The sequence below is a fragment of the Canis lupus genome, chromosome 20, assembly GCF_003254725.2.
Source record: "Canis lupus dingo isolate Sandy chromosome 20, ASM325472v2, whole genome shotgun sequence".
Classification (NCBI taxonomy): Eukaryota; Metazoa; Chordata; class Mammalia; order Carnivora; family Canidae; genus Canis; species Canis lupus.
Window position 1 is genome coordinate 56,693,196 of NC_064262.1, and position 121,896 is coordinate 56,815,091.

Below are 121,896 nucleotides of genomic sequence, written 5' to 3' on the forward strand. Positions count from 1 at the left end.
GACAGGCCCTTTCCTCCATTCCAGAGGAGACTATTATTGTATGAAGCATGAATTTGGTTGTTAAATTGAGATACTTTTATATATTTTTTAATTGTGGTAAAATACAAAATATAAAGTTTACTATCTTAACCATTTTAAAGGGTGCAGTTCAGGGTCACCAAGTATATTCACATTGTTGTGCAGCTATCAGCACCATCCAGAACTGTTTTCATGTTGCAAAACTGAGACTCAACCTATTTAACAAGAACTCCCCATTCCCCTCATCATGACCTGACCTCTGGCAACCACCATGTATCAGTCTTTTGGTAACTGTCTTATTTCATTTAGCATAATGTTTTCAAGGCTTATTCATTTTGTAGTATGTGTTAGAATTTCCTTCCTTAAGGCTGAATAATATCCCATTGTATATATACACCACATTTCATTTATCCATCCATCCATCGATGGACATCTGGGTTGCTTCTACCCTTTAGCTATTATGAATAATGCTTCTACGAGCATGGATGTACTAATATCTAGTCCCTGCTTTCAATTTTTGGGGGTATATACTCAGAAGTACAACTGCTGGATCACACAGTAATTCAATTTTTAATATTTTTAAGACAGCCATACTATTTTCTTTTTTTTTCAGCCATACTATTTTCATTAGCAATTCCACATTACATTCCTACACCCAGTACACAAGACTTCCCATTTCTCCACATCTTCACTTGTTATTTTCTGAGTTGTTTTTTTTTTTTTTTAAAGTAGCCATCCTAATGGGTGTTAGGTGGTTGAGACTGTTGTACTTTTAGTTACCTGAAACTTTTCTCCATCAAAAAAATGAAGAGACCACCAACAGAATGAGAGAAAATAATTGCAAAGTCATGTATCTGATAAAGAACCCACACACAACTCAATAGCAAAACAAACAACCTAATTCAAAAACAGAGAGAAGAATTGAACAGACCCTGTTTCCAATGAAGAAATGGCCAACATTACCTTATTACACACAGCATGCGAAACATAGAGACAAAGAACTGCTCTCATCACAGTAAATGCAGGAGACTCACAGACACTCCTGTGTGAACACAACTCCGCCACACGGACAATGCCAGCCAAGTCCCATGTGGCCCCCAGACAGACACAATCACCTAGACTTTGAAACCTGGAATAAAGCTTCACACACTCTGACTGACCTCCAAGAGACACCAACAAAGCCCAGGCCCTCTGCACTCTTCTTCCACTTTCTTTTTCCCTTTAGAACCGGGCAGCCCGGGTGGCTCAGCGGTTTAACACCGCCTTTGGCCGCGATTCGATTCGATTCGATTCTTTTCAATTCGATTTGATTCGATTCTTTTCGATTTGATTCTTTTCAATTCCATTCGATTCGCTTCGATTCTTTCCGATTCAATTTGATTCGATTCCTTTCGATTTGATTCGATTCGATTCTTTTCGTTTCGATTCGATTCAAATCGTTTCGATTCAATTCGATTCAATTTGATTCTATTCTTTTCGGCAGGGCCTGATCCCGGAGACCCAGGTTCGAGTTCCATGTCGGGCTCCCTGCATGGAGCCCGCTTCTCCCTCTCTCTCTGCCTGTGTCTCTGCCTCTCTGTGTCTCTCATGAATAAATAATAAATAAAATCTTAAAAAAAAAAGAACCTATCACCATCCGATACACCTTGTACTTTGATGAGGTGTCCTTAAGAATTTCAGCTGCAGGGGGTGGCTCAGCGGTTTAGCACCTGCCTTTGGTCCAGGGCGTGATCCTGGATTCCTGGGATCGAGTCCGCGTCAGGCTCCCGGCATGGAGCCTGCTTCTGTCTCTGTCTCTCTGTGTCTATCCTGAATAAATAAATAAAATCTTAAAAAAAAGAAAAAGAATTTCAGCTGCAGGTAGGAAGAGATACTCCCTCTGTCCTGATCACTGGTCAACCAACAGCACCCAGGCCACAGCCTAAATGCTTACTGAAAGGCCAGGTTCACACAGACACACACACCTATACCAACATATTCAGGGGCTCACATCCCTCTGGTCTGCCCAGAGTGAAGGGCTAGGTTCCCCATGCCAAACAGTACAGGGGTCCCGTGGGCTCCCAAGTGAATTCTCGAAGGATACTTCGGCTGACCTGCTGGAAAACGGGTGATCACACCGCAGAACCCGCACTGTGCACAAAGCCCCCCTGCGCCCAGCGCAGCCCCCCGTCTCCATGACCGGCGGCGGGCGATGGTGTCGTCAGCGCCCGGTACCCAAGAGCCGCCAGCCGCCAGGGCCTCGCTGTGCTGTAGGTTTCTGCGGGGAGACGGGTTCTCAGCCCCTGACACCTGGATGGGGGGGGGGGGGGTCCTACTTCGATCCGCCCCCTCCCCGCACCCCTGCTCCGCCCCGGCGCTCCCCGCGGTGCTCCCCTCGGTGTTCGCATCCCCGGGTGGACTCTCGCCGCCGGCCCTGCGGCCTCGCAGGCCCGCGCACTCACCGCATCCCCTGGGAGGAAAGCCAGGACATCCCGTTTCCAGGCTACCTGCGACCACTTATGCGACCGAGGAGCCACCCGGAAGCTGGTAGATAGGCGCGGGGGCGGGACTTCCGGGACGCCTCCTCAGCATCCCGGGCCCACCCAGACGACAACTGCGACTGCGCGTTCTCCCCGAAGCTCCTAGAGAGGAGCGCCCGGCGGCACGAGTCTGGGCCCGCGCACGCCCGCCTCCGCCGTGACTGCGCCCGCGCTGCCTGCCGGGAGCACGCTGGACACCGCACAAACTGCATTTCCACCGTGGGAGCCGCGGGGGCTCAGGGTCGGGAGTGAGCACGGCGTGCGGCGGGAAGGGTTCTGCAGATTCAGCCTGGAGCTGTTGGGGAGCTCGGAGGCGAGAAAGCCCGGGGGTCGACTGCGCGTGCGCGACGCCGCCCAGCTCAGTACGGGAGCGAGGGCGCAGGGGGGGGGTGCGCATGCGCATGGCTGTGAGCGTCGCGTCCTGCTGAGCACGTGGCGCACGTGGTAGGGGTCAGGGCTGGGGCGGATGGAAGTCCAAGTTGCCTGGCTGGCAGGTTGCTGAGGTCCCGCGGGAGCCGTCGCCCTCGCCCTGGAGGAAGGATGCGCGTCACCTGTCACACTCTCCTCCGGACTCTCATTGCAGCCGCGTGGAGCTGCTGCGGAGGAATGACAAGCGGAGCGCCTCCGGGGTCCATGGGCAGCGAAGATTTTCCGCGGTGCAGGTCAGAGTTGGCTCCGACCCGGAGAGGTCAGGTGGTCCGCGTGGAGCTGCAGATGGCCGCAGACAGGACCGAATGTGTGTACCCACCACCAAGCCGACTCCCCCCTCCCCCCACTCCCGGGGATCTCCTTGAGAATGCTCTGGAATTGCTTTTACATTGTAAGCCACAGAATTCCCGAGAGTCCAGGAACACAGTGTAAGCCTAGAGACACTCTGCTGGTTCCCTTTCATTTCCTTCAGGTAATGTGACTAAGGTGTGGACAGGTGTGACCCTGGAGTGTTTTCTAACTTCAGATGAGTTACAAGAAAGGCCTGATGGGTCACAGGTCTTTAGGAGGTGGGAAGGACTGTCATTGTTCACCTAAACATCAAGGTGTAGGTGAGTCTAAATTTCCCTTTAGTTCATGTATTTGTTGCCTTGTTTTCTAATAATTCATTTTAAAAAACTGGCCATTGTAAGTATAGTTCTGTGGGTTTTCATAAATTCATACTTGTACTACCATAGTAAAAATCAGAACACTCCATCCCCCCCCCCAGGAAACAACCTCTTAGTGCCCAAATGTCCCCCCACTCTTAACCTTCTGATCTAGTCTTCCTTTTACCTTTACTCTTTCCAGAATATAGTCTTTTGAATACATGTTTAAAATTTAACATTACGTTTTGAAAATTGTGTAATTACAGGCAACCTGCGTAGCTCAGCAGTTAAACGTCTGCCTTCTGCTCAGGGTGTGATCCTGGAGACCTGGGATTGACTACTGCATGCGGCTCCCTGCATGGAGCCTGCTTCTCCCTCTGCTTGTGTCTTTGCCTCTCTCTGGTGTGTCTTATGAAAAAATAAATAAGATCTTAAAAAAAGCCCAAAAGCTCTTTAAAAAAAAAAAAGAAAATTGTGTAAATATCCTTGTCCTCTAGAATTGTGAGATTTTCAAATTTCCAACAGTGCCCAGGACAGGCGGTGGCACACATTAGGCCTTCAAAATAGAGAGGCTCCATTATAATTATGCACTATTATCAGGTGCATAAGCTTATGCAGGACCCTGCTTCCGTTCCAACTTCTGTCACTTGTACAATTGGAAGGATGTTGGGAGAAGTGATCAAATGAGGTAATAAGGATTATGAAATTACATTAATCTCTGCTGTGCTGTGAAAACAACAATTAACGTGAAAAAACAGATGAAGACTGGACTTTATCTCCCTTTTAATTAAACAAAATACTGTTACATTTTTCTTTCTTAATGTGTATTGGAAGTCTAAGCATGTGCAAAGAATACCTGTAACAAGCAAAATGGAGCCCCAAGATGATAATACCAAATATATGAGGCCATTTCAAATTATTTCATGAGGATGTTAAATATAATCACCCATACACTGTGCTTCAAATCCATATGAACTCTCTGATCCCAAATACCCATGTCCAGTCTCATAAACATACATGACATGCCTTAAAATTTTTAACCATTGCAAAAAAGTGGCTGAACTATATCTTCACTTTTATGGAAAATAATTACTGATAACTTAATGAGTGGAGAATTATTCCTGTATTACCACCCACTATTTACTAACACTTTTGAACACTTCCAGAAAGGATCTAAGGCATATTAGGTAGTGTAAGTATACATGAATCGATGATATCCTCATTCACTGAGACCTCTATCCTTTGTTCCTCACCCCTTTTAGCTCCCTTGTCATAGTTTATATTTTACTTCACTCTGCTTTTATATTTTCCAACAAAGTTTAAAATACTTTCTCATCAGAATATTTTATATCATTTGCTAGACTTATTTGCTACCTAATTAAATTGCTAAAACTATTATTTTTTACTATTATGAATAAGAAGTTATGCTGAAACAATTATAACACTATATACAAATAAAATACACTAGTATGAAAACTGCCTAAATTTCTACAAATCTTAAATTCACAGTTACAAGGTTGATTTGACAGCTCAGAGTTGCAATATTTTACTGTATTTTCAGTAAATTAAAGAGATTGACATTTATTAGTATACATTTGAAAACATAGTTAATAAGATTTCTCAGAAACATATAAAGTACATAACTCATATGAAAACAATTAATAGAATATTTTTCAGAAACACAGCATTTGTTCAACCAAAAAACACATTGTATCTAACCACACATGCTCAATCTTAATAATTGAACACACCCTGAGGGATTGTAGTCAGTGCGGAGTAACAGGAAACCCACACAGTCTGCCCAGTATGTCAGTAATGCTTATTTATTTCATAGAAATACTGGTTTGGGGTAGCTGCTCAATGATGCTGGAGGGAAACACAGTCCCATATGTTGTTATTGATGCAACACTGCATCTGTTCTAGTAGAATCAGAAACATAGAAGCATGAGAAATATTAAGAGGATGAGCTGTTCACCATACAAATCAGATGTGATATGAATATCTTACGATCCAGAGAAGAGAGGTCAGAACATATTAGATAAGAGCAACAGCCATGATGTCCTAATCAGTACAGTACAGGGCTTTCAGGAAAATGCAAGCTGTAGACATCTAACCATGGAGGTGCATCCATGATGGGAAAGCTGGTAGGGTGGATGTGAAAGCCTACCCCTCTGACAGAATGGGAGTCATGCAGTTGTTCATTTTAAGGACACTTTTGATCAGCAAGACTAGCAATCAGGAAAATAAGCTGGAGATGGTGCCCACAAAGCCCCTATGCATCTGTCTATCTCCTCATATGGTGGTGGCTCAATAAGCTGAAAATTGTTTCTTCCAAATCTCATGCAAGCTAGGCTCTTACAGAATTCTATCATGGGACCATATAGAGAAGGCATCCTGGGAAATGTAGTTCCTAGCCTTATCTGTGTTGATAGAACACTATCTAACAGAACCATCTCCCCTCTAGATTTCATTGTCTCTCTTCCTTAAAAAAAATTTATTTGAAAAAAAAATTTATTTGAGAGAGAGCACAAGCAAGGGGGAGGGGAAGAGGGAGAGGGAGAAGCTGGCTCCCCACTGAGTAGGGAGCCCCACGTGAGGTTTGGTCCCAGGACCCTGGGATAATGACCTGAGTCCAAGGCAGATGCTTAACTGACTGAGCCACCCAGGTGCCCCTCATTGTCTCCCTTCTTAATTCAAATGTGTTGTCCACTTCCTAACCAGAAGCCAGGACAATACAGCAGCAGATGTAAATAATAGTTTAAATGAAACTATACTCTTTCAAGACCATTGCATACCTATAAATTTTTACCAGCTTACATATTTACAAAATTGCAAGCCAGAAAAATGGAATAATGATCCTCTAGCCAAAAAAAAAAAAAAGGTGTTGAGAATACATACCTTGTGTAAGCAAAGAAGTGCCAACTTTAAAAGTTGTAGGTTCTTTCAGGAAGATAATAAGATGGAATAATATGTAATGGGAAGGTGAAACCCAGTTTGGAACACACTGGGCCCATAAGAAAATCCAAACAAATACCAATGTTACAGTAGCCTAAAGGCCCCATACTTACCAAATAATTTTAAAAACTATATAAAATTAAACCTAATGCATATTTAAAACACATCAAGTTACCCATGGCTGCATCACATTTCAAAATGGAAACAGAAATATCACCTGAATTCATGAATGAAAAAATCCATAATATATCAAAATTCATGTACTATATATAGATATACTTAGAATACTTGAGAATTCTCATCTTGATGTTTAGTTGAAGAGATACAGAAATTCACTTGCTAGCAGTCCACATTAAGGATGAGATACCATCTTTGTAACTTTTATAAGATTTCTCTTTTGGTGTGGATTTTCCATACAGTTTTACACAAATTAATTTGCATCAGGTTTTCTCACATTACTTATAAGTTTTCTTTGGACTATGAGTTCTCACATGACTATGAAAGGATTTGGGACAATTAAAAGTTTTCCCACATTTTTCACATTTATGAGATTTCTCTCTAGTCTGCATCCTTATGGTTTTGGAAGGATGAGGGCCATTTGAAGGCCTTCCTGCACTGCTTACAATTATAGGGTTCTCTCCACCGTGTTTCTTGACATGTTTATGTAAGGATGAGGACCAACCAAATGCTTTCCCACATTTTTCACATTTATAGGGCTTTTCTCTAATCTGCATCCTTACATTTTTGGAAGGATGAGGGCCACCTGAAAGTTTTCCCACATTGCTTACATTTACGGGTTTCTCTCCATTGTGCATTCTTTTATGCTTGTGTAAGGATGAAGACCAACCAAATGCTTTCCCACACATATCACACTTATAGGGTTTCTCTCCAGTCTGCATTCTTACATTTTTGGAAGGATGAGGACCATCCGAAGGCCTTTCCACATTGCTTGCATTTATAGGTTTTTCTCCAGCGTGCATTCTGACATGTTTGTGTAAGGATGAGGGCCAACCAAATGCTTTCCCACATTTTTCACATTTATAGGGTTTCTCTCCATTGTGAATTCTCACATGTCTCTGAAAGGATGTGAGCCAACAGTAGGCTTTCCCACACTGCTTACATTCATAGGGTTTCTCTCCAGTGTGCATGATCATATGTACTCGAAAAGACTTGGGACAGCTAAAGCCTTTTCCACACTGCTTACATTCATAGGGTTTCCCACCATTATGCATCATCACATGTACTCGAAAGGATTTAGGACAACTGAAGGCTTTCCCACATTGCATACATTCATAAGGTTTCTCTCCAGTGTGACTCCTTATATGTCCAGTGAGGGAATGGGAACGAATAAATGTTTTTCCACAAAGTTTACATGCATAGGGTTTCTCTCCACTGTGAGTTTTCACATGATTCCTTAGGTATGAAGAACAACTGAAGGCTTTCCCACATTCCTCACACTGATATAGCTTGTATCCAGCGTGACTCCTTTTGTGCCTCTTAAGAGATGAACGATGCCTGAAGACTTTTCCACACTGACTGCATTCATACAGTTTTACTCCACTAGGAGTTTTCTTGTACAGCTTAAGGTTTGGAATATGACTGATGGCTTCTCCACACATATTACCTTTGCTACTTTCACAGAGTCGCTCCACCATATGACTTCTGCTTTGAAAAAAGAAGGTGGGGAGAGCACATTATTAATAGTTTGTGTATTTATGATTTATTAATATTTGTTAATGATTGCTAGGATTACATTTATACCATTTTCTGTATTAATGTGGGGTTTTTTGTCCTGTCAGAATTATTTCAAAGTGGAACAAACTAGCTGCTTTTGGAATGGACTTAAGCACAGCCCATTATTACAACAGCATTTCTCATATAGGGTCCCCTGATAATTGCTTCCCACTGAATTATCTTTCAAATGCTCAATGTCTGAGTCACATGAAGGAAAAAAGGGAGGAATTTGTGAATGAACAAATCTGGAGCTAGGTTTATCAGTTTTTTTGTTTTTGTTTTTTAATTCCATGAAATAGTAAGATTCTCTACTGGGATATTGAATTTTCTCCTAAATGCAACTTACTTCAAGTGTCCCTCCTCATTGTTGTACTTATCTTCAATGCACTGGTCTTCCCAATTTTCTCCAAAAAGGGAGGTCCAGGAATCATTTTTTATGAACCTTGCTATTTTCTGATCATTGGATAATTTTTCTCCAAAACTATCCTGCTGAGAAATAGACCCATTGATTTTCAGTTGAGTCTCATCATCTAAAACAAAACAGTGAATAAATCTTATAAGAAAGGCACATATGAGCAAAGAAATACGTTTAGTTTAGCTGTTTCAAAATTTCATTATTTAGAGGCACAGAAGGTCAAAATGAAGGCAATTTAATATGCACAGAAAACAACAAGGTTTCAAACAACAAACTTCTCAATGCCCACAAAGTGACCCATGGATATATACCCAGACTAATGACACTGAAGGACCTTAAGTATTCTAAACAATAAAGTAAAAAACACAGTTTAGTATATAGATTTTTACTGTCACAGAGAAACGTAGACTCTAGATCCATGACAGCTGTGATTTCGCCTGTTTTATTTATGAATGTGTTTTCCTTCTATATTCCAAATCTTGAAATAGGCTTAATGAATAATAAATACTTATTCTCTATATAACTAAATGAAGGATTGATGCCTCCTTACCTATTGAGACAAGGTTCCTGAAGGTTTCCAGCATCACATCTTTGTAGAGCTTTCTCTGAGCAGGTTTCAGCAGAGTCCACTCCTCTCGTGTGAAGTCCACAATCACATCTTCAAAGACCACTGAGTCCTAAAACAAATGACATAATTGTAGGAGAATGAATGACACTGACAACACAGGGAAAGTGGACTCAAGTTCACAGGAAGTTCAAACAAGATTCTTTAGCCTCCCCACATCTACTCTATGTCCACACTCATTCTCTGTATCATAGTCTTAACATATCATTAACACATTGAACTTATTTCTCTCTCCATTTTTACTGTGGCCCTTCCTGTGTGATCCATGGCTTTGAAAAGTCTAGAATAGTCCAAAACACATTGGAGAAATTAGAGAAGTGCTATACAAATGAAACAAATATTACTATTTTGTGATGATCAATTCTTTGACAAAAATGATTTTACCTCTTTTCTTATTGCCCACCACATCTCTTAGCACTGCATAAGCCACAAGCTTAAGTATTGATGAGATTCTGATAAATAAAAACACACTGAAGGAGTTTTTCCTTCATTTCTCCTCACCAACAGTGAGAGGCCCAAGGGGGAAACTCAACCAGCAATGTGGGCTAGCTGACCCTGTCTTGATGTACTCCATTCAAAATACACGAGTCCAACCGGGCGCATAAAGACATTTTTCTGGAGGCATGCTAATTTTAACTTATATGTGTATTATTATTTTTTAAGATTTTATTTATTCATTCATGAGACAGAGAAAGAGAGAGAGGCAGAGACACAGGCAGAGGGAGAAGCAGGCTCCATGCAGGGAGCCTGACACGGGACTCGATCCTGGGACTCCAGGACCACACCCTGGGCCAAAGGTAGTGCTAAACCACTTAACCAGGCTGCCCAGAGTATCTTTATTTAATGATGGATACACAGGCAATAAAAGCATGGATATTACTATTACATGATTCAAGATATTGATTACATCTGGAGAGGAGGGAATCACTCTCAGTGAAGTGTCTGATGTTAAGAACTGTTCTAGGTCTAGGGTTGGATTTTATTTCACAGGTGTTTATTTTTTATTATTTCCATAGACCGTCTAATGTGTCTTATGTACTTTTAGGCATATGTTATACTTTACGATGAAACTCTATAATCAATTAATACAATTTACCTGAAATAATCTTAAGATGAAAGCAATTTTATAATACTCAACAGAAACATAAAGAATCTCATGGGATCCCTGGGTGGCGCAGCGGTTTAGCGCCTGCCTTTGGCCCGGGGCGTGATCCTGGAGACCCGGGATCGAATCCCACGTCGGGCTCCCGGTGCATGGAGCCTGCTTCTCCCTCTGCCTGTGTCTCTGCCTCTCTCTCTCTCTCACTGTGTGCCTATCATAAAAAAAAAATTAAAAAAAATAAAAAATAAAAAAAGAATCTCATACCATGGGGGAACTGATGGTAAGATGCATAGCCCAATAAAGGGCATCATTTTAAAAATATTATTCAAAAGAGAACGTACAAATGGAGTGAAGTTGTTTTCTTTTTAAAAAGATTTTATTTTTTTATTCATGACAGACACACAGAGAGAGAGGCAGAGACACAGGCAGAGGGAGAAGCAGGTTCCCTGCAGGGAGCCCGATGTGGGACTTGATCCCGGGATCCTGGGATCACGCCCTGAGCCAAAGGCAGACGTTCAACTGCTGAGCCACCCTGGTGTCCCAAGTTCATTGTTTTCTACCAAAAAAAGTACAAAACTACGTTCCCATTACCTGACTCCTAGTCAAGATTATACTAGAGATCCAATCTAGTGCCACCTGAAAATAAACAAACATGCAGAATTACAAAAGAATAGGAAGATCATTCTTACCCTTAGCACTAACAAGTATATGCATTGTTAGTTCTTTTGGGCCCCAAAAGAACACAAAGAACCAAAGAGTAAGGTTTTTAGCAAGATTCTAGAATAAAACACGAGATGAAAATAAAACCCATTACCTTTCCATTTAATAACAACACTAGTTGGAAAAATTTTTTAAAGTGAACACACATACAAGAAAGAAAAAGAAAGAAGAAAGAAAGAAAGGAAGAAAGAAAGAAAGAAAGAAAGAGAAAGAAAGAAAGAAGAAAGAAAGAAAGAAAGAAAGAAAGAAAGAAAGAAAGAAAGAAAGAAAAAGAAAGAACACGACTGTATGACAATATGGGGTACACTGTGGACCTTTAAAGGAAATTACTTCTAAAACCATCATTTCAAGCCTCTAGAAATAGTCCCCAGGGCATACAGCTGAAGAAACAGGTATTCAAGAAGTTCTATGAGAATTCAGTAAGAAGAGTTAACAGTCTGGTATGTGAACCAAGACCACTCTCTTTCCCTAGACTCCTTTTTTAGACTGCGGCCAAAACCACAGGCTCCTGTCCCTAGTCAGGGAAGGAGGATGTCAGCATTTCTCACCCTGCCCCCGTTAGCTGTTACTGAGTTTAAGCTTCAAGCAAGTGCAGTTGACAGGTGCAGGCTTTCTGCTCCACTAGCTCCTACTTGTGGAATGTGGACTCTACAGTGGGTACAGGGTTGATGAGAATACTGGGGACCTGATTGCTCTTGTTCTGCCTCATTGGGCAGAGGTTCCACACCCAAGAGAGGCAAGCTGAGAAGACATCAGTCAACTGCCCTTCCTCCACTTACTGCTCAGCTCTTAAAGTGAAGTGTCACTCAGAAATAAGTGTGTCATTGTCCCCATCTCACTGCAGTTCCCTGGCCCAGAGATTTTGACGAGGAAGAAAAGCAGGCTGTAAAACAGGCAGCTCCTAGTCTCTTCTCAAAGAACCCACTTCATTTACAGGAGAAGATGGAGAATCCCAAGCCTAAGGGTGCTCTCCAAAACAGTGCAAGTTGTAGTGAAAAGTCAACAGGGAAGAGATTCAAGATTCAGGTAAAATTGTAGTCCACCACATGGGATCCCTGGGTGGCGCAGCGGTTTGGCGCCTGCCTTTGGCCCAGGGCGCGATCCTGGAGACCCGGGATCGAGTCCCACGTCGGGCTCCCGGTGCATGGAGCCTGCTTCTCCCTCTGCCTACATCTCTGCCTTCTCTCTCTCTCTCTGTGACTATCATAAATAAATAAAAAAAATTAAAAAAAAATTGTAGTCCACCTTGTTTGCAGGGAGAAACAGGGGAAGAGGAAGCTGGGAGGAGCCTTTCAAGGGTCTGAATAATTAACAAACAGTGATCTGTTAAGCTATTCCTTCAAAGGAGTCCAAATTTGACTGGGTTAGTCCATAGGGCAACGTGTGCCCCATGGCATGTTCAAAACAATAAAGCAGTCAGCCTACAATTTAATGGAGCTTAACAGCTTAACAGTGGGAAGAAAAGAAAAATCCTGCCAACACTACTGCCATCCCCAGGTGACTGAGGAGGAACATCAGAGGCTTAATTAACACTGAAGGGGCTGGGAGGGGAGTGAAATAGACTTGATTAAAATAATCTAGCCAGTCACCCAGCAAACACAGTCACAGGCCCCAGAGGATAGGGGCTAGTACCCAAAGACACTACAATACATTATCTATAGTGTCCAGTTTCCAACAAGAAATTACAAGGTGTGCCCAAAAAAAAACCTTGTGATCTTTATAGCAAAAAATACGCAGGCAACAGAAACTGAGAGCAAACAGATACTGGATTTAACAGAAGAAGGCTTCAAAGTAACTATTATAAATATGTTCAAAGAACTAAAGGCAATCATGATTAAAGATGCAGAGGAATATATGATGACAATGATGCACCAAATAATGTCAATAAAGAGACAGAGATTATTCTAAATGAACCAAATGAAAATCCTGGAGTTGAAAAGCACAATAACTGAAAAAAGTCACTAGAGGGACTTAGCCATAGATTTGAACTTGTAGGAGAAAGAACCACAAAGTATGTTACTCTAGTCACATGAAATGTCCAGAATAAGAAATTCTCAAGAGGCAAAAAGTACACCAATAGTTATTTATGGCCAGGAGCAGGATGGAGGGTGATAGACAAAGGGTATGAGGTTTCCTTGGAGGTGATGAAAATGAACTAAAACCATAAACCTCTGGTGATGGCTACATATATCTGTGAATATGGGGATCCCTGGGTGGCCCAGCGGTTTAGCACATGCCTTTGGCCCAGGGCGTGATCCTGGAGTCCTGGGATCGAGTCCCACGTCAGGCTCCCGGCATGGAGCCTGCTTCTCCCTCTGCCTGTGTGTGTGTGTGTGTCTCATGAATAAATAAAATCTTTTTTAAAGGAAGGAAGGAAGGAAGGAAGGAAGGAAGGAAGGAAGGAAGGAAGGAAGGAAGGAAGGAAGGACTCAATGTCACCAAGATGTCAGCTCCCAAAAAAGAAACTTGTAGCATTAATAAAATTCTAGTAAATTCTCAGATCTTTCTGGGACTTCACAAAAACTTCTCCAAACCCAATAGAAAGACAAATGTAAAAAAAAAAAAAAGACAAAATGTTCTTAATAACAGAGTAGGGGCTCTCCAAATACATCAAGGAATTTGAAAACACAGTAATCTGGGCAATGTTATTAATATAGGGATAAAAATATAGATTCATGGAAAGGAAAATAATCCTGAAGAGACCTCTATGTATATGGAAATTTGATAAATGACAGAACAAACATTGCAGAGCAAGAGCAGAAATGATGCACGCTTTAATATATGGGGCAGGGAGAAATTGGTATCCAACTGGGAAAAATGTACTGTATACCCAACTAGTCCATGAACAATAACCACTTTATTCTAGATTTAAATGTGAAAGACAGGGGTGCCTGGGTGATGCAGTTGGTTAAGTGCCCAACTCTTGATTTCAGTACAGGTCATGATCTCAGGGTTGTGAGATCCAGCCAGTGTCAGACTCTGTGGTCAGCAGGGGAGTCTGCTTTAGATTTTCAATATTCCTCTCCCTGTGCCCCTACTTCCTCTCTCTCTCTCTCTCTCTCTCTTTCTCTTTCTCTCTCTCAAATAAATAGACAAGACTTTTTAAAAAGAGTTAACTTGGGACACGTGGCTGGCTCAGTGGTTGAGTGTCTGCCCTTGGCTCAGGTTGTGATCGCGAAGTCCTGAGATCGAGTCCTGCATCAAGCTTCCTGCATGGAGCCTGCTTTTCCCTCTGCCTGTGTCTCTGCCTCTTCTCTCTCTGTGTCTCTCATGAATAAATAAATAAAATCTTTTCAAAAAATAAATAAGAAATAAAAAAGATTTCATTCATTTATTTATGAAGATTAAGCAAAGAAGCCAACAGTGGTCATCGATGGACAAGACAGTGGTAAGTTCAGGGAGGGTCATGTCAGGAGACTCTTACAGCTACCTTAGGCCCATTTATGAATCTAGGTGGTGAATCCATGGATGTTTACACTGTGATTAGTTTTTTTATTTTTTTTTAATTTATGATAGTCACACACAGAGAGAGAGAGAGAAAGAGAGAGAGGCAGAGACATAGGCAGAGGGAGAAGCAGGCTCCATGCACCGGGAGCCCGACGTGGGATTCGATCCCGGGTCTCCAGGATCGCGCCCTGGGCCAAAGGCAGGCGCCAAACCGCTGTGCCACCCAGGGATCCCACACTGTGATTAGTTTTAAATGTCCAATAAAACTTTATGCACATTCTAAACATGATAGATTTCACCATAAAAGTTAAAGCATTAATCAAGATTGGAAAATAACACTTTACGAATGTTTGCTTACTGTGTAATATGAAAAAGTCAGTTTTGATGAACAAACCTTGGTAGAAAAAATATTAGATGTAGATTAAGTGCCTAATTAGAGAGATCTGGTTGCATAAACTTGAAAATCAAAGCCCTCTGACATATGAAAAGGTCTGCAGGACTATCAAGAGAACAAATAAGAAAATCATGTTGCCTTGTGTACATCACGTTACCTTTTCCACAACAAAAGAAAAGCTTTTGCACTTTTGTTTCTTTTTATAGAAAGAAACACTGATAAAAACGAACAAGAAAATATTAAAACTGGTTGTCTGAGGGTGGCTGGGGTAGGACTGGCATGGACCAGGATATGCTGGCAGGGAGATATCTTATGTTAGATTTTCAATGTTTCACAGAGTTTTTAAAACTTTGCACACATTATTTACTTTACCTAAAGAGAAATCTATATACTTTGCTTTAAAAAAAAAAGATGGGGATCCCTGGGGGGCGCAGCGGTTTAGCGCCTGCCTTTGGCCCAGGGCGCAATCCTGGAGACCTGGGATCGAATCCCACGTCGGGCTCCCAGTGCATGGAGCCTGCTTCTCCCTCTGCCTGTGTCTCTGCCTCTCTCTCTCTGTGACTATCATAAATAAAAAAAAAAGATGTATATATATTTTTAGAGAGAGACATGTGAGGAGGGGCCGAGGGAGAGAGAGAATCTCAAGTAGACTCCACACTGAGTACAGAGCCCAACACGGGGCTGGATCCTACAACCCGGAGATCATGCCCTGAGCTGCAATGAAGAGTCGGACACTTAACCAACTGCACCACCCAGGTGCCCCTCAAGCTGGGGAGTATTTTCAAAAATGAGTAGGATACTTCACATGTTAGGGGTGTACCTAACCCATTCAAAGAAGTATGATTTTCAAAGATTTGCATTATCCAAAGGTAATTTTCCTCATATTGGTTAAAATAAGAATTATCTTATAGGAATAATACATTTTAAGTTTCATAACTCCATAGAGACAAGCATTGATATTAAAAAAAATTATGGGAAAAGTGAAAAATTAACCTGAAAGCTTAAATACACCCATCTCCTGTCTGGAAGTTCTCTTGTCAAAGAAAGGAAGAAAACTGTTTTATGCTTCCAGAATTCTCTTCTCTGATATTTTATCTCTCAATCCATTTCTACTCACCCAAGAAAATAAAAATCCTACACACTCAAACAGGGAACTGAAAAGGCCAAATGTGTAGGGAGACAAGTTATGCAGCAGCAGCATTTGATATAGAAATCAGAAGGGAAGAAAATCATTTGATGCCATCAGCTCACATAAAGCCACTCACTTGTCCACTGTTTTCTTTTTTTTAAGATTTTATTTATTTATTCATAGAGATGCAGAGAGAGAGAGAGGCAGAGACACAGGCAGAGGGAGAAGCAGGCTCCATGCAGAGAGCCTGACGTGGGACTTGATCCAGGGTCTCCAGATCACACCCCGGGCTGCAGGTGGCGCTAAACCGCTGCGTCACCGGGGCTGCTCTTGTCCACTGTTTTCAAAGAAAACCCACTACGTTCAGAAGGTGACCCACATTCACAGGCGTGGGTTCCAGAGCCTCACTGCAGAAATGCCAGCCTTCTGCTGGTCAGGCCCCAGTGAGGCAGACACAGGGATGAATCCTGGAGCAACACACGCCCTCCCCTCCCTGACTTGCGGTGGGAAACTCTCCCTCCTCAGGCTTCAGTTCTCACCAGCCAGGCAGCTCTTGGCTGGAGTCAGTTAAGGTTCAACCCAAATGAATCCCCATGTTCATTAAGTCTTTCTCGAGGAGACAGACCCCAAAAGAGTCCTCCTCTAAGTCTGACCTTGACAGACTTTCTCAGTTTGCACAAACTACGCCCTGAGTGCACCACCTCTGTGCGTGCCCAACCCAAACCTATTATTTGGAAACAGCCTCAAGGCAGTGGCCAGCATAACCTGAGAAAGGGCATCACCACCCACCTCACACACATTGTAGTGACCTGTAGCTTTTCTAGGCACACGCGCTCCTCCTCCAGATGGTGTGGACCGGCAAGGACACGGGCACAGGATAGAATCTCCAGAAAGAAACCACTTCATGTCCTCCCTGTGCTGTCTCATGGCTGGTCTTACTAAGCTTGGGGTCACTGGGCCCGACCCCTACCCCCACTCCAGGTAGTCAGGACTTAGCATGAATCTCCAAAGTCCAATAATACCGAACAGAATAGAATTATCCACAGTCATAAATTCCCCGTAGCTGACATTCTGGGTGAGTCCTTGTCATCCACCAGTTAATAGGCCAAAGGTTTTGTGTGTGGAAATGCTTCTGCATTTCACAGTCGGAGGGAGGCTTTCTCTATTTCTCTTAGATTCTTTTCCCCAGTAGGCATCCTCTAGGCTAAGCCCTGGGATTCCAGTTGTCATCACCAAAAAGAAAACAACAGATGTGACACACTTAGCCACACATGCTCCAGGAGAGAAAAAAGACACAAAAGAATTTTCAGCAAATGCAATGTAAGACTAGGTCTTTTTATCTCCCTGAAGGTGGCTGCTCCCCGGTTTCTTTGCAAAGATATTATCTAGTCTTTCAAAGTCTACTAATTAAACGTATTTTGCATTTACTGAAAAATCCGAGACTCGAATAACCAAATAAATCTTGCTAAGGTGACAAAGCCGGGGAGGGGCAGGGCGAGCGGGAGCACAGGCGCAGATGAGTCAAGGGTCAAGCGCGGCCACCCGCCCACGTGGCACATCCACCCCCCAGCACCTGTTCTCCGAACCGCTCCCGGAACAGCCTCCCGAGGGCGAAGGGCGCTGGCCCCCGGCCCGCTGTGGGTCTCCAGTGCGGTTTGCTTTGCAGGTCGCTGCACAAGCTCACGAGGGGTGGGGAGGAGGGGGCGGGGGGTGTCTGTCCTTCGGGCTTTGCTTCCTTCAGGGAGAACCCAGAGGGCAGGAACAGGCTCCCCCCCCCCCCATAGCAGCATCTGCTCGGCTGACAACTAAAGTCCCTCCAGGAAACGAGAGCTGGGGTCGGGTCACTTAGAGATCGAGGACCGGCCAGGGGATCTCTCCGAGCCCAGGGCCCTAAGCAGGTCTCCCCAGGATGCTCCCCACCCCCCGCAAGACTGTCCCCCGGGAGGAGCTGCCCCGGGCCTGACATTCCCCGACCCCCCGGTGGATAGCAGCTGTGCCCATCTGGTCACCCCCGAGAACCCAGACCCACGCGGGGATGGGACAGGACGCGGGGACCCCAGCCACCGCCCCCTCCACCCCGGGGCCAAAGGCGGTAACTTGGGCGGCACTTGGATGGTGAGGGGACCGCGCGGGGGAACCCGGGCCGCGGCCACCACCAGCCGGTACCGGCTTGTTCGAGCCCAGCCCTGACCGCGCGCACTCACCATGGCTCAGGCCCACTCCCGGCTCTCCGGAGTCCTCGCCGCGACTCCGCGGCCCAGCCAGGGGAGGGCGACACGGGCTCCAGCCACCTGGGGCCGCTACCGCAGGTGCACGCTAGGGCTCCGGCCGGCTGGGAGCCGCGGCCCGGGACTGGGAGCGCCCCGCCCCCGGCCTCTGATTGGACAGGCGCTCCGAGCCCCCGGGCCCTGATTGGCTAGCGCCGCAAACCCCGCCCAGCCCCGCTGCCTGGGTGGGCGGCCGCCCCGCCCCCTCGGCGCAGCTGGGGCGCACGTGGCTGCCTCCTCCCCGCGGGTCACACCCGGGACGCTGTGTCCAAGCGGGACTCGCCCTCGTTCCCCGGGAGGACCTCGGCGTCTGCCCGCAGCTCCGCGGCTCGCTCCGTCTCCAGACTGTCTCCCCACGGAGCAACGCGTCTTGGTCGGGAGGAGGGGGCTGCCCGGGATGGCTGCGCCTGGACGAGCCGGGACGGGACGGGAGGGCCCGGTGGGGGGACGGCAGGCTCACCCCGGCTCCGTGCTCTTGTGGAACACAGACTTTCACCGTGACTTCACCACGCGCCGTGCAGGGGCTGGATACGGTTTGCTGTTTGGCCGTTTACACGGTTGAGTCCTCGTCTATGCTTCCCCACCCGACTCATCCGCGGCTCTGGATCAGGAAAGGCCAACGCGCGCCGGATGCTCCGGGATGCTTGAACCCCGCAGCTTGAACCTGGCCACGGGGCTCTCTCAGAACCACCACAAGTTACCAGATGTGTTTATTCAAATTCTCAGATTCACATTTTACACTAAAAGGAAATTAATTGCAGATCCATTTTTTTTTTAGTATATCCCTAGAGACTTTGAAATGTGAACAGCCGTGATGATGTCCCTCAGGCCACTTAGTCGATGGAAAACACCAAAAGCTTATCTAAATTTGGAATGGACCCAGAAATTTAATATGCTTAACAGATTGACTCAAAATGCCTAGTTCCTTTAATATGCTTCTGTTTGCAGAAAATACTTCCCAGTTGAAGAGCCAGTGGAAGGAAACTATCGCTTATTTTATTTACAAACTAGAAGAAATTAATGTTTTATGGTTTTTAAGAAGTATTGTCCACTTTCATAAAAATCAGTGCTGGGGATCCCTGGGTGGCTCAGCTGTTTAGCATCTGCCTTTGGCCCAGGGCGCATCCTGGAGTCCCGGGATCGAGTCCCACGTCAGGCTCCCGGCATGGGCCTGCTTCTCCGTTCTCCTGTGTCTCTGCCTCTCTTTCTCTATGTCTATCATAAATAAATAAATCTTTTAAAAAATGACTTAAAAAATAAAAAAATAAAAATCAGTGCTCAGAGACTTAGCATGAAGAGGTTTCTCATTAAAAATAGATTGCTCATTTGATTTGTAAAGTATTAAAAATAAAATATGGTTAATATACTTTTGTTTATTGTTTATAAATGAACACCAGGGTTTTTTTTAAGATTTACTTATTTGAGAGAGCTAGTGCAGTGGGGAGGGGCAGAGGGAGAGAACCTCAAGTAGACTCCACAAGGAGTCTGGGGAGGGGCTCAATCTCAAGACCTTGAGATCTTGACCTGAGCCCAAACTGAGAGTCCCACCCTTAACTGACTGAGCCACCAAGGTACCCCTAAATGAATACCAATTTATAAAGAGATTTAGAAACCTGCCTTAAAACTCTCTCTCCTAGCACACCCTCTAGCATTCATGTTCATTTATTCCTTCCAAATTCCAATTTTATTAGTTTTTATACATATATTCAGTGTTTATGTAAAGAGAAACCATTTCAACTACATTTTTTTCTTCCCTTAGACATACAAAGGTAACATGGTTTACATACAGATATATGCTTCGATTCTGTGCAATTGAAAATAAATTCCTGCAGCTCTTTTTTTTTAAAGATTTTATTTATTTATCCATGACACACACACACACACACACACACACACACACACACACAGAGGCAGAGACACAGGCAGAGGGGGAAGCAGGCTCCATGCAGGGAGCCCGATGCCAGACTCGATCCCAGGTCCCCAGGATCACGCCCTGGGCTGCAGGTGGCGTTAAACTGCTGAGCCACCTGGGCTGCCCACCTGCAGCTCTTTTTAAAAAGGATTTTATTTATTTATTCCTGAGAGACACACAGAGAGCCAGAGACTCAGGCAGAGGGAGAGGCAGGCTCCCTGTGGGGACCCTGATGTGGAACTTGATCCCAGGACACTGGAGTCTTGACCTGAGCCAAAGACAGATGCTGAGCCATCCAGGTGCCCTCTGCAGCTCTTTTCATAGCAGGATGCATATGAGGTACAAGTTTGTGTCACTAGTTCTTTCTAGAGACAAGGCCCATACCCAATCTTTTGCTACTCAAATTAATTTAAAGGTGAGTTAAATGGACCCAAGTTAAAAGACTTGTGAATATCTTCTAAACCAACTGAAACCAAAACTAGATGGGTGGTCAGATAAGACAGTAAAACAAATATTTTTAAATTGTACTTTTTTTCACATATAAATAAGTCTTTAAATTTGTATACTGTGGCATCTCATACTTTGGAGACATTGCATAAATGACAAGTTTAAATATTAATATTGTATAAACTCTGTAGATTGGACATAATCATCAATAGACTTTGGGCAGATATTAGACTCCCAGTGCGTCCACCCTGTTCTTCATTTCCCTTCTTCTCCCAGATGTGACCACTATTGGGAATTTTATAGTCATTCTTCATAGCTTTACCATCTATTATTCATCATTAAGTAGTATTTTGTTTAGCTCTGCCTTTGTTTTTTAATTTTTCATGAAAGGGTATTAATAGAATTACCCAGAACATGGTCATCACTGGTTTCTTTGCCTTGGTCTGTTTTCATGCATGCAGACATCTGAGGCTGGGGGTCACATGATTTACTTATCCATTCCAGTGTTTATAGTTTGGGACCTGTTTCAAGTTTATGTTTTCCTCTTGTTTTTTCACATGTTCTTCCTCATTCCTGTTTCAATTTCCAAGTGACCATGTATAACAAATTCTCTATACATTGGGAAAAATTGCTGAGTTGGAGACTACGGATAATTTCAAATTTATAGGAAATGTCAATGAAATGTGTGAATTGACACTCCCACTATCCTTGCGTACATTTATTTATTCCACATGATTGACAACACTGCAATTGCTGAATATTTGCCTGCATAGCATGTGTGAAACAGGACTGCCTTGTGATTACATCTTGCTTTTAATTAACGATGATTTTGAGCATTTTTGTCTTTCATCTATGAGATATTTATCAGTGATTTTCTTACTTTTAATTCATTTGTATGTTTATGGGTTTCTTCTGATTTCTTTACAAAACTCTGGACATGAATCTTTTTCATTTGTATGTATCGCAAATATTCTCTCCCAAATTTGTTTCTTTGTACGCCTTTTATCCTACATCTCAGCGATCTGTAGGTTTGATAGTTTCTCATTCTCTTCCTTTGTACCTTACTCCTTTTCTCTTCTATAAGAAAACTCTCCATATTCTGAAATCATAAGAACTTGCTGTAACTTCTAAGAATGTTCTAGCTTCCTCCTTCAATCTTCAATAAGTTGATTATCATACATGGAGTTGAAAGAAGATTCATTATTCCCTTGTAGATAACCACTTGTTACTGCCCATGTGTTAATGTACCCATAATTTCTGCCACTGTGCAGCATTGCCGTGGCTGGGAGCGCCCCGCTCTTGGTAGAATATGATGATATTTGTATTTTATAACATGGAAACATTTTTATCCCTGAAATGGTCTCCAATCTTTGACAGGTATCTAATCAATCGGGAAGTATACTGTCCCAATTTCCATTTATGAGTTATTCCTCAATCAAAACTGAATTTTCTAGTTCATTATTATGATCACAGTCATGTTTTCATGGACACATATAGGTATCAAAACTTAGTTATATCTAAATTTTAGTGTGTTTCAGCTATTACTCAATAAACCTAAAAAGATAGCTTGATCCCAACGTATTTCATATAGTATCAAACTCACACAAACTTTAAAGAGTTGTGAAGTTTTCTAGTTTTTCCACTTATCAGCATTTCATAATATAATACTTATGTGCCTCTTAGAAGTTAAGTAGAACCCACTTGTAAACCTGAAACTGGCAGGCCATTATATTTCATTACACACAGACTGGGAAGCACATACAGAGACACAAAGACAGTACAGCCATGCAGTGTGACACAGACACGTTGACACTCTTGCCTGGTCACAGGAACCATCATCATTAGGACACATGGAACCTCTCAGACACACAAATGTGGCTCTGCAGACACATACAGAATCGTGCAGACTTCATCAGTGTGAAATACGGATGGACACACCCAAGCGTGCACCACAGGAACATCCTCAGAGATAATGGTCCCAGGGGAAGTAACAGACTCTCCCAGAGACACACATAGCTCAGGTCCTCAGCACACTCCTAACCCCAGCTGTGTTTTCTTCTTAGGAATCACCACCATCCACACAATGCATATTTTACTTACATCCTTTCTATTTTGTGTGTCCTAGAATGTTGGCTTCAAACGAATTGTGATATTACACACACAGAAGAAAAATCAAGAAATACTCATTGAATGTCCATGCTCAACAGATACACAAATACAGGGGTTTGGGCACAACCATCATCATAGAGCTACATCCACTGGAACTTTGGTAAATAAACTGTTTTCATGCCCAACCCACACAGCAGAAGCCCCCAAATCCAAATGCAGTTCCTTCAGCCATCCTGGTGCAGAGGAGTGTTCCTGAGCCATCAGTGGCCACCTAAGAGCTAAAGAATGGGGATTCTGAGCCCCTGAGTGTCAGTGGTCAGATCCGCCTACAGTGATGATGATAATGCTCAGGCTCCTCACAGATGCTGCAAGTCTTCCAGAAACAGGTCCTTGGCTTCCAGACACAGACAGCTCAATCAGGTCATCAGTGGTGCCTGTCCCCTCCGTCAGCCACCATGTCCTCCACTGTAGTCACCTCTGCTGCCATATCCTCATCCCTCTCGTCATGGAGGCTCCATGGGACCATCAGGGGCTTTCCCTATCAGTCAATGGTGCCCGAGCACAGGATATATAAGAGCATGGAGACCCCAGGAGCTGGGGCCACCTAGAGAACCACCACCAAATCACAACATCCCAGCACTCAGTGTACCAAAAGTCAGAGTTGGGGAAGAAGGGGCGAGACCACCACCACAGCCATCACAGCTCCTGCCTCAATCCTTTTGGCGGTCTCCACCTCAAATGGGTGATGGGTCAAATGAGATACTAATGATTATCACATCACATTAATTTCTGCAGCAATATGAAGACATAACTTCACACTGAGAAATGGACAGATTAGGTTTTATTTGTTAAGCAAAATGCTGTTACGTTTTTTTCCTATTCCCTAACATGCAAAAAATCTATCCATATGGAAGTTACACCTGTGAAAAGCAGAATAGGGCACATCTCCAAAGGCAAGAAAAACAAAAGCAAAAATGAAATATCGGGACTTCATAAAGATAAAAAGCTTTTGCACAGCAAAGGAAATGTTAACAAAACTAAAACGCAACCTACAGAATGGGAGAAGATATTTGCAAATGTCTTATCAGATAAGGGGCTAGTATCCAAAATCCATACAGAATTTATTAAACTCAACACTCAAAAAAAAAAAAATAATCCAGTCAGGAAATGGGCAGAAGACATGAATAGATATTTCTTTGAAGAAGACATATAAATGGCCAACAGACACATGAAAAAAATGCTCCACATCACTGGGCATCAGGGAAATAGGCTATAATCAATAGCTGTAGAAATAATAGATGTTGGCGAGGATGTGGAAAAAGGGGAAGCCTCTTACACACTGGGTATTATGTAAGACTAAGGAATCACTGGGATGCCTGGGTGGCTCAGTGGTTGAGCATCTGCCTTTGGCTCAGGTTGTGACCCCAGGGTCCTGGGATTGAGTCCCCGCAGGGAGCCTGCTTCTCCCTCTGCCTGTGTCTCTGCCTCTCTCTGTGTCTCTTGTAAATAAATAAAATCTTTAAAAAAAGACTAATGAACTAGGGGTGGTGGAAGGGGAGGAGGGCGGGGGGTGGGGGTGGATGGGTGACGGGCACTGAGGGGGACACTTGACGGGATGAGCACTGGGTGTTATTCTGTATGTTGGTAAATTGAACACCAATAAAAATTATTTTATTAAAAAATAAAAAAATAAAATAAAAAAAGACTAATGAATCACTGACCTCTACCTCTGAGACTAATGATACATGTTAATTAATTGAATTTAAGTAAAAATTAATTAATTAGTTTGAATAAATAATGACCAAAAAATTAATTAATTAACTAATTAATTAATTAAAAAAGGAAGTTTTGGTATAGTCTCTATAATTATGCTGTCTAATGCAATCTCTTTCCTAAAAGGATATTCAGATGGTGTGGTAGATTTTTCAATCCCCTGTAAAACCCTAAGGAGGGCACTTGATAGGATGAGTACTGGGTGTTAGATGTTGGCAAATTGAATTTAAATTTTAAAAATAATAAATCAAAAAAATAAAAAATAATACAATCTAGCAATGTCCTCATGGTAGCAAGATTGTAAGTTTTCCTCCATTTTTTAAAAAAGATTTTATTTATTCATGAGAGACACACAGAGAGGCAGAGACACAGGCAGCGGGAGAAGCAGACTCCCTGCAGGGAGCTCGATGTGGGACTCAATCCCAGGACCCCTGGATCACAACCTGAGCCAAAGGCAGATGCTCAACCACTCTGCCATCCAGGCGGCCTCCTCTTTCATTTTGAACCATGTCACTTGCTTAAGTCGATGCAACATGAAAAAATGTTATGGGAGAAACCCTGAAATACGTGTGTGCATTTGGCTTTCCCCTGTTCCTTTAGTAACTCATCATGAAGAATCTCCCCTGAGCTAGTTTCTATCCATTTATTTTCAGCCCCAGAATGGACATACTTGGATCAGAGCCAGTTCAGCTTCCTGAAAACTCACCACTTGTCACAACCCACCCAAGCCAAATCTATGAACATGAAAATAAGTGCCTATTGCAGCATATAATAAGCAAAATCTGACTAGTAGCTATTTACACAATTACAATAAATTACAAAATTTGCACAATTAACAAGAAGTCAGAGAAAATATTCTATTTATTAAATAAAAATTATGTATTCTGGAAAGTCAGAGAAGGAAAAGTTATTTTTGGTAGTTTTCATGAGCTCCAACATTCTATAGAGTGCTTAGTCCTACATCACACCCCGGGCCGAAGGCAGCACTAAACCGCTGAGCCACCTGGGCTGCCCCAATTTTTTGCCTTTTATTTTTTTAAAAGATTTTATTTATTTATTCATGAGAATACACAGAGAGGAGAGAGAGAGAGGCAGAGACACAGGCAGAGGGAGAAGCAGACTCCATGCAGGGAGCCCGACGTGGGACTCGATCCCAGGTCCCCAGAATCACGCCCTGAGCTGCAGGCGGTGCTAAACTGCTGAGCCACCGGGGCTGCCCAATTTTTTGCCTTTTAAAAGTTAAATACAAGTGTCTTCTAATCATCTGTGCTGTGTATTTGGGTTTCCTTAAACACAACTGTGGAAAAACCCAGAGAAACACTACAGCCATGCAGTAATACGCAAGGACAATAACAGCCACTCCTGCCAGGACACAGGAACCACCACTCTAACACCTGAACTCTCCCAGATATGGGACATGGTGCAGTGACCTACGAAAATCACAAAAACTGTTCCTGGGACATACACGTGGACACATCCAGACAGACACACTCAAGACACGCTGGCAAAGAGGAAGTCTCCAGAGAAGCTAATTCACTCCCAGGGGTACATCTGCAAAGCACCCACCCAACAGCTCTCTTTATCTACTTACTACTAACCAACATCCGCTATATTACAGATTTTACTTATTTCTTTTCTCCTGGAATGGGGGCTTCACAGTAGGAAAAAACCTGTCGAAAAGAACCACAAGACGGGAACCTGAGAAAGAAGTGTCAGGGACCCAGTACAGCTGGGGTCATGATGTTCCAGCCCCCGCCACCCCCACCCCACCCCACTCCCCGCTGCTTTAGGATCTTTGAGCTTTGAGAAACATACTCATCACGACTTTGCCCTTCCTTTTTTTTTTTTTTTTTATTTCGACTTTGCCCTTCCAACTGGAATCTCAGTGAGGGCAGAAATGGAGTCAATCTTGTGGAGGGGCAGCCACCCTGCCCTGCACCGAGCCCTCCAGGCAGCCCTCCCCTCTACTGATTTCATGTGTCCTCACACCCTGCTCCAGCCACCCTGGGTGGCCAAAACATCCTCCCCAAGATGCTGACAGTGGATGCCTTAGGGTCTCGGGAGCTCAGGAGCTTGTCCCACCCAGCCCCCACTCATAGAGGCACCCCTGCTGAACAGAGGGGGGGTTCCACAAGTTGAAGCCTGAGCATGGTGACTCTGCTTCCCCCTGCAAGGGTGCAGGATCTTCAGGTGTCCACGCCGCCCACGTGAGCCTGCACACTTCTGTCCTTCCCAGTGGGCTGCAACCCCAGGGGTCTCCAAGGCACATTTCCCAACAGGGCCAGCTGCATGCTGGGAGGAGCCCGAGGGGTGGGGCTCTGGGCCTCTGCCGGGTCACTTCCCCAGATCTCCACCTGCCACAGGCAACCAGGCCTGAGATCATGCAGGGCACGGGGGCAGGCGTTGGTAGAAACGTGCATGTGCTTTGGAGAGGTGGCGCTGGGGTCCCGAATGGGTCGTGGAGGCTGGAGCTGAGATGAGGAGTTCCAGCATCATCAGTCCTCAGACTGCCTAAATCCTCAGACCAGAAGGTTCCAGAACACTAGGCAGGTGAGTGAGGGGCAGCAGGTGTGAGTGCACATGCACGTACCTGAGGGCCCTGACAAGACGTCTGTTTGTGACTTTGCTGAAGGTAAACGCGACCCAGTGGGAGAGCGCTGAGCAGGTGCTCCTGTGGGAGTGGGGGCTGCAGTGGCTGTGGGGCATGTGTCCGTGTGACATGGGTTCTGCCGGTCTCAGCCCAGCGGGGCTGCCATGATGTCCCAAGAGAAGTGCAGAGGCCCAATGACACCCACCTGCAGGAAGACACAGGATGGGGCTTGATGCACCCTTAGAGCTAGATGGCCTGCAGACAGGCCCTCGAAAAACATCATGATGGTGCCAAGGATCGGATGCCCCCAGGCAGGATTTCCTTGAGGGAGACACTTTTATGTTGCAGACCACAGCATTCTCAAACATCTGACTGGAGGAACCTGGTATAAACACAGATTCCAGGGCACCTGGATGGCTCAGTTGGTTAAGCATCTGCCTTTGGCTCAGATCATGATTCCAGGGTGGTGGGATCCAGCTCCATGTGGGCTCCCTGCTCAGCGAGGAGTCAGCGCTTCTCCCTCTCCCTCTCCCCCTGCTTGTGTGCTCTAATGAATAAATAAGATCTTTAAAAAAAAAAAAGGGGGGGGATCCCTGGGTGGCTCAGCAGTGGAGCTTCTGCCTTCATCCCAGGGTGTGATCCCGGACTCCTGGGATTGAGTCCCACATCAGGCCCCTGCAGGGAGCCTGCTTCTCCCTCTGCCTGTGTCTCTGCCTCTCTCTCTGTGTCTCTCTCATAAATAAATAAATAAAATCTTTTAAAAAGAAAAAAAAAAACACTGATTCCAGGAGCACTTGCACTTCTCTCCAGTTCTGAGTGTGAAATGAGGGCATATGTGACCATGGTGGGTGTTTCTTAACTTCAGTCGGAGTTCCAAAAATAGTTTGGGGGGTATGTGTAAGCAGATCAAGGCTCAGTAGTTTAAACTTTCCCTTAGCAAATGAAAAGTTTTGTTGGCTTTTTGATTTTTAATACATGCAGTAAAATTATTTTAAGTATAATTCTGAGTTCTCATATATGCAGTTATACCAACAAAGAATATACCATCACTCTCCAAAGAACATAGGTGCCCACTTATTCTAAAATCCCATTCCTAGCCAATGATCATAATTTCCTATAGCTGTCTTTTCCATGTCTCATAAAAGTAATGCCTAATAGCTTTTGGAGTCTTTTTGTAAAATTTGATACCATATTTCTAAAATTCAGCAACACACCTGCCTTCCAGTGTTCTCAGTTTGAGACAATTCCCGATAAAAATCAAGCACAAATAACCTTTAATCCTGGCTTTCCTTTTTTTTTTTAAGATTTTATTTATTTATTCATGAGACACACACAGAGAGAGAGAGAGAGAGAGAGAGAGAGAGAGAGGCAGAGACACAGGCAGGAGAAGCAGGCTCCATGCAAGGAGCCCAACGTGGGACTCGATCCCAGGTCTCTAGGATCACGCCCTGGGCTGAAGGCAGCGCTAAATCACTGAGCCAGCCAGGCTCTGGCTTCCCATTTTTAAGACCTACAGGAGTTTGGGCAACTCTGTACTCCCTGTTTCACTGTCTTCATCTGTGTGAGAGGAGGGACTGATGTAGCAGGAGGGTAGAATGAGACACAAATGATTATCAAATCACATTAAACTATGAAATGCTTAGAAGTAGAGTGCTTATGAAAAAAGAGAGCATGGAAAAAATGAAAATTAGATATTGTCTGCTCTTTAATAAAATAAGGTGTTCTATTTCTCCCTCTTCCCTGGCCAGTGCTGGAGGTCTGCACAGATGGAAATGATACTTGTAAAAGTGAATTTACTAAAGCTGTGGATCACTAAAACAAAAGCTTCCATCCTCTCTTCCTACCAACATTAAAATTCCTATTTGAAGATGTCATATATACCTTCTTTCTTATCACATGTCACTCAAATTGATACTTTATGTTCTTTTTTAAATATTTATTTACTTATTCATGACAGACATACAGAGAGAGGCAGAGACATAGGCAGAGGGAGAAGCAGGCTTCTCACAGGGAGCCCGATGTGGGACTCAATCCCAGGATCCCGGGATCATGCCCTGAGCTGAGGGCAGATGCTCAACCACTGAACCACCCAGGCGTCCCAATACTTTATGTTCTGAAGCCCACCTCCAAACTACAAAAATGATTAAACATTCCCCTCAAAGTAATTGTAGATGACATGATATTATATAGTAAAAAACTCAAAAGGCTCCACCAGAAAACTGAGATTCAGTGAAGTTGTGGGGCCCAAAATTGATGTAGAGAAATTTTTTGCATTTCTGTGCACCACTAATGAAGCAGCAGAAAGAGAAATTTAAAAAGCAATCTCATTGACAATTGTACCAAAAAAAACAAGATACTTAGGAATAAACCTAATCAAAGAGGTGAAATATCTGTACTCTGAAAACTATAAAACAATGATAAAAGAAATTGAAGATGACAAAGAAAGGAGACACTCCATGTTCATGGACTGGAAGAATTGTTAAAAGTCTAAACTACCCAAAGTAATCTACACATTTAATGCAATCCCTATCAAAGTACCACCAGCATTTTACACAGAACTAGAACAAACAATCCTAATATTTGTATGGAACTGCAGAAGACCCTGAATAGCCAAAGCAATCTTGCAAAAGCAAAGTGGGAGGCATCACAATCCTGGGTTTCAAGTTATATTACAAAGCTGTAGTAATCAAAACAATATGATACTGGAACAAAAATAGACACATAGATCAATGGAACAAAATAGAAAGCCTAGAAATGGGCTCCGAGCTATATGGTCAACTAATCTTCAACAAAGCAGGAAAGAATATCCAATGGGAAAAAGACAGTCTCTTCAATAGTCTTGGGAAAACTGGGCAGCAACATGCAAATGAAAGAAACTGGATGACTTTCCTACACCATACACAAAGAGACTCAAAATTAGGAAGAACTAAACGTCAGACCACAAAAATCCTAGAACAGAACACAGGGAGTAACTTCTTTGACACTGGTCCTAGCGACTGTTTTCTAAATATGTCTCCAGGGGCAAGGGAAACAAAGGCAAAAATAAAGTATTGGGGCTACATCAAAATTAAAATTTCTTCACAGCAAAGAAAAAGGCAACATATGAAAGACGGGGCATCTGGAGAGCTCAGTTGGTTAAGCAGCTGCTTTCAGCTCAGGTCCTGATTCCTGGGGTCCTGGGATAGAGCCCCTGATTCCTGGGGTCCTGGGATAGAGCCCCGCTGAGCAGGGAGCTGGCTTCTCCCTTCCCGTCTGCCCCACTCTCGGCTCATGCTCACACGCATGCTCTTTCTCTCCCATGCTCTCTCAGATAAATAAAATCTTTTTAAAAAGGAATGACAGAAGATATTTGTAAATCACATCACTGATAAAGGATTCGTATCTAAAATATATAAAAAACATAAAACTCAACAGTCAAAAACCAAATAATCCAATTTAAAAATGGGCAGAGGGGATCCCTGGATGGTGCAGTGGTTTAGCGCCTGCCTTTGGCCCAGGGCGCCATCCTGGAGACCCGGGATCGAATCCCATGTTGGGCTCCCGGTGCATGGAGCCTGCTTCTCCCTCTGCCTGTGTCTCTGCCTCTCTCTCTCTCTCTCTCTGTGTGTGACTATCATAAATAAATAAAAATTAAAATAATAAATAATAAATAAAAATGGGCAGAAAACATCAAGACTTCTCCAAAGAAGATAGACAGATGGCTGACAGACATGAAAAGATGCTCATCACTTATTATCAGGGAAATGTAAATCAAAACTACGAGATAGCACCTCACACCTGTCAGAATGGCTAAAATCAACAATATAAGAAACAAGCATTGGTAAGGATGTGGAGAAAAAAGAACACTTCTCCACTATTGGTGGGAATGTAAACTGGTGCAGCCACTGTGGAAAATAGTATGGAGGTTCCTCAGAAAGTAAAAAACAGAACTACCTTATGACCCGGCAATTGTATTACTGGATATTTACCTAAAATAACAAAAATACTAATTCAAAGGGATGCATGCACCCCTATGTTTACAGCAGCATTATTTGTAACAGCCAAGTTATGAAAACAGCCCAAGTGTCTATGGATTGATGGGTGGAAAAAGAAGATATATATACAATGGGCTATTCAGCTATAAAAAATAATGGAATCTTACCATTTGCAACAAGAAGGGAGCTAGAGAGTATTATGCTAAGCAAAATAACTCAATCAGAGAAACACAAATACCATATGGTTTCACTCATATATGGAATTTAGGAAACAAAACAAACCAGCACAAGGGGAGAAAAGAGATGAATCAAGAAACAGAGACTCTTAATTATGGAGAATTGGTAGTTACCAGAGGGGAGGAGGAGGGGGATGAGTTAAATAGTTGATAGGGATAAAGAAGTGCATTTGTGATGAGCACAGGGTGAGGTATGGAAATGCTGAATCACTATATTGTACACCTGAAACTAACATTAACACTGTATGTTAACTGACTGGAATAAAAATAAAAGCTTTGCAAATAATTTCCCTCTTCAGAGGGATGGAGTATTGGATGATGGGCATTAAGGAGGGCATCTGATGTAATGAGCACTGAGTGTTATATTCAACTGATGAATCACTAAATTCTACCCCTTAAACTAATAATACAATATATGTTAACTAAATTGAGTTTAAATTTGGAATTTTTTAAAAAAATTCTCCTCTTCTCAGGGTACCTGGGTTTCTCAGTCAGTTGAGTGTCTGACCCTTGGTTTCAGCTCATGATCTCAGGGGTCATGAGATGGAGCACTCCATCAGGCTCTGCTATCAGTGAGGAGTCTGCTTGTCCCTCTCCCTTGGCCCCAACTCATGTTCTCTTTCAAATAAAATTCTTTAAAATCCCCTCTTCTCAATAATGACTGCTGCCTTTCCAAATTCGTTTCAGTTAGCTAAATTGAATTATTTCTGCCTTCTACAATCACCAAACAGAAGCTCAAATCTGAAAATATATCCTTCCAAACACCCTCTGATACATCCCACATCCTTCGGGTATTCACTCAAATTGCTTGAATTCAAGGCACTCAATTTTCATTGACTACCAGTGTGTTCCCAATGGTTTGGATTAGAAAGCTCTGACAAAACAATTATTTAAGGTTTTATTAACAATGAATAAGAAACCAGTTTAGTAACAAATGTTTATATAACAATAAAAATAAAATATACATGACAAAATACCTTAGGTGGTATGCACCTGGAAATACTGACGTGGAATGTATAACGCTTAACAAAATCACAGTTGATTTGGAATGCATAATTGCAATGGAATATTTTAATCTAGTCTTATGGGTTGAATTGTCCATCAAAATCTGTATGTTGAAGTCCTAACCTCAGTACCTGGGAACGTGACTTTATTTAGAAAGAGCGTTGTCATAGATATAATTAGAGGCCGAGATACTAGAATAGGATTCACCCTAACTTGCTATGTGTGGTCCTTATTTTTTTAAATGCCACACAAAGGAGATAAACACGCATGCATGCAGAATGCAGTGTGAAGATTAGTTACATTGCCACAAGCCAATGAGCTACACCAGGAGCTAGGAGAGGGCTGGAGCAGATCCTTCCCTAGAACCTTTAGAGGAAGCAGGGTCTGGCCGATACTGTGATTTTGGACTTCTGCCTTCAGAATTGTCAGACCAAAATTTCTGTTGCCCTAAGCCATTCATTTGTAGTGCTTTGTTACAGCAGCCCTTGGGATAGTAATATATTAAGTATACAAAAGATGTGATAACAGTGTATTTCTAAGAAATATCTATAAAAGATTGTTCTTTTATTTTTAAAGGTTTGTTTGTTTGTTTATGATAGACATAGAGAGAGAGAGGCAGAGACACAGGAGGAGGGAGAAGCAGGATCCATGCCGAGAGCCCAACACAGGACTCGATCCTGGGACTCCAGGATTGCGCCCTGGGCCAAAGGCAGGCGCCAAACCACTGAGCCACCCAGGGATCCCCCTATAAAAGATTATTCTTGAAGATAAAATACATACTGTTATTAATGACACATAATCACACTGTTCACATAATGACTGTTTGATTTTGACACATAATCCAAACAGTTAAGTTCATTTCAAGGAAGAGCATTCAGCTCTCCCCAAAATCTAAAATATGAAGGTGTTTTTTTGTCACTTAGAAGGACTAAATCAGCACACTTTAAAGTGCAAAAGGCTAACAGAGTCCCATGTGGTGTTTTGCTTTGCAGCAACATTGTAGCCTCTGTGGCAGAATCAGCATCACAGAGTCACATAAGTATTGAAAATAAGGTGTTCACTATACAAATGAGATCTTACACACATATGTAAAAATCTAGAGAAGAGGGGACTCATCCCATCAGAGAAGATCACTAACCGTGAGTCTGAATTAGTAATCTAGAGAACACATCAGCATTTGTAAGAATATCCAAACTGTGAGTGCAAGACCACACAAATGGATCCTTGACACATAGTTGATTGAGATATTCATGGAAGCCTACAACTCGAGAAAAATGGGAATCAAGCACATGGCATTTTTTTTCATGATACTCTTGACTGGCAGGGCCAAAATCAGGAAAATGGGCTGATGTCCAACAGCCCCCTTTGCATCTATCACACTTTAAGATGGCTCCAAACACAGAAATGGCTTCTTCACTTCTGTGTAGAAGCCAAATCTCAGGCCAAGTTAGGCTACAGGAAAATTTGACCATGTAATCAAAACGGGAAGGGAAATGTAGTTCCCAACATTACCCACATTGACAGGACACAATGCAGAAGAACCACCTCAAACGCTGTATTTTATAGCTCATGGTCACAAAGCAGCTCTTCAGTAAAAGCCTATTGTCCAATTTCCAATCACAAGCAAGTACAAAGAGCAAAGGGGAAAAGTTGAAAATGGCAACTCACACGAGACTATGCTTTTGAAGAGCTCTGCAAAATTACAAATTTCTGCTAGCTGTTGTAAAGAATAAGGTTCCTCCGGCCAAAATAAATAAATAAATAATTTATCAGTAAGGCAGGAAATATATTATGGGTGATATCCAGCATCTGCCACACTAAGCTAGTAAGAAAACCCCAACAAGTATAAAAATGTCATTGTTCTGACAACCCCTTAAAGAATTTAAAGAACTAAGGAATTAAAACTACTCGCATATTAAGAATACACTTCAAATCACCATGAGTCCAACAAATTGTAAAGATAGGTTTATTTACTGAAATGTAGGGGAGAAACCACCACCTGTAAAACTTTGTATGATAGCTGAAAGAGTACTTGGAGAGCTATTTTTCACCTAATTGTTTTTCTGTAAAAGAACTGGAAAGATGTGCCCCATAGGTCCACTTCGATGAGGTGCTCACAAAGGCAGTACCATATTTACAGTTTTTATAAGGTTTCTGTCCTGGTGTGGATTTTCTGAATCCACTGAAGGTATGCATTCACTTGCAGGAGAACTTCCCGCATCACCTAAGTAGTGTCTGTCTGTAGTGTGTGTTCGTATGTGTCTCCTTAAGGATGAGGAGCAACTGAAGGCTTTCCCACACTCCTTACATTCATAGGGCTTCTCCCCAGTGTGCACTCTCATATGTATTGGCAAAGACGATGGCCACTTGAAGACTTTCCCACACTCCTTACATTCATAAGGTTTCTCTGCAGTGTGTGTTCTCACGTGCTGTTGCAAAAGTTCAGGCCAACTGAAAGCTTTCCCACACTGCTTGCATTCGTAGAGCTTCTCTGCGGTGTGCCTTCTCATATGTTTCTGTAAGGATATGTGGCAATAGAACGCCTTCCCACACAGCTTACACTGATACGATTTGTCTCCAGGGTGCATTCTCACGTGTTCTCGGAAGCAGGCAGACAAATTGAAGGCTTTCCCACATTGTTTGCATTCAAAGGGTTTCTCCCTCATGTGTGTCCTCATATGTCTTCTTAAAGATATGGGCCAGTTGAACGTTTTTCCGCACTGATTGCATTCATAAGGTTTCTCTCCAGTGTGCACTCTCATATGCCCTCGAAAGGATGAGGGGTGGCTGAAGGCTTTCCCACACTGGCTACACTCATAGGGTTTCTCTCCACCATGGGTCCTCTCATGTCTTCGGAAGGACTGGGGATAAATGAAGGTTTTCCCACATTGTTTGCATTCATAGGGTTTCTCTCCAGTATGAATCCTTTCGTGTCTCCGAAAGGATTGCAGGTAAATAAAGGTTTTTCCACACTGTTTACATTCATAGGGTTTCTCTCCAGTGTGTGTTATCATGTGCCTTCGAAAAGCTGAGGAATAGCTGAAGGCTTCTCCACATTCTTTACATTTATGTGGTGTCTCCCCGGTGTGTGATATCATGTGTCTTCGAAAAGTGGAGGAATAGCTGAAGGCATCCCCACATTCCTTACATTTATAGGGCTTCTCTCCAGTGTGTGTTATCATGTGCCTTCGAAAGGTGGAGGAATAGCTGAAGGCTTTCCCACATTCCTTACATTTATAGGGTTTCTCTCCAGTGTGAGTTCTCACATGACTAGTAAGACTTGAAAAATCAATGAAGGCTTTCCCACATTGCTGGCATTCGTAAGTTTTCTCAGCAGTATGAATCCTTACATGCCGGTTTAGGGAAGAAGTACGAGGAAAGGTCTTTCCACATAATTTACATGCGTAGGTTCTCTCTCCATTGTGGGTCCTCACATGCATTCGAAGGTGTGAACGACAACTATAGGCCCGCCCACACTCCTGACACTGATATGGTTTGTGTCCAGTGTGCACAGCGATGTGACTCTTGGGGGAGGAATGATGCATGAAGACTTTTCCATATGCGCTACATTCATACTCTTTTATTCCAGTAAGAGTTTTCTGGTACAGATTAAGATCTGGAATCTGACTCGAGCCTTCCCCACACTGATCGTTACTTTCAGAGAGCTTCTCCACCACACGATTTCTGTTAAAAATGAGAAGCATGTCATCATCAATGGTTTGATTAATGCTTTCTTAATATTTACTATTAAGTATTAGGATTACACATTCATCAATTGTAATGCATATGCAGGCTTTCTGCCCTATCTGACAAAGCAGAAAAAAACTGAGTATCCTGGAAGGGAATTCAACCATAGGCATAATGAAAACAGTGTTTCTTTTTTTTTTTTTTTTTTTTTAATTTTTGTTTATTTACGATAGTCACACACAGAGAGAGAGAGGCAGACACACAGGCAGAGGGAGAAGCAGGCTCCATGCACTGGGAGCCCGACATGGGATTCGATCCCGGGTCTCCAGGATCGCGCCCTGAGCCAAAGGCAGGCGCCAAACCACTGCGCCACTCAGGGATCCCCGAAAACAGTGTTTCTTAAACATGGGCTTTTCCTCCTGTTTTGATCTGAATTGTTTTTATTTATTTTTTTTACATTTTAAAAAAATATTATTTATTTATTCATAGAGACGGGGTGGGGGGCAGAGACACAGGCAGAGGGAGAAGCAGGCACCATGCAGAGAGCCTGACATGGGACTCGATCCAGGGTCTCCAGGATCACGCCCTAGGCTGCCGGTGGCACTAAACCGCTGCGCCACCTGGGCTGCCCTCTGAATTGTTTTTAACACTCAACATCAACATATTTAAGGACATTTTTCTGTAAACACTCTCAGTGAATAAACAAATTTGATCTAGGCTCCCATAAGTGTTTTTATTTTGTTTGCTTCTTTAATTTCATGACACACTAAAATTCTCTCCTGGAATACTGCTTTCTCTTGTGAGCGCAACTCACCTCAGATGTTGCCCCTGCTTCATGCGCTGATCTTCAGTGCTAAGTTCTTCCCAAATTTTCCCTAAAACAGAGGCCCAGGAATCATTTCTGGTGGACTTTGCTATTTTATGTTCCTTGGGTATTTTATTCCCATAAACATCCTGCTGAGAAACTGACCCACTGGCTTTAAATTGAGTCTCATCATCTGAAAGCAGAAAGGGAACAGGGTTTAAAAAAAGAAGGTACCTGCTGGTCAGAATGACACTGAAGTTTGGCTGTGTCAGGACTTCATCAATAACATGTACAAAGGGGTCAATGTGGTAAGCAATTTAATAAACACAGAATTGTCACAAGATTACATAAACTTCACTGGGCTCCTTAATGACCCATGAAATCTATATTCACTGATGACGCACAGGGAACTATACAGATAGAAAAAAATCAGTTTAATGCAGAGATTCTCATTCTCATGCAGAAGCTATTAGATTCTAGTTCTGTGGTGGCTGTGTATTTCCTTTCCACAATCGAAATCCCAAAATGGGTTTGACGTGAAAGAAATGCTTGTTCTCTAAATGACTAAGTGAAGGAATGTGGTCGTTCTTACCCACTGAGGCCAGGTTTTTCAAGTTTTCCAGCATCACCTCTCTGTAGAGCTTCCTCTGAGCAGAATCTAGCAAAGCCCACTCCTCCACAGTAAAGTCCACGGCCACATCCTCAAAGACCACGGAGTCCTAAAACACCCAACATATGTGCAGAAGGAAAGTTGAGACTCACTGAGCAACCAGATTCAATGCACAGGAAATTCAAATAAGGCTCTGTGGTTACTTGCCATCTCCTCTATGACTTGAGCATCAGATCATCAGATCCCTTACTCTATCCACCTCACACCCTCACAGAGTTAACAGTACCACACACACTGAACTTATCTTTACACTTTTACTGCAACCACATCAAGTCTCATTCTTCCTTAACCAAATGGTTCAGACCACCTTGGAGAATTCACAGAAATGTTCTACTAATGGAACAAATATTTGCGTTTTCAGACCCAGCGATCCCTTGTGACACAAATGGCTTCGGCTCACACATTACGCACCACATCACTAAGGACCACATCAAGTGCCAAGTCAAACCAGGGTGAGGTTTTATGAAATAGGAACACACTGAAGGACTGGGAACTTCTTCTGCTCCCCTTGCCAAACCCAGAAGGCTTGTGGGAATCCTCCTGCAGCAGGGGCCAGCTCACCATATCATCTTAAAGAATGCCACACCATAAGTAGACAGTTTCTGCTGGCTAAATGATTAAACTCTTTTGAAGAAGTACTGCTAATGTATTTGTGTAATACAGGACTCAGACGAAAGTTATTGAGAAGTTGGAGCTCAGGAAGGAGGACACAGATGGGAGAACTCAGACCTGCATCCATTCCCTATACTCCCTAGACTAGGTGCACCTGCCCCCCCCCGCCACATACACACTCCGAACACACACAAATGACAAATAACAAAACAGCTCTTCCCACAAGAGCCATGTAAGAGCATCCTCGCTGACCTTGAGGATAAGGTTGAAAATCCCACCCTATGAAGAAGTTAGCAGAAGTCAAAACTATCTGACAGTGAGTTTGCCCGAGATTATAAAATACATAAAGGGCTAGGCAGTGCCTTCCTACAACGGACAACCTCTCTCATATCAAGTTCCAGGTAGAAGTGGCCCCCCATACCTCATCCTTGAGGCCGAACTCTCAGATTTGCTCCGTTCCATGTCCCTCCCCTGTTGGGCACAAGAGAACCTCAGGCCTACCCCAAGGGCACAGAAACCACTGAGCTGCATCCTCCACTTACACTTTTTTTTTTTTTAAGATTTTATTTATTTATTCATGAGATGCACAGAGAGAGGCAGAGACACAGGCAGAGGGAAAAGCAGGCTCCCTGCGGGAAGCCTGATGCAGGACTCGATCCCAGGACCCCAGGATCACGCCCTGGGCCAAAGGCAGACACTCAATCGCTGAGTCACCCAGGGATTCCCTACAGCCTGTTTTTTTTTTTGTTTTGTTTTTTTTTTTAAAGTTCCTCAACCCACGGACATCTGCGAGCAGGAGAAAATACTCACATTCAACGATTCTGATGCCAGAATGCACTTGTTCAACAGAGAAGCAGATTAGCAGGCAAGCCCCCATTCCTGGCAGGGGAACAAGGATGGCTCCCGAGACAGCTGACCTGGCCTTTACTACCTGCAGCGCTCCTTCCAGGGAGCTTCACACCGAGCGTGCAGAAGGCGGGACATTTCAGGCCTCAGCTTTATCCGTAGACACAACTCTGGGCCAGGCTGGTGTCTGGGAGCCTGACAGATTAACTCGCTGTGCCTGAACTGCGGTGCACACAGGATTGTTAACACTGAACACCAGCCTTCCTTCTGGGAGGTGGAGTAGAAATCCCAGGCACGGAGTCTCAACTGAGCCCCTCTGGCAGAAACATTCCATGTGTTGTCACGCCTTGCTGCTGGTGCTTTCCGGGGGGCTCCAGTGGGAAAGACAGGCACTCGGTTCCCTCGGACTTTCCCCCATATGCCTCTGCCCTTGGCTAGCTTTGCTGTGTGTCCTTCTGTTGTAACAGATCACAGCCGAGGCAAGCTGTACGCTAAGCTGTGGGGGTCCTACTAGCAGGGCACAAGGGTGGTCTTGTTGACACCAGTCCTGGTTGGCATCAGTGGTGGGATTTGCTAGAATACCCCTGACTCACGGAAATAGAGCAAAGGGCTGTTCGGGAAGACGAGGGGGCCCGGGTGGCCAGGGGGTCGTGTGGGATGTGCAAGAGCAGCTGAGCTGCTGTCGGCTGTGAAGCAAGAGCAGACAGATGGACGGGTCTGGCCGCAGGAGGCCTGGCACACTGGGGGCATGGGCTGCTTTTGGCAAATGCTCCCTGAGGAGGAGGAGAAAAACTAAGTACGGCTTTGGTGAGGTCTTTGATTTTTGTTCACTTCTCCAGGCACAGGGAGAAAGGGCCCCCAAGTGACCAAGGTCAACTATGGATGGGCAAAAAATATAAAAGCTTTGTGTTGCACCGGGAGAAAAAATTAGTTAATTCTGTTTCTAGAGCTGGAGCAAAATTAGATAAACCAAGGGCCGAGTGGGCAGGGATCCTCTACCCTTTCTTCTACCTGTTGCTGCTGGGCCAGGCCTCCTGACCCACCCACGCACCAGAGCCACATCTTCCCTGGCAGCTGCAATGTTACCCATGTAACCGCTGGATTTACTACCAGGGCCTCACCGTGGCTTAAACTTCATCTCCAAAAAAGGTATGTTGAAATCCTAACCCCTGGTACCTATGAACGGGACCTTGGAAAGACGATCTTTGTGAGCATAACCAAGATAAGGCCGTGAGGACAGGCCCCATTTCAATCTGGCTGGCAGCCTTCTAAGAAGAAAATGCCACGTGAAGCCAGAGACACACAGGGAAGGTGGCCACATGAAGGTGGGATGCAGAGATTGGAGTTCCCTGTCACAAGCAGAGGCTGGGGGCCACCAGAAGCTGCAAGGCACAACCCTTCTGCCCCTTTGATTCCAGACTTCTAGCCTCCTGAACTCCGAGAGCACCAGTTCCTAAGCCATCCAGCTATGGCAAGTCATTATGGCAACCCTACAAAACCTATACAGGCTTTGAATGAATTTGTGCTGACGAAGAAGAGGGGAAGGGGATTTTTCTTACTTAAAACTGTTCTGCTTTGTGGCTACTGCACCTGCATTCAAGAAAAAAGCTGATGCAGATGGTTTGTGCATGTAATTTCATTTATTTTTTTAAAATTTTTATTTATTTATGATAGTCACACAGAGAGAGAGAGAGAGAGAGAGAGGCAGAGACATAGGCAAAGGGAGAAGCAGGCTCCATGCACCGGGAGCCCGACGTGGGATTCGATCCCGGGTCTCCAGGATCACGCCCTGGGCCAAAGGCAGGTGCTAAACCGCTGCACCACCCAGGGATCCCTGTGCATGTAATTTCATAAATGCCAGAGGGACCATCGCATCATTTAGGTCTCTACACCAAATGATTTTTCACTGAGTTTTTACCCACCGGAGGTTCAAAGCAAGAGGGAAACAACGAAGAGACAGGCAATCTCTAAATGGAGATCTACTTTGGGAAGTTTTAGTACAAGTCTTCAGCTTGTCAAAGAGCTCTTATGAAACCCTATTTCTTTTCTCTTTTTTTTTTAAAGATTTTATTTATTTACTTGGGACAGAACAAGCAAGAGAGTGAGCCTGAGCCAGGGCACAGCGAGAGGGAGAAGTAGACTCTCCACTGAGCAGGGAGCCTGATGTGGGACTCAATCCCAGGACCCTGAGATCATGACCTGAGCCGAAGGCAGATGCTTAACTGACTGACCCAGCCAGGCATCCCCAAAACCCTATTTCCGATGGCATCAGAGAGTGACTGTCCACCAGTGGCTCACGTGGACTCAGAGACAAGACAACAGGAGCTCGGGAGAGCAACACCTGCACCCTGGAACACAACTCTGTGACCCTGCAGGGTCTCAGCTTTGCCGCTGCTAAGGAAGGCCCCTAGTGACTTGGGGAATGCTGAATTCCGAATGGGCTGAACTTGACTGTAAGCTCAGGATGGGCTGCGTCAGCCTCAGAACACACCAGACCGATCCAGAAGCAGGTATAAGCTCCACGATCAGGACTCTGTGTCAATACGGAGGACACAGGACACTTCTGTGAGGTCCTGACCTACGAAAATCTCAGGGCAGGTCCGTGTGGGTCCCTTACAGTTGCCAGTGAGGAAGGCCTTGTTCTCCGATGACACCATGTGAAATCAAGGCATTCACTTCTGTTTCTGCCCACGCAAATCACCCCCCCCCCCAATGCCATCCACAGCAGCGAGGTGGACGAACTAGCGACATGGGCAACAGACCTGTCTGAAGCCGACCACCACACGCTGTCCCTCTGAACAAGGACCAGCCTGAATGCCCTAAAATAGGCCACAGTGGGGGCCTGCTGACCTGGCTGCTTAACGCATTCCTCTCAGGAAACCACCTTGTCCCTGGAAGACACTGGGGTCAGCATCAACTTCCTCACCAGAGTTGTGCCACATGGTAACGGACACCTGAGGCCAGGTGAAAAATGCAGAAAAATAATACAGACATTTTGAAGATAAAGGCCCAGAATGTTCTACAATGTTTGCCTCTATGGTTAATGGGATTTACTTGGACTGGGCAAGTCCAGAACCTCCTACAGGGCAGAGCCAAAATCAATACTGCACATTGGTCTCACCCAGTTGCAAAGGGTCCTACTGATGATCACGCTGCTATAACGAGGTCTTGTCCGAGGCCCAAAGGACTGGGCTATTCAGAAGAGACAAGCCAACAGGCCTGAGCATCCTCATCCGTAGAAAGTCCTGTTTCCAAGGCTGGCCCTTGGCTGGTTCCTGGGAACTTAGATTTGAGGAGGCTCCCCACCACCCTGCTAGGAGAGGCTCCCTGTGTCTTTTTATGCAAGTAATGCCTTGTGCTGAAGCCCAGCTTTCCTTCTGGGTGTCTGGAATCTTGGTCGGTGCCAGGCAGAGGGTGCCTCCATGAGCAGCCCCCAATAAAAGACCTGCTGAGTCTCTCATTAGCTTCCCTAGTAGACAACACTCCGCATGTGCTGGCATGCTGGCTGCTGGGGGAACTCGGCAGAGCCTGCAAGATGTCACTGGGAGGGGCCCTGGGAACTCAACACCCGGTCTCCTCAGGACCTTTCCCCTCTGCTGCCCGTGCTCTGTGTTCTTGCACTATAATAAATCAGAGCCGTGAGCACACCTACCTGCTGGGTCATGAGAGTCCTCCTATGGAATCTGACCTGAAGGGTGGTCTTGGGGACTGCTACAGATGGACTTTTTGTGCCCCCCCAAATTCACGTTAAATCCTAATTTCGATGTGGGAGGTGGGGCCTGTGGAGGGGCTTAGGTCATGAAGGTGCAGCCCTCAACAGTGGGATGAGTGCCTTTGCCCCATCCTCCATGTGAGGGCACAGTGGAGAGACCACTGTCTGTGGACCAGGAAGATGATCCTCACCAGACACCAAATCCCCCAGGGCCCTGACCTGTGACTCCCCAGCCTAAAGAATTGTGAGGGACAAACGTACATGGTTTATAAGAGCCCAGTCAACAGCATTTTTGTGATAGTGGCCCTGACAGACGGATATAGGGACTCCCAATACACCCAGCTTGAAACCATCAAACACTTTAACACAATATTAATTTTTTAAATGTGCACTGTGAACCCACTATGTGTATAAGACTTTGCAGAAAGCTTTGTACACATTAGCTCATGTGTTCCTATAACTCTGTAAAACTCCTATAACTCAGTGTTCTATTATGAACACTGGTTCACAGCAGAGGCAATGCGGAACAAACTCCCCTAGCCCCTGCACTTGTTTGATACACCTTATGGTGGGTTTGCTACTGTGACTGGAGAGAGAGAGAGAGAGAGAGAGAGAGAGAGAGGGAGAGAGATTTACACGTGTATTTATTTTTTTTTAATTTTTTTTTAATTTTTATTTATTTATGAAAGTTACAGAGAGAGAGAGAGGCAGAGACACAGGCAGAGGGAGAAGCAGGCTCCATGCACCGGGAGCCCGACGTGGGATTCGATCCCGGGTCTCCAGGATCGCGCCCTGGGCCAAAGGCAGGCGCCAAACCGCTGCGCCACCCAGGGATCCCTACACATGTATTTATATATACATTTATCTATATTCCTGTTGCTACTGACAGACACTTATGAATGACTGGTTGTAGGACAGAGTAAAGGAGAGAGAGCACAAAAGTAACCATTTGAGATTATACTGCAAATTGATACCTAAATTGCTCATAAATACATATACACATGTAACAACAAGCACACAGGCATTAACTATATACACAGAACTACAAATACATGCATAAGTCTTTATGTACTTCCACATACCAGTTACATCCAGCGAGTGAGGGGACCTGCCCCTGGGATTCACTTCAAGTGGGGTTTCTGGTGTGAAAGTTCTATATTTAGGGTTGAACTTCATTTCACAGAGGATTCTTTTTTAAGTTATCTGTCAACTGTACCTATGTCACACGCATTTTCCTGCACTGATGCTGTATTACACAATAGAAAACTCTGAAATCAACTCATGATTCCCATGTAATCATCTTAAGAGTTGCCAAAAAACATTTTATAATATGAAACAGTCATACATAAAAAAATCTTACCATTGGGAAATGATGTAATTAATATACATAACCTGGAGCCCAGGCTGGCTCAGTTGGTGACACATGTGCCTTCGGCTCAGGTCATGATTTCAGGGTCCTGGGATGGAGCCCCGCATTGGGCTCCCCGCTCAGTGCAGAGTTTGCTTCTCCCTCTCCCTCTGCATCTCCCCGCCCCCAACTCGTGCTCTCTCTTGCTATCTCTCTCTCAAATACATAAATAAAATCTTTAAAAAGAAACCTAACATGCATAACCAATAAAGGAAAAACCATTAAAAGAATGTTCAAAACAGAACAAAGAATACATACATGGTATGAAGCTCACTGTTTTCCCTAAAACAATTAGGTAGAAACCAGGTATGTCCAGCACCTCACTCTTAGTCAACATTTTACTAGAGATCCAGTATCACCAGGAAATAAACTAAGGTACAATACTAGAAAAGAAGCACTTGCCTTTGTCTAAATCTAAAAATTGTATATACAGGACACCTACAGAACAAAAATGACAATCAGAGAGTAAGATTTTTAACAAGAATCCAGGATAAAACTTCAGTATAAACCCAATTTCATTACCTAATTAATAGCAACAGCATGTTGGAAAAATTCTTTTTAAAAAGGTAACACAGGGGATCCCTGGGTGGCGCAGCGGTTTAGCGCCTGCCTTCGGCTCAGGGCGAGATCCTGGAGTCCCGGGATCGAGTTCCACATAGGGCTCCCTGCATGGAGCTTGCTTCTCCCTCTGCCTGTGTCTCTGCCTCTCTCTCTCTCTCTCTCTCTCTGTGTGTCTCTTATGAAAAAATAAATAAAATCTTTTAAAAAAACAAGATAAAAAATAAATAAAAAGGTAACACAGGAGCACCTGTGTCTCAGTGGTTGAGTGTCCGCCTTTGACCTGGGTCATGATTCCGGGGGTCTTGGGATCGAGGGCCACATCCGGCTTCCCGCAGGGAGCTTGCTTCTCCCTCTGCCTGTGTCTCTGCCTCTCTCTCTGTGTCTCTCACGAATATATAAATAAAATCTTAAAAGAAAAAAAAAGTAACACATACGATGGTAAAAACCAAATTTCATTAGTATTAAATAAGTAAAACGAAGGCTATGAAAAGAACCAAAAGGAAAAATTTGAAAACATTAAGGATACTACCCAAAACGAAACAAAAGGAAAGAAGGCACCCATTCTTAGAGGGGGGTACCTCACTATTACTAAGATATCAACCCTCCTAAGACGGACTTAATGGTCTTCATAAAATGTAATTAAATCCATAAACCAAGTGTGGTTGGGCAGGGACCTGACAAATACCAATTCTCCAAACGTCACAGAAGAACGGAGGTCCAGAAGCAGGCAAAATGTTCTAAAGAACAAGGGAGAGCCTGCCTACACACAGCAAGGATTTTAAGGCAATCGTACACCTGACATGATGGAATTCGGCCTAAATCGATGGGCAGCAGGTCCGAGTCTGCGGGAAGACCTGACCCACGGCGGGGCAGCCACTGAAGCGCAGCGGCAGACACTGCGAACACTTTAATGCAAAGGACAGGGACACCCTGATCTCTAAGTAAGAAAGATGCTCGCATCCCTACCTCTCCCACGGACATGAGCCAATTTACTGTAGATGAAAGCAAAGCAGTATTACAGGTAAGAGGCCACAGGTACTGCCCACGTCACAAGTCCTCCACGCTGCCAAGGAAAAGAAGAGACATGACCTCTGGAATTCACGGCCTACCTCCCGCACCCTGGGGAGAGGCACTCACTTCTCTGCAGCCTCGCGGGGTGGGTGGGTGGGTGGGATGCCCTCTATTACCTCTATTTCCCCAGGGCCCTCTTTTGCCCAGAAGCCACGCGAGTGGGCCCTGGAAGGAACAGACCCGAGAAACTTTCTCCACGCTGGGAGGGATCTAAGGAGAAGGCTGAACAACTGGAATGTGAGACATTTCCTTCTTTTTCTGAAATTCACTCCGCTGAAAAGATTCCATCTTCGCCCTCACGCTCCATTTGGACATTTGCTAAAAACACCGAGGCTCCGCCAAGCCAACACGGCTTTTCAAGGGGACGCAGCCGGGAGGGTGACCCCAAGGTCTCGCGCGGGGTCCCCGCCCTCAGGGCCCCCCGAACAAAGAGCCCCCCGCGCGGCGAGGGCAGGAGGCCGCACCGGCGCCCCGCGTGCACGGCCAGGGGCGGGGGCCGTTTCTCCTCGCCCCTTGAACACCTGCGTGCAGTCGGCGGCTCGCTACGTCCCCCCGGAGCGAGAACCGGGGTCGGGGTCACGGGGGGCCGAGGACCTGCCTGGGAAGGGCCACCTGCAGGTCTCCCCACGCTCCTCGCGCGCCCCCGAGGCTGTCCTCGGGGAGGAGCCGAGCCCCCGGCCCAGGGCGGCCACGCGGGTCGGGACCCCCGGGGGCGGGGACACGCGGGCCCGCGGTCGCAGGAAGCCGGTTCCGGCCGGTTGGAACCAGCCCCTCCCGGTCTCGGACTCACCATCTCGCGGCCCGGCTCCGAGCTGTGCGGGCGTCCCCCCCGCGGGCCCGCGGGCCGGGCAGGTGAGAGCAGCGCGCTCCGCACACCTGGGGCCGCGCGGGGCAGGTGCGCTGGAGCGCGGGGGGCCGGCCCCCAGCCACGTCCACGCGGCCGCGGGCGTGCCCGCCCCCGCGGCTGATTGGACCGTGCTCGGGGGACCTCCCTCTCCCAGGGCTCCTGATTGGATAGCTTTCCGAGACCCGCCTCTGGTGCCCCTGATTGGACTGCGCTCCGAGCCCAAGCCTCTGATTGGCTAGTTCCCCGGCACCGCCCAGGCGTTCCTGATTGTTCTCCGAGAACCGCCCCTGTCGCTCTGATTGGACGGCTCTCCGTGGCCACGCCCCCGCACCTGAGTGACAGGCCGTCCGGACACACGTGGCCGACCCGCCCGCTCCGGACGCGCGCTCCGAGCCGCACCGCCTCCCGGCCTCGCGGGTCCGGCGTCTCCCGGCAGCGCGGCGCCCCGCCCGCGTCCTCCTCCTGGGCGGCGGGTCCCGGCTCGGTGTCCCCGCGGGGTGCCCCTTGTTGGAGCCGGGACGGGAGCCGGGGCCGGAGGGCCCAGGGTCGAGGTCACCGTGGACCTGTGCTCTTTGTTTAAGAACAAAGACCCTCCGCGGTGACGTCACCGTGTGGGAGGCCCAGGCGGGCTCCCCGGGTGACCTTTGACACCGGAGCCGCGCCCCCCGGGGCTGGAGGTCTGCAGACCGGGTCCTGGGGTCTCCGCCCCGGAGCGGAGCGCGGGCCGCCGTTAGGATCCGCAGGTGCGCGCTCTGCGCTGCAAGGAAATGGATGGACCGTCAGGGTTTTAACGCGTCCGCAGGGAATTGCGCACTGTGGAAGGCTGCGGTGGCCCGACGGCGACCGAGCTCCTGCGTTAACAGATTAAAAACAGAAAAAAGAAAAAAAAAGAAAAAGAAAAAAGTCTGTGTAACGCTTTGGGATGGACCTGAGGACCCTTACCCTTGATGGATGGGCTGCACAGCCAAGGCATTTCCCGCTCCCGCTAGCGGCACACGACACTGTCTCGGCTGAGACAGATGGGAGCTCCAGACCTTCTCATCACTTGTTTGATTTACAAACAGAACTTTTTAAAAAGATTTATTTATTTATTTGAGGGAGGGAGGGGCAGGGGGAGAGAATATCCAAGCAGACCCCACCGATTGCGGAGCCAGCCTCGGGCTCCATCTCACAACCCTGAGATCACCTGAGCAGAAACCAAGAGTCAGACCTAACCCACTGGGCCACCCAGGCGTCCCTGGATTCATAAGCTATTACAAATAGAGCACGATTACATAGTTTTGTTTTTGTTTTCTTTTTTTTTTTTTTTTTGCTTAATATGGATCAGTAATGAATACCAAGTTTTAATAAACCAGTATGAGATTCAGAAGACTGCCTTAGGACTGGGGCCTGGCACAGACCTCCAGCACCCGTCTGCCAGCTGTGTTCGGATGAATATCCTGTAACAACACTCCTTAAGGACATGTCATTTTTTTTTAAGTATTTTATTTATTTAGACACAGAAGGAGAGAGAGGCAGAGACACAGGCAGAGGGAGAAGCAGGCTCCATGCAGGGAGCCCAATGCAGGGCTGGATCCCAGGACTCCAGGATCAGGCCCTGGGCTGAAAGGCGGCGCTAAATCCCTGAGTCACCCGGGCTGCCCTCATTTCTTTATTAAGGTGAGAAATGAGGCTGATCTCTGAATTCTTCACAAAACATTCACTGCAACCAGAGAAAAAAGTAAAACACCTGGTGACCTGAGGGGAAAGAAGTGTGAGTCAAGGTATTTAGGGTGAGATTCACATAAGAGACCTTCTCAGGGGAGGCCAGGGTGGCTCAGAGGTTGAGGGTCTGCCTTCGGCTCAGGGCGTGACCCCGGGGTCCCGGGATTGAGTCCCGCATCACTTTCCCCACATGGAGCCTGCTTCTCCCTCTGCCTGTGTCTCTGCCTCTCTCACTGTGTCTCTCATGAATAAATAAATCTTAAGAAAGATGAAAAAAAAATTAAAGAGAGAGACATTCTCAAACGTACAAGCCGGAACCAGGACAGGAAGGAGCAAGACCCCTTAACTCCTGCAGCCTGCATCCTCCTGCAGCCTCTTCAGATGGAGCCCGTTAGCAAGTTCTAGTACAAAGTACACGTGTGGTTTGCAGCATTTCCACCCCACTTCCACTCCACATCATAAAGCAAAGGATGCAAGGTGAGGCCAGCAGAATAACAGCATCCTAAAGGTGCACACCCCCTAAACAGCGGAATATGTTACTGCATGTGGCAAAAGGGACATTGCAGAGATTAAGGCCCCTGAGATGGGGGTGACACTGGTTTTCCTGTGTGACCCCAGCATCCTCACCAGGCCCTCATAAGACAGAGTTAGAGTGGGGGAGTCCCAGAGATGGGCAGACCCCGCGCTGCTGGCAGTGAGGACAGAGGAGGGGCTGTGGCCCAAGGAATTTGGGTGGCTTCTAGAAGCCAGAAAAGGTAAGGGAACAGATTCTCTCTTAGGCTTTCCAAAAAGAACGTAGCCTTGCCAACACCTTGATTTTAGACTTTTGGCCTCCAGAACTATTATTTAAAAATTGCTTGTTTTGGGCAGCCCCGGTGGCTCAGGGGTTTAGCGCTGCCTTTGGCCCAGGGTGTGATCCTGGAGTCCCAGGATTGAGTCCCACATTGGGCTCCCTGCATGGGGCCTGCTTCTCCCTCTGCCTGTGTCTCTCTGCCTCTCTCTCTCTGTGTGTCTCTGTCTCTCTTGAATAAATAAATAAAATCTTTGAAAAAAATAAATAAATAAAAATTGGTTGTTTTAAGTCACTAAATGTGTGGTAATTTGTTAGAACAGTAACAGGAAGCTCACATAGTGAGTCTGAAGCAGAGGAAAATAGTATTTTCCTCAGGTCACAGCACAAAGAATGCCTCTTCCCAATTTCATTTTTCATGAGACAATTCTGAACTTTCCATGTGCTCCTCCTCCTCATGACTCTGCTCCTGCAACTGTACATCTTGGAGTGATCCAACAGAGAACAACGTCTTCGTGTTTGAAATGTAGCACATCTTAGATAGATGATATTCTGGTGAGAAATTTTACCCACACCGTAAGCATCCATTTGTAAAACGTTAGGAAGGCCTGGTTTTTGCATTCCTCATAAGAGCATGTATTAACAATAACCACAACACAGGGAGAAGAGGAGCTCTTTAAAACTGTTACCCAACATTTCAACCCTACAGAACATGCAGTGAGTAACATTTTGAGCACTCCTGAATCTACTGGTAAGCTATATTAAATCCTATCCATTTACCATACTTTTTAAGATTTCTTGAAATAAAGAAAACATTACAGATAGAGTTGAAATGCCCTGTGTATCGCCTCCAAAATCCAAGATCCCTTCCACCACTTCCCAGAGGAAACCATAATCACAAATTTGCTGTTTATTATTCCCACGCATACATTTGAATCCATAAACTATATGTAACATTATTTTCCCTACTTTCTAATTTTTTATTTATTTGTTTAGAAAGAGTTTGTTTATTTATTCATGAGAGACACACACAGAGAGAGAGAGAGAGAGAGAGAGAGAGGCAGAGACACAGGCAGAGGGAGAAGCAGGCTCCAAGCAGGGGCCCGATGTGGGACTTGATCCCAGGATTCCAGGATCACACCCTGGGCCGAAGGCGGCGCTAAACCACTGGGCCACCAGGGTTGCCCATACTTTCTAATTTTTTAGAGTGCATTATACACTATGCACACTCTGCAACTTGACCTCTTTATTCTACAAAAGCTGCTTCATACTGATAAGTTACGGTATGTTTCATTATAATGTTTGATGTAATAAAATGAAAGGCTACAAGAAACTGAAGCAGGAAATACACCTTCCAAATTACCAGAAAAGAAATACACTCCACCAATACAGCCAATAGAGTAGAAGACAGAAAATAAGCTTCCAAAATAAGAAAAGTGACATGAAGTACATTAGAATTAAAGCCAATAACACTTACCACAGCAATAACTGGCATAAATGTGTCTTTTAAAAACAGATTTTCCACTTTGAATCCTAAGACAAAATCCAACTATGTATGTATTGAAAATAATAGACACGAGGAATCTAAAAAGTTGAAATTCAAAGGAGGTGAAAAATTATACCAAAATCAAACAGATTAGTTGTGTTGAAAAAGCAGAAGGGGTGCTATTATTCAAAGCAGACAGAGAGTCACTTCAGAATGATAGAGTTTAATTCACAATGAAGACCTGTCATGAATTATTTACACCAAATAAAAGAAAACAGAAAATGAAAACAATAGAAAATACAGAGAGGAAGTAAGAAGGATAGCAGTAGGAAACTGTAACTTAATCTTTTTGAGCCGATTATCTTTGAATCAACAATCTCAGTACAGTTAAGTTTCTCAAAGTACAACCGAAAGAGAAGGAACATCTATCTGTGAAATCATGTGGTGTGCTTATTAAAAATGCATGTTACTGGGCACCAACTCTCACTTGTTAAATCTGAACCTCCTGACATGAAATTCGAGAGCCAATGATTAATAAGATTGATATAACAGACAAGCCAGATCCCAAAGCATAAAAACAGAAAGTACAGCTTCTCCTCAATAGCTAGAGAACACCTCTAAAACTCCATCATGTTGTACACCACACAGTGAAACTCAACACGGCTCAAAGATTCAAGACAGTAGACGCATCCTCGGACCACAGCATAAAAAAGGCGGAAATTTAATAAAGATGATGGAAATCTACAGAAAGCCCACAGAAAACATCATACTCTATGGTGAAAGACTGAATGCTTTTCCCTATGATCTGGAGCAAAACAATGAGGTCTGTTCTCAACAGTTCTGTCAACATTTGTACTGAAGGACTGAGCCACTGCCATTAGACAAGAAAATGAATTTGTTTTTAAAGAGAGAGAATGGTATTTAAACAACCAGAAGTTAAATACATATATATATTGTCTCTCAAAATACTTTTAAGTCAGAGAAATCAAAACAAAGGTCGTAAAATTTTTTTTTTAAGTAGGCTCCACACCCAACATGGGGCTTGAACTCATGATCCTGTGATCAGGAGTCACACACTCTACCCATGGGCCAGCCAGACACTCTTGTAAATATTTTTTAATATTTTATTTATTCATTTGAGAGAGAGAGGGGAAGAGGGAGAAGCAGACTCCTCACTGAGCAGGGAGGCTGACACAGGTCTCAATCCCAGGACCCATGATCGTGATCATGACCTGAGCTGAAGGCAGATGCTTAACTGACTGAGCCACCAGGTGCCCCAACAGTTTTTTAAATATGTGAAAACAAAGCTAAACTGAAGCTCTCCTCTGGTTAAATCCTCACCTTGGATGCTCCAATGGCTCACATCTCAAATTAAATACCAGGTTCTCGGAAAGCCTCTGAGGTTGGTCCCTCTTATGTTACCTACCACAGAGCAAAATCTGTAATTACTTAATTAAAGCATTTGGTTAGGTGTTTAATGTCTATCCCTGCCCCTCACTCCATCATGGGTCTGGCTATACAACGAGCAGGGCTCACTGCAAAATGAAAATGTAGTTGGGGGGATCCTTTGTTCAAAATTATTAAGAATATCAAGATATCCATATAGTGGAGCGTTCAACCAATTGCAGAACCTCTCTGAGAAAAACACTCGGGTGACTGCATATGACTCAACCCACGATGACATCCTGCTTCCACACTACTGGGAGAGAGGTTCAGGGAGAGTAGCCATCTCATCTGCCTTATGCATAGCCACCTGGCACAAGAAATAATTGTTGGAGGAAGCAAAGGATCAAGACTGAAGACCAGTGAACTCACAGCACCCCTATGTCAGCTAGTTCTCAGAATGTGACAAAAGCTCTGGACGCTTCCCCAGATAACACACTATTCCCCCCAACACATTCTGCTTCCAACTCAAGACTGTTCACAGAGCCCTTAAAGAAACATCCATCAGCCCTGTAGGGTCTACATGGACCCCGGATGAAGTATCTCTACATTTTTTTTAAGATTTTATTTATTTATTTATTTATTCATTCATTCATGAGAGACACACAGAGACGGGCAGAGACATAGAGGGAGAAGCAGGCTCCTTGGAGGGAGCCCAATGTGGGACTCGATCCCCAGACCTCGGGATCATGCCCTGGACCAAAGGCAGATGCTCAAACATTAAGCCACCCAGGTGTCCCAAGGGATCTCTACTTTAAGAGAAAGGCAACAACACCGATGTGACCGGGTACCACTTAGGTGAAAGGCAATCTGACAGGCAACCATCCTCATCAGCTCCAGAGAGATGGATTTAGAGGAAAGTCAGATGAGTTCCAAGGGAGAATTTAGAAAACACAGCTCCCCTGTGTTTTCCCCTGGCTCTGCCACTTTCTAGTTGTCTGACTTTGGACAAATTACTTTATTGCTGTTTCCCCTTCAGTGATACAGGGATGTGAAGAGCTACTATCTCATGGGGTTGTTCAGATTAAATGAGAAACCATATATAAGTGCTAGAGTGATGCTGGAAATAGAGCAAAGCAACCAATAAAATCTGTTGATGTTGATGGTGATGATGTGCATCAGAGTTCTTGGTGTCCAGTCTGGCAAGTCCACCTCACTGTTCAGAGTTTTCCCAGGCCACCAAAGGCTGCTCCACTTCTCCCTGTCCCAACACCTACTGCACTATACCCTTCCCATCTTGGCATCCACAATCCTCCCCAATCACTCAAAGGAATTTGGTAGACTTTGGGGTCGTCTGATTTCTACTGATTAACAAAATGATTACAGCAATACCAAACAAAATGGCAAAAGGCAGAAAATCACACATAATCAGATAACTCTGACAAATAAACTCTCTTCATCCCTCAACATCTCTGTCCGGCCTTTGTCCACTTATGTACATATTTGGACCCCACTGGATAGAATCACATATACTATTTTGCACTCTTTATTTTCCACTTTGCACCCAAAGCTCTTTCTGTGTTAGCATACATTCTGCATTGCCACAGCAGGGCACAACACAAGTTAGGACCTAGCTAAGTCACCAACAGGGGCAGTATGACTAAGTAAAATACTGAAACAGATGACTGAAACAAAAATACTGAATTGAAACAAAAGGTTGAAACAGAACACCTTTTGTTTCAACAACTAAATTAATGTGACAATTCTTAGCAATATCCCATTCCATGTTAGTGTTCACATTTATTAATCTTTTCCAAAAGGGCAGGCCTTGGGCAGAGCTCAATGGCAATTTCCTCCATTAAAAGGTCCCTTCTCAGATCTGGACTTCAAGAATATGACATACACCTACTTCTTTTCAAATAGTATGGGGGATCCCTGGGTGGCTCAGCAGTTTAGCACCTGCCTTCAGCCCAGGGTGTGATCCTGGAGTCCTGGGATCAAGTCCCACATCGGGCTCCCTGCGTGGAGCCTGCTTCTCCCTCTCCCTGTGTCTCTGCTTCTCTCTGTGTCACTCATGAATAAATAAATAAAATCTTTAAAAATAGATAGTACATCCAAAGGGCAAACTCTAGCCATACTTATGTACTTCAGAGCAGCAAGCAATATCTAAAATCCAATAAGGTGGCTGCTCTGATAGAAAGCTTTCCCACAATCAATTATTTTATAGGTTTTTTGACTAGTGTGAGTTTTCTGATGGGTAATAAGGGATGAGCTCTGGCTGAATGCTTTCCCACATTCATTACAGCTATACGGTTTCTCTCCAGTGTGAGTTCTCTCGTGCCGAACGAGGGAAGACCTCTGGCTGAAGGCTCTTCCGCATTGATTACATTCATAGGGGTTCTCGCCAGTGTGAGTTCGCTCGTGTTGGTTAAGTGAGGAGCGATCACTGAAGGCCTTTCCACATTCGTTACATTCATAAGGCTTCTCGCCAGTATGCGTTCTCTTGTGCAAGATCAGGTAAGAACTCTGGCAGAAGGATTTTCCACAGTCTTTGCATTTATAGGGCTTTTCACCTGTGTGAATCCTCTGGTGTTGGGTAAGAGATGATATCCTATTGAAGGCCTTCCCACAATCACCGCACGCATAGGGCTTCTCTCCAGTATGAGTTCTCAAGTGCCGTGTGAGGGTTGAGCTGTGCGTGAAGGCTCTCCCACATTCCTGACATTCATATGGTCTCTCTCCTGTATGTATTCTTTGATGCTCACTCAGGGAATGCCTCCGATTAAACACTTTCCCACACTGGTAACATTCATAGGATTTCCCCACTGTATTAATTGTGTTGTGTGTCGTAAGAGCCGTGCCATGATTAAATGACTCCCCGCCTTCTGCATATGTACAAGTTCCGGTTCTTTTGTGCTGAGTAAGAGGACTATTTTGGCTGACGTCTTTTGCGTATTCATTCCCTTTACAGGGCCTCTGGTCTGTATATCCCATCTGATGATGTTTTAAGAATGGATCAGCTACCAAACTCTCAATGTTAAGATTACAGTCAAGGAAATGCTTTCCTAGAGAATCCCCTTGTGATAAAGCAAGGTCTGAGTTCATACTACAGGGGTCCCCAAACTCATGCCAGGCAATGGCCTCCTTTTGAGCCAATGTGTCTACCTGAGTGAATGCCATTTGCCTCAAAAGCCTGTGGGGGTCTTCATGGCTCTCCTCAAGTTGACCACATCCCCATTCTTCTTTGGGGAGCTTTATGATATTCATACCACTGGGTGGTTCTTCCTCCAAAACCACCTTCGTATAAATTGACTCTTGGCTTTTCAGACTCGTCTCCAAATCTGAAATAAATGGGGGGGGGGGTGCGGAAAGAAGAAACTTCTAACTTAATAATAGTGGGACAAAAGTACTTCCAACATACACAAGGTACGTGTAGACTCATGTTCAAATATCAGCACTCCACACGGGGGGAAACGGAAAGATCCCAAGGACAACAAGCAGTGTAAGAAGTTGGACAGTGATGAAAAATGGGGGGCAATGGAAATGTAGAAGGAATGGCTGCACAAAGGAGGAAGAATGGGAAGGGCAGAGAGAAAGAATCATCAAGGAAGCAGAGAGGGAAGAGACAGAACAAGAAACAGGCATAACAGCTTCAAGAAAGAAATGGGATATCTTTTCTCTGCACCCAAAGTGGTACAAGCTAGTGCATAGGGCAAGGTTGCTGGAGAAGGAACCAAAGGTGTCTGAGAAAGTGCAACCAAACACCTCGACCTTCTCCTTACAGAGTTCGGGCCTCTGTGGAGAGATCTCTGACCTGCAGTCCCCAAGATGCCACCCCCACTCAATGGCTCGTATCTGCCTGGCTCTCACCTGAGCAGGAGGTTTGGGGAGCTCCTTCTCCCCCCGTCCACATGGCTTCTCCTTGCTCCAAGTGGAAAGCTGCCCCTGGCAGCAAAAGCGAACACCCTGCCCATGAAGAAGGACTGGTGGCCTGAGAGGCTGGGGTTGGGGAGAGCGTACCATCCTCAATGCCCATATTGGCACGTTGATTCTTCAAGGCATCTGAAGGGGACAAGAGTACACTGGGGAGGTGGCCTGATGACCAAGCTGGAGATTTTATGCTCCTAATTAAAACCTTGTGGATCTTACATTTCTCCCAGAAAGATCTACAAATGGCCCGCAGACACGTGAAAACATGCTCAACATCATTAGCCACCAGGAAAATGCAAATCAAAACCACAGTGAGACACCACTTCATACCTATTAGGATGGCTATAATTTTTTTAAAAAGCAAAAATAGAAGATAGATATTAGGATACGGAGAAATCAGAATCTGTGCACACAGCTGGTAAAATGGTGCTGTGCAGTTTGGTTGCTCCTCAAAAAGGTAAACAAAGAAGCACCGTCTGGCCTCACAATTCCACTCCTGGGTATGGACCCAAGAGGCCTGAAAGCAGAGACCCAAAGTGCTGTTCGCACACCCTAGTTCACAGCAGCCAAAAAATCAAAACAACCCAGTGTCCATCTACAGATAAGCAGATAAATATTTCCATCCAAATCTTAGTGTTGAAGAAGCCAGTGGACCACGAGCCCCACAAGGGCAGGAGCCATGGCCGCTGTATTCACCCACAAACCCCCACTTCCTACCCTGGCTCTCGACATGGTGTGGATGCACAGTGAGTGTGAACTGACAAGCAGGTGAAGGCGTGGTGTGGGTCTTACCTAGTGTGGCCAGGTTCCGGCAGGTCTCCAGCATCACCTCTCTGTAGAGCCTCCTCTGAGCAGGGTCTAGCATCTCCCACTCCTCCTGGGAGAAGTCCACAGCCACATCCTCAAAGGTTACAAACTCCTAAAATATCACATGGGCTCTGCTCAGGAAAGGCCCACCTCCATGTACATGTACAGGAGGAGGGCTGGGGGTGGAGGGAACAGGACGTCCACACAGAACAGAGGTGGGGCACAGCCCAGAGGTTCGATCCTGCCAGCACCAAGTCCGAAGGGAACATGTGGCTCATTTCTTTTTTTTTTTTTTTTAAGATTTTATTTATTTATTCATGAGCCACACAGAGAGAAAGGCAGAGACACAGGCAGAGGAAGGAGCAGGCTCCCTGCAGGGGGCCCGATGCAGGACTCAATCCCGGGACCCCGGGGTCACAACCTGAGCCAAAGGCAGACGCTCAACCACTGAGCCACCCAGGTGCCCCCACGTGGCCCACTTCTCACTGAACTGGTAAGTCTATCTTTTGGATCTAGGACCACTACATTCCCACTCGAGACTCTCCCCCTGCTTATTCCACAAAGAGGTCGCTTGCAGCCATGCAAGTCTACGGTCACGGGACCGTGTGTCTACTACCGACTTCCCAGGATGCAGCCTCCCCGTCTCCTCGATGGAAAGAACAAGTTCAACCTCATGGGACTGAGTGAAGGCTGCGTGGCTTCCCTACATCACGGCATCTGCTCTTCACACGGTCAGAGAGCCCAGAAGCCATCCCTGTCATCTGTAGGACCAAGGAGACCCGCACCCCAAACCCGAGGTTGGCAGATGCAGGTTGTCTTTGCGGCCACGAGTTGGGGCTGCACGCTGCACGGCGCAGACGGAGTGAGAAGCGGGATGTGCCACCCCGCACCTGACTCGCACCTGACTCGCACCTGACTCGCTGAAACGTGGCGAAAGCCCAGACGGTTCCCAGAGGGGAAAGGCATGGGGTGGAGGATGGAGACTGGGCGGCGCCTGGCAGGCCAGAGCAGCACCCCTGGTTGGCACCAGCAGCGAGGCCGCGGTCTGTCCTAAGAGCTCGAAGTTACCTGTGGACTGTGAATGATGGCTCGGGTCCCAGGCAAGCGGCCTGCCCGACCCACTGGGTGGTTTGGGCCATTCTGGATGAAGTTGAGGTTTTTAATTTGGTTTATTAAAAACAAAAAGCAAGAAACAAACAACCAACAACAACAACAACAAAACCCCACAGTCCTGGTGATGCTTTGGTGTCTTGTCTCCTCCAGGTGGGAGAAGAAAGGGCTCAAACATTCCCAAAGGGGAGCTTTGGGGAGGGACAGAAATATTAAATGTTTCTCTCTCTCTCTCTCTCCATTTTTTTAAAGATTTTGTTTTTATTATTTATTTAATATAAGCAAGCACAAGCAGGGGGGAGAAGCAGAGGGAGAGGGAGAAGCAGGCTCCCCGCTGAGCAGGGGGCCCGATGATGCGGGATCAATCCTAGGACCCCGAGATCATGACCTGAGCTGAAGGCAGGTGCTTCAGTATTAAACCTTTGTGTTTCTCCCACCCGGAAGAAGAAAGTTAGTACCCAGGGCGGCCACAAAATTTTAGATAAGGTGGAGGCACCTAGGTGGCTCACCTAGGTGGCTCAGTCGGTCAAGTGTCCAGCTCCAGATCTGGGCTCAGCCCGAGGATCTCAGGGTTGTGGGATCAGGCCCCACGGTGGGCTCTGCACGCAGCGTGAAGTCTGCTGGAGACCGTCTCCCTCTCCCTCTGTTTCTCCCCTGCTCACACACCCTCTCTCTCTCTCCTTAAAATACATAAATAAAATCTTTTTTAAAATTTGTAGATAAAGTGGGAAAAAAACCAGGCTTTTTTCCAGGCTAGCAGCAGCTGCCGCAACACCCCCTACATACACCCATTCCCGCTGCCTTCCTCTCAGGCAGCCCTAGGGTAACCCTGCAACTGCCGACTCACTGCAAGGCTCTGGGCAGATCTGCAACTAAGTAAAAAGGAAAACAATTGTAATGGCTTTGAACTTCGTGGCTATTATCTCTAGAAGCACAATTAAAAATTGTCGTGAAATATCACTTCCTGTTAAATATAATAATCTATTTATCGATTATAATATATAAATCGATTACTGGCACTCCATAAGGGATCATCTCAGTCGGGGAAGGCTGGGAGGAAGTCTCAGTGGGACACATGTTCTTTGCTTTTTGCTGCCTGGTGGGCAGGTTAAAACGTAAACTCCCTAAACACTAAAAACAGAACAAGTCTCCATGACTCGTGATTTTTGTGACTTCCACATTTCGGAGACCAGTGTGGAGAGAGGCAGTCCCCACATGGAGAAATGCTGTTGGGATTTAAAGATGTGGGCCTGGGATCCCTGGGTGGTGCAGCGGTTTAGCGCCTGCCTTTGGCCCAGGGCACGATCCTGGAGACCCGGGATCAAGTCCCACGTCGGGCTCCTGGTGCATGGAGCCTGCTTCTCCCTCTGCCTGTCTCTGCCTCTCTCTCTCTCTCTCTGTGTGTGTGTGACTATCATAAATAAATAAAAATTAAAAAAAATAAAAAAATAAAGATGTGGGCCTGAGCTGCTGGGGGTGGGGGGTGGGGGTGGGGTGGGGTGATCCTGTGTGGCCTGGAGAGACGATGACCACCCCATCGACCGCCTAGGTCTGAGCGGCTCCACTTACAGGCCCGCCAGGGCGCACCAGACAGGCAGGGCCACTGCCGGACCCTGTGGCACCTCAGCTTTGCTGCTGCCGAGGGACAAGCCACTGGCTCGTTTGGGGCCGGACCTCCCAGTGGCCCCTGACAGTGGCCCCTGGCTGTGTCGGCCCCAGGACGCACCCTGCTGGCCTGAAAGTACATGTGCCTGCAATGACCAGGACTTCTCTGCAGGGGCCAGAGCAGATCGAGGACCCCGCCATGGGGCCCTGACCAGGACCATCTGGGTCACTCACAAATGTCCACAGGATAGGGCTCGTTCTCCCAGGGACCACCTGAACCCGAGCTGTTGTCAGCTCTGGATTTGTGATGCAGACACTGACCACATTCCCAAACCTGTGGCTGCGGCCCAAGCCAAGTGTGAGTGAGGGGACCAGGCCCCTCCCTGGCCACTGCTCCTCACAGATCTGCTGTCCCAGCCGATGCTGGCCTCTGCTCCCCACCTCTCTCCTGATGCTCGTGCCCCGTAAGGCAGCTTCACATCAAATGTGGCTGTCTCCAGGCTTGAAAAGGCTGACCCAACCCCAGGAAGGAAGGGACCCCGACACCTGCCCCCACGCGGACAGACCCCGAGGACACCTGGGCTCAGGGGACCCAGACCCAGAAGGACACCTCCTGCAGGACCCCACTCCCAGGAGGTCCCCAGAGGAGGCCCGTCCACAGAGAGAGAGAGGAGGAGGTGGGAGCCAGGGGTGGGGCGGGGGCGGGGGTCAGTGCTTCCTGGGGAGGGCATCTCCATGTGGGGAGGTGGAAGGTTCTGGAGACGGTGGGGGGAGGTGCAAGTCGGGGTGAGTGTGCTCCATGCCCTGAGCTGTGCACTTAGGGTTAAGGTGGTGAATTTTAGGTTGTGTGTAGTTTACCACAATTTAAAGGATGATTTCCAGGTCACAAGGATGGTGCTTTCCTGCGCAGCTCCTCCCGCCATGGGGGACGCAGGGTGTTCAGGCCACACAGCAGGGCTCCCAGCCCAGGAAGGAAGCACAGCTCTCTGGCAGGGAAGGTGTGCTGAACACAGTGCATGCCTCTCCTCACACTTGCAAGAAGCAGGGGTGCTTAGACCCTGATGCTCAAGGGCAACACTCCCTCGTTTCCCACAGAGCCAAGGAACACAGTTGTGGCAGGAGTGTTTCCTCTGAACACACCGGACATCTTCAGGGAGAGAGGAGGTCCCCACTCACCTGGGGCCAGGGGGGCAGGTACCCAGCAGCCATCCTCTTCTCTTGGGAAAGCAGGTTCCAGGGCAGGCAGGGCTGCGGGAAGAGAAGGGGCCATGAGGCCCAGGCCCAGGGCTGTCCCCAGTCCCCAGATCCTGACCCGGAGACCTCTGCAACCATCCAGGGGTCCCCCCAACACGGAGTGAGGTCAGTAGGAGCCAGGACAGAGGCCACAGGCCTTAACAGCTCCTTAACCCACATAGGGACAGAGACTGAAGGTCTGAGAAGGTAAGGGGGGGCACCAGCTCACATTCTAAATTTATTTAATTTTATTTTATTTTATTTATTTCAGAGAGAGAGCAAGGGTGCAGCATGAGTGGGGTGAGGGGTGGAGAGGGAAGCAGACTCCCTCACTGAGCAGGGAACCCAACCGGGGCTCGACCCCAGGACCCCGGGACAGCACCTGAGCCGAAGGAGCCCCCAGGTGGCCCAGGAAGCTGACATCCTAAGGTTCCGGGTGGACATGAATTTTGCGGGGGCCCCATTCAGCCCAGTAGAACCACCCGGACTCGAACTCTGGAGGGCTCAGTTCAGACACCCCCAGGCGCCCCCAGCCCTGGCACGTCTCAGATTCACGTCTGCCTTCCCACAGCCCGGCCGGCTCCCTGGAGGCCCCCTCGCTCCCCCTGGAAGCTTCCAGCAGATGCCCCCGCTGTGCGGCAGGAAGGAGCCAGGTGGGCCTGTGTGCTCTGCACGCGGCCGCGGGGCTCCCGCCCTCCAGGGAAAGAGCTGATTCTGGCCCTTCCCCGGGGCCCCCAGGACCCGCTCCCCAACAAACGTTAGCTAGGCCACTGGGCTGTGACCTCAGGGTTCTGAGTTCAGTTCCGCATCCCCCATTTTTAGCAAGAGCCCCTGCCCGGTGTCTGATGGCCCCGATACCCGGCTGGTTTCCCCATCCGCCGGCCGGGCAGCCTGCCTGCTGCTCCATCCCACTGGGTCCAGTTAGCCGGAGTCCCCTCTGCCGTGTCCCCTCGGCAAGTGTCACCCGCTGACCCCCTCCTGCTCACTGGCTACAGCCCCCTAGTCCAGGCTGCATCAGGGATGGGGCCCAGCTCCCCCCGGGCCCCTCCTGCCACAGGCCCCGGACAGACTCTGCTGGGGGCGCCCTAATGACCGTCGGGCTCTGGCCCTCCGTAGGGACGTCCTGAGGCAGTCCTGCCCCGTCCCCACCACACGTGAGCCACCGTGGCACGCACATGAAGCCCCTTGCAAGCAGCAGACTCTCACGCACAATCCTGAGGAATGAGTGGGGGCCGTTCACGGGACACTTGTGATGGGCTTCACGGGGATTCCTGGATGAAAATGTCAAATTATTGCCACCACCCCCATCAACAGGAAACCACCACGGGGACAGCCCAGTAACCGCTCCCGCAGCTGAGACCCGCCGATGCGCACCCCGCTACTGGGGAGACCCCGAGGGGAGGCGGGACACTGGTGAAGCCTCAAAGCCTTGCTTCCAAAATATTCCTTAATTACCATGGTGCCTTAAGGCATCCGTGGGTCCTTCCAGGCTCCTCCTCCAGGAGGTGGTGCTTCCCTCCCCCAACCCTGCTTTCCATGCGGGTCGACTTAGTGACCTGCTTCCAGCAAACAGGGCAGATAAAGGGAGAGGGGTTAACTTCACTGCTGGAGAAGCCTGGGAGAGCCCAGCAGGCCACGTGATCAAGGTCAGGGTCACTGGTGACATGGAGTGGACATCAGATATCCCCTGATGGGACATGACCCCTCTGGGGTGCCTTCCCCCAAAACCATAACCCCGGTGCAATCGTGAGAAAACATCAACCCAGGGGACCTTCTTCTACAAACACCTGGCCAGGGCTCCCCAGAAGCGTCCAGGTCAGAAAAGATGAGGAAAGCGTGAGAAAGGATCACAGGCTGGAGGAGCCCAAGAAGACAAGGCGAGGTGAAAAGATGTCATGTGGGACCTGGATGGGGTTCCCGGGGCAGAAGGAAGATGTTGGTGGGAAATCTGGTGAAATCTGAAAAAAAAGTTTGCAGCCTAGTTAATAGAACAGAACCAGCATTAATGTCTTGCTTGGTTGGCTTTTGTTTTTAATTGCGTGTGGCAGGCACCCTTCCCATGAGATTTATCGTAACATGTTTTATGGGTACAACACACTATTACTGGCTCATCTTGCTGAACCAGGCCCTGATGCAGCCCCCGCACCCCCACCTCCACCCCGGGGCCGCCGCTCCGGTCGCATCTTGACCGTGATCTATGCTCCACAAGGAGGTGTGGACGACCCTAGGGGAAGCGTTCCTGGTAAGGGGTAAGGCAGTGTTAACCCTGAGGTACCACGGGCCGGGGTGGTCCGAAAAAATATCCTTTTAATGCATGAAGCACAGACGCATATCCGGCACAGAGAGGACACGCGCACGCCTCGTGTTACTGCGCTTCACACAGAATGTGCTGACCCTGAAGGTCGGTGACGGCCCTGCGGGGCCACTTTTCCCTTGGCCTTTGCTCACTTCATGTCTCTGTGTCACATGGTGGTGAATCTCACGAACTCATGACTGTAGTTGTTACGGAGATCTGTGATCAGTGATTCTGACCGGTGATGGCTCAGATGGTTAGCATTTACTAGCAATAAGGTATTCTTACGTTAAGGTAGGTACATTGTTTTCTTAGACATCACGCTATTGCACACCCACTGGACTCCGGTACGGCGTAAACACAACTTGTATACGCCCTGGGAAACCAAACAATTCAAGTGATTCGTGTTATTGTGGGTGGTCCGGAACCAAACCTGCAACATTTCCAACATAAGTCTACAGGCAAGTATCTGTTGGTACCGGCTACACTGGTCCCCTCTGAATCCATACCTTCACGTCCCAACCCTGACCTCAGAAGGTGACTGTATTTCAAGACAGGGTCTTTAAAGAGGTAATTAAGTTAAAATGAGGTCATTAGGAAAGGATCCTGATCCCAAAAAAACAGTGTCTTTATAAGAGAGGATTGGGGGTGCCTGGGTGGCTCAGATGGTTGAGCATCTGCCTTTAGCTCAGATCACCATCCTGGGGTCCTGCGATGCAGCCCCACTCAGGCTTCTGGCTCAGCGGAGAAGTCTGCTTCTCCCTCTCCCTACTACTCTTGCTTTTAAAAAAAAAGGGGGGGGGGAATCCCTGGGTGGCTCAGTGGTTTGGCGCCTGCCTTTGGCCCAGGGCGCGATCCTGCGGTCCCAGGATCGAGTCCTGCGTCGGGCTCCCGGCCATGAAGCCTGCTTCTCCCTCCTCCTGTGTCTCTGCCTCTCGCTCTCTTTCTCTCTCTCTATGTCTATCATAAATAAATAAATAAATCTTTAAAAAATAAATAAAAAAATAAAAATAAAAGGCCAGAAGAGGACTGGAGCACAGGAAGACCATACCATGTGAGGGCACGGGGAGAAGACGGCCGTCTAACACCAAGGACAGAGGCTCTGCAATGTCGGCCCTGCCAACATCTCGATCCCAGGCCTCCCGGTACTGGGACAGAACAGAGGCCTGTGGTGTGAGCGGCACGGGGAAGACAGCCTGGCGGTTCTTCACATGGTCGTAGAGTTAACACGTGACCCGGAGATTCCACTCCTGCTACCTGCCCAAGAGAAACGAAAACGTACGTCCACACAAACTTGTTCACAAATGCTCATGGCAGCAAGACTCAGACTTGCCAAAGGGTGGAAGCAACCCACGTGTCCATCAACAGATGAGCGGGTGCTCTGCCCACAGTGGGTTGTCATTCGGCCTTAAAAAGAAGTGAAGCTCTGACACACACACATGGACGGACCTTGGAAACACAGCACGCGGTGAGAACCTGACACAGGAGGCCCCATGGTGTGAGTCCACGTGTGTGACGTCCAGAACAGGCAGGCATACCTACAGGCAGGAAGTAGATTCATTTTTGGCAGGGGCTAGAGAATGGGGATGGGAGGTAACTGCTCACGGGACAGGGTTTCTTTGGGGATGATAACAGACACCATGTTCCAGACTTAGACAGACACGGTGATCGTACAACTCTGTGCACATCCTGTAAATCACTTAACTGTATACTCAAAATGAATGAATTGTACGGTATGTGGCTTCTATCTAAACGAAGCTATTTCAAAAAATAATAATAATAGGGATGCCTGGGTGGCTCATGGTTGAGCGTCTGCCTTGGGCTTAGGGTGTGACCCTGGGGTCCTGGGATCGAGCAGGGAGCCTGCTTCTCCCTCTGCCTGTGTCTCTGCCTCTCTGTGTGTCTCTCATGAATAAATAAGTAAAATCTTAAAAAAATAACAATAAAACCTGGAAAAAAAGTTGTCTACAGTTAAATATATATAACTGTGTATATCTAACCCATACATGTAACACATGGCAACATGGCAGAAAGCTGGCAAGGATACACACCAAACAGTAGCATGGCTAACTCCAGGAAGGACCTGTAACTGTTTAAATTATCAAGGAAGACATGATCTGGAACACCAACTTCTTTTACAAACCATTCATGAAACAAAACTGAGATAAAATGGGGCAAAAAAACTTGAAAATCTAGGAGGGGAGCCGGAGAGTATATGCAGCCGAATTCGCCCGAGAGCTAGAGCTGGCTCTGACTCACGGGGTGTGCGCGGTCTGAGCTATGCGGGCCCGAGGGCTGGGCTGGGCCACCCCCAGGGCATCAGATGTGTCTCTGGAAGGACACCTGAGCTGCACCCGGCAAACACCTGCTGCTGAGGACTGCCCTGCGCTCAATCAGGTCCTCTAAATGGCACGTTCAAGTCCTGCCCCTCCGGTACCGGTAAAGGTGACCTTCTTTGCAAACAGGAAATCTGCAGATGTGACCAAGTCGCACTGCAGGAGGGTGGGCCCTGACGCGCTAAGGAGGTGTCCTCGAAAGAGATGCGGACACAGGGAGAAGGCCACGTGACAGTGGACGAGACACGAGTAACACAGCGGCAAGCCAAGGGACACGGAGGGTTGAGGAGGACCCTCAGACGCTGGAAGGGTCCCTGGAGCCTCAGGAGGGAGCAGGGCCCTGCTGACCCCTGGTGTCACACTCGGGGCCGCCAGAACCTGAGAGAGGAAGTCAGGCCGCCCCTGGACGCTCACCAACACCAGAGCCCCACCGAGGCAGGGCTCCTGGGAGCTCCCGGGGCCGGGGGGCATCCGCCACCCTGTGCCCCACACCGCCCCACATCCCGTCTGTGCCCTTGGGACTTTCCCCCGTGGCTCAGGGCAATGGGTGCAGGTGCAGGCCCGGGCCCCCACCCAAGTCCCTCCCGCCCTCCTGCCCACGAGGGTGCCTGTCGCTGGCCCCTTCCGCCCCCTCCTTCACCCAGGCCCGGGGCAGGAGGCTCAGGATTTTCCGTCCCAACGTTCCAACCACAGAAACTCGTCCTTCCTCCCCGGGGGCTTCCTCGCAGAGACCCTGAAATGCACCCCAAGGAGGGGCGAGACCGGAGCGCTTGGGGCTGGGCCCGGGCACAGCGGCTTCCTCACCCGCTGCCGGGCGGTCGGCGCATAAGCGGAGCGGACCCTGGTGCCACCGCAATCCCGACGCCACAGTGTCACTCGGGGCCCGCCCTCGGCTCCGGGGGGCTGTTCCGGGCGCCCCTCCCCCTCCCCCGGCACGACCGCCAGCAGGTCCCCAGACTCTGCCCGGGGGGCGCGGGGGGGCAGGCACAACGGCCCCGGGGAGCCGCCGGCTAGCCCAGGGGAGTCCGGGGTGCCAACCGCTCTCCGCCGTCGAGCAAACAGGTGCGGGGCGTTTCCCTTCCCGCGAGGACCCTGCACACCTGGCGTCGGGCGCGGCACCGCCTGCAGCTGCACGACCCCGGGGCGCGCAGGTGCCACCAGCTCCTGCCCCGGCGCGCCGCGCGGACGCCGCCCCGCCGGCCCCCGCCCCCCTCCCCCCTCGCCCCTCTCTCCTCCCTCCTCCCTCCTCCCTCCGGCTCCCGCCTCCCGCCCCCGCCCGGTTAACTCACGCCGCCGCCGCCGCCACCGCCCCCCGCACGCGCGCCCGGGACCAACTCCGCAGTGCGCCTGCGCACCACGCGGCCGCGAACTACAAGTCCCAGAAGGCGCGCGCGTGGCGCGGGGTCCGCCGTCCCTCTGGGGCCAACGAGTCGAGTCCCATCGCCCTCTAGCGGCGGGCGGTGTCTCCGCAGGACCGGGGAGCTCCCGGAGGAAGTGCCGGTGACGTGTGTGGCGCGATGCCTGAGACAGAAGGACTTGCCTGTTTATTAACAAGTTATGCAAATCTGTAATCCGTTTCTTGGTAAAAGTGTTCTAAATGATGATACGTATTAGTCATCCCGATAGGTCGATTTGTGTTAATACGTTGAAATAATAAAACTAGGGGGCGCCCGGGTGGCCCAGAGGTTGAGCATCTGCCTTTGGCTCGGTCCTGATCCCAGGTCCTGGGATCAAGTCCCACATTGGGCTCCTAATAAGGAGCATCTTTTCCTTCTGCCTGTGTCTCTGCCCCTGTCTCTCTGTGTCTGTCATGGATAAATAAATAAAAATTAAAAAAAAAGAAATAATAAAACTACCATAATTAATATATTAATGTATTATAGAGTCATAATATATGATGATATAATTGGCTAAGGTGTTGTGTACAATACAGTATAGTGCAACCATCAGATGATAAAATGATATTCATAAATCATATCAATATGTGATAAGTCATATGTTTTTAAAAGGTTGATGATGATGATGATGATTGGCCCAAACCGTCATATGTATTATATGTCTTTCTGTATTATCGTTTTTCTTTTTCAAATTTTTGTTTAAATTCTAATTAACGTATAGTGCAATACTGGTTTCCGGAGCGGAATTCAGTGATCCATCGCTTACAGCACCCAGCGCTCGTGACAGGTGCCCTCTTAACAGTCCCCGGCACCCATTTAGCCCATCCCCCATCACCTGCCTCCATCAGCCCTTAGTTTGTTCTCTATGGTTAAGAGTCTCTAATGGTTTACTTCCCTCTCCCTCTTTTATTTTTCTTCCCATCTGTTCATCTGTTTTATTTCCTAAATTCCACATATGAATGAAATCATATGGTATTTGTCTTTCTCTGCTTATTTTGCTTACCATCCACATTGTTGGAAATGGCAAGATATTACTTTTTTTTTGATGGCTGGGTAATGTTCCATTATATGTCAAATATATATATAAATGTTAAACACACCTAAAATTTACCTCCACTGTGGGGCGCCTGGGTGGCTTAGTTGGTTAACCGTTGGACTCTTGATTTTGGCTCAGGTCCTGACCTCAGGGGCGTGGGATGGAGCCTCACATCAGTATCTGTGCTCAGTGGGGAGTCGGCTTCAGATTCCCTCCGTCTCTCCCTGCTCATTCGCTCCCTCTTTCTCTCTCAAATTAATAAATTTTTAAAATAAATAAAATAAAAATTAGCTCCACAGCAACATCTAGACTGATGTTTTACCAAGCAATGGGCACCATTACCTTGCCAAGTGGACACATAAAATTAATCATCACACCTCTCTCTCAATAATTGTATAGAACAAGGGCAGCTGGGCGGCTCAGCGGTTTAGCGTCTGCCTTCAGCCCAGGGCATGACCCCAGGGTCGCAGGATCAAGTCCGGCATCAGGCTCCCTGAAGGGAGCCTGCTTCTCCCTCTGCCTGTGTCTCTGCCTCTTTCTGTGTGTCTCTCATGAATAAATAAATAAAATCTTTAAAAAATAATTGACTAGAACACATGGGCAACACATCAGCAAAGGTGGAGATTGAAACAACTGTATCAACAAATTTGACTGGACTATTATTTATGAGACATTCTGACCAACACCAGCTGATCACACATTCTTCCCAAATGTGCACAGAACTGATACAAAGATAGATTATATTCTGGGTTATAAACTTTTTTCTTTCTTTTTTTTTCTTTGTGGGTTTTTCTTTTATTTTTTTTTCTTTCTTTCTTTTTTAGAGAGGGAGAGAGCAGAGGAAGGGGCAGAGGGATAAAGAGAACACGGGGCTCCAACTCACAACCCTGAGCTCATGACCTGAGCTGAAGTCAAGAGTCAGATGCTTAACCGACTGAGCAACCCGGGCGCCCCTTAAACATATTTTTGATACATTCAAAAGGATTCAAATCATACGCCATACGTGTGATTGGTTAATGATGTAGGCTGCACAGCACTGTTCTCCTTCATCTGCTTCCACTGAATGAATGGGCCCCACTTTTCTCTTCCCCTTCAGATCACTTTTGGGCCTTTTGACCCACGGTTGAGTGACAAAGGTCGGTTTCCATCTCTGCATCAGATGATCTCCAGGCTGCCGCCCGGGCCCTGAGCACGGTGGTGGTGTTGCTACGTTTTGGCTGGACCTGGACGGGTCCTTTGTCTCCGATGAGATGAAGGGGGAGGGGTTCCTCCGGGATCTGAAAGAGGAAATGGGGAAAGCTATGTGCACAGCCTGCAGAGACGATGCCCACCAAGAGCAGCCCCCACCTTCTTCAGAAGGGACTTTCCAGGGGATCCCTGGTGGCCCAGCGGTTTAGAACCACCTTCGGCCCAGGGCATGATCCTGGGGTCCCGGGATCAAGTCCCCACGTCAGGCTCCCGGCATGGAGCCTGCTTCTCCCTCTGCCTGTGTCTCTGCCTCTCTCTCTCTGTCTCTCATGAATAAATAAATAAAATCTTTAAAAAAAAAGAAGGGAGTTTCCAGAGTCACTGATGCAGCGGCCACCACGGTGGCTATTGTTTACGGGGATGCCAGTTCTCCGACAAACCTCGGGGTAGCTGCATTGAATACAGTCACCACACAGAGGGGGTGGGTCACAGCCACCAGTGGGATCTCGCCACCAGCAGGAAAGACTCCACGCTGGACGCTTTCCACGGGACTCTCGCCTCTTCACACCAGAGCCATGAAGTTCCTGGTTTCTCCCCTTTTATACAGATGGGGAACTGTTGCCAGTCCCCAGAAGACGCTGTCCTTGGTAAGCTCCGGTGACTTTATTTCAAGCGCTCGCCCCCAGGATCCGCCTGCGGTGGTTTGGAGGGACACCCACAGGATGTGTCCTTGGAGGACGCGCACCTGCGCTTCTCGGACAGCACCTGTCTGGCTCCAGCTGCCACGCCCACACATCAGCACAGCACACCGTGCCCGGTGCCAGGTACGCCGCGGCCCGCGCCCTCCGGGGGACGGTCCTCGCCCAGCCAGGAGCGGGGTCCTTGGGGACTTGAAGAGGCTGATGCCGTCCCGACCTCAGCCGCCGCTGCCTTTAGAGGGTCGGAAGCTGCATTCCCTTGAGAGTCCCACCCGCCAGCGACAGCATGTCTTCAGGACAAAGGGACTCTGTTTTCACAAACTGGTGTTTTTCTCAAGAGCCGTAGGAGTATCTGCGGTTGTATTCTCTAGGCATGGACAGCGAGGGCTTGATGCAGAAATGGCCGTGAAGTAGGTGGTGCCTCTGGGTGCAGATTTTATCAAGCAGAACTCGGCATCTAGGGTGCCTGGGGGGCTCAGTGGGTGAAGCGTCTGTCTTGGAATCAGGTCATGACCCTGGGGTCCTGGGATCGAGTCCTGCGTCGGGCCCCCCGCAGGGAGCCTGCTTCTCCCTCTGCCTGTGTCTCTGCCTGTCTCTGTGTCTCTCATGAATAAATAAATAAAATCTTTAAAAAACATAAAATGCTTCCAATCCGATGTGTCTTATTGTGCGAACTAATTACATATTTTAATGCTACCCGCATCTCCTGTGTTTTTGAAGTGCGAACCTAATTGTCATTTGGCCCATATGGCTTCCGCTCAGCTGTGGGATATGGCTTGGTAGACATTATTCGTTCATAGGATGGACCTATTTTCACTTACCTGTTATTACCCTGGTCGTGTGTACTGTGACTGCCGGGTCTGCAACACAATGATTTTTGTCCATATAAAAACATTGTTATGAGCCATTGGTACATCACTTGCTGCTAATAAGACATGTTTATTGGCAGAACTTCTCATCTCCAGGGACACCTGGGTGGCTCAGTGGTTGAGCGTCTGCCTTCGGCCCAGGGCGTGACCCCAGAGTCGTGGCATCGAGTCCCACATCGGGCTCTTTGCATGGAGCCTGCTTCTCCCTCTGCCTGTGTCTCTGTCTCTCTCTCTCTCTCTCTCTCTCTCTCTCTGTCTCTCATGGATAAATAAATAAAACCTAAGAAAAAAAAATAACTTCTTATCTTCAGACTCCCCACTCTGTGCGCAGCCAGAACTGTGGTCCTGGGTTTACGAAAAACCCTCAGGAGGGGATGCCTGCCTACTGCTGTGATGGCACCCCTTGTCCACATGGGGAGACTTATACCAGACAGGTAGGCACCGGCAGAGACGTTTCCCTGAACACCCCAGCCCTTCCCTTCTCTGTCCAGGTGGCTGCAGTGCCGTGTGCCTTTATTCTTATACTGTTAGTTCCTTCATCCACGTGGGAAATGCATTCTTCAACCATCATAACAGCTGTTAGGACCTTCCACCTGTTTGGAACACCCTACCCCTGCCCAGCTAATCCTACCTAACGCCTCATCAAGAACTCCCTACTCTTGAAACGTCACGGAACATGAATGCAATTCAGCAGCTTAAGAAGCAAAAAACCCTCTCAAGTTTCAGAGAAAGGAGCAGTAGGACAGGCGGATGGAGATGAGCTCTCCAGGGGCTGAAACCAGATACCGAGGGAGACTGGCACCAGTTTAAGAATAGTTTCACGTTGCAATAAAGTCTATCTGCGCTCGAAGTGGACACAATATAGACCAGAAAAACTTAGCAGATCAAAGTCAGACACACTGCAGGGCAGACGTGAAAAGAAAAATACCGCCATCGTCGCTACTTTGACAAAATTCTAAAGGAAATCCCTGTTGTCACCACCTGCACCAGGAAATGAGTCACGTGATGCCTGACTCTTCCAACTACTGGGTTCCAAGGAGAAGCTTTCAGGTCGGGGGACCTACGTCACATGCCTGCACGCCTGCTGCAGAGAAGCGTCCTAATGGGACTTCCGAGCCCTACTTTAAAATAGAGGATCCATGAGGTGTAACTTTCTCCACACATAGGAGGGCTTGTCCCAGAGGCAGGCCCAGCCACCAGCAGAACAGATCCCATACACGGTCACACCCTGAGCCCCTTCTATGGTGTCAGCTACTGTGAGGAAGCTTGCTTTCAACCCCACGACAGCACCGTGGAGTATTACCGTGACCACGATTTTACTAACAGAATTAAGGACGTGCCGAAGAGTAAAGCCTCGTAAGCTGTGGAACCAAGAATTCATTCTGAGCCTGTGAATTCAGACTTGCCTTCTGCTTCAACGGTACCCCGCTGGGGTTTCCTAGGCTAATGAATGAATCATCGGAGTCCTCCGGTTCTTTGTGAAAGGCTATAGGAGAAGCTGGACAAGGACACAGGAAAGGAACAGGACAGTCTTGAAAGATCTAGAAATGATTCCCAAAGGAGAGGATGCTTGAGCTGTTTTTGTCCCTCTAGACCCCCCTCCTCATACACCTGTTTCTACCCCGCCTTCTGCACTAGGAAGCTGACTTCTATGGGTTATATCAACTGACCTCTACCTTCTGCCTTCTACTTGGGTTTGACCAACTTGGAGTAGTCGCACAAGATCAAGATCAGCAGGTACGGGGAGGCGATTAGGACGCTGTTTTCCCTGGCTCCCTCCGTGCCGGGTCATGCTTTGTCTGTAGCCAAATGCGTAGTGAAAGCTACAGCTCCTTTCATGCTGCCCTCATGCTCTTGCTGGCTTCCGGGACTGGTTCTTCCTCTTTTCCCTTTAGGTCAAAGGTGGTAACACCCCACACCCCCCACACACCCCATCCCCCGAGCCCAGTCCTGCAGAACGCTGGCTCTTTAAACACACCCACACGTTTGGAGACAGTCCTCTCCTTGAACTTTCTGCCATCACTCCTGGGGGTGCCACCCACTTTCTGCAACACCCTTACCAACAAGGAGGGATATTCAGGTCAGAGAATACGTGCAAGTGCACAGCAAAGTGAGGGTTTGGAGCGTTTGTGGAATTTCAACTAGATAAAAGTGCATTTCCTGCTAGGCTAGAGTTTGGCCTTGATCCGCAGCACATGTGATCAATTTTAAATAGTCTGGTGATCAGATTTGCTTGCTGAAGCAGGCACTTCATCAGCGGTGCTCTTGTAGGAGAGGATTGGAACTGAAGGCACGATAGAAACCACCCGGAATTCCATGACAAGCAAAGGGGAGGGACACTGAATATCCGTGTGTGTGTGTGTGTGTGTGTGTGTGTGTGCACTTGGGCTAGTATTTCTGTAGGACAGAGGCCTGGAAATGTGATATTGATCCACCTGCATGCACATATACTCGTCATCTTGTCATCTTGAGGACCTTTGACACATCTTACCAAATTGCTCTTTCAGATTCTTGTACCTATTTACCAAAAACCCTATCCTTTTAAAACCGGATTTTATAATTTGAACAATTCTTGCTAATCTGATTGGTGAAAAATCGCAGGCCATCATTTTACTGCACATCCCTAGATTTTTCTTAAGGTTGGGTAGGTAGCTTTCCAAACTGCCTCTTCATAGCCTGTTTTTATTAGAGTATTGTCACATTCTTATTGATCTTAATTAACTCTTGATAAATATTACTGCTCTAACCAGGTTAGTAACTCTCAACACTTTTCTTTTTTTTTTTTTTAATTTTTATTTATTCATGAAAGACACAGAGAGAGAGAGAGAGAGGCAGAGACACAGGCAGAGGGAGAAGCAGGCTCCATGCACCGGGAGCCTGATGTGGGATTCGATCCCGGGTCTCCAGGATCGCGCCCTGGGCCAAAGGCAGGCGCTAAACCGCTGCGCCACCCAGGGATCCCAACACTTTTCCACACATAGTTTATTTTTGTATTTCTGATGTGTTTTAAAGTAGATTATAGAGCACGGGCAACTGGGTGACTCAGTCGGTTAAGCGTCTGACTCTTGATTTTGGCTCAGGTCATGATCTCAGGGTCATGAGATCGAATCCCACGTTGGGCTCTGTGCTGGGTGTACAACTTGCTCCAGATTCTCTCTTCCTCTCCCTCTGCCCCCACCCCGCCACTGCACACATGCCATCTCTTAAAAAAAAAAAAAATATATATATATATATATACGTATTATCTCGCTTTTTTATTATCTCACTCTTTAATTCTTCAGCATGTAACTTTCAAAAGAGGTTTTAATTATATTGTCATCATTAAATAGCAATAGCATTTTAGTATTAATATCATGATCCTGGATCCCTGGGTGGCGCAGCGGTTTGGCGCCTGCCTTTGGCCCAGGGCGCGATCCTGGAGACCCGGGATCGAATCAAACATCGGGCTCCCGGTGCATGAAGCCTGCTTCTCCCTCTGCCTGTGTCTCTGCCTCTCTCTCTCTCTGTAACTATCATAAATAAATAAAAAATTAAAAAAAAATAAAAATTAAAAAAAAATAATAATAATATCATGATCCTTTAAAAAAAAATAGGGACGCCTGGGTGGTTCAGTGGTTGAGCATCTGCCTTCAGCTCAGGGAGTGATCCCAGGGTCCTGGGATCGAGTCCCACATCAGGCTCCCTGCAGGGACATGCTTCTCCCTCTGCTTATGTCTCTGCTTCTCTGTGACTCTCATGAATAAATAAAGTCTTAAAAAAATTAATATATTGATCACCTTTAAAAACGAACAATTCCCTAATATCTAATAAATTATTGTGTTCTTTTTCCCCAGCCAATATATAATTGATATATAGCATTGTGTAAGTTTAAGGTGTACAACGGACACTTGGGTGGCTCAGTTAAGCATCTCCCTTAAGGGATCCCTGGGTGGCGCAGCGGTTTGGCGCCTGCCTTTGGCCCAGGGCGTGATCCTGGAGACCCGGGATCGAATCCCACGTCGGGCTCCCGGTGCATGGAGCCTGCTTCTCCCTCTGCCTGTGTCTCTGCCTCTCTCTCTCTCTCCGTGTGACTATCATGAATAAATAAATTAAAAAAAAAAAAAAAGCATCTCCCTTAAGCTCAGGTCATGATCCCAGGGTCCTGGTATTGGCCCCATATCAGGCTCTCTGCTCAGTGGGGAGCCTGCTTCTCCCTCTGTCCCTACCCTCCCCGTCCCCCGCTCATGCTCTTTCTCTAAGAAATAAAATCTTTTTAAAAACCTTAAGGTCGGGACACCTGGGTAGTTCAGTGGTTGAGCGTCTGCCTTCAGCTCAAGGCGTGATCCTGGGGTCCTGGGATCGAGTCCCACATCAGGCTCCCTGCCTGATGTAAAATCCGATGTAAAATCTCTAAAAATAAATAAAAACCTTAATGTGTACAATGTAGTAATTTTATGCATAGTGACATGTATAGATATATATGTATCTCACGTATATCACTGTACATGAATTATACACATATCACTAAGTATATATATAATATGTGTAGGGGTATATACACACACAGTGATGCAAGCACACACATATACAAGCACAGTGATGTATACGTAAATATATACGTGCATGTTTATAGATACACAAATGATCGCCACAATAATACTAGTTAACATCTTCACCACTCCACATAGTTACAATTTTTTTCTGGTTATGAGAACTTTCTTTATCCAGTTTTTTTTTAAAGAATTTTTTTTAATTTTATTTATTTATTTACGATAGTCACAGAGAGAGAGAGAGAGAGGCAGAGACACAGGCAGAGAGAGAAGCAGGCTCCATACACTGGGAGCCCGACGTGGGATTCGATCCCGGGTCTCCAGGATCACGCCCTGGGCCAAAGGCAGGCGCCAAACCGCTGCGCCACCCAGGTATCCCTAAAGATTTTATTCATTTATTCATGAGAGATACAGAGAGAGAGAGAGAGAGGCAGAGACACAGGCAGAGGGAGAAGCAGGCTCCATGCGGGGAGCCCAATGCGGGACTCGATACCGGGACCCCGGGGTCACGCCCTGAGCCGAAGGCAGACGCCCAACTGCTGAGCCATCCAGGTGTCCCATGCTTTTCCAGTTTTTTTTTTTTTTTTTTTATGATAGTCACACAGAGAGAGAGAGAGAGAGAGAGAGAGAGAGAGGCAGAGACACAGGCAGAGGGAGAAGCAGGCTCCATGCACCGGGAGCCCGACGTGGGATTCGATCCCGGGTCTCCAGGATCGCGCCCTGGGCCAAAGGCAGGCGCCAAACCGCTGCGCCACCCAGGGATCCCTGCTTTTCCAGTTTTAAAAAAATTTTGTTTTAAAGATTTGAGAGACAGAGCGCGAGCGAGCACGAGCAGAGGGAGAAGCAGACTCTCTGCTGAGCGGGGAGCCCGATGCGGGGCTCGATTCCAGGACCCCAGGATCATGACCTGAGCCGAAGGCAGAGGCTTCACGGACTGAGCCACCCAGGCGCCCCCCTTTTCCCGGTTTTATCGAGCTATAACTGACATACAGCAGTGCGTAAGTTTACGGTGTACAGCACGACTTGACCCACATGTATTGTGCAATGATGACCTTTACCATCCATCATGCCGCGTGTGATCCACGCTCTTAGCAACATTCCTGGAGACCACACAGGGGCATTAACTTCGGTCCTGTAGTAATTAGGCCCCCAGGGCATACTTATCTCATCCCTGCCCCACCTTGACCACCTTCACCCCCTGCCTCCACCCCCACTCCAGCCCATAGTAACCACAAATGTGCTCTCTTTTTCTGAGTTTAGTTTCTTGGGGGCTTTTTGGGTTTTTCTGTTTGTTTGTTTGTTTGTTTAGGGTGTGTTCTTATGGAAAAAAAATAATCCTAGTCAGGTAAGGTTGTATATATGGTATGTGACCTAGAGAAGTAATATCTAAGGCCTTAGAGTGTATCATAATTTCTTTTTTTTTTAAGGTTTTATTTATTTATTCATGAGAGACAGAGAGGCAGAGGGAGAAGCAAGCTCTATGCAGGGAGCCCGATGTGGGACTCGATCCCGGGACCCCAGAATCACACCCTGGGCTGAAGGCAGGCGCCAAACCACTGAGCCACCCAGGGATCCCCGAGTCTATCATAATTTCAAAGTGATTTCAGCATGAGAGACAATGAAAGAAGTGGCTACCGTCCACACAGATAGTGAAAAAAAGTATTTCGTTCATAAAACCAAGTGTGTGTGTGTAACATAGACTTCATACAGCCTCACTGGGTAGATGATATCTATTTTTATCTTGGCAGTCAGGACGAAATGCTGTACTGTGGTGACAGTTTCTGCCTCTTGCATCAGACCCAGAGAAATGTGGGAGGCGCCCCGCCCCCTGTGGCCCCAAGAGTAAGCAGGACTTCTGTGTCCAGAAGGGGGTGAGCTTCCCAGCTCATAGGGACCACTGGGGACACCTCTGTCCTCACGGCTACGGTCCTGGGACCTGCGTGAAGCACCGAGACACCCTCATGATCAAGGCCAACCACCAGACCCTCTGCTACGTCCCACTCACCTCCATCATCTTCCGTTTTCCCTGCTCCTTACTCCTCACCGGCTGGCAAACTGCATTCAGAGTGGTTTCCACCATGGCTGTTTCCACTGTTTGGACCCAAAGCATCACTGTGGCCTTGACACCTTCAAGGTCACCACGCCAGGGAAAGAGAGGGCGGCAGTGGGTGCTGACAGGGGCCCCCAGCTCCGTCATTCCCACCTGCTCCCTGATCCCCAGCCCCCTGGGGTCTGGCTGGGAACAACCCACCCCCTTCACTGACACAGACACCCCTCCCTGAGCCTCGGTACATCCTCCTCACGGGCAGCAAGGGCTTGGTCACTGCTGTCCACTCTCCTGGGATGCTCAGGCTCCCCAGCCCCGGGGCAGCTTCACGGCGGCTTTCCCAACAGCTCGGGTGAAGCCAAGTGCCTGATGTCCAGCACGCTGGGTTCCGTGGCGTCTGGGCCCCCCATCTGCTGCAGCCCCAAGAACATGGTCATGGTGGTCCCGAGATCATCTCCATCCGGCCCCCAGCACAGGCTGCGAGGCTGCGTCTCTGCCCCCCGCTAACCCCCGGTTATCGAGCTGAGGCCCGACCAGAAACATCTGAGAGCAATAAGCATCTCAGATAAAAGAATAACATTTAACCAATACATCACACTTTTGCACAAAGTCTTGTTGAGAAAAAAATGAAACATATTGATGCAATTAAAAAGTGGCTGCCTGCATGTTAAGGGAAACCACTCAAGTCAGGCTGCAGTTTCCAGGACGGGCCTGACGTCTTAGCTACTCCCCACCCCTCGAGGCTACTTGTGGATTCGGGCTCCTCGTCCCTCATCCTGCACCCATGGCTCATCGTTCTCATCTTCTCTCCCTGTTTCCTACCACCTCCCTAGCCTAGGAACCAAATGATGGATGCAACTGTTAAGTCTTGTATGTTTTCCTCTTAAAAAGAACGAAGAGGACATGGTCTGAGCATGGACGTGGGGGAGACAGATCCCCGGCGCCCCCTCCTCCTGCACCTGCGCCCACACACCCCGCACAGGCCAACCCGTGTAACCAGCAGGGCGTTAGGAAAAGGATGGACTGTGACTTCCGAGGCCAGGTCACAAGACCCCGAGGCTCTGCTTTGCCCTGTGGGGTCAGGCGCGTGGGGAGAAGCCAGCCACCTAGCCGCACGGGTACTCGCGCAGCCCGCGAAGGCCCCGGCGGCCTGGCAGGCAGGAGGCTGGCACGCCGGCAGACGCTTCAGCCCCAGGCTGGTGGTCAGAGGATGTTCACCTCATGACACCTCAAGCCAGAAGCCCCAGCCACGCAGCTTCTACATTCCTGATCCAAAGGAACTGTAGGATAGTATCTACTGGTGTTGATGTGACGCACCAACAGTTACGTAGAACAACAGGCTAAAGGTGTTTCACCAAAGACCCGGAAAGCCAGCATTCCAGACGCCCCTGCAGGAAGGGCAGCGTGGGGGGGGGCGGGGGGCGCACTCACTTGTTTACATCCCTCAAGCCCGAGCGGACTCAAGCTCAGAAGGTTCTTGTCCACGGACCCTGCCGTGGCCTTGGTGGCGTGGATACAGGCGGTAGGAACGCATGTGGTTGGACGAAGGGAGGTTTTCCTCATTAGCACCGTCGCCACTTCTTCTACCCGTTCCCTTGAACCACTGACTTCTTTCACTTTAACAGAACAAGCACTGAAATCTTAACATCTCAACAGTTCCTGGGATACTTGTGATGTAAATAATGGATTTCCTGGGTCTCCATCAATCCTCAATCAGCTTCATACACAGGATGAGCCGAAACATCACACCCCGGCCCCTGGAGTAGACCAAGGACGGAGGCCCATGGCCTTCCCCTCCCGTGTCCTCTTGCCATTCCTATCGTCACTCCCACCAGCTCGTCGAGATGGGCCCTTCACGGAGATGGAAGTATGGGGTGGTGCTTCTTCGAGGGAGCCTTCGAGGGAGCCCGATCCCATCTGTAAGCCAGCCGCTGGATCCTTGGTCTTTATTCTACAGATAATGATCAAGACTACTACCATGATCTGCTCCAGAACACGCAGAGTCTGTTCTTCGAGACATACTCTGGATTTGCTTACGGTGAGGTCATATGTGGGGGATCCACCCATGTGGGCCCTGTGCGGACGGGGTCTTCTCCAGCACCTTGAGGCGCGGGTGTCATTGGCAAGTGTGCACTCTAAGGGAACCCTTCTGGTTCGGCCACGCGCTGTAGCATCCAGCAGGCGTTAGCCCTGTGGGGCTGGTCTGTGCTGACGTGACACCTATGTTGAGAAACAGATGCTGGATTCTGAAGGCCTCTCTGCTCCGCGAACAAGCTACATCCCTCCTCTCCTCTCGCCTCCCTCACCGAGTCCGCGTTCTCAGGGTAGAGCATCCGTATGTCTTCTGTCCAACTTATTCCCACATGTTTGATGCTATTACAAGTAGTTAATAAGCTTTTAAACACGGAAACCTTTCCGGTTCTGAGTACTCACTGCCAGTGTAGAGATGGGTAAGAGGTTTGGACGCTTCACCCAAGATACGTGATGTCAAGTAAGCATCTGGTCAAGAGCGGCTCAACATCGATGGTCGTGAGGGAGAAGCAAAGTAAACCCACCACGAGAGGCCGCTTCGTACCTATCGGAATAGCTGAGATCCACTTCTAGGCATTTACCCGAGTGTTGAAAGCCTGTGTCAACACAAAGGCAGGTGCACAAATGTCCACAGTGGTTTTATTCATAATAATAGCCCCAAATTGGAACCGGCCCCAAAGCGAACCGGGCGAGTAACAAATAATGGAATAGTACGCACCAAGGATAAAGGGCCCTCGTGGACGCCTCTCTAGATAATGACCCTCAGCATAAGAAGCCAGAGAAAACCACAAAGGGGACATCCCGTGCGGCTTAGTTCCTACAAACCTTAAGAAAATGGATCGAATCTGCACTGACAGAAGCAGATGAACAGGTGGGGAGGGGTCCGGGAGGGGTGGGCAGGGCTGTAGAGCCACGAGGAAACTCTGGGAGTCACGAGGATGTCGTCCTGATGGCAGTGATGCTTTCAGGAGGACACGTGAGCATCAAAATACATCAACTTATGTACTTCCAATATGTGATTTTGACTGGAATTTTACCTCCACGAAGCTGTTAAACATACACACACACCCCCCTGTAGATGTGGCTGTGGTCCTGAGATGCGTGGACAAGCCTGCAGGGGCCTGGACCCCGACTGGCCGCGGTCTGGGGCTGGCCCCGTCTCCCTGGCTCAGGGGTCAGGGGTGGTGAGGATCGCTAAGTCCCTCCTAGGCCAGAACCAACACAAGGACCCTGGCATCGCCCGGGCCCTATTACCTCAACACCTCAAGTTGGAGGAGACCCCCCGACAGTCCTTGGAAGGGGAGAGGCCAGTCTGCTCTGGCGAGCCCAGCTTTAATATGCCACGGATCTCAGAGGGCTGGACAGGGACAAGATCAAGGACAGACCACTGTGGCCTGCAGGTGACAAAGGGCTGCTCCAACTGGCTGAACAGAACAGGGGACTCACAGGCTTGTCCATGCAAAGCTCGGGGCCAGCACGCAGAAAGCGCGGTGGAGCAGCCTCCCTCATGGCTCTGGTGCCCCCCCCAGGCCTCGCCATCTGCACATCTCGCGCCCCGCAGAGTACGTTCTCCCCGTCTCAGGTCTGGGGCGGGATGGGGGACAGGGGTGGGAGGGAACGTCTATTCCCAGTGACAGAAGTCACAGGCCTGACAACGCCAGCCCAGTGTGGGCGTTTGTCACTGTGAACCACACCCCGGCTTAAGACAGCTGGCCGTGCCTGCCCTAACCCGGGGCCTGTGGGGGACTGAGCAGTACCCCCACCTGCGCTGCAGGGCTGGCCGGAGAGCCCACGGGAGGTTTGGGGGGTGTGAGCATCAGTACCACACCGGCCTGTGCTCCCTGTTTCCTGGGTCATGGGGGCACCCACCTGGCCTAACCTGTGCCAGAAGTCTACCCTGGGCTCCACTCACCCAAAGGTCCAAGCCTGAGACTTGAACCCGGGAACCAGGTGCGGGTTTCCAGAACGAGAAAGCCACGCTCATCAGTAAGGCCGCCCCGGGCCATCTCCTGCCAGGCCGCTGGCACCAGCAGGCACTGCTGGAGGAGGGCGCCTGGGAAGGAGCGGACACTGGCCCTGGTCCGGGGGTGGCCCGCCTGCAGCAGCCTTGAGGGAGGAGGGAGCCGACGACGGCCCACCAGCTCCTTCGGGGAGAAGGTGGCTGCTCAAGGCCACCAGGCCGGAGGATCCAACAGCTCTCCCCGGCACCCTGAACCGAGCCTGAGAGCAGGTGTGCAGCCTGCGGCTCAGCAGGGAGGCTGCGGGGGCGCTGAGCAGGCCTGCGCGGCTGTGCTCATGCCCCCGACCCCGCCTGCCCGCTCAGAGTCACAGGAGGCCTGTGGCTTCCCCCCATCCCCAGTCCCCAGCCCCCCAGCCCCCAGCTGGGGATGCCAGCACCACACCTGGATTTTGCACAAGGACCAGGTGGTGGCCACCTGGGGGCTCTGCACAGGGAAAGAGGGGGAGCCCTAGCCCCCCAACACCGCTACTGCTAGACAGAGGCCCTCACGGAAGCCCAGATGTGGTCCCTGGCAGCTCTTTGCTCCTCCTCGGGCCCCAGGTGGTGTAGGTGTAAGCCAACAGCTGGAGTGGGCTCAACCTCCCCCTTCTTAGCGGTGGCCTCACACGCCGGGGGCACACCAGCTCTGGGCCCTTGTCCCCCACCCCCTCAGGCACAGAGGTGGGAGCAGGGACTCGAGCCAGGTCTGCCTAAGGGTAGCCACCGCCGACCAGCCCAGGGCTGCTGAGAACGGGCAGGGGGCAGGGCAGACCTCTCCCCACGACGTGCCAGCCCGACAGGTGCAGCCATCTGCCTCAGGGAGCTGCCTGGTGCCTCACTCCGCGGGCTGCTCCCCTTCGTGGGATGTGGGGAGGGCTGGTGAGGACAATTACAGGGCAAGTGACCAGGGAAGAGAACACAAGGGATGGCCCAGGCCAAACAAAGGGGGGGGACACCTACCCGTCCTGCTCAAGAACCTCTTTCGAATTTCCACTGTGCCCAGAAAGTATTACCTAAGGCCTTTTGAAGAATTACCAGAAGATGCAGGGCGGCCGCCTGTCTCCAAGGCCCAGACTTGGCTGCGTTGCTCAGCCAGAGGGAGCTGAGCGGAGAGGGCCACATGTGCCTTAGGCCTCAAGGTCACAGGGACCAGAAAGGTCACAGCCTGGCTTCCAGCAGCTGCGCCCATTAATCAGAAACTGTCAAATCACAAACCCCTAAGTTGGGCCAAGGGGCCGGGACAGGAGCTGTGCCCAGCGGGCGGGGGTGCAGGAGGGCGGTCTTGGCCTCTCAGCTTCCTGGAAGAGCTGAGCCTGGTCCGACATCGGCCAGGGCTGCACAGGGAGGAGGGAGGTTGGCAGGAAACAGACACCTCCTGGGGGGCGGGACGGCACCCCATCCCTGCACACAGTCCGGCAGCTCGGCCGGCTCCCGGACACCCAAACCTGTTGCAATCCAGAACGCTCCAGCACACGGAGCAGTGCGTCCCCACCTGAGGGCAGATCACCAAGCAAGTCTTAGGGCCTAACGAGCTCACCAGCACGTCATCCATGAGTGACAACCCACAGTCTGAAGGGACAGGAGTCAGACCAGGCCAACAGTCTCTCTCTTTCCTTTTTTTTTTTTTTTTTTTTTTTAATGGCTGCATTTCAAAGAACCACCATCTTTTCACTCAGAAAACTTCCCAGAAGGGGATGGATTAGTGCAACAAATTGGCGGGCGTGACTGAACACAGAGTTCTCCGGGCATCTCGAGGACAAGGCCCCATCAGCCCAGGCTGGCCACCGACGGGGGCCTGTAGAGACCAGACACGAGGAACGGACAGGGAGGACGAAGAGCCCGTCTCCTCACCCTGCCCCCACCCGCCCACCCTGAGCGGCAGGCCACCCCGTTTCCCGACTGGGAGCTAAGGCAACAGGGCAGCAGGAGCTGGGGTGGGGCTGAGCCCGTGGCCCGGGGCCAGCAGAGCCCTGGTGCGTCAGCAGGCCGGTGGCTCGCTGCTGTCCACCTGCAGCCCCTTGCTCAGGAGGAAGGCATCCTGCTTGGGGTCTCGGCCCAGGAAGAGCTTCAGCATGACGCTGGCATCCTGGGAGCCGCCGGGTCTCAGGATGCAGCGTCTGTAGTCCATGCCGACCTGCTGGGAACAGGGTGGGGGGGGTGAGGTCTTCACGCTCCCCCTGGACCGGTCCTCCCGCATCCCCTCTCTCAGCCACAAGTGGGCTCTTGCATGTCTGCGTGGGCAGAGAGAACGTGCGTGCTCTTCACACACACAGGTGTCTCCACAAGCGTGTGCACATTACTGCACACGAGCACGTGTACAGGGACACACCCATCAGAAACTCAAGGCCCTTCACCTCACAGAGGCTAAGCCCAGGCCGAGCCCACGACACGGGTGGTCGAGTTCCCGCTGTGATAGGACACAGGTCTGGAAAGCTGGCTGAGCACCCGGCCCCAGGAGGGTCCAGGGTGGCAAACTCTCAGGTCTGAGGGAGGGCCCACCTCCAGCACCTGGCAAGGACTAGCCGGTGCCTCAGCTGCCCTCCCGGGTCCTGGGCTGCAGGGACCAGAGAGAGGAAAGGTCCCCTACTCCCCCACAGGCAGGTACCGCCCCCCGCCAAGTGGCTGGCCTCCCCTCACCTTGCCGTTCAGGATGCCCTCCTGCTTGAAGCGTGTGTGGAACATGTCCATGGAGTACACCTCACTCCACAGGTAGCCGTAGTACTGGGCGTCGTAGCCACCGGCCAGGTGGCCAAAGGTCGCAGGCATGTTGGTCCCTGGGACAGATGTGGTAAGGCTCTTGCTGTGGCCCGAGTCCACCCCCTCCCCGCCCCCTCGGTGCCCCTTGCCAGGAGAAGGGGGCCTCAAATCAGCCCATCGGAGATGACCCACACACCCAGGAGAGGAACTGGCCTGACACTTCTAGAAAGCAGGAGCGGGACAACTTGGCCAAGGGAAATACAGCTCTGCTCACTATCTGCTGACGCTTAAGAGTTCATGCAAGAGGATATAACAAGGCACACCCCTACAGCAGAGAGCACGCACTGGTTAAAAAGCTTTTTGAAGGAATTTTTAAAGTGTCTGTGGAAGAAGCCAATGCCACACTACCTACATTAAAATCCTAAGTATTTTTCATGTGTTAATCCGAGCACTTGTGATAACGCACAAAAATAGACACTAAAACTTTATCCAGAGGGACGCCTGGGTGGCTCAGCGATTGAGCATCTGCCTTCAGCCCAGGGCGTGACCCCAGGGTCCTGGGATCGAGTCCCGCATCGGGCTCCCCACATGGAGCCTGCTTCTCCCTCTGCCTATGGCTCGCTCTCTCTCAGGAACAAATTAAAAAAAAAAAAAAAAAAGAAAAGAAAAGAAAGAAATAAAATCTTTAAACAAACAAAATCCACCTTATTTTCTACTCCAGGGTATGAAATCCCTGGTCTCTGCTGCACCTTCCAGGCTTGTTCAAAGCAGGCTGGGGGGGATGGGGGGGGAGGGATGGGGGGAAACACATACAGCCGGTGCCATACGAGTGACGCAGGAAAGCATGGAGCTGCCCACACCCGCCAGCCGCACAGCTGGAGCCGGCAGGCCCAGAAGCACAAAGCAGCCAGAGGGCCAGAGGCCGTCTGCTCCCTCCTGGGCCTCAGCTACAAACTGGCTTCAAACTGCCTTCACTAGATCCTTCTGACTCAGGGAAGGGCTGAGCCCCTGACCCCCAGGTGGGCCCACCTCGCGAGCAGCTACCTGGCGTGGCAGGGACCCCAAGGATCTCCTGGCAGAGGCGGGCATACTCCTCAGCCGGGTCGGCAGCCGTCTGCGTGTGCAGGGCCTGATCCACCTTGGCCAGTACGATCTGGCGCAGGTTGAAGAGACCTGGCGGGTAGAAGGAGACCGGAAGGCTGGCTCTGCACTCCGGCACCAGCGGTAAACAAAGCCATGAAGGCGTGTGCCTGGCCTACTGCGTGCGGCAGGGATGCACCCCCCCAGTGGCCCCCGGGCAGGAGGGCGGCTCCCGGCGGGCACCTGTGTTGGCCTGCCGGGACTTGATGAGCTTCTCGAGCAGCTCCTGGGGGATGGCGCTGCCCGTCCTGTAGTGCTGGGACATCCTGAGCAGCGGCTCCTTCTCCCACACCCAGTTCTCCAGCATCTGGGAAGGTGCTTCCACGAAGTCCCGCTCCACGTGTGTCCCGCTAAACATGGCAAACTCCGCCTGCGGGGGCGGGCGGAGCTGTAGGAAAGTCTGGGCCCGGCCTGGCCAGCTCCGACGCGCTGGTCTCACCCGGGCACGCGGTGCGCAGTGCTCTCCTGAGCAGCACGCACCGGGGAGAGGACAGCAGGCCGCGTGACACCCCAAAGCCTGGGGACGGGGGCAGCTGAGGCTCCTGGGGGGGCTGCCGATAACTGCGCCCAGGACACAGGGAGGTGGGAGGAGGCCGGCCCCAGCTGGCCACCTATATTCCCCTCCACCCGCAAACCCAAAGCTCTCAAAAATCCCTACACTCTGCAAGGGGCTGGCCTGGAAACCACGGGATCTGGGCGGTCGTGTCAGAGGCACCCTGTGTTTTCTCACTCTTGTGTCAGAAATTTTCCTGAAAAAAACAGCCCCCGTCCGAGGTGTGCTAGGACCCGGCTCTGATAGCCACTCAGCCAAATGAGCTGTGCGAGCACGGCCACGTCCCCTCAAGGCCCTGGGCGAGGCAGGGACCTGGGAGAGGACACACGCTGGGCCTCATGACTCACGGACCCTATCTGTGACTCCGTCTACTTGGTAAACTTTATGACCCCAAGCCAAGGCCCAAGGCACTTCGTGGTCACTGGGCGCTCTGCTGCTGGGCTTTAACCAGGGTCCTTCTCGGGATCTATTAAGAGTCCGGTTTTTGGTGTTTTTTTTTTTTTTTTTCTTTTTTGCATTTTTGTGTTTTTATAGGCAATTGGCCTCTTTAAAAGACATGTAGGTGGCTCAGTGGTTTAGCGCTGCCTGCAGCCCGGGGTTTGATCCTGGGGACCCTGGATCGAGTCCCACATCAGGCTCCCTGCATGGAGCCTGCTTCTCCCTTTGCCTGTGTCTCTGCTTCTCTCTCTCTCTGTGTCTTTATGAATAAATAAATAATAAAAAATAATTAAAAAAAAAAAAGTGTCTTTCAACAAAACGTACAACACAAGGCTGTGTATACTGCTCGTCACGACCAGAGGCTCGCAGGGACCTCACCCTGTGTTCCCACAGGAGCCCGGCTTCGGTATCTGCGGACTCAGGGCTTGTGGCTTTACAGGACAGAACTGCCTCGAATAGTGAGAACATTTATCTGGCAAGACCTGAAGGAAATGACAGAGCCGTGAGAGTCACGGGCAAAAGAATGTTCCGGATATGGGACAAACCCTGCGAGCATACAGCGCAGAGGCGGGAGGTGCGAGGGGAGCTGCATGAACAGGACGAGGTGGCCGGGGCACACGGGGCCCCAGTGCCGGAGACTCTGCCCTGCCCCGAGGAGCCGTGGCAGCTGAGGGCCGACCAACACGAAGAGCTGAGAGTAACACTTCTAGAAAAGGAAAATTAGGAGAAAACAAGCTCTTCAGCAAGACACAAAGCACAAACTGTGAAAGACAAAAGGCACTACACGGAACACAAAAGTCAGAACCTTCTGCTCAAAACACACTTCTCGGTGCCCCCCACTCACAGGCACGTCCCTTGGCTGTAAAGAGGGCCGAGGCGCCCACACGCCGCCCCGGGTACGGACTCCGAGCCCACGACACTCAGGGAGGGCACCAGACACAGCAGGCCCCACAGGGTGTGAGTCCACATGTGTGACACGTGCAGGACGGGCTTGCCCACAGACGGGGAGGGGGCTCGGGGGGGCCGGGAGCTGAGCGTGGGGGACGACAACTAAGAAACATGAAGGTTCTTTCTGGGTGATAGAATGTTCTGGAACATCTGGACAGCAGTGACGGCCACATACCTTGGTAAACTAATGGTCACTGAACTATTCAACTTAAAATGAAATCACCGAGGGGGCCCTAAGCCAACGACCAGCGTCCTTCTAAGAGGATGTGAGAACACAAATGTGCACAGGGACGATCACGCGAGGACACGAGAGGACTCTGGCCGCGCGCTGAGGGGGCGGCCTCAGAGGGAACCAGCAACGCCAACACACTGACCACGCGTGCCCAGCCCCAGCACCGCAGGGACACACTTCTAGCCAGTAAGCCGGCCGTCTGCCGGGCTCAGTGACGGCAACTGGCCAAGGGGGCATCGCCGGGGCCGTGGTGACCCGGGGAGTGTTCACTGTGCAGACCCACCAAGCACCAAGCACCGCCCCCGTCCCCGCGGCCCCTGCCCCCACCTGAGAGCACAGCTGGTGCATCACGTGCCCAAACTCGTGGAAGTAGGTCTCCACCTCGTCGTGCTGCAGCAGGGAGGGGGCGTCCGGGGTAGGCTTGGTGAAGTTGGCCACCATGGCCGCGATGGCAATCTGGCGGCTCCCGTCCTGCCGCAGGCAGCCGGGCTGCAAGCCAAAGCAGGCCGCGTGCCCGTACTTCCCTTCCCTGGGGACGGGGGCAGGGTCAGGCCCAGCCAGGGATCTGCTCTACGCACCGACTGGCCTGGGGCTACTGACCCCACAAGACCCCCTGGTTCCAGCACCCTGGCTCTCGCATCCCCTCACCCACCCGTCTACCAGCCGCCGACGGACAGAGAGGCTCAAGCTTCGGTCTCAGGAGCAGGTGCCCGGGAGCAGGAGTCCCGCCCGCCCCCCACCCCCGCCCCGAACACTCCCAGCCCCCGGCCAGGCCCTGCACAGCGGCGGCCCCACGACCCCTGGGACAGACGAGAACGACGAGGCAGAGAAGGGTGGCCCGGCTGACACGCACCGCGGGTAGAGGTCCAGGTAGAACTTCCCGATGACCCTCCCCGACGCCGAGTCCCTCACGGAGTAGAGCTTCACGTCCTCGTGCCACACGGTGGCGCCCTCCTCCAGGTCGAAGGTCAGCCCCAGCAGCTCCTGGTAGATGCTGAGCAAGCCCTGGGTGACCACCTGCATGGGGAAGTACTCCTTGAGCAGGTTCTGGTCCACGCTGTAGCGGGTCTCCTCCACCTGGTTCATGTAGTAGCGCATGTCCCAGGCGTTGATGCGCCCGTCGAAGTCCAGGCCCCGCTTCTCGCACTCGGCCTTCTTCAGCTCCAGGATCACGGCGCGCTCCTGCTCCCCAAGGGGCTTCAGCTTCTGGGCCAGCTCATCTGCGGAGGGCAGAGGGGAAGGCAAGGCTACCTCCCTGCAGCGGCTGCCCCCAGGGCACCCCCAGGCCCAGCACCCCGCCTGGAACGCCTGGGCTGCTGGTACAAGCTAGATAGGCCACGCCTCCCCCTGCAGCAGCCAGGTGGTGGGGGGTGGGTGGCCCCCGGTGCCACAAGCCAGAAAGGACGGCCAGGGTGGGGACGCTTGCCCAGAGCTCACGCCATGAGACAGAGCAGGGAGCACATGCAGCCTCACCCCAGAGCCCTACGCTTGTCCATCAGGTTGGAGCCCTGTGAAGCTGACCGGGGCTCAGGGGTGTCAGGAGTCCCACTCCAGGGCGCACAGAGAATGGCTCTGAGGCCTCATCACACTGTGGTCACGAACAACCCGACTCCCTTCTGGAACCCACGGCGGGAGGCTGGGGGAGGCTGGGGGAGGCTGGGGGAGGCAAGGGGTTACCTAGGAAAGTGGCCACCACCTGGCTGCTCTTAGCCATGTTCATCTCCAGGACGTAGTCGGCGTGTGTGCTAAACCCCAGCAGGCTGGACTTCTGGGCCCGGAGGGTCACCAGCTCTCTGAGGATCGCACAATTCTCCTGGAACCGACCAATGAATGAGCAGTTCTATGGGTGCTGGGCCCACCACCTCCCACTGGGTCCTCTGGAACGCAGGACCACCAGCTGTGCCTCGTTCCCCTCCCTCCTTCCCACGGCCTAGGTTTCCATGGCTGCCCTGTGGTCCTGACACAACACATGCAGCTCTATAAACCCCCAGGTCCCGTTTGGACCAGAAAGGTGTCATCGTGAGGGGTGTCAAGGCCGTGGGTGGAGAGCGGTGTGGGGCCGGGACTCTGCAGGACAGCCTCGGGGCACTGTGCATGGGGAGCTCACCCCCGTCTGCTGGAGGCACTGAACAGAAGCGAGGCTGAGACCACACCGCGGCATGGACACAAATACACGCGTCTGCGCGGGAATGGATGTCTGTGCGTTGAAGACACGCCCCGGGCCGCAGTTAGAGGGCCCAGGCCAGCACACAAGACACAGAAAAGGGGAGGGCGCATCTGCAGACCCCAGCTCAAGCCCCAGCAACGCCACTGAAGAGAGAGAGAGGGGACGACTGAAGCTAAGGCGCAGAGCAGTGGACACTCGCAGACACAGGACTGGCGCTGTGGCCGGGGGCCAGAGCTGGACCCCGCGTGGAAGGCCGGGAGGGGCAGGCTGACTCGCCTGGGCGCCTGCCCACCACTGAGCCTGGCCCAGTGGGCACCGGGCACCCAGGACAGGCCCCACCACTTGCGGCATCGCCTTCCCACCTGCTTGCACCGGCAGTTGAAGGCCTCCTCCACCTTCCTCCTGGTCTCGGGCACGTGGCACTTCTTCAGGAGAGGAAAATAATGTGGGTACTTGAGAGTGACTTTCAACTTGTCATCCCCAGCCTTCTCCAGCGAGTTCAGAAAGTCCTCCGGGAGCCCTCCTGTAGGAACAAAACCAGGGCTGCCACAGGCCCGTGCAGCTGGGGAGGGAGGCAGGCTTCCCTTCCACGTGGGAGGCTAGGACGGGGAGCCTGCAGGGAACAGGGCACCAGGCCCGGCGTCCCCACCCTGCCCTGAGCCCTCCGGGAAGACGGAGCCCCGCTGCCCTTCCCAGCAAGGCTCCCAGGGAGGAAAAGCCCCACTCGGCTCCACCCTTGGCACAGGGGGCGTCCAGGGGCTGTGGTCTCTTCCTCGTCCCTTCTCCACCGCGGACAGATGCTGCCCGGCCGCCCTCACCATCGCCGCGGCCCACACTTCTGCAACAGCCTCTCACCCAGGTCCCCACCCGCGAACCATCCTCCTACGACAGAGACCTGGGTGCTGCACCTCAGAACGAACACGTCCAGGGCCACCGCCTCACACCCCGGCTCTGACTCGGCCCACAGCTCCTTCCAAGGCCAGCTCGCCCGGGGCCCTCACCTCGGGACAGGTGAGAAGGGACGCGCCGCAGCAGGGTGGGCAGGGCCAGGCAGGGCACCGTTTGCGAGGCTCCCGCTTTGGCACAGAGGTGCGTGTGCACGTGTGCAGACAGACACCCACTTCCTAACTGGCGACGACCTGGGAACGACAGGCCCGCAGCAGCAGCGCGCACATCTCGGTTTCTAAGTGCCAGGCCAGGGCGAGGACAAATGAGCCCGGGACCCCAGACCCAGAGAAAGTGCCCAAAGAACAACAGGAACACTTCACGCTGTAGAGGCCCTTGAGGTAGAATTAGGACAACCTGGCCATGACGACGGTGACCGCGGCAGACCGCCACCCATGAGGAACGGGGCCTCCGTCCACACCGACCTCTGCACACGGATCAACCACTAAGTGGGGCGAGGGAGGTCCTGACTCGAGAGACCAGCACATGAACACACAGAAGGGGGTCAGGGCGCCTCTCATGGGAGCGTCACCGGCAGCGCAAGGCGAGCGGCAGCCCCCAAGCCCCTCCCGAGAAGCCGCTGCCGGGAGAGCGCCAACCCCTCCAGGCAGGCACGGGGCACCGAAGCAAGGCCACGGGGGGGCGCTGGGGACAGACACGCTGACCGACACCTCATGAGTCAAAGCCCTGTCCCTCCGGCGAGCAGAAGGTAAACAAGTGCCACACCCTTGCTCAGCAGGACCTGCAGGCAGGCTGGCCACACCGTCCTCGCCGCAGCCCCCCTGACCCCTCCGCCCCCGACCCCCCTGCCCCCCGAGGCCGGGGGCTCTGCTTCACTCCACGGTGCTGGGGCGACCTGCTGCCCACACAGGAGGCCACGCTGAGGCGGCAAGGCCCCTCGGGCTGGACAAATGGGCAGAGAAGCCGGCCTGCGAGGGGGTGGGCGAGCAGATTTGTCCCCCGATTCGAGACCCAGGGTCCTGTGGCCAGAAAACACAGCGGGCGCCTGACCTTAAACAGGGGGCCACGTGGGGGACCTGCCACCTGAGGCTCAGGCACAGAGAGGACTGAACCAGAACGGGGATGGCCCGCAAGGCCCTGTTCAGGAAGGCCGTGACCATGGGCACCTCTGCAAGCTAGCTGCCTTCTGGGGGCTCGGGCAGCAGGATGGGGACCCCCGGCAGAAGGGCCCAACACGCCCTCCCGTGAGGCCACCACCGCAGGGTCACTGCCACAGCCCTCGGGCGCCTCACACGGGACGGGCAGGGCTGTCGCAGGCAGCAGTGAGACCGCCGGCCTGGGCCTTTCCAAAGCGTCCACGTTGGGAGAAATGAAAATACTTTTGTAGGTGGCTGAGGGACAGTTCAACAGGAGGGAGCCAATGGGACGCCTGGGGGCTCAGTGGTTGAGCGCCTGCCCTTGGCTCAGGGCGTGACCCCAGGGTCCTGAGATCAAGTCCCGCATCCGGCTCCCTGCGTGGAGCCTGCTTCTCCCTCAGCCTGTGTCTCTGCCTCTCTCTCTGTCTCTCCTGAATAAATCTTAAAAAAAAAAAAAAAAAAAAAACAGGAAAGGAGCCAAAAGAGATAGTAAAATGCAACATGGCCCTGACCAGACCCCGACGGCGGAGGAACACACAGAGGGTCAGCGGGTCGGCAGAGCAGGGCACGCGGGCTGCATTCTCAACGCCACAGCTGTTCCGTGCTGTCTCCCGGTGGGAGGGGTGTGTGGAAAGGACACGGGACGGCCACACTCCTGGGCAAGGCTCCCAAGGCCTATGACACCTCTCCAACAGCGGGAAGGACGTACGTGTGGCAGAGACCACAGGAAGGGCAGGAAGTCAATGTCAGCGCGGGGCCAGGAGAGCCGAGCTCACGGGGCTGCCCGCCGTAGGGCTCTCACAACTTTCCCACAGCCGCCAAGTTTACCGAAAATGAAACCTCTGGGGTGAGAGCAGCAGCACAAACAGTAAAAACTAAAAAAGACACCTCGGCCCCAGCCCTTCAAAATCCCCTACAGCCAGTTTGGAAAGAAGAACCAGCCAGGATTTAATCTACCTCCTCACAAGATTCAAACAAGAGGGCAGCCCGGGTGGCTCAGCGGTTTGGAGCCGCCTTCAGCCCAGGGCGTGATCCTGGAGATCCGGGATCGAGTCCCACATCGGACTCCCTGCGTGGAGCCTGCTTCTCCCTCTGCCTGTGTCTCTGCTTCTCTCTCTCTCATGAATAAAGAAAATCTTTAAAAAAAAAAAAAAAAAAAGATTCAAACAAGAGCAGCTGGTGGGGGCCTGGGGCCCTAAGGGGAAATCCTGGCCAACTCAGCCACTAACCCGGTGTTCCCGGCATCACTCGAGGATCTGGAAATGTGAATTCCTGAGCGCTGAGTGTTCCAAGTGGAGACACCCCCTCGCCCCAGGGCGGTGGGGCACAGATGTCCCTGCACTTTGGAAGCTGGCGGGAGGTGGCCACGGCCTGACAGGGTCCTGGGACGGTGCGCCAGCCCCCCCATCCCGCGTCCCCCACCACACGCCCCCCATCAGTACCCAGCTCCTCTCGCGTGAGTGGCAGGAAGGTCGTGTCCTCATTCAAGTTCTTGTTGAAGTCGATGCACAGAAGACTCAGCTTCTTCTTAATGCTCTTGATTTTCTGGAGGGAGGAGCACAGCTGTGAGTGGAGTGTAGCCACCAGGGCGGGGGGCTCCCTGCCTGTGGGGAGGAGGCACAGACCAGGCGGGAAGAGGGGTCGGAAAAGACAGACATCAAGTCCTGGTACTGGTCTGCACGGCGCTAACAGAACACAAGACACCGGCTTCCGCGGAGCAGCCTTGGTGACCCTGGGGACCTCAGGCTCATGTCCCCATCTGTTATGGGTCCCCGGCCAAGACCACTCTGGACCCTGTCACCTTCTGGGTCCACAGCCTCGGCTTTTGGACATTTTGACAGAGCAGCAGTGCAAAGCCTCTTCGGAAACTTCGGGTGGGGGTGAGGCGCGGCCCCATCAGCCCCCACCCCCTCTCCCAGGGGCCTGGAGCCAGCCCAGCCCTCGGGGGGACACCAGCTGCTGGCCAGCAGCGGCTGGAGGGCCTGGGCCGGGCGCGTGAGCCCCTGGCTCAGAAGCAGCCCCAGGCCGTGGCCTCGCAGGCCACCACCCGGCCAGGCGTCCTCTCGGCGGACAGCGGCACACCCCAGGGAGCAGGGCCCAGCGCAGAGCCCCAGCTGGACGCCTCCGTGAGACTCCCTGCTGTACCCCGAGCTCCCCGGGTCCCTCCTGCCGAGGCGGCTCCCAAGTTACAGTGGGTACAGCCCCCAACGCCACATGCTGGACCTTCAACAACATGGTGGGGCTCTAAGGCCTGTGGGGACACCCGGCCGGCTTGCTCGGGGGAGCACGGGACTCTGGGCCTCGGGTCGGGGGCTCAAGCCCCATGGGAGGCATGGAGCCTGCTCTAAAAAAAATGCAAACAGCCTTCTGTTGCTCTGGCCGAGCGCTCAGCGAAGCTGAGGTGCCACAGTGGGTCTGGGCCCCACAGTCCTGGGAGTGAATCTGACTCAGGTCCCACTGACACTGGTTTGTTTTCTGGGTTTTGTTTTTAAGATTCTTGTTTTTACAAGGGTGTCCGGTGGCTCAGTTGGTTGAGTGACTCACTCTCGGTTTCTGCTCAGATCGTGATCTCAGGGTCCTGGGACTGAGTCCCACATCAGGCTCCCTGCTCAGGGGGGAGCCTGCCTCTCCCTCTCCCACTCCCCATAATTGTGCTCTTTCTGTGTTAAACAAGTAAAAAAAGTTTTTTTTTTTACTCATGAGAGAGGCAGAGACACAAGCAGAGGGAGAAGCAGGCTCCCTGCGGAGAGCCCAACACAGGACGCGATCCCGGGACCCCAGGATCAGGCCCTGGGCTGAAGGCAGCACTAAACTGCTGAGTCACCCAGGTTGCCCAAGTAAATAAAATCTTAAAGGAAAAAAAAGAGAGAGATTCTTATTTTTATGTAATTTCCTCACCCAACATGAGGATCAAACTCATGACCCCGAGATCAAGTCAGCCAAGCGCCCCTCACTGGCTTTGGTTTTAACAGCAAATATGCCTCATCTCTCGGAGCCCTGGTTTCTCCAGCCGTGAGGCAGAGGCGCTGGCCTAAGCAGGACAGCGTCAGTTCCAAGTGACGAGAGAGTCGCTGAGCTCTGGGTGTGGACCCAACGTCGCATTAACCATGTCTTTCGTTTCCTGTGCCCTGGTGCCTTCCCAGCTGGGCGGTCTCGTGGACCCTGGAGGGCTGGCCTCTCCTAGGGGTGGCCAATTCCCAGCGACGGTAAACAGCTCACCCGTAAGGGCAGCTCTTGTGTGCAAACCAGCCAGTCCAGAGCCCACAGCTCAGCCATCCCCTTTCTGTGGCTGCCTGGCACTCAGAGAAAATGGGGAGGGAAGGGGTGAACAAAGATCCTCAGTGATTAGCCACAGGACAGGGGCAGGCACGGCCCTGATCGCCTCTGATACAGGCCAGACTGAAGGAGATGCCATCTGTGAGGCTGGGACGTACGATAATCAACGTGTATTTGCTCTTCGTCCCTGTTCCTGGCACGTGGCTCCTAAAACCTTTGGAATTTCTTCAGCGACAAGAAGACACTGCAACAGCCCAAGAGTCAAGTGTGTGGGGCCCGTCGTGTTACTCGTCACCAGCCCCTATCCACTACACGTGAGAGCATGATCCTGAGATGACTTCTGGGAAGCTCCTGAGGATGGGGGCCGGGGACCACCCACGGAGCAGCGCGGCCCCTCCTGCCTACCCCGGGAGGGGAGAGGAGCTGGAGGTGGCAGGCTGAATCAATCACCAATGCTTTAACCAGTCATGTCTACACAATGGGGCCTCCGCAGGACTGCTGAAGGACAGCTTCAGGGAGCTTCCGGGGTGCCGCACACACTGGGAGGGCCGAGCCCCGTGCCTCTCCCCCAGACCTCTCCCTGCGTCTCTCCTCCACGTGGCCGTTCCAGGTTATGCCCCTTATGAGAACTCATAGTAAGTAAACTTTCCCTGAGTCCCGTGAGCTGCTCTAGCAAACAACATGAACCTGAGAAAGGGGTGGGAACCTCGGAACCACAGAGCTGGTCAGTCAGAAGTAGAGAGGACAACCTGGATGTGGTCGTTGACTGTGTCTCAAGGTGGGGCAGTCTTGAGGGGCCAAGCCCTGAAGCTGCAGGACCCGACACGTGTCAGACCGTGTCAGAATTGCGTCTGACTGTAGGACACCCGGCTGGTGTCACAGAGAACAAAACCACACACCTCTGGTATCAGAAGGAAGCTGTGGTGTTGATGTCAGAACAGGAGGCCCACAGTGAGACAGATTTCCTTAGTGCCATGGCATCAAAGTCCCAGCGAGGACCGACCAAGGTGTTCCCCCCAACTGTGCACTCGCTCTGTGGCTGAGGGAGCGCCAGGCTCTCAGGAAGGCCACGCTGCAGCATCAGGGAGGGCAGATGCGGGTGGAGGGAGAGCTGCTCCAGACAGACCTCCCATTCCAGAATCGAGGCAGCAGAGAGGTGGGCACCCAGCCAGAGGCTGGGCCCTCAGATGGTGCAGACAGGGGAGCCCCTCCGACCCCCGCCAGCACTCACCTGTTGAGTGTCCTCAGGTAGATGTAGGCCGTTCCTTCTGCCCAGCTTGACCAGTCGCTCCAGGTACCGCAGGGCCTCCGGCCTCAACGAGTCCTTCTGAACTTTCTCCTAGGGTAAGACAATCCCAGCGCTGTCGATGATGAAACACAGGGGCACCGCCGGGTGCCAGTGAGGCAGCGGGAGGCCGGGGCACCCGCACAAACATCACTGCAGGGAACGGGGACGCTGCAGCCACGGTGGGGGGGTGGTGCAGCAGAAGCCCTTTCCAACCACACCCAACTCAGCGAGCGGGCTCCCAGGCAGCCGTCCCAGAGACACCAACACTGACATGTGCACCAAACCCGTCCATGGCACCCGCTTCCTGGGAATAGCCCAAACTAAAACCAGCCTGCAGGGCCTCACACAGGGGAATGGCTGAATGGAAATGAGAATGGTGGGTGGCCTCAAGGTCATTATCCCTGTTGGGACAGTGACTGGTTTCACCAAACATCATGCTGGGGGAAACTGGGCTAAGCACAGGCCACGCTGTCTGAATCATTTCTTAGAATGGCACGTACATCTACAGAGATCTCGAAGCTCCAATTAAACACAAAACACTGCTTGTGCTCCCACAGGTCGCCCACCTGCACTGGCCCCAGTGCGCGCCCGTGTGCGCTCCTGACCAAGGTGCGGCAACAGGCGCTATGGGACAGCGCGGACGAGCATCACCGTCCGCCTCCACAGCTCCCTCCGACACCAGCAGCCAAGGCCCGAGAGGCAGGACACTAGCCCTCCCTGCGGACCCCCCAGCAAGGTCGGGAAAGGGAAACCATGTGCTGGACGCAGGAATGGCTTAAAAAGTCTAGGGCTTTTAGACTCTACGTTTGTGTTTCTCTGCTCTGCATTTGTCTGTCTTTCTTCCACATTCCTTCACTGTGCTAAAACAGAACACAAAACTTACCACCTCAGCTGTTCTTAAAACGCACAGTTCAGGGTTTAAGTGCACTTGCACTGTCACACATCAATCCCCACCAACCCATAGGGCCCACCCACAGGGCCCCTCAGCTCTCTACCTCCTAGGGTCCGAGAACACAACCATCAAGTCTAAGGAGGTTCTGAACCCAGCAGTGCCCATCGGGACGTCAGTCTGTCCCTCCCAGAGTCTACCACCAGCATGCCTGGTGCTGTGCCCCGTCAGCCGTGCCCCCAGGCCAAGTGGACGTGGGCACCTCGCTGCATCCTCACCTGCAGCCAGACAATCCTCTGGTACACATCCTGCCTCATGCTCATCTCCACGTCAAACTCAGACAGCTTTTTGTCCGCCTCTGTGCTGGCCGTCCGAATGTCCTTGGATGGAGAAACGTGCTGCGGGAAGTCCAGGATGTTCCTCTGAACTGAAGCGGGGAGAGAACAGGACAGGTGTGAACCTAGGCCCCAGGTATAAACTGGCAAGTACCGGCCTCACCCCCACCAGGCACGCAGCTCATCTACATCTCATCTGTTCAGTGAACACTTTCCACACTGGGCCCTGGGCCGGGAGCCGGAGGGAGGGGCATGGTCATCCACGTAGGATGGAAACAGACTCAACTGCCAACACTCCAAGACAAGGGCCGTGACAGAGAAACATGACAAGACCTAGAAAGGCTAAAATAACTCAAATCCAGAAAGAACCACAGCTGCTGATGGCAGCATCTTAAATTGATCTCTAACTTACAGAGCACACCCGCATTTGGTTAAACAGAGGAAGCATAGAAGGCTGTGAGAGCGTAAGCTTTAACAGTCACCGCCTGACCGGCAACCCACCAGTAGGTGCCCACCCTCGTGAAGTGAGAACAGGGAATCACACATGTTCACAGCAGCTGGACCAGGAATAACCCAACAGTGAACATGACCCAAACGTCCACTGACGGTTGGAGGGACAAACATGACGCACCCACCACCCATGGGCACATCACTCGGCTGTGAACAGGAGGGAGGTGCCCATACGTGCTGTCTGGGGGACGGACTCTGAGCCGACACTCAGGAGGGAACCAGACACTGGAGGTCCCACGGGATGTGAGTCCACATGTGTGACACGTCCAGGACGGGCTCATCCACAGATGGGAAGGGGGCTCATGGGAGCCAGAGAGGATTGGGGGTGACTGCAATGCAGGATGATTTCTCTTCGGGGTGATGGAATGTTCTGGATTAGACCATGATGATGGTTGGACACCTCTTAATATAAATATAAAAACCACTGGAAAGTATGCTGTAAGTGAACAAATTCTATGCTACGTAAATCAGACCTCTACAGAGCATTTAAATTTTAAAACGCATATATTGGGATCCCTGGGTGGCGCAGCGGTTTGGCGCCTGCCTTTGGCCCAGGGCACGATCCTGGAGACCCGGGATTGAATCCCACATCGGACTCCTGGTGCATGGAGCCTGCTTCTCCCTCTGCCTGTGTCTCTGCCTCTCTCTCTCTCTCTGTGACTATCATAAATAAATAAAAAATTAAAAAAAAAATTTAAAACACATATATTCTGTGTTGGGAAGACCTACATTCCAATCGCAGCTTGGTCGCTTGCGTGTCCCCAGGGCAGACCTGCCGTGGGCTGCCCGAGAGAGGACAGCGAAAAAGACAGAAACAGCATCTGTCCGTCTGCGATTTACAGGCTCACAAGCGCCTGTGACTGCACCAAGTGTGACAACAAAATGGTGCAGTGTGGGACCAATGCAAGCAGCTGGTGTGAGCAGAGGGGGCGTGGGAAGGGGCTCCCGAAGGGAGTAAATCTGTAATCACAGAAAAGCCCAAAATCCAGTAGGCAGGGTGTGTGAAGCCCCAAGACGGGAGAGTGCGCAAGTGCAAGCGGCCACTAGGCCGGCACACACAGACTCAGAGGAGGGGCAGTGAGGGGCAAACTGCACAAAAACAACATCATGGACTCTGGCCTTCGTCCGGGTGGCAGTGGGACGACACTGAGAGGCTGGTGAGGGGAATGCCACAATTCAATTTTAGTTTCCTCTAATATTGCTGGGATGGGTTGGGGGGGCCTAGGGGCCTCAGTCGGTTAAGCATCTGCCTTCGGCTCAGGTCATGACCCCTGGCTCCTGGGATGGAGCCCCACATCGAGCTCCCTGCTCAGCGGGGAGTCTACTTCTCTCTCGTCATGCATGCACGGACATGCGTATGCTTTCTCTCAAATAAATAAAATCTTTAAAAATAAAATTCCTTGGGCTATTGAGGAGAGACAGAAAAAAAGGCTGTAGGAGTGAAGCTGGTATCTGGCAGGGCTGCGCCCAACAGGCAGGAATCAGCCTCATGCAATTGCCAAGAGTCTATCTGGAAAGAGACTGGGGGGTGGGGGTTGAATGGGGCGCCCAGAAACCCACGGCATCCAGGGATGCTCCAGGAGAACCCCCCAGCTGAGATTCTCCAAGGTTCCCAGAAAAGGACTTTTGCTGGAGATCCAGAGGACAAGGGTTTCCTCAGTTCGGAGCTTTCTGCTGCGAGACTGGTCTCAGTCTTTTTTTTTTTTTAACTTTTATTTATTTATGATAGTCACAGAGAGAGAGAGGCGCAGAGACACAGGCAGAGGGAGAAGCAGGCTCCATGCACTGGGAGCCCGATGTGGGATTCGATCCCGGGTCTCCAGGATCGCGCCCTGGGCCAAAGGCAGGCGCCAAACCGCTGCGCCACCCAGGGATCCCTTGGTCTCAGTCTTTTGCTCCCACACTGGCAACCTCTACAGATGGGCCTTGAGGTAGCAGCTCTGGATCTATCTGAGCACCTCGCCCCTCAAAGGGAACAAACAGATCCTAAGGAGAAGGACCCAGGTGGGTGGTGGTGATGAGGACACCTGATGGCATCAGGTTACCTAAAGCGCCAGGGCGGGGTGGGGTGGGGGGAGCGAAGGGGGCCAAGTTCAGTCGCTCAGAGAGAAAACACCTATCTCCTGGGACAGAGGAAGGAGCGGGAAGCGGCAGCTCCAGTTTCAAGGCTGGCACCTGAGCTGGCTCCTGGAGAGGAGTGCTGCTGTCCTGCTCGGATGCCGTAGCCCATGAGGACCAAGTACGCCAAGCAGTGCAGCACGGTACACACGGGAACCGGTGGCACCCCAGGCTACCTCTTGCTGAGCAGATGCCTCTACCCGCCATCAGCCCCTTTATCCGTCACCACCACCCCAGAGAGTAGATGGCCTCACCCACGGCCAGGGTCCAGGAGCTCCAAGGCCTGGGTTGCGTCTGCCTCCCCGCCTGGATCCTGACCTGGATTTACCTGTATAGGACACCTCCACATCGGCCAGCGCCTTGAGGGTACTCTCATAGGACACGTCTTCAAACTTCTGGGAGCCCACCTGGTCATACACACGCTTAGTCTGCTCGATGAGCTCCACAGTGAGCTCCTCTATTTGCTGGGCGCTCAGGTCCCATCTCAGGTAGTTCACCACGGAGCACGGGGCCGCTGTGTCCAGGGCATCTCCTACACAGGCTGAACAGAGAAGACACAGCCCCACACTGAATGGGTCTGCTTCCAGGACAGAAGGGTTAGACTAACTAGGGGCTGAGGGGAATGGACAGGAGCACTGTTTCCCCATGAAGGTTGGCCAGGCCCAAAGGCTTTGTGGGGGAGCACAAGTCGATCAATCCTCTAAAGCAGAAGATGCTGCACCCCGGGAGACACTGGGCGATCTCTGACATGCTTGTGCTCGTCGCAACTGGAGAGCGATGCTATTGCATCGAGTGGGTGGTGGCAGGGCCCAGGACACCCCCCCTAAGGGACCCAAGCCCCAACGCTGGCTGTGCTGGGGTGGATATTTGGTATACACCTCCGTCACACTGAGTTAACTTGTTTGATTACAGGGTACTACCCCTGATGTCCCTTGACATAATGCGACGTTTGTACTGTATTACTTTCCTAAAATAGGGAAAATTCTTTATTCCTAAACCATCCCTAGCCCCAAGAGGTTTTGCATAAGAGACTGTGGTCTATAATAACAGCTGTCACTTAAACTGCTGTGCGGTGTTCAGAGTGAAGATGTTTTACTTTCGTTCCCTCACTGATTCCCTCTGGGTCCTATGTGGCCCCCATCATACAGATGGAGGTCCTGAGATGTGCACGATTTGTCATGATCGTGCACATTTGACATGATCCCACGCCAGCAAGTGGCAGAGGTGGGATTCGAACACATGCAGTCTGACTTCAGCTCCAACCTTGAACCAATGTATCATCTGTTCCCCCCTCCCCTGCTTTGTAAATATCTGGTTGTCCAACCTTCCTGCCCCTTTCCGAGGCTCCGCCCCGCACTCAGGTTTACAGTTCAACCCTTACTGGACTCTATACCAGGGATTAGCAAACAGTGACCTGTTTTTGTACACCCTTGGTGCCCAGTTGTGACAACCACAGGTGTCCCAGACACTGCCCAGTGTCCCCTGGCGTGGCGCCATCACCGCGGTTGAGGGTCACTGACAAACAGTAAGTGGGGAAAAAGAAAGGCTCTGGAGCCGGACCAGGTGGGATGTTCTGGCCAAGTGACTGCTGCGAGCTTAAGGAAACGCCTTCTGCTTGCAGGGCACCGTGGACTTCAGAACCACAGAGAAAAGACGCGGGTCTGTGCCACGCTGGGTGGTAAACGAGCGCTCCAGAAGCTGGGACAAGGTAGGAGATACGTGTCAACAGCTACAATCGTCAGCAAAATCTCCTGGAGGACGCAGGACCTGAAAAAAAAAAACCGGAGCAGACGCATTCCTTCTGTAGTATTTCAGCTTGCCACCTACGTGCTGGGTCTCCAGGCTAACGACGATCCTGCTGCAAACAAGGCAGACAACATTTCTGCCTTCCTGAGACCTCGAATAACCCAAATCACGATCATCATTAACGCAATTATCATCGCAGCCGGTTGGGGAGGGGGCGGGAAGAGAGACCAGCAAGAGAAAAAACAAACAAACAAACTCAGGAGGCAACCACACAGCAGCCTGGGCAATTTTCTAAATAGGCGACGCACATCCCATCACTTCCATAAGGAAAACGCTTTCGGGACACACCCTTCTGCCCTGAAAAATAAAAGCAACTCCCAGCCCCGTTCTGGCGGAGATGACTTGTTGCTACTCAACCGCGCTCCGCGTGCACGGGCCTGGCCGCCTTTGCCCTCGCCGTTCCCGCCACCCACGACGGTCCTCCTGCACGTCTTGGCAGCACAGCTGCTGGCCGCCCCGTTCCGGGTGGAAAGGCCACCTCCTCCAAGGAGCCCTCCAGGATTGCGCGCGCTCTCTCTCTCTCTCTCTCTCTCTCTCACCCGCCCCCCCCCCCCCCCAGGCAGCGCCGTCAGCCCCACCACCGACCACTCTGTAGAGCGGCTGGCCTGCTTCTCTGTTGAGCGAACGCCTGTCTCCGGCCCTGGAACTCCGCCGAGGGCTCACGGTCGCCCCCGGGGCCCGCCCCGCGCTCAGCCCAAGCCGCGCGGAGCTGACTGAATGAGTGAAGCGCCGGTAAAGCTGGTTTCCATTCATTCGGCCGCCGACGAGGCGGGTCCCGGGGGGGCCGATCCGTTTCCCCCCCGACCCGGGTCCAGGCCCCCGAGGGTCACTGGGCTCGGCTCCTAGGCCCAAGCGGCGACCCCGGCGGGCGCGAGGCAGGCAGGGGCGCCCGGGTGCGGCGAGCGGGGCCGGGCCGCGGGGCAGCGGTACCTGCTGGGGGCTTCATGGTGGGCAGCTGTGCGCCGGCCGCCCCTCGGTCCTCCCGCTCCGCGTCGCGCCGCCTGAGCCGCCGCAGCCGGCCGCCTCCGTGTGCTCCGGGTCCGCAGCAGCCGGGACCGAGGCGCCCGCCGCCCGCGCGCCCGCGGAATGCTGGGAGGGCACGTGTGCCGAAGGCCCAGGCGCACGCGCGCCCCGGCTCCGCCCACACCCCGGAGGCGGAGCTTTGGCGGGCTGGCGCACTCTGCGCACGCGCCGGAACCCTCCCTGCCCGTGATTGGCTCTCGCGGAGAGAGGGCGGGACCTTCGCGGAGGAGCCCCGCCCCCCCGGGACGTTTCCGTGGAAACCACACACAGCTGGCGCCCCGGAGCCTCGGGTTCTTTCCTCCGGCGCTTCTCTGCCCGAGCTCCCCAACTAATTTGTGCCTGCCTCCTTTTCTACCTAATTAACTGTGTACCTGGCGAGTTTTGCAGGTTTTCCTCCCGCACCTGAGCTAGTGACCGCTTATCATACAGATCCAAGGCGCGTTTTGTACATCATCCCAACCAGCATCCTGCCCCTCCTAGCATCTAAGGAGTGGAGTCTCGACACATACATCAGCAGAACCCGGTAAATTAACCCAATTAACCCAATTAAATTAAACGCAGTTTTTTTTTTAAATCGAGAAAGCTTCAGTAAACGAATCTAGGGCTTCAAACAACAGGTGTTTTGGAACAGGACAGTGTTTTATTTTATTTTTTTAAGATTTTATTTATTCATGAGAAACACGGGGGGTGGGGGGCGTACAGACCCAGAGGGAGAAGCAGGCACCATGCAGGGAGCCTGACACCGGACTTGATCCCAGGTCTCCAGGATCACATCCTGGGCTGAAGGCGTTGCTAAACCGCTGTGCCACCCGGGCTGCCCCCAGGACAGTGTTTTAACCTATAACTACTGTAGCTCGTTAAAACAAACCACACACACACACACACACACACACACACAAAACCCCCACAAAATCTTCAACTAAGGCGTCCCGGAAGGAAAATCTACTAGGACTAAATTGCCAAAGAACCCCTCCCCTTATTTCTGCAAAGGAAATTTTTAAAATCCCCAGGCTTTAACCATGCATGCATTTTAAATCGGATACAAGTGAATTAGGACACTTTTAAAAAAAGATTTTATTAATTTATTTGGGGGAAAGGGGAAGAGAGCATGAGCAGGAGGAGAAAGGCAAGAGAGGGAGACGCAGACTCCACCGTGAGCAGGGAGCCCGATATGAGACTGGATCCCAGGACCCATGACCTGAGCCAAAGGCAGATGCTTCACCAAAGGAGCCACCCAGGCTTCCAGGAGAACACTTCTTGCAACTTTCACACTAACGGTGATCGGTTGTGAGTCATGCTAGGAACTTACTCATTACTTACCTTCTATTAAGCACACCCAGCTTTATCCTACTTAATCTTCATTTTCGCTGTTTTCCGTTCTTGGAGGTTTTTTTTTTTTTTTTCTCTCTTTCCCCAAACCCGTATCTACAAGGTCGATCTTCCCTAACCATCCCTGCCCACTTGCCTCCCCAATCCTAATCACGGCAGCCCTTTCTTCTTCATTTAAAGCACTTGCCATCCAGTGAAAAGTGTCCTAGTTCGCTAGTTCGTCAACCTCAGTACAAGGTAACGGGAGCCCTTTCCTGGTTTTTACAGTTGGTTTGCAATAAATAGTTGTTGGCAACTCAGGGACGGGCATTAAGGAGGGCACTTGATGGGATGAGCAATGGGTGTTATGCTATGTGCTGGCAAGTTGAATTTAAGTAAAATATTAAAATGATAGGCACCTGCTATACACAAATATGTCTGCCCCCCTTTACTCTTATGGGCTGAATGACTGGATTTGCGGACGGGCGGGCTCCCACGTGTAAAGCACCCAGGTAACAGTCGCGCCGGTCCACCGCGCGCCTGTCCGGCTCCGCCGCCAGATACCGAAACACAGCAACACCACGTGGCCCGCTGCGTACCACGTGACCCATGCTGCCAAAAGCGCCGGAGTCCGCCACCGTCCCACCATGCACCGCTCCATTCCCGCTCGAGCGGTGAAATCAGTCCTGATTTCCGGCCTCCATTCGGTCGCAGAGGTCAGTTGCCCTAACGACCGGCTCGCCCCCGCCTCCAAATGACGTCACTTCTCCCCACGCCCGCCTCGCTCGAGCACGCGCCTGCGCAGAATAAAAGCCAACGGGAGCCTGCTCCTTCTGCGCAGGCGCCGCGGTGGGGGGCGGGGCCGGGCAGCGCCGCGGTGCGCAGGCGCAGCCGTCGGAGGGTCGGCGTTCGGCCGCCTGAGAGGTGAGTGGGGGCGGGGGCTGGGGGTCCCCCCCACCCCCAGCGCTGAGCCGGGCGGGCTTGGGGTTGGGGTCCGCGACTGGGAGCTCCCCGGGCTCCAGGGCCCGTAAGGAGAGGTTGGTCCGGGTCTGGAGTCCGCGCGATCCGCTGGCCGCCGTGAGTGGGCGGCGCGGAGGGGAAACTGAGGCAGGGTGGCGTCGGACAGGCCCCGATCAACCTCCCCCGGGACCCCAGGCCGGGGAGATGCTGGGTCGCAGGCCGGTGAGTGGCCAGCGGGAGGTGAAGGTGCCCCGCCTGCAGTGGGGTGTCTCCTGCCGCCCGGAAACACGGTCCTTTGGAATCGGGGACCCCGTAGTCGGGGCGCAGATCGGGGTCCTGCCCCAGCGCCCGCTCTCCCCCTTGGCCAGCCGCTGGGCTTCCCGGAGCCTCAGTTTCTCCCGCTGTGAAACGGGCGTCGTCACGGCCCCTGCCTGATGGGAGTGCGGGGTCCGGGGGGGGGGTGAAAGCCGCAGCCCCCCCCCCCCCCCGCAAGGCGAGCGCTTCCGCGGGGTCGGCGGCTGTTAGGTCTTCCCCACCCGGAGCCTTGTGTCGGCGCCGCGAGGGCGGGAAGGATCCGGGGCTGAGGACCGGCTCCCGAGCAGCGCGCTGCGTGGAAGGACGGGCTCCCCGGGCTCCCCGTGAGGTTAAGGAAGCAGGACGTTGCTCGGCTCCCCTACTTGCCGGGAGTCTGTGTTTTTAAGTAGGTGCATCTAAGAACGTGTTGGGGTGTTCCTGTTTTCCTCGGGTTTTCTATCCCTGAGTAGTCTGTCTCCTTTTCCTCTCCCCAGACCAGCGGTTTTGTCGCCCTGGGGGGACACAGGGCGGTGTCTGGGACGTCCCCACCGAGATCTGTCCACGCTGTGGAAGTTCAGGGCGCTTCTGCACCTGCCTGAGCTGTGCACACGGGGGTGGGCTACGAACCCACCCAAAACCTAAAACCTGCTCGTGCAGGTTTCGTGGAGAGAGGAAAGGGCACCTTAGAGTTTAGAGGCTGGAGCTCCGGCTGCTGGGTTCAGAATTCCTGGTGTGCATCTTCTAAGCTGGGTGACCTCTGCTAGCTCCCCCATCTTTCTGAGCCTCAGCTTTTCCTTCTGTTCCACAGGCAGTGAGTGAACCACCCAGGGACTCAGGCGACTGGGTGGGGGGGGGGGGGGATGGCAAATCCAGCTGCGCCTGGTTTTGTAAATGTGTTGTAGAAATCTTCTTCTTTTTTTTTCTTTAAGATTTTTAGTTATTTATTCATGAGAGACACAGAGAGAGGGAGAAGCAGGCTCCCTGCGGGGAGCCCAACGTGGGACTGGATCCCGGGATCCCCCCCTCCCTGGATCACGCCCTGGGCTGAAGGCAGACGCTCAACTGCTCAACTGCTGAGCCACCGGGGCGTCCCTGTGGAAATATTCTTATCACAAAACCGGTGACTGCTTTTGCATGAGAACAAAGTCGAGTGGTTGCCACGGAAGCTCTGTGGCCCGGGAAGCTTTCTCTGGCCCTTTTCAGAAATGATCGCTGACCCCCTCCACAAGCCGTGGCGCGGACTGGACTGCGCTCGGCCTGGAGAGTGCTCGGCATGCCCAAGGGTTTCACCTGAGGTTTAAAATTCAGTCTTTTCAGGAAGGGTGAGCAACTCTAAATGGGGCTCGGCTCCGCCCCAGATAGAGAGCTGCTGTCTTACTCTGATCCTACGTTTTTTCTGCCAAGACCCCACGCTGGCCCATGTAGGAAATGAAAGAATAAAGGGATTGTTGGTAGGTAGGCAAGACCCGAGGTTTGTTGTCTCTTCAGCTCTTCCCAGAGAACTTGGTCAGGTAGCTGTGAGTTTGATGGGGATCTGATGATCCCCTAAGACCACGTGGATCAGACACTGCTGAGTGCTGGGGTTCAAAGGGAAAATATCTGTCCAGTGGCTCACAGTCTGGGGGAGGGCAGGGGACGGATGACAGAGTTTTAAAGCCTTGTGGGCCGGTGATAAGACTGGTACTTGGACTTTGCCAGAAAACGAGGGCGTCTAGCTCTGTCTGATGTAACTTTGCAGCTGGGTGTTGGAGGGAACTGAGAGTTTCCAGATGGGTTGGAGGAAAGGTGAGCAGTTGTGTGTGTGGAGCTGCGGAGGGTCTAGTGGAGGGCATCACATGCACACTCGTGAGGCTTTGGGGAGTTTTTTTATTTTTGGGGGGGGAGCTTTTGATGGTTTTTGAGCATGCAGAGCATTTTGGTGGCATTTTAGAAGTAAACAGGCTTTGGTGAGGATTGTGGGCTCAAGCCTTGGGACCGTCCTTGCTCAGACACCAGCGGTGTGCTAGGGTGAGAGAGAAGAGAGCGTTGGCTTTGCCCACCGCTGTTTGTGAGCAGGGCTCTGGGTTCAGGATGCAGGCGGCAGCCCTCAGCGGTGGAGCTCCGCCTTCCGAGGGGGGCCGTGAAGGGTCACTCATTTTTATGTGGGGCATGCCATTTTTTTCCCTTTGACCAGCTCTGGGCAAGGAAAGAAAAGGAGTAGAGGCTGATGTTTTTCTTCTTCTTTTTATTTTTTCTAATGATGAAATGAAAAGATGGACTGAGCACTGGGAGGGATTGTGAAGACCACCGGAGGAGCTGGCCCCAGGACCCCCACGCCACCCTCACCAGGCTCGCCGGGCACCCTGTGCGGCCGGCACCTCCGTGGTGCTTTCTGAGAGCTCATAAAGCACTCACTGTTCAGAGAGTAGGCCTTCTCTGAGAATTTTGTCCAGCAGCCAAAGCCCTACAAGTTGTGATTGTTCCGAAAGGTCCGGGTGCCTGGTAGGAGTCAAGGAAAACTGCCGTCCTCGTATTTTGTTGGGCCCAACTTTGTGGAGAGCAGAGGTGGTTCATCTCGGAAGCCGGGCGTGAAAGTGAGATTCGCAAACTGTCTTGCAAAGAAGCCACAGTTTTTATGGACCACCTGTGTCAAATGCTGTGCTGGGTCCCTCTTGTGCCTTGGGTTAGCAGTCCTCGGCAGTGGAGCCAGGCTCCCTCTGCTGCAGGGCTGAAACCCCAAATGTTGTGCAAACAAGGTTTTCAGAAAGTTCTTTGGTCAGAAAAATTTGACTTGTACTGATTTAGAACCTTTACTTTTCCACCTAGAGTTTCAGTGACTTTTAGCTGGGTGGTTTGGCCATGTCTGGGGACACCTGTGGTTGTTACCCCTGGTGGGGGGACCCTTCTGGCTTGGAAAGGGTGTGGCCAGGGGTGCTACTGACCCACCACAGAGAGTGACCTGCCCCTAATGTCAGAAGGGCGCAGGGGGACACAGCCTACGTTGATTATTTGGAAAAACATTGAGTCTGACCCCTGCTCATGCTGGACACCAGAGTTTAAACCCCCAGGGGTCAGAGGATACAAACCAGGCGACTGCAGCATCTGTGAGTCGCCCCCACTCGGAGTGTATAGTTAAGTGTGTGCGGCATCCCGGGACCTCAGGGGTCAGATGGTCACAGAGAGCAGTCTCCCTGGGGGTCGGGAACCCCCTGACTGAGGTGGTCCCACCTGGGGGACATTCTGCTCCCTGCCTCAGGGCACACTGGACAAAGACCAGGGTTGCTGTTAGCACTCTGCACTGCACAGGACAGCTCCACCCCCGCCCCTCACACACACAGAGCAAGGAATGATCCAGGCCCTGATGGCGATGGAGCCAAGGCAGAGAAAAATCTAAAGTAGGTCATGAATCCTTGTAACAGCTGGTAAGGACACCCCTGTTACCCCGTTTTAGAGAAGAGGAAAGTGAGAGTATTGGCTGGGACTCTTAGAAGGGACGGAGAGCTCAGGCCTGGGGGAAGGGGCGTGGAACAGGCCTCAGGCAGAAATGGCTGGACCTGAGAGTCTCTCCAGGCCCTCGTCCTCCAGCCTGTCATCCTTGTGCCCGCCCCGGGCAGGCCCTGGGGGGCTCTGACTCCTTGGCTGTGAGTCACAGGGAGGGGCCGGGCGGCAGTTGAGAGGAGCCGCCAGGGTGGCAGGCAGTGCGGGGGAAGCTCAGGAAGCTCAGGAAGCGGGCAGTGAGGGAGTGATCAGGCCAGAGTGCTTCGATCCCGCGGGGCGGGGGACCCTCGGTGCAGAGGCCTTGAGGCTCCAAGGGCTGGGGGCGTGGGAGGGCAGAAAGGAGTGTGCCTTGGTCTTCTAGTTTTTTAAACCCTTGCCTCAGCAGTCTCCGTCACGCTCCCCTGCTCCCACCTTCACCACCTTCACCACCCGGACCAGGAGGGCAGGAAACTTCTGCCAAAGACGAGACTCCTTTCTCGGTCCGCTCTTCTGCGAGCGCCCCTCACCACCAGGCCCTGCAGTAGCTCCCCTCGTCCCACGCACCCGTACGTGTGCGCATGGCCCAGCGTGGGGGACCCACGGGAGGGGAAGGCCCGGAGCACACAGGCGGGGCTCCGGCTGTGCCACCTGTCGGGCCCTGTGACCCCCGCCAAGACCCTGAACACCTCCGTCTGGTTTGTACCGCGGTGCTTTCGGGCTGGGGAGTTGGCGGACGTGAGGGCTAGGTGGTGAACGCGTGGGTTTGTGGGGGCCGAGATCGGGGGTATCGTGTGAGCACTTAACGTGACTTAAGAATGTGAGATTCAGGGGGTGCCCTGGGTGGCTCAGCGGTTGAGCGTCTACCTTTGGCTCAGGGCGTGATCCGGGAGTCGGGGATCAAGTCCCGCATAGGGCTCCTGCGGGGGGCCTGTTTCTCCCTCTGCCTGTGTCTCTGCTTCTCTCCCTTTGCGTATCTCATGAATAAATAAGTAAAATATTTTTTAAAAAATCGAGATTCAGTCTCCGCAGGCAGCTGCCCAGACGTGACCCTCAAGGCCTGACTTAGAGCACAACATACAGGGTCCCGGGATTGTACATCTGACAGGAAGCACTTGGGCTCTGGGAAAAAGAAATAACTTTCTAATTGTAATAAAATACACGTAATGTAATGTACCATCTTAACCACCTCTAAGCGCACAGCTCAGGGCACGGAGCACACTCAACCCCGCTGTGCACCACCCCCACCACCGTCTCCAGAACCTTCCATCTCCCTACACGGAGACCCTGTCCCCAGGAAGCACTGACCCCTGCCCCACCCCTGGCTCCCACCACCTCCTCTCTGTGGACGGGCCTCCTCTGGGGACCTCCTGGGAGTAGGGTCCTGCAGGAGGTGTCCTTCTGGGTCTGGGTCCCCTCCCTGAGCACGGTGTCCTCGGGGTCCCTTCCTTCCTGGGGCTGGGTTGTGTCCCGGGTGTGGACGGGCTGCCCTGTGCTAACCCATGCGTGTGTTGACAGACACTGAGTTGTGTCTACTTTTCAGCTCTTGGAGATGATGTCGCTGCCAAAACAAACATCTAAAATGAAAACAGCTTGACGTTTCAGTGCGTGTCTGGTCTCCTTGGGTTTGGCGGTCAGCAGGCCGACTGGTGTGCTCTTGTACCCCCTCAGCTGGGGAGCAGGACTCACTTTTGGTGCTGTGCTTCCCCCAAAATGAGTGGGTTGTGATGGTTGATCTCTGTGGGCCCCCCGGTAGCCCCCAGGGACCTCTGGTCTGGGACCGCCTATTGTCATCTAGGCTCCGGCTCCACCTAATCACAGACCTTCCAGCTGTAGGCGGCTTTCTGGCCAAAGACGCATGTGTCCAGAAATGGGGAGCTCATTACCATCTTCAAGGAGCTTTAATTCCTCCTCCTGCTTACGGAACATGGGTTTGTTTTTTTTTTTTTAAGTTTTTCCTTTATAATTGAGGTATAAATCGTTTACCTTAAAGTATGGTGGTTTTTGGTATATTTACGCTTCTCTGAGTCCAGAACATTCCATCACCCCAAAAAGAAACTGTCTCCATAGCCTTCACCCCCATCCCCCCTGGCCCCCACGAGCCCCCTCCCTGTCCTGGACGTGTCACACACGTGGGCTCACACCCCGTGGGGCCTCCTGTGTCTGGTTCCTCCACTTGAAGAAGCAGCTGTCAAGGGACACAGATTCCCACGAAGCAGAGACCGAGCAGACGCGCCCAGTGGAGGCACCGTCTCGGTGTGGCGCTGGCCTGCGTGGGGAGCCTGGGGCCACATGACGGGCTCTCCCCGGCTTTGTTGAACCATCGTGGCTGGTAACAAGCTAACAAGAGTGCCAGCAGGAGCCCCGCTCCTTGTTTTCTGTGGGGGCACGGGCTGCTCACCCCCCTGCAGGCGTTTTGGGGAGACCGAGGTGCTGACTGCTGTGGGTTCCTTGGGCCGGCCGCTCCTCACAGGCCACGGTCCCCAACCTGTTGCTTTTGTCGGTGGGAGCGACCAGGGAGGTCGTGGTGTGGAGAGGATGACACAGTGTTGCGTGACGTGCCTGACCCATCATAGACCCTTAGGTAGCAGAACCCTCTTGCCCAGAATGTTCCAGACCAGGGCTCTCCCCTGGGCATGGCTGACACTGGAACTGATAGTTTTCCATTATGTGGGCGTCCTGGGAGCCGGGGGCTGAGCAACATCCCAGGTCCTCGTGGCCCAATGCCAGGAGCACCCCCATCGTGGTGACCACGGATGTCCCCAGACATGGCCCAGAGTCCCTGAGGCAGGGTCACTCCCGGCCTGGGAGTCCAGCACTTGGAGAGGGACCAAGAGCTGGCCTTCAGGCGGCCTGGAAGGGGCTCCGTGCCCCTGCACCTTTCGGGCTACTCTGGGCCCCTCCCCTCCCAGCTGTTTACCCCTCACTTACTCTTCAGATAGAGCTGGCCAGGCGAGGCGTCTGGGGGCTCAGGATGTGAAGTGTCTGCCTTTGGCTCGGGTCACCTGGGTCATGACCCCAGAGTCGGGGCGGGGGGGACGTCGGCTGCAGCCCCCTGCTTGTGCTCTTGTGCCCTCGTGTGTTTATGCTCTTTCTCTGTCAAATAAATAAAATCTTTAGAAAAGACCTGCCCAGGGCACTTAAAGTGGCTTCCTTGGGCCTGGGGCTCGTGCAGGCCTGGTGAGCCAGCACCCGGAGGTCCGGGGAGCCTGGAGCAGCAGGTGCCACCCGTGCCCTCGGTCTGTGCTCCTCACGGCCCTGGCTTGGCTCCACAGATCTTGAAAACCCCAGGGCATTGTCTCTTCCTGTTTGAAGATGGATAACAAGAAGCGTCTGGCCTACGCCATCATCCGGTTCCTGCACGACCAGCTCCGGCACGGGGGGCTCTCGTCCGACGCCCAGGAGAGCTTGGAAGGTACGTGTGGGCCCGCTGTCCTCCCTGCTTCCCGCCACACAGCCAGCCCCGTCACCTCAGGCCCAGCTTCCTGCAGGAGTTCTGGTGAGCTCCCCATATTTCATCAAGGTGTGGTTCCAGAACATTCTCCACCGTAGTCACACTGATCAGAGAAGAAAGGCTCATTTTAAAGAAAGGGTGGAATGGCCACAGCGCCTGGGAGCCGCACAGGGCTGGGGGACAGGATCCCAGGCTGGACCGGCACTTGAGTGGCCTCTGCCCGGACCCCGCCACCAGCCCCTTGGCGTCCACCTGGCTCGGCCTACAGTGACACAGTGGGAGTTGGCGGTTCGGCACCTGCCATGTGCCAGGCCTTTGACCTGGGTCTCACAGAGAGGGGACTCCCCAGAGCCCCAGAGTCTGGGCTGCATTCAGAAGAACATGCTTCTGTCCACCTCACAGTTGCAATCCAGTGCCTGGAGACTGCTTTTGGGGTGACAGTGGAAGACCATGACCTCGCCCTCCCTCAGACTCTGCCGGAAATATTTGAAGCAGCTGCTGCAGGCAAGGTGAGTTTCTGGGCTTCACAGGATAGGCGTAACAGCAGGAGTCGCCAGGGCCCCCAAGCACCCATGCAAGACCTGAGTTCTCCCCCAGGCTGCTTCCCGGCTGTGGACCAGGGAAGTGGGGGCCCGGCCCCGGCCTGAGGTGCTCTCCACAGTGCCTAGCTGCCCTCGGGTGGCCCCTGAGCAGGAGGGAGGCCGCGGGTGTGGGCTTTTTGGAGGAGGAGACGGTAGGGTTGCCCTCTGCCTGCAAACGACTTGTCTGCCTTGGGACAGGAGGTGCCGCAGGACCTGAGGAGCCCCGAGCGGACCCCGCCTTCAGAGGAGGACTCAGCCGAGGCAGAGCGCCTCAAAACCGAAGGTGAGCTGAGACTGCATCCCCACCAGGCACCTGACCCACCTGGCCTGCGGGGCGGCAGGGCCGGGGGGGCCCTGGGGTGCAGCTGTGGGAGGGGAGCCGGGCCCCTAAGCACGCAGCGCCAGCATGTGGGAGGATAAGCCCCGCGCTCGGCCCGCGGGGATGTATGCGGGGCAGCCGCCAGGGAAGGCATTCCCCGCAGCTCCCCGGTGGCCACACGGCGGGCACGTGGCCCAGCCAGTCCCCTCCCACACCCAGGACAAGTGCAGGCGTGTGTCCACAGCACCCAAAAGGTAGAACGGCCCAAATGTCCATAAACTGGTAAAGGGTGAACAAAACGTGATGTATCCATGTTCTGGAATGTCCCTTAGCCCACATGTACCACCCCAGGGACGGACCCTGAGCCCACGACGCTCAGGGAGGGAACCAGATACAGGAGGCCCCACAGGGTGTGAGTCCATGTGTGTGACACAGCCAGGACGGGCTCGCCCACGCACAGGGGAGGGGGCTCAGGGGCCAGGGGAGGGTGAGGAGTGACTGCTCATGGGGAGGGACTTTTTTGCGGGGGGAATGGAATGTTCTGGAATTAGGTTGTGGCGTTGGACACTTGTGAATTTCTAAAAGCCGCTGAGTCATTCACTTTGAAAACGTGAGTTTTACATTCAGATTACATTTCGTGAAACTTGGTTTCTTGTGAAAGAAGGAGCAAAGAGACTTATGTTTCCAAATGTCACGACCAAAGCAGTGACGGTCATCACCCAGTGCCGGCTCAGGCCAGAACCCAGATCCTCCTCCACACCCCAGCACCCCTGAGTGTTGCATCCTGGCCCCCCGGACCCTCCTCCCCAACGTCTTGCACCTTCAGGGAGAAGCCCGGGAGAGCTGGGCTGGACGTCTCGGCCCCTGGGATGTGACGTGAACAGCTGGGCATACGTTGTTTTTTCTTTCCCTTTAGGAAACGAGCAGATGAAGGTAGAAAACTTTGAAGCTGCCGTGCACTTCTATGGGAAAGCCATCGAGCTGAACCCGGCCAACGCCGTCTACTTCTGTAACAGGTAGCGGCTGGGCGCGCTCGGGGAGGTGTTGACACTGTAATCATTCATCCAGCGCCCAGATAAGCAGCCAGCAGCCTGTGGCCAGCAAGGCGTCAACAGGAGCTGATCGTGGCATTAAAATCAAAGTTAGGGACACCATTCTGCACAGGTGTTGGGTGAGGACGCAAGCCAAACCACGGGTGACCATATCGCGCCTGCGCTCACGGTGGCATTACTGCTGGCCATGGGGAGCCCCGTGTGGCTGGTGCTTTAAGGGAAAGTTGCCTCAGCCTCCCAGAGCCTCCCAGTACGGACCGCCGAGCTGACGACAGGGCCTGAGAGGGAGGTGGGACAAGGGTCGCCCTCCAGGGCACAAGCCAGGGCCCCGGCGTTGGATAGCCCAGGTCGGGTGCGCAGAGCTGCTCTTGTCTTAGTTTCTTTCCTCTGACTCTGGGGCGAAACACAAACACACTGACAGAAAAGTTGCACGCGTAGCACAGAGAACGCCGTCCACCCTCCACTCGCACAGCGCCCAGCGCTGAGTACTGCTCAGCCCTGCTGCCTTTCTGGGGGAAACGTAAAGTGGGATGTTAAAAACTGAAAGAGAAACCATCTGGCGTGGTAAGCTGAGTGCTGGGACGGGTCTCCCTGTGAATCCGAGTCCCTGTCTGATGGCAGGTGTTCCCTGGGGGTGCCTGGGCCGCTCAGGCAGTGTGGTGTCTGCCTTTGGCTCAGGGCGTGATCCCAGGGCCCTGGGATCAAGTCCAACGTTGGGCTCCTGGCTTAGCAGGGAGTCTGCTGCTTCCTCTCCCTCCCCTCCCCCTGCTCCTTCTCTTTGTCTCTCAAATCTTAAAAAAAAAAAGTAATAGATGTTCCCTAACGTAAAGCAAGCACCGGCTCCCAACGGTGGGGAGACCCTGGGTGCCGAGCCCGTTGACTTGGGTTCAGACTGGTCTCGTCACACCTGGGTGCTCTGCAGCGTCATCAGGACGAGCTGCCTCCATCTCCCCAGGAGGCTATCCCAGCTCCCACCACGGGTACTTGGCGGACAGAAGCCCTGGGCAGCCCAGTGTCCCGCCGCCCACCTGCCAGATGGGGAGACTGAGGCTCCTCCATGGCAGCGAGTGAGGGCCGCAGCTTTGCCCACCCTGCTTTGTGTCCCCAGAGCTGCGGCCTACAGCAAGCTCGGGAACTACACGGGTGCCGTTCAGGACTGCGAGCGAGCCATCTGCATAGACCCGTCCTACAGCAAAGCCTACGGCAGGATGGGGTGAGTGTCGCGAGGGGCCACACGGTCCCTGCCTTCCTGGTCCCCCCTCCCCTGCAGACAGCCCATGCCCCTTTCCTATTTGGGCTGCTTTCCACACGCCCAGCTCCGTCACCAGCTGACCTCCAGCAGTTCCCTTCCGTCTAGATGGACGGTCAGGACTTGGCCCCACGCGGATGCCAGTCATAAAGCTGGGCCTCCCCCGCGCCCCCCAACTGCTCTGAATCAGGGTTCCCACTTCCCTGTGTCTTGTGCTTCCGTGATGTGCTGGAGCAGCTCACGGCCTCAGGGCAGGGTCCAGGAAGGTCCTCGGCGCAGATCCCTGTCTCCCTAGAGTGGGGTGTGATGCTGTCACCAAAGGGGACGTCCACATGTCATCGTTCAGGAGTCTTACAGCCCGCTCTCCAGCCTTCTCCCCTCCCAGAGGTTTGGGGTTGCCAGGTCCCCACTCAAATCCCAGCCTTGGTCTTCCTGGCCACCAGCCCCATCCTGAGTCACCTCACGGACAGGAACTCGGGTGTAATCAAAGGGGCTCATTATAGAAACCACAGGAGGGATCCCTGGGTGGCGCAGCGGTTTGGCACCTGCCTTTGGCCCAGGGCGCGATCCTGGAGACCCGGGATCGAATCCCACGTCAGGCTCCCGGTGCATGGAGCCTGCTTCTCCCTCTGCCTATGTCTCTGCCTCTCTCTCTCTCTCTGTGTGTGACTATCATAAATAAATAAAAAAAAAATAAACTAGAGGTATTAAATTTAAAAAAAAAAAAATTTAGAAACCACAGGAGACCTCTGTGACTTAGGAAGTTTTGCGTCTTAGGAGCTCTGTGCCGAGAACAGGGCCAGCGTGTCTGACCCCCTGCCCTCTGCCTCTGAGCCCTTCCTCTGGGCCTTCCAGCCCATCCTCTCAGCCCCCGCCACCCTGGCGTGCCGTCCCTGGCAGACGCTAGGCCCGGTGGCGCTGGAGCAGTTGGGGCGTGGCGGGTGGGCAGCCCCCGGGCCCTCTCCCATGTCCTGGTGTCTCCCCCCAGCCTTGCTCTCTCCAGTTTGAACAAGCACACCGAGGCCGTGGCATACTACAAGAAGGCCTTGGAGCTGGATCCTGAGAACGAGACTTACAAGTCAAACCTCAAGATAGCCGAGCTGAAGCTGAGAGAGACGCCGAGTCCCGTGAGCGGCCCGGGAGGGAGCAGGGGAGCGTGGGCCGGCGCCTTTGTTGTGGTGTCTGTGGGGAGGGGCGGGTGAGGCCGGGGATGTGGGGTTAGGACAGGCCAGGCGAGCAGTCTCTGCAGAGTCTGGGGCACGGGGTCCGACTGGCTGTCGAGTACCTGGCTCTGGGCGGTCAGGGCAGAGGGTGGCGGCTGTGAGCATGAGATGCTGATGGAGGAAGGCTGGGTGTGTGGGCTGTGGACTCACTGGCCTGTGTGCTAAAGGTGGACTGGTGGTGTCCGGCGTTGGTCACCCCTGAGGCCCTCCAGGGGCCCAAGGCATCAGAGCGTTACAAAATACTTCTCCTAAGGGATCAACGGGGTGGCCTGGGCCTTTGGCAAACACTAGCCGCAAGGCCTGGCCGCTCAGTTGGGAGGGCGTCTGGGCCGTATGCGTCTTGGGACTCCAGCCGGCCCCCTGTGGGATCTTCTGGGGCCCAGTGTCATGGTCCTGTGGCCACTCACCAGGGCTCTTCTCATCCCCACAGACGGGAGGCGTCGGCAGCTTTGACATCGCCGGCCTGCTCAACAACCCCAGCTTCATGAGCATGGTAACCTGCGCTCCCATCTCCCGCGGGCTCTGGGCCCACCACCCGGGGCTGTGTCTGCCTGTGAGGGCCGGGGCTGCCGGCCTGGGCGGGGTTGGACACTGGGCCCGGCCGTTCCTTAGGGTTGTGACCGGGGCATCTGAGGGGCTGAGCAGCATCCCCAACCCCACCCTCTCGACGCCAGGAGCTCCCCCCGTGTGACCACCACCTAGGTCCCCAGACACTGCCATGCCCCGGGGGCAGCACTGAGCACGAAGGACAGCTGGATCCTGCCTCTCCCCACCCAATAACCCGGGAAACCGCATCCGTCTCTCCAGCTCGGTCTCCTCCTCATGCTGTGGAGACCCTGACGGCAGCACACCCCACCTGCTTCCCAGGGTTCGGGTGGACGCCACCACCTTCTGACGCCAGAGACTTAAGGCCAGAAGCACTTGTTCTGTGCGGGGCGCCCAGCTGTGAGCCTCGGGCTGGTCGCTGCACACCCATGGCCGTTGATGGGGGTCTTGCTCACCGCAGGCCACACTGCTGGCTCACGGGGCCTCGGTCCAGGGTCTCCAAGCATCAGGACGAGAGAAATCCCCAGCCTTCTGGCCGCAGAAATACCCTCAGGGCAGCAGGGAGCGTCTTGTCTCCTAAGTCGGTAGAGGCCGCACTTGGTCCGCAGGCAGGATGGCTGGCCGGGCATGGCAAGGGGCCAGTGCGGTCCGGCAGGGCTCACACCTCACCCGCGTCTGGGGTTGGCAGACCAGCGGGGTTTGTAGTTGCGTTGGCACCCAGGTGTGCGTCCGTGGTGACGCCAGTTGGGCGGGCGGGGCAGAGGCTGGCCCAGCAAGCAGAGAACCTCGATGCTGGTGCCTAAAAGTTAGCCGGCCCCCGTGAGCCACGCCAGGCAGGCCCCTCTTCATCCCGCTTGGCCGCTTCCTGAAACGTCATGGGGCGGGGGGGTGCGTGACGTTCAAGCACAAGCGTCTGTCGCAGCGGTGTTTACCGAGGGAGCAAAACGAGGCTCACCATGCAGATGTGTTCAGTGGCTGGGAAAACGGATCAGAATACGTCTACACGGCAGAGCCTAAGCAGCCAGTAGATGCTGAGGTGCTCGGGGGTCTCTTAAAAGACCCAAGCAGGATAAAGTGGTAAAACGTGGCAGATCAGAGGTCGAGGAAGGGCGTCAGGAAGGCCCAGGGCCCTGGGCGCCGAGCAGGAGGGGCGTGTGTGGTCAGGAGACGGTGCGGGCACTTCCCTGTGTGATTTGTGTTCTTTTCTTTAGGCGTCAAACCTAATGAACAATCCGCAGGTTCAGCAGCTGTAAGTGACAACCATGCTCCTTCGGGTCTGGGGTTAGATTTCTTATCGTGACAAGACGCACCTGCCGTAAAGCCTGCCCGTTTTAACCATTTCAGGGTTTACAGTGCGGTGGTGTTAAGTACATTCACAGTGTTGTGCAGTCATCACCGCCATCTAATTCCAGAACATTCCATCACCCCAAAAGAGTCCTTGTCCCCATCAGCCATCACCCCTCTCAGCCCCCGGCCCCCATGAAACCCCTCCCCGTCCTAGATGTGTCACACACGTGGACTCACACACAGTGGGGCGTCCTGTGTCTGGTCCCTCCCGAGCATCGTGAGCTCGGTTCTGGGTCCATGTCCAGCAGCGGAATCTCTGGGTTGTGGTGATTGTGTTTAACTTAGTGAACACCTGCCCGACTCCGGTCAAGTCCTAAAACACAGCTTCTCATCCACTCACTGCCGACATTGGGGCAGATCACTCTGGGGGGGCGTCTGGGGCGCTGTGGGGGCAGGCCAGCACCCCAGATGTGACCAGTGTCCCCTGGCTGAAGACCTCTGTCTTTAGGCCAGAAACCAAGGCTATTCTGAGTGAGCTGGTGGCATCACAGCAGCCACCGTCGGGGCGGGGGCGGGCGGCCGTGGCTCTGGGCCCCAGGCGGGCTGCCGTGAAAGGGCAGGGACGGCGGGAACGGGAGGGCTGGGCTGTCCGCCACATCGCGGGCTCTCCTTGCAGCATGTCCGGGATGATTTCGGGCGGCCACAACCCCCTGGGGACTCCCGGCACCAGCCCCTCACAGAACGACCTGGCCAGTCTCATCCAGGCGTGAGTAGACCCCTTACTGGCCCTCGGGGGTGGCAGCGAGGGCCTGCCCAGGACCGTGAGAACGCGGGTGCCGTGTGCCCATGCTCTCCGCTGGACCCCGTGGCCTCCGGTGGGGGGCGGGTGCCGGGGGAGTGGCCAGGAGGGCGCCTGGGCCTTCCGGTTGAGCCGGGCACGCCTCTCCCGCAGTGGCCAGCAGTTCGCCCAGCAGATGCAGCAGCAGAACCCAGAGTTGATAGAACAGCTCCGGAGTCAGATCCGAAGTCGGACCCCCAGTGCCAGCAACGACGACCAGCAGGAATGACCGCCCTCGTGAGTGCCCTGTGCGTCCTGAGCGCCGATTTGACGGCCCTGCGACCTCAAGGCCGGGCGGGTCTCTGTGGTGGGGGGCGCCCGGGATCATCACGGCCCTCCCCGGCTGTTTCTGTGGCACCCTGTTCCTTCCCGGTTGCGTGTGGGTGGGCTCGTCACTGCGCTGGGTTTTGCGTAGCTGACGGCTGATATGTCACTGCTTCCCGGCAGGGCCGCGGCCTGAGCGCCAACAGGCAGTGTTTGTGCAGAAAGCCCCCGACGGCCACAGCGATGGCCAGCAGGGTCCCTGGGAGGGAGGCCAGCAGGCCCACCCGGGTTCCCCTGGGCTGGGGGTTTGCTGTAAGCCTCTGTTACTGCAGGATTGCAGGGAAACAGACTGGGGGTCCCGGGTGTCCCGGTGCCTGTGCTGGCTTGGGCCCCCTGGGGGTCCCAGGAGACGTGCCTCCTGGCACAGTGGCTTTCCCGCCCAGGAGACATGGGCATCGTTGTCCTCCCGTTTCTCCTTTGACTGTGATTTTCTACTAAAAATTTAAAGGGCAGGGCGCCTGCCTGGCTCAGTCCGCAGAGGCTGTGACTCCTGATCTCATGAGTCATGAGTTCAAGTTCCGTGTGGGGTGTACAGATTACTAAAAAAATAAACTAAAAAAAAAAAAATAGTTTAAGTTTTAAAAGCCAAAAACACGGAGCAGCAGGAAAAACACCTTCGAGCTCTGCCTGCAGCAGCACACATTAATCATTTGGGCATATTTTTTCCAGCCTTTTTTTTTTTTTTTCTCCAAAGTACTCTTAAAAAAAAAACAATAACAAAATCTCATTGAGATCAGTTTTGCGTTTGTTACGTGCTCGCCAACCTTCCCCATCCTTGGCCCCACAACCTGCAGCGACGTTCTGTGTCCGCAGTGACGCCGGGCCGCTGCCTGACCCGCCGGTGTCTTCTCCCTGCAGCCCTCCCAGTGCCGCCAGCTCCTTCCCACCGACTGGAAGCCGTCTCGCATTTTGCCGTCTTCTTCCCTTGGACCGCCTGAGAGAGAAACAGAAACAGAAATTGGACCTGCATGTTAGGATGGATTTTTATTGCTCCCTCCGCCCCCTCCTCCCTGTTTGTAGTCTCCCACGGCCCCCAGACCCTTCTCGAAACAGAGCCAGCAAGCTGTGAACGCAGACCAGCACTGATCTCTCCTGGCCCCCGAAAACCCAGTCAGCAAAAGTATTTTCTAGACTGTTCCGGGGCAGGGGTCGTCCTCAAGCCACTCTCCAGGAAGCAGCCAGTTTTGTGTCGAGCCACGTCGGGGACACCCGTGGCTCCCAGAGCCCCTTTCTGCAGCTCCACGGTCTGTCTTCAAAGGGTCTCCGCAGCCCGGTGAGAAGCCACTTCTGCGTGGACCTTGGCCTGCCCAGCCGCGCCCTGCTCGGATGAGCTCACTGCCAGCCGCGGTCTGGGCACCAGGGTCCGCCCTGCCCCTCGGACCGCGGGTTTTCGCGTGAGGAGCTCTTCAGAGGCATTTTCCTACGAGACGATTTCCGTGGCCTGGCTCCCCAGTTGGGAGCAGGGGCGGGACCGTCCTGGGGTGCATGGGACCAGGTACTGGGACTTCTTCCACTCGAGCATTTTGATGGACACGCGTCTCATCTCTGATCCTCTTATCCCAGTACTCCTGACCGACCGACCCCAAGGGGCGGATCACGACCTTGGGGCCCGTCCCCAGCTGGGCGTCCAGCGCACCCCCTTCGGCCCACGGGCGATCCTGCCGGCCGGCCTGTCTGGGTCCTTGGCAGGCTCTCTTGGCCTGTTTGGGGCTGGGGGGACCGGCAGGGGCTCCTGGTGCCACCCGCCTTGGCCTGACATTGCCACGCGGCCACCAGAGCTGCTTCCAGGGCGGGCAGGCCTGCCAGCCGTGACCGGGCGGCCTGCCCAGGACACGAGGCCACTGCAGAGGTCCCCACGGCCTCTGCTGGCGTGGGATGGGGGGAGGGCAGGTCTGCTGGCACCAGTGTTGGCAGCTGGCTTGTGGGAGGTCCCCTGGTGGTCCTGGCCGTCTGCGAGGTAGATCCAGTACTGTGTGTTGTAGGTAACTAGTAGGGAGACGGCCGCTGCCCGCCACCCGCAGTCCGTCACGTGTCTGGCGAGATGTGTCCTAACTTGAGTGCTAGCCATGGTGACAAGCAAAACGTGTGGGGAATAAATAGACATCACGACCTCTGCTCTGCATTGATCTCTTGCCCCCCACCCCCCACCGTCCTGCCCCAAGTTTCCAGAAACCCTCAGCCTGGAGCTCCCACCTCAGGCACGTGCTGGGGGTCAGTCCTGCCGATGACGGACACGACACAACTGGAAACGGTTTCCGGGTCAGAGGTCACGGACGGTTCCGGGCTTGTCCTGTATCTCTCCTCTCGTCACCGTCCCACTCGCCCCAGGGGCCAGCCTGGACTCCGGGCCGCGGGCGGGGCCGTGAGGCTGCCCCGTGTTCTATTCTAGTATGTTCTGAGGGAACATCC

General features: G+C 51.5%; 5 protein-coding genes across 22 annotated transcripts; 1 reads left to right on the forward strand and 4 right to left on the reverse strand.

Annotated features, from left to right (window-relative positions):
- Positions 1-5,167: 5,167 nt before the first annotated feature.
- LOC112666244 (zinc finger protein 556-like) lies at positions 5,168-46,969 on the reverse strand. Its single transcript, XM_049097451.1, is given in 8 exon segments — positions 5,168-7,141; positions 7,143-7,203; positions 7,206-7,477; positions 7,479-7,530; positions 7,533-8,230; positions 8,649-8,832; positions 9,268-9,394; positions 46,610-46,969. Coding segments are annotated over 8 exon segments (1,515 nt in total). The 5' UTR covers positions 46,613-46,969; the 3' UTR covers positions 5,168-7,023.
- Positions 34,398-56,770, reverse strand: ZNF555 (zinc finger protein 555). Of its 3 annotated transcripts, none has more exons than XM_035703013.2 (4): positions 56,752-56,770; positions 37,532-37,658; positions 36,949-37,132; positions 34,398-36,131 (listed from the first exon to the last, which is right to left on the reverse strand). In XM_035703013.2, the coding sequence occupies exons 2-4, from the start codon at positions 37,563-37,565 to the stop codon at positions 34,562-34,564; spliced, it is 1,788 nt and encodes a 595-aa protein (XP_035558906.1). In that variant the 5' UTR covers positions 37,566-37,658; positions 56,752-56,770; the 3' UTR covers positions 34,398-34,561. The 3 variants fall into 3 exon arrangements, with proteins under 3 accessions (XP_035558906.1, XP_025312643.1, XP_025312642.1); XM_025456858.3 differs by lacking the exon at positions 56,752-56,770 and adding an exon at positions 45,715-45,803; XM_025456857.3 differs by lacking the exon at positions 56,752-56,770 and adding an exon at positions 44,996-45,138.
- On the reverse strand, positions 47,767-66,681 carry ZNF554 (zinc finger protein 554). Of its 9 annotated transcripts, none has more exons than XM_049097445.1 (9): positions 66,148-66,428; positions 64,059-64,264; positions 62,502-62,672; positions 62,170-62,270; positions 61,890-61,985; positions 60,658-60,729; positions 56,752-56,878; positions 55,900-56,091; positions 51,352-55,370 (listed from the first exon to the last, which is right to left on the reverse strand). In XM_049097445.1, the coding sequence occupies exons 6-9, from the start codon at positions 60,688-60,690 to the stop codon at positions 54,196-54,198; spliced, it is 1,527 nt and encodes a 508-aa protein (XP_048953402.1). In that variant the 5' UTR covers positions 60,691-60,729; positions 61,890-61,985; positions 62,170-62,270; positions 62,502-62,672; positions 64,059-64,264; positions 66,148-66,428; the 3' UTR covers positions 51,352-54,195. The 9 variants fall into 9 exon arrangements, with proteins under 9 accessions (XP_048953406.1, XP_048953405.1, XP_048953407.1 ...); XM_049097444.1 differs by lacking the exon at positions 62,170-62,270 and adding an exon at positions 63,296-63,383; XM_049097449.1 differs by lacking the exons at positions 61,890-61,985; positions 62,170-62,270 and adding an exon at positions 47,767-48,368 and having other exon boundaries at positions 55,195-55,370.
- A 16,065-nt stretch (positions 66,682-82,746) lies between these two features.
- THOP1 (thimet oligopeptidase 1) lies at positions 82,747-102,673 on the reverse strand. 2 transcript variants are annotated; one of them, XM_025456846.3, is made up of 13 exons: positions 102,507-102,673; positions 100,099-100,311; positions 97,086-97,234; positions 95,862-95,969; positions 92,797-92,899; positions 89,675-89,835; positions 88,823-88,958; positions 87,999-88,365; positions 87,473-87,674; positions 85,158-85,344; positions 84,879-85,007; positions 83,775-83,911; positions 82,747-83,274 (listed from the first exon to the last, which is right to left on the reverse strand). In XM_025456846.3, the coding sequence occupies exons 1-13, from the start codon at positions 102,520-102,522 to the stop codon at positions 83,116-83,118; spliced, it is 2,067 nt and encodes a 688-aa protein (XP_025312631.1). In that variant the 5' UTR covers positions 102,523-102,673; the 3' UTR covers positions 82,747-83,115. The 2 variants fall into 2 exon arrangements, with proteins under 2 accessions (XP_025312631.1, XP_025312632.1); XM_025456847.3 differs by having other exon boundaries at positions 82,747-83,271; positions 102,507-102,672.
- Positions 102,674-102,872: 199 nt separating this feature from the next.
- SGTA (small glutamine rich tetratricopeptide repeat co-chaperone alpha) lies at positions 102,873-121,596 on the forward strand. Of its 7 annotated transcripts, none has more exons than XM_025456849.3 (12): positions 102,873-103,122; positions 111,890-112,029; positions 112,471-112,577; positions 112,848-112,932; positions 113,885-113,984; positions 115,129-115,233; positions 116,258-116,396; positions 116,923-116,985; positions 118,250-118,287; positions 119,002-119,091; positions 119,278-119,411; positions 120,346-121,596. In XM_025456849.3, the coding sequence occupies exons 2-11, from the start codon at positions 111,930-111,932 to the stop codon at positions 119,390-119,392; spliced, it is 942 nt and encodes a 313-aa protein (XP_025312634.1). In that variant the 5' UTR covers positions 102,873-103,122; positions 111,890-111,929; the 3' UTR covers positions 119,393-119,411; positions 120,346-121,596. The 7 variants fall into 7 exon arrangements, with proteins under 7 accessions (XP_025312634.1, XP_025312633.1, XP_048953482.1 ...); XM_025456848.3 differs by lacking the exon at positions 102,873-103,122 and adding an exon at positions 104,683-104,831; XM_049097525.1 differs by lacking the exon at positions 102,873-103,122 and adding an exon at positions 104,683-104,831 and having other exon boundaries at positions 119,278-119,400; positions 120,301-121,596.
- Positions 121,597-121,896: the final 300 nt, after the last annotated feature.

Excerpts from the sequence above, each read along its gene's own strand:
- ZNF555 (XM_025456857.3), bottom strand. The coding sequence starts at position 45,037 with ATGACCCAGGTCAAAGGCGGACACTCAACCACTGAGACACAG. Across the intron at positions 37,133-37,531 it reads GAAAAACCTGGCCTCAGTGG|ATGATGAGACTCAATTTAAA; the intron begins GTAAGAACGACC and ends TTCTGCTTTCAG. Across the intron at positions 36,132-36,948 it reads AAGCAGGGGCAACATCTGAG|AAATCGTGTGGTGGAGAAGC; the intron begins GTGAGTTGCGCT and ends CATTTTTAACAG.
- ZNF554 (XM_049097442.1), bottom strand. Across the intron at positions 56,092-56,751 it reads CCGGAACCTGGCCACACTAG|ATGCCTTGAAGAATCAACGT; the intron begins GTAAGACCCACA and ends TGTCCCCTTCAG. Across the intron at positions 55,371-55,899 it reads TCCCCAAACCTCCTGCTCAG|ATTTGGAGACGAGTCTGAAA; the intron begins GTGAGAGCCAGG and ends CATTTATTTCAG.
- THOP1 (XM_025456846.3), bottom strand. Across the intron at positions 83,912-84,878 it reads TGGGGTCCCTGCCACGCCAG|GGACCAACATGCCTGCGACC; the intron begins GTAGCTGCTCGC and ends CATCTGTCCCAG. Across the intron at positions 83,275-83,774 it reads AGGGCATCCTGAACGGCAAG|CAGGTCGGCATGGACTACAG; the intron begins GTGAGGGGAGGC and ends CCCTGTTCCCAG.
- SGTA (XM_025456849.3), top strand. The coding sequence starts at position 111,930 with ATGGATAACAAGAAGCGTCTGGCCTACGCCATCATCCGGTTCCTGCAC. Across the intron at positions 112,578-112,847 it reads AAGCAGCTGCTGCAGGCAAG|GAGGTGCCGCAGGACCTGAG; the intron begins GTGAGTTTCTGG and ends GCCTTGGGACAG. Across the intron at positions 113,985-115,128 it reads GCCGTCTACTTCTGTAACAG|AGCTGCGGCCTACAGCAAGC; the intron begins GTAGCGGCTGGG and ends TTGTGTCCCCAG.